This window comes from Amia ocellicauda, chromosome 16 (assembly GCF_036373705.1).
Source record: "Amia ocellicauda isolate fAmiCal2 chromosome 16, fAmiCal2.hap1, whole genome shotgun sequence".
Lineage (NCBI taxonomy): Eukaryota > Metazoa > Chordata > Actinopteri > Amiiformes > Amiidae > Amia > Amia ocellicauda.
In genome coordinates this window covers 22,633,835-22,778,013 of record NC_089865.1, presented here as the reverse complement: position 1 = coordinate 22,778,013, position 144,179 = coordinate 22,633,835, and positions in this window count along the sequence as shown.

Genomic DNA, 144,179 nt, shown 5'->3' with positions numbered 1-144,179 from the left:
TTCATGTTGTTTCAGGTCAGAACTGACTTGGTTTCAAGAGTTTGATGAATTGTAATGTTATCTTGCAAATATACATGTGAACTCTTCACCTATGACAGAGAGTGCTCTAAAGTATAGTGTGGGAGTATATCAGACTGAATGAAGCTTGTTTTGGATGGTTTTGCAATAACTTCATTCTGTAAAGTTTGATGTGCTCACTTGCTATACATATGCTTACAAATGGAATTTTACAACATTTCATGTTGTTTCAGGTCAGAACTGACTTGGTTTCAAGAGTGTGATGAATTGTAATGTTATCTTGCAAATATACATGTAAACTCTTCACCTATGACAGAGAGTACTCTAAAGTATAGTGTGGGAGCATATCAGACTGAAAGAAGCTTGTTTTGGATGGTTTTGCAATAACTTCATTCTGTAAAGTTTGATGTGCTCAATTGCAATACATATGCTTACAAATGGCATTTTACAACATTTCATGTTGTTTCAGGTCAGAACTGACTTGGTTTCAAGAGTTTGATGAATTGTAATGTTATCTTGCAAATATACATGTAAACTCTTCACCTATGACAGAGAGTGCTCTAAAGTATAGTGTGGGAGCATATCAAACTGAAAGAAGCTTGTTTTGGATGGTTTTGCAATAACTTCATTCTGTAAAGTTTGATGTGCTCAATTGCAATTCATATGCTTACAAATGGAATTTTACAACATTTCATGTTGTTTCAGGTCAGAACTGACTTGGTTTCAAGAGTTTGATGAATTGTAATGTTATCTTGCAAATATACATGTAAACTCTTCACCTATGACAGAGAGTGCTCTAAAGTATAGTGTGGGAGCATATCAGACTGAAAGAAGCTTGTTTTGGATGGTTTTGCAATAACTTCATTCTGTAAAGTTTGATGTGCTCAATTGCTATACATATGCTTACAAATGGAATTTTACAACATTTCATGTTGTTTCAGGTCAGAACTGACTTGGTTTCAAGAGTTTGATGAATTGTAATGTTATCTTGCAAATATACATGTGAACTCTTCACCTATGACAGAGAGTGCTCTAAAGTATAGTGTGGGAGTATATCAGACTGAATGAAGCTTGTTTTGGATGGTTTTGCAATAACTTCATTCTGTAAAGTTTGATGTGCTCACTTGCTATACATATGCTTACAAATGGAATTTTACAACATTTCATGTTGTTTCAGGTCAGAACTGACTTGGTTTCAAGAGTGTGATGAATTGTAATGTTATCTTGCAAATATACATGTAAACCTTTCACCTATGACAGAGAGTACTCTAAAGTATAGTGTGGGAGCATATCAGACTGAAAGAAGCTTGTTTTGGATGGTTTTGCAATAACTTCATTCTGTAAAGTTTGATGTGCTCACTTGCTATACATATGCTTACAAATGGAATTTTACAACATTTCATGTTGTTTCAGGTCAGACCTGACTTGGTTTCAAGAGTTTGATGAACAATACATGTAAACTCTTCACCTATGACAGAGAGTGCTCTAAAGTATAGTGTGGGAGCATATCAGACTGAAAGAAGCTTGTTTTGGATGGTTTTGCAATAACTTCATTCTGTAAAGTTTAAGTGCTCAATTGCAATACATATGCTTACAAATGGAATTTTACAACATTTCATGTTGTTTCAGGTCAGAACTGACTTGGTTTCAAGAGTTTGATGAATTGTAATGTTATCTTGCAAATATACATGTAAACTCTTCACCTATGACAGAGAGTGCTCTAAAGTATAGTGTGGGAGCATATCAGACTGAAAGAAGCTTGTTTTGGATGGTTTTGCAATATCTTCATTCTGTAAAGTTTGATGTGCTCAATTGCAATACATATGCTTACAAATGGAATTTTACAACATTTCATGTTGTTTCAGGTCAGAACTGACATGGTTTCAAGAGATTGATGAATTGTAATGTTATCTTGCAAATATACTTGTACACTCTTCACCTATGACAGAGAGTGCTCTAAAGTATAGTGTGGGAGCATATCAGACTGAAAGAAGCTTGTTTTGGATGGTTTTGCAATAACTTCATTCTGTAAAGTTTGATGTGCTCAATTGCAATACATATGCTTACAAATGGAATTTTACAACATTTCATGTTGTTTCAGGTCAGAACTGACTTGGTTTCAAGAGTTTGATGAATTGTAATGTTATCTTGCAAATATACATGTGAACTCTTCACCTATGACAGAGAGTGCTCTAAAGTATAGTGTGGGAGTATATCAGACTGAATGAAGCTTGTTTTGGATGGTTTTGCAATAACTTCATTCTGTAAAGTTTGATGTGCTCACTTGCTATACATATGCTTACAAATGGAATTTTACAACATTTCATGTTGTTTCAGGTCAGAACTGACTTGGTTTCAAGAGTGTGATGAATTGTAATGTTATCTTGCAAATATACATGTAAACTCTTCACCTATGACAGAGAGTACTCTAAAGTATAGTGTGGGAGCATATCAGACTGAAAGAAGCTTGTTTTGGATGGTTTTGCAATAACTTCATTCTGTAAAGTTTGATGTGCTCAATTGCAATACATATGCTTACAAATGGCATTTTACAACATTTCATGTTGTTTCAGGTCAGAACTGACTTGGTTTCAAGAGTTTGATGAATTGTAATGTTATCTTGCAAATATACATGTAAACTCTTCACCTATGACAGAGAGTGCTCTAAAGTATAGTGTGGGAGCATATCAAACTGAAAGAAGCTTGTTTTGGATGGTTTTGCAATAACTTCATTCTGTAAAGTTTGATGTGCTCAATTGCAATTCATATGCTTACAAATGGAATTTTACAACATTTCATGTTGTTTCAGGTCAGAACTGACTTGGTTTCAAGAGTTTGATGAATTGTAATGTTATCTTGCAAATATACATGTAAACTCTTCACCTATGACAGAGAGTGCTCTAAAGTATAGTGTGGGAGCATATCAGACTGAAAGAAGCTTGTTTTGGATGGTTTTGCAATAACTTCATTCTGTAAAGTTTGATGTGCTCAATTGCTATACATATGCTTACAAATGGAATTTTACAACATTTCATGTTGTTTCAGGTCAGAACTGACTTGGTTTCAAGAGTTTGATGAATTGTAATGTTATCTTGCAAATATACATGTGAACTCTTCACCTATGACAGAGAGTGCTCTAAAGTATAGTGTGGGAGTATATCAGACTGAATGAAGCTTGTTTTGGATGGTTTTGCAATAACTTCATTCTGTAAAGTTTGATGTGCTCACTTGCTATACATATGCTTACAAATGGAATTTTACAACATTTCATGTTGTTTCAGGTCAGAACTGACTTGGTTTCAAGAGTGTGATGAATTGTAATGTTATCTTGCAAATATACATGTAAACTCTTCACCTATGACAGAGAGTACTCTAAAGTATAGTATGGGAGCATATCAGACTGAAAGAAGCTTGTTTTGGATGGTTTTGCAATAACTTCATTCTGTAAAGTTTGATGTGCTCAATTGCAATACATATGCTTACAAATGGCAATTTACAACATTTCATGTTGTTTCAGGTCAGAACTGACTTGGTTTCAAGAGTTTGATGAATTGTAATGTTATCTTGCAAATATACATGTAAACTCTTCACCTATGACAGAGAGTGCTCTAAAGTATAGTGTGGGAGCATATCAAACTGAAAGAAGCTTGTTTTGGATGGTTTTGCAATAACTTCATTCTGTAAAGTTTGATGTGCTCAATTGCAATTCATATGCTTACAAATGGAATTTTACAACATTTCATGTTGTTTCAGGTCAGAACTGACTTGGTTTCAAGAGTTTGATGAATTGTAATGTTATCTTGCAAATATACATGTAAACTCTTCACCTATGACAGAGAGTGCTCTAAAGTATAGTGTGGGAGCATATCAGACTGAAAGAAGCTTGTTTTGGATGGTTTTGCAATAACTTCATTCTGTAAAGTTTGATGTGCTCAATTGCTATACATATGCTTACAAATGGAATTTTACAACATTTCATGTTGTTTCAGGTCAGAACTGACTTGGTTTCAAGAGTTTGATGAATTGTAATGTTATCTTGCAAATATACATGTGAACTCTTCACCTATGACAGAGAGTGCTCTAAAGTATAGTGTGGGAGTATATCAGACTGAATGAAGCTTGTTTTGGATGGTTTTGCAATATCTTCATTCTGTAAAGTTTGATGTGCTCAATTGCAATACATATGCTTACATATTGAATTTTACAACATTTCATGTTGTTTCAGGTCAGAACTGACTTGGTTTCAAGAGTTTGATGAATTGTAATGTTATCTTGCAAGTATACATGTGAACTCTTCACCTATGACAGAGAGTGCTCTAAAGTATAGTGTGGGAGTATATCAGACTGAAAGAAGCTTGTTTTGGATGGTTTTGCAATAACTTCATTCTGTAAAGTTTGATGTGCTCAATTGCAATACATATGCTTACAAATGGAATTTTACAACATTTCATGTTGTTTCAGGTCAGAACTGACTTGGTTTCAAGAGTTTGATGAATTGTAATGTTATCTTGCAAATATACATGTAAACTCTTCACCTATGACAGAGAGTGCTCTAAAGTATAGTGTGGGAGCATATCAGACTGAAAGAAGCTTGTTTTGGATGGTTTTGGAATAACTTCATTCTGTAAAGTTTGATGTGCTCAATTGCAATACATATGCTTACAAATGGCATTTTACAACATTTCATGTTGTTTCAGGTCAGAACTGACTTGGTTTCAAGAGTTTGATGAATTGTAATGTTATCTTGCAAATATACATGTAAACTCTTCACCTATGACAGAGAGTGCTCTAAAGTATAGTGTGGGAGCATATCAGACTGAAAGAAGCTTGTTTTGGATGGTTTTGCAATAACTTCATTCTGTAAAGTTTGATGTGCTCAATTGCAATACATATGCTTACATATTGAATTTTACAACATTTCATGTTGTTTCAGGTCAGAACTGACTTGGTTTCAAGAGTTTGATGAATTGTAATGTTATCTTGCAAATATACATGTAAACTCTTCACCTATGACAGAGAGTGCTCTAAAGTATAGTGTGGGAGTATATCAGACTGAATGAAGCTTGTTTTGGATGGTTTTGCAATAACTTCATTCTGTAAAGTTTGATGTGCTCACTTGCTATACATATGCTTACAAATGGAATTTTACAACATTTCATGTTGTTTCAGGTCAGAACTGACTTGGTTTCAAGAGTGTGATGAATTGTAATGTTATCTTGCAAATATACATGTAAACTCTTCACCTATGACAGAGAGTGCTCTAAAGTATAGTGTGGGAGCATATCAGACTGAAAGAAGCTTGTTTTGGATGGTTTTGCAATATCTTCATTCTGTAAAGTTTGATGTGCTCAATTGCAATACATATGCTTACAAATGGAATTTTACAACATTTCATGTTGTTTCAGGTCAGAACTGACATGGTTTCAAGAGATTGATGAATTGTAATGTTATCTTGCAAATATACTTGTACACTCTTCACCTATGACAGAGAGTGCTCTAAAGTATAGTGTGGGAGCATATCAGACTGAAAGAAGCTTGTTTTGGATGGTTTTGCAATAACTTCATTCTGTAAAGTTTGATGTGCTCAATTGCAATACATATGCTTACAAATGGAATTTTACAACATTTCATGTTGTTTCAGGTCAGAACTGACTTGGTTTCAAGAGTTTGATGAATTGTAATGTTATCTTGCAAATATACATGTGAACTCTTCACCTATGACAGAGAGTGCTCTAAAGTATAGTGTGGGAGTATATCAGACTGAATGAAGCTTGTTTTGGATGGTTTTGCAATAACTTCATTCTGTAAAGTTTGATGTGCTCACTTGCTATACATATGCTTACAAATGGAATTTTACAACATTTCATGTTGTTTCAGGTCAGAACTGACTTGGTTTCAAGAGTGTGATGAATTGTAATGTTATCTTGCAAATATACATGTAAACTCTTCACCTATGACAGAGAGTACTCTAAAGTATAGTGTGGGAGCATATCAGACTGAAAGAAGCTTGTTTTGGATGGTTTTGCAATAACTTCATTCTGTAAAGTTTGATGTGCTCAATTGCAATACATATGCTTACAAATGGCATTTTACAACATTTCATGTTGTTTCAGGTCAGAACTGACTTGGTTTCAAGAGTTTGATGAATTGTAATGTTATCTTGCAAATATACATGTAAACTCTTCACCTATGACAGAGAGTGCTCTAAAGTATAGTGTGGGAGCATATCAAACTGAAAGAAGCTTGTTTTGGATGGTTTTGCAATAACTTCATTCTGTAAAGTTTGATGTGCTCAATTGCAATTCATATGCTTACAAATGGAATTTTACAACATTTCATGTTGTTTCAGGTCAGAACTGACTTGGTTTCAAGAGTTTGATGAATTGTAATGTTATCTTGCAAATATACATGTAAACTCTTCACCTATGACAGAGAGTGCTCTAAAGTATAGTGTGGGAGCATATCAGACTGAAAGAAGCTTGTTTTGGATGGTTTTGCAATAACTTCATTCTGTAAAGTTTGATGTGCTCAATTGCTATACATATGCTTACAAATGGAATTTTACAACATTTCATGTTGTTTCAGGTCAGAACTGACTTGGTTTCAAGAGTTTGATGAATTGTAATGTTATCTTGCAAATATACATGTGAACTCTTCACCTATGACAGAGAGTGCTCTAAAGTATAGTGTGGGAGTATATCAGACTGAATGAAGCTTGTTTTGGATGGTTTTGCAATAACTTCATTCTGTAAAGTTTGATGTGCTCACTTGCTATACATATGCTTACAAATGGAATTTTACAACATTTCATGTTGTTTCAGGTCAGAACTGACTTGGTTTCAAGAGTGTGATGAATTGTAATGTTATCTTGCAAATATACATGTAAACTCTTCACCTATGACAGAGAGTACTCTAAAGTATAGTATGGGAGCATATCAGACTGAAAGAAGCTTGTTTTGGATGGTTTTGCAATAACTTCATTCTGTAAAGTTTGATGTGCTCAATTGCAATACATATGCTTACAAATGGCAATTTACAACATTTCATGTTGTTTCAGGTCAGAACTGACTTGGTTTCAAGAGTTTGATGAATTGTAATGTTATCTTGCAAATATACATGTAAACTCTTCACCTATGACAGAGAGTGCTCTAAAGTATAGTGTGGGAGTATATCAGACTGAAAGAAGCTTGTTTTGGATGGTTTTGCAATAACTTCATTCTGTAAAGTTTGATGTGCTCAATTGCAATACATATGCTTACAAATGGAATTTTACAACATTTCATGTTGTTTCAGGTCAGAACTGACTTGGTTTCAAGAGTTTGATGAATTGTAATGTTATCTTGCAAATATACATGTAAACTCTTCACCTATGACAGAGAGTGCTCTAAAGTATAGTGTGGGAGCATATCAGACTGAAAGAAGCTTGTTTTGGATGGTTTTGGAATAACTTCATTCTGTAAAGTTTGATGTGCTCAATTGCAATACATATGCTTACAAATGGCATTTTACAACATTTCATGTTGTTTCAGGTCAGAACTGACTTGGTTTCAAGAGTTTGATGAATTGTAATGTTATCTTGCAAATATACATGTAAACTCTTCACCTATGACAGAGAGTGCTCTAAAGTATAGTGTGGGAGCATATCAGACTGAAAGAAGCTTGTTTTGGATGGTTTTGCAATAACTTCATTCTGTAAAGTTTGATGTGCTCAATTGCAATTCATATGCTTACAAATGGCATTTTACAACATTTCATGTTGTTTCAGGTCAGAACTGACTTGGTTTCAAGAGTTTGATGAATTGTAATGTTATCTTGCAAATATACATGTAAACTCTTCACCTATGACAGAGAGTGCTCTAAAGTATAGTATGGGAGTATATCAGACTGAATGAAGCTTGTTTTGGATGGTTTTGCAATATCTTCATTCTGTAAAGTTTGATGTGCTCAATTGCAATACATATGCTTACATATTGAATTTTACAACATTTCATGTTGTTTCAGGTCAGAACTGACTTGGTTTCAAGAGTTTGATGAATTGTAATGTTATCTTGCAAATATACATGTAAACTCTTCACCTATGACAGAGAGTGCTCTAAAGTATAGTGTGGGAGCATATCAGACTTAAAGAAGCTTGTTTTGGATGGTTTTGCAATATCTTCATTCTGTAAAGTTTGATGTGCTCAATTGCAATACATATGCTTACATATTGAATTTTACAACATTTCATGTTGTTTCAGGTCAGAACTGACTTGGTTTCAAGAGTTTGATGAATTGTAATGTTATCTTGCAAGTATACATGTGAACTCTTCACCTATGACAGAGAGTGCTCTAAAGTATAGTGTGGGAGTATATCAGACTGAAAGAAGCTTGTTTTGGATGGTTTTGCAATAACTTCATTCTGTAAAGTTTGATGTGCTCAATTGCAATACATATGCTTACAAATGGAATTTTACACCATTCATGTTGTTTCAGGTCAGAACTGACTTGGTTTCAAGAGTTTGATGAATTGTAATGTTATCTTGCAAATATACATGTAAACCTTTCACCTATGACAGAGAGTACTCTAAAGTATAGTGTGGGAGCATATCAGACTGAAAGAAGCTTGTTTTGGATGGTTTTGCAATAACTTCATTCTGTAAAGTTTGATGTGCTCACTTGCTATACATATGCTTACAAATGGAATTTTACAACATTTCATGTTGTTTCAGGTCAGACCTGACTTGGTTTCAAGAGTTTGATGAACAATACATGTAAACTCTTCACCTATGACAGAGAGTGCTCTAAAGTATAGTGTGGGAGCATATCAGACTGAAAGAAGCTTGTTTTGGATGGTTTTGCAATAACTTAATTCTGTAAAGTTTAAGTGCTCAATTGCAATACATATGCTTACAAATGGAATTTTACAACATTTCATGTTGTTTCAGGTCAGAACTGACTTGGTTTCAAGAGTTTGATGAATTGTAATGTTATCTTGCAAATATACATGTAAACTCTTCACCTATGACAGAGAGTGCTATAAAGTATAGTGTGGGAGCATATCAGACTGAAAGAAGCTTGTTTTGGATGGTTTTGCAATATCTTCATTCTGTAAAGTTTGATGTGCTCAATTGCAATACATATGCTTACAAATGGAATTTTACAACATTTCATGTTGTTTCAGGTCAGAACTGACATGGTTTCAAGAGATTGATGAATTGTAATGTTATCTTGCAAATATACTTGTACACTCTTCACCTATTACAGAGAGTGCTCTAAAGTATAGTGTGGGAGCATATCAGACTGAAAGAAGCTTGTTTTGGATGGTTTTGCAATAACTTCATTCTGTAAAGTTTGATGTGCTCAATTGCAATACATATGCTTACAAATGGAATTTTACAACATTTCATGTTGTTTTAGGTCAGAACTGACTTGGTTTCAAGAGTTTGATGAATTGTAATGTTATCTTGCAAATACACATTAAACTCTTCACCTATGACAGAGAGTGCTCTAAAGTATAGTGTGAGAGCATATCAGACTGAAAGAGGCTTGTTTTGGATGGTTTTGCAATAACTTCATTCTGTAAAGTTTAAGTGCTCAATTGCAATACATATGCTTACAAATGGAATTTTACAACATTTCATGTTGTTTCAGGTCAGAACTGACTTGGTTTCAAGAGTTTGATGAATTGTAATGTTATCTTGCAAATATACATGTAAACTCTTCAACTATGACAGAGAGTGCTCTAAAGTATAGTGTGGGAGCATATCAGACTGAAAGAAGCTTGTTTTGGATGGTTTTGCAATATCTTCATTCTGTAAAGTTTGATGTGCTCAATTGCAATACATATGCTTACAAATGGAATTTTACAACATTTCATGTTGTTTCAGGTCAGAACTGACATGGTTTCAAGAGATTGATGAATTGTAATGTTATCTTGCAAATATACTTGTACACTCTTCACCTATGACAGAGAGTGCTCTAAAGTATAGTGTGGGAGCATATCAGACTGAAAGAAGCTTGTTTTGGATGGTTTTGCAATAACTTCATTCTGTAAAGTTTGATGTGCTCAATTGCAATACATATGCTTACAAATGGAATTTTACAACATTTCATGTTGTTTCAGGTCAGAACTGACTTGGTTTCAAGAGTTTGATGAATTGTAATGTTATCTTGCAAATATACATGTGAACTCTTCACCTATGACAGAGAGTGCTCTAAAGTATAGTGTGGGAGTATATCAGACTGAATGAAGCTTGTTTTGGATGGTTTTGCAATAACTTCATTCTGTAAAGTTTGATGTGCTCACTTGCTATACATATGCTTACAAATGGAATTTTACAACATTTCATGTTGTTTCAGGTCAGAACTGACTTGGTTTCAAGAGTGTGATGAATTGTAATGTTATCTTGCAAATATACATGTAAACTCTTCACCTATGACAGAGAGTACTCTAAAGTATAGTGTGGGAGCATATCAGACTGAAAGAAGCTTGTTTTGGATGGTTTTGCAATAACTTCATTCTGTAAAGTTTGATGTGCTCAATTGCAATACATATGCTTACAAATGGCATTTTACAACATTTCATGTTGTTTCAGGTCAGAACTGACTTGGTTTCAAGAGTTTGATGAATTGTAATGTTATCTTGCAAATATACATGTAAACTCTTCACCTATGACAGAGAGTGCTCTAAAGTATAGTGTGGGAGCATATCAAACTGAAAGAAGCTTGTTTTGGATGGTTTTGCAATAACTTCATTCTGTAAAGTTTGATGTGCTCAATTGCAATTCATATGCTTACAAATGGAATTTTACAACATTTCATGTTGTTTCAGGTCAGAACTGACTTGGTTTCAAGAGTTTGATGAATTGTAATGTTATCTTGCAAATATACATGTAAACTCTTCACCTATGACAGAGAGTGCTCTAAAGTATAGTGTGGGAGCATATCAGACTGAAAGAAGCTTGTTTTGGATGGTTTTGCAATAACTTCATTCTGTAAAGTTTGATGTGCTCAATTGCTATACATATGCTTACAAATGGAATTTTACAACATTTCATGTTGTTTCAGGTCAGAACTGACTTGGTTTCAAGAGTTTGATGAATTGTAATGTTATCTTGCAAATATACATGTGAACTCTTCACCTATGACAGAGAGTGCTCTAAAGTATAGTGTGGGAGTATATCAGACTGAATGAAGCTTGTTTTGGATGGTTTTGCAATATCTTCATTCTGTAAAGTTTGATGTGCTCAATTGCAATACATATGCTTACATATTGAATTTTACAACATTTCATTTGTTTCAGGTCAGAACTGACTTGGTTTCAAGAGTTTGATGAATTGTAATGTTATCTTGCAAGTATACATGTGAACTCTTCACCTATGACAGAGAGTGCTCTAAAGTATAGTGTGGGAGTATATCAGACTGAAAGAAGCTTGTTTTGGATGGTTTTGCAATAACTTCATTCTGTAAAGTTTGATGTGCTCAATTGCAATACATATGCTTACAAATGGAATTTTACAACATTTCATGTTGTTTCAGGTCAGAACTGACTTGGTTTCAAGAGTTTGATGAATTGTAATGTTATCTTGCAAATATACATGTTAACTCTTCACCTATGACAGAGAGTGCTCTAAAGTATAGTGTGGGAGCATATCAGACTGAAAGAAGCTTGTTTTGGATGGTTTTGCAATAACTTAATTCTGTAAAGTTTGATGTGCTCAATTGCAATACATATGCTTACAAATGGCATTTTACAACATTTCATGTTGTTTCAGGTCAGAACTGACTTGGTTTCAAGAGTTTGATGAATTGTAATGTTATCTTGCAAATATACATGTAAACTCTTCACCTATGACAGAGAGTGCTCTAAAGTATAGTGTGGGAGCATATCAGACTGAAAGAAGCTTGTTTTGGATGGTTTTGCAATAACTTCATTCTGTAAAGTTTGATGTGCTCAATTGCAATTCATATGCTTACAAATGGCATTTTACAACATTTCATGTTGTTTCAGGTCAGAACTGACTTGGTTTCAAGAGTTTGATGAATTGTAATGTTATCTTGCAAATATACATGTAAACTCTTCACCTATGACAGAGAGTGCTCTAAAGTATAGTGTGGGAGTATATCAGACTGAATGAAGCTTGTTTTGGATGGTTTTGCAATATCTTCATTCTGTAAAGTTTGATGTGCTCAATTGCAATACATATGCTTACATATTGAATTTTACAACATTTCATGTTGTTTCAGGTCAGAACTGACTTGGTTTCAAGAGTTTGATGAATTGTAATGTTATCTTGCAAATATACATGTAAACTCTTCACCTATGACAGAGAGTGCTCTAAAGTATAGTGTGGGAGCATATCAGACTTAAAGAAGCTTGTTTTGGATGGTTTTGCAATATCTTCATTCTGTAAAGTTTGATGTGCTCAATTGCAATACATATGCTTACATATTGAATTTTACAACATTTCATGTTGTTTCAGGTCAGAACTGACTTGGTTTCAAGAGTTTGATGAATTGTAATGTTATCTTGCAAGTATACATGTGAACTCTTCACCTATGACAGAGAGTGCTCTAAAGTATAGTGTGGGAGTATATCAGACTGAAAGAAGCTTGTTTTGGATGGTTTTGCAATAACTTCATTCTGTAAAGTTTGATGTGCTCAATTGCAATACATATGCTTACAAATGGAATTTTACACCATTCATGTTGTTTCAAGTCAGAACTGACTTGGTTTCAAGAGTTTGATTAATTGTAATGTTATCTTGCAAATATACATGTAAACTCTTCACCTATGACAGAGTGCTCTAAGGTATAGTGTGGGAGCATATCAGACTGAAAGAAGCTTGTTTTGGATGGTTTTGCAATATCTTCATTCTGTGAAGTTTGATGTGCTCAATTGCAATACATATGCTTACAAATGGAATTTTTCAACATTTCATGTTGTTTCAGGTCAGAACTGACTTGGTTTCAAGAGTTTGATGAATTCTAATGTTTTCTTTCAATTATAAATGTAAACTCTTCACCTATGACAGAGAGTGCTCTAAAGTATAGTGTGGGAGCATATCAGACTGAAAGAAGCTTGTTTTGGATGGTTTTGCAATAACTTCATTCTGTAAAGTTTGATGTGCTCAATTGCAATACATATGCTTACAAATGGAATTTTACAACATTTCATGTTGTTTCAGGTCAGAACTGACTTGGTTTCAAGAGTTTGATGAATTGTAATGTTATCTTGCAAATATACATGTAAACTCTTCACCTATGACAGAGAGTGCTCTAAAGTATAGTGTGGGAGCATATCAGACTGAAAGAAGCTTGTTTTGGATGGTTTGGCAATAACTTCATTCTGTAAAGTTTGATGTGCTCAATTGCAATACATATGCTTACAAATAAAATTTTACAACTTTTCATGTTGTTTCAGGTCAGAACTGACTTGGTTTCAAGAGTTTGATGAATTGTAATATCTTGCAAATATACATGTAAACTCTTCACCTATGACAGAGAGTGCTCTAAAGTATAGTGTGGGAGCATATCAGACTGATAGAAGCTTGTTTTGGATGGTTTTGCAATAACTTCATTCTGTAAAGTTTGATGTGCTCAATTGCAATACATATGCTTACAAATGGAATTATACAACACTTCATGTTGTTTCAGGTCAGAACTGACTTGGTTTCAAGAGTTTGATGAATTGTAATGTTATCTTGCAAATATACATGTAAACTCTTCACCTATGACAGAGAGTGCTCTAAAGTATAGTGTGGGAGCATATCAGACTGATAGAAGCTTGTTTTGGATGGTTTTGCAATAACTTCATTCTGTAAAGTTTGATGTGCTCAATTGCAATACATATGCTTACAAATGGAATTATACAACACTTCATGTTGTTTCAGGTCAGAACTGACTTGGTTTCAAGAGTTTGATGAATTGTAATGTTATCTTGCAAATATACATGTAAACTCTACACCTATGACAGAGAGTGCTCTAAAGTATAGTGTGGGAGCATTTCAGACTGATAGAAGCTTGTTTTGGATGGTTTTGCAATAACTTCATTCTGTAAAGTTTGATGTGCTCAATTGCAAAACATATGGTTACAAATAAAATTTTACAACTTTTCATGTTGTTTCAGGTCAGAACTGACTTGGTTTCAAGAGTTTGATGAACAATACATGTAAACTCTTCACCTATGACAGAGAGTGCTCTAAAGTATAGTGTGGGAGCATATCAGACTGAAAGAAGCTTGTTTTGGATGGTTTTGCAATATCTTCATTCTGTGAAGTTTGATGTGCTCAAATGCAATACATATGCTTACAAATGGAATTTTTCAACATTTCATGTTGTTTCAGGTCAGAACTGACTTGGTTTCAAGAGATTGATGAATTGTAATGTTATCTTGCAAATATACATGTAAACTCTTCACCTATGACAGAGAGTGCTCTAAAGTATAGTGTGGGAGCATATCAGACTGAAAGAAGCTTGTTTTGGATGGTTTTGCAATAACTTCATTCTGTAAAGTTTGATGTGCTCAATTGCAATACATATGCTTACAAATGGAATTTTACAACATTTCATGTTGTTTCAGGTCAGAACTGACTTGGTTTCAAGAGTTTGATGAATTGTAATGTTATCTTGCAAATATACATGTAAACTCTTCACCTATGACAGAGAGTGCTCTAAAGTATAGTGTGGGAGCATATCAGACTGAAAGAAGCTTGTTTTGGATGGTTTTGCAATATCTTCATTCTGTAAAGTTTGATGTGCTCAATTGCAATACATATGCTTACAAATGGAATTTTACAACATTTCATGTTGTTTCAGGTCAGAACTGACTTGGTTTCAAGAGATTGATGAATTGTAATGTTATCTTGCAAATATACTTGTAAACTCTTCACCTATGACAGAGAGTGCTCTAAAGTATAGTGTGGGAGCATATCAGACTGAAAGAAGCTTGTTTTGGATGGTTTTGCAATAACTTCATACTGTAAAGTTTGATGTGCTCAATTGCAATACATATGCTTACAAATGGAATTTTACAACATTTCATGTTGTTTCAGGTCAGAACTGACTTGGTTTCAAGAGTTTGATGAACAATACATGTAAACTCTTCACCTATGACAGAGAGTGCTCCACAGTATAGTGTGGGAGCATATCAGACTGAAAGAAGCTTGTTTTGGATGGTTTTGCAATAACTTCATTCTGTAAAGTTTGATGTGCTCAATTGCAATACATATGCTTTCAAATGGAATTTTACAACATGTCATGTTGTTTCAGGTCAGAACTGACTTGGTTTCAAGAGTTTGATGAATTGTAATGTTATCTTGCAAATATACATGTAAACTCTTCACCTATGACAGAGAGTGCTCTAAAGTATAGTGTGGGAGCATATCAGACTGAAAGAAGCTTGTTTTGGATGGTTTTGCAATAACTTCATTCTGTAAAGTTTGATGTGCTCAATTGCAATACATATGCTTACAAATGGAATTTTACAACATTTCATGTTGTTTCAGGTCAGAACTGACTTGGTTTCAAGAGTTTGATGAATTGTAATGTTATCTTGCAAATATACTTGTAAACTCTTCACCTATGACAGAGAGTGCTCTAAAGTATAGTGTGGGAGCATATCAGACTGAAAGAAGCTTGTTTTGGATGGTTTTGCAATAACTTCATTCTGTAAAGTTCGATGTGCTCAATTGCAATACATATGCTTACAAATGGAATTTTACAACATTTCATGTTGTTTCAGGTCAGACCTGACTTGGTTTCAAGAGTTTGATGAACAATACATGTAAACTCTTCACCTATGACAGAGAGTGCTCTAAAGTTTAGTGTGGGAGCATATCAGACTGAAAGAAGCTTGTTTTGGATGGTTTTGCAATAACTTCATTCTGTAAAGTTTGATGTGCTCAATTGCAATACATATGCTTACAAATGGAATTTTACAACATTTCATGTTGTTTCAGGTCAGAACTGACTTGGTTTCAAGAGTTTGATGAATTGTAATGTTATCTGCAAATATACTTGTACACTCTTCACCTATGACAGAGAGTGCTCTAAAGTATAGTATGGGAGCATATCAGACTGAAAGAAGCTTGTTTTGGATGGTTTTGCAATAACTTCATTCTGTAAAGTTTGATGTGCTCAATTGCAATACATATGCTTACAAATGGCAATTTACAACATTTCATGTTGTTTCAGGTCAGAACTGACTTGGTTTCAAGAGTTTGATGAATTGTAATGTTATCTTGCAAATATACATGTAAACTCTTCACCTATGACAGAGAGTGCTCTAAAGTATAGTGTGGGAGCATATCAGACTGAAAGAAGCTTGTTTTGGATGGTTTTGCAATAACTTCATTCTGTAAAGTTTGATGTGCTCAATTGCTATACATATGCTTACAAATGGAATTTTACAACATTTCATGTTGTTTCAGGTCAGAACTGACTTGGTTTCAAGAGTTTGATGAATTGTAATGTTATCTTGCAAATATACATGTGAACTCTTCACCTATGACAGAGAGTGCTCTAAAGTATAGTGTGGGAGTATATCAGACTGAATGAAGCTTGTTTTGGATGGTTTTGCAATATCTTCATTCTGTAAAGTTTGATGTGCTCAATTGCAATACATATGCTTACATATTGAATTTTACAACATTTCATGTTGTTTCAGGTCAGAACTGACTTGGTTTCAAGAGTTTGATGAATTGTAATGTTATCTTGCAAGTATACATGTGAACTCTTCACCTATGACAGAGAGTGCTCTAAAGTATAGTGTGGGAGTATATCAGACTGAAAGAAGCTTGTTTTGGATGGTTTTGCAATAACTTCATTCTGTAAAGTTTGATGTGCTCAATTGCAATACATATGCTTACAAATGGAATTTTACAACATTTCATGTTGTTTCAGGTCAGAACTGACTTGGTTTCAAGAGTTTGATGAATTGTAATGTTATCTTGCAAATATACATGTAAACTCTTCACCTATGACAGAGAGTGCTCTAAAGTATAGTGTGGGAGCATATCAGACTGAAAGAAGCTTGTTTTGGATGGTTTTGCAATAACTTCATTCTGTAAAGTTTGATGTGCTCAATTGCAATACATATGCTTACAAATGGCATTTTACAACATTTCATGTTGTTTCAGGTCAGAACTGACTTGGTTTCAAGAGTTTGATGAATTGTAATGTTATCTTGCAAATATACATGTAAACTCTTCACCTATGACAGAGAGTGCTCTAAAGTATAGTGTGGGAGCATATCAGACTGAAAGAAGCTTGTTTTGGATGGTTTTGCAATAACTTCATTCTGTAAAGTTTGATGTGCTCAATTGCAATTCATATGCTTACAAATGGCATTTTACAACATTTCATGTTGTTTCAGGTCAGAACTGACTTGGTTTCAAGAGTTTGATGAATTGTAATGTTATCTTGCAAATATACATGTAAACTCTTCACCTATGACAGAGAGTGCTCTAAAGTATAGTGTGGGAGTATATCAGACTGAATGAAGCTTGTTTTGGATGGTTTTGCAATATCTTCATTCTGTAAAGTTTGATGTGCTCAATTGCAATACATATGCTTACATATTGAATTTTACAACATTTCATGTTGTTTCAGGTCAGAACTGACTTGGTTTCAAGAGTTTGATGAATTGTAATGTTATCTTGCAAATATACATGTAAACTCTTCACCTATGACAGAGAGTGCTCTAAAGTATAGTGTGGGAGCATATCAGACTTAAAGAAGCTTGTTTTGGATGGTTTTGCAATATCTTCATTCTGTAAAGTTTGATGTGCTCAATTGCAATACATATGCTTACATATTGAATTTTACAACATTTCATGTTGTTTCAGGTCAGAACTGACTTGGTTTCAAGAGTTTGATGAATTGTAATGTTATCTTGCAAGTATACATGTGAACTCTTCACCTATGACAGAGAGTGCTCTAAAGTATAGTGTGGGAGTATATCAGACTGAAAGAAGCTTGTTTTGGATGGTTTTGCAATAACTTCATTCTGTAAAGTTTGATGTGCTCAATTGCAATACATATGCTTACAAATGGAATTTTACACCATTCATGTTGTTTCAGGTCAGAACTGACTTGGTTTCAAGAGTTTGATGAATTGTAATGTTATCTTGCAAATATACATGTAAACCTTTCACCTATGACAGAGAGTACTCTAAAGTATAGTGTGGGAGCATATCAGACTGAAAGAAGCTTGTTTTGGATGGTTTTGCAATAACTTCATTCTGTAAAGTTTGATGTGCTCACTTGCTATACATATGCTTACAAATGGAATTTTACAACATTTCATGTTGTTTCAGGTCAGACCTGACTTGGTTTCAAGAGTTTGATGAACAATACATGTAAACTCTTCACCTATGACAGAGAGTGCTGTAAAGTATAGTGTGGGAGCATATCAGACTGAAAGAAGCTTGTTTTGGATGGTTTTGCAATAACTTCATTCTGTAAAGTTTAAGTGCTCAATTGCAATACATATGCTTACAAATGGAATTTTACAACATTTCATGTTGTTTCAGGTCAGAACTGACTTGGTTTCAAGAGTTTGATGAATTGTAATGTTATCTTGCAAATATACATGTAAACTCTTCACCTATGACAGAGAGTGCTATAAAGTATAGTGTGGGAGCATATCAGACTGAAAGAAGCTTGTTTTGGATGGTTTTGCAATATCTTCATTCTGTAAAGTTTGATGTGCTCAATTGCAATACATATGCTTACAAATGGAATTTTACAACATTTCATGTTGTTTCAGGTCAGAACTGACATGGTTTCAAGAGATTGATGAATTGTAATGTTATCTTGCAAATATACTTGTACACTCTTCACCTATTACAGAGAGTGCTCTAAAGTATAGTGTGGGAGCATATCAGACTGAAAGAAGCTTGTTTTGGATGGTTTTGCAATAACTTCATTCTGTAAAGTTTGATGTGCTCAATTGCAATACATATGCTTACAAATGGAATTTTACAACATTTCATGTTGTTTCAGGTCAGAACTGACTTGGTTTCAAGAGTTTGATGAATTGTAATGTTATCTTGCAAATACACATGTAAACTCTTCACCTATGACAGAGAGTGCTCTAAAGTATAGTGTGGGAGCATATCAGACTGAAAGAGGCTTGTTTTGGATGGTTTTGCAATAACTTCATTCTGTAAAGTTTATGTGCTCAATTGCAATACATATGCTTACAAATGGAATTTTACAACATTTCATGTTGTTTCAGGTCAGAACTGACTTGGTTTCAAGAGTTTGATGAATTGTAATGTTATCTTGCAAATATACATGTAAACTCTTCACCTATGACAGAGAGTGCTCTAAAGTATAGTGTGTGAGCATATCAGACTGAAAGAAGCTTGTTTTGGATGGTTTTGCAATAACTTCATTCTGTAAAGTTTGATGTGCTCAATTGCAATACATATGCTTACAAATGGAATTTTACAACATTTCATGTTGTTTCAGGTCAGAACTGACTTGGTTTCAAGAGTTTGATGAATTGTAATGTTATCTTGCAAATATACATGTGAACTCTTCACCTATGACAGAGAGTGCTCTAAAGTATAGTGTGGGAGTATATCAGACTGAATGAAGCTTGTTTTGGATGGTTTTGCAATAACTTCATTCTGTAAAGTTTGATGTGCTCACTTGCTATACATATGCTTACAAATGGAATTTTACAACATTTCATGTTGTTTCAGGTCAGAACTGACTTGGTTTCAAGAGTGTGATGAATTGTAATGTTATCTTGCAAATATACATGTAAACTCTTCACCTATGACAGAGAGTACTCTAAAGTATAGTGTGGGAGCATATCAGACTGAAAGAAGCTTGTTTTGGATGGTTTTGCAATAACTTCATTCTGTAAAGTTTGATGTGCTCAATTGCAATACATATGCTTACAAATGGCATTTTACAACATTTCATGTTGTTTCAGGTCAGAACTGACTTGGTTTCAAGAGTTTGATGAATTGTAATGTTATCTTGCAAATATACATGTAAACTCTTCACCTATGACAGAGAGTGCTCTAAAGTATAGTGTGGGAGCATATCAAACTGAAAGAAGCTTGTTTTGGATGGTTTTGCAATAACTTCATTCTGTAAAGTTTGATGTGCTCAATTGCAATTCATATGCTTACAAATGGAATTTTACAACATTTCATGTTGTTTCAGGTCAGAACTGACTTGGTTTCAAGAGTTTGATGAATTGTAATGTTATCTTGCAATAACTTCATTCTGTAAAGTTTGATGTGCTCAATTGCAATACATATGCTTACAAATGGCATTTTACAACATTTCATGTTGTTTCAGGTCAGAACTGACTTGGTTTCAAGAGTTTGATGAATTGTAATGTTACCTTGCAAATATACATGTAAACTCTTCACCTATGACAGAGAGTGCTCTAAAGTATAGTGTGGGAGCATATCAAACTGAAAGAAGCTTGTTTTGGATGGTTTTGCAATAACTTCATTCTGTAAAGTTTGATGTGCTCAATTGCAATTCATATGCTTACAAATGGAATTTTACAACATTTCATGTTGTTTCAGGTCAGAACTGACTTGGTTTCAAGAGTTTGATGAATTGTAATGTTATCTTGCAAATATACATGTAAACTCTTCACCTATGACAGAGAGTGCTCTAAAGTATAGTGTGGGAGCATATCAGACTGAAAGAAGCTTGTTTTGGATGGTTTTGCAATAACTTCATTCTGTAAAGTTTGATGTGCTCAATTGCAATACATATGCTTACAAATGGCATTTTACAACATTTCATGTTGTTTCAGGTCAGAACTGACTTGGTTTCAAGAGTTTGATGAATTGTAATGTTATCTTGCAAATATACATGTAAACTCTTCACCTATGACAGAGAGTGCTCTAAAGTATAGTGTGGGAGCATATCAGACTGAAAGAAGCTTGTTTTGGATGGTTTTGCAATAACTTCATTCTGTAAAGTTTGATGTGCTCAATTGCAATTCATATGCTTACAAATGGCATTTTACAACATTTCATGTTGTTTCAGGTCAGAACTGACTTGGTTTCAAGAGTTTGATGAATTGTAATGTTATCTTGCAAATATACATGTAAACTCTTCACCTATGACAGAGAGTGCTCTAAAGTATAGTGTGGGAGTATATCAGACTGAATGAAGCTTGTTTTGGATGGTTTTGCAATATCTTCATTCTGTAAAGTTTGATGTGCTCAATTGCAATACATATGCTTACATATTGAATTTTACAACATTTCATGTTGTTTCAGGTCAGAACTGACTTGGTTTCAAGAGTTTGATGAATTGTAATGTTATCTTGCAAATATACATGTAAACTCTTCACCTATGACAGAGAGTGCTCTAAAGTATAGTGTGGGAGCATATCAGACTTAAAGAAGCTTGTTTTGGATGGTTTTGCAATATCTTCATTCTGTAAAGTTTGATGTGCTCAATTGCAATACATATGCTTACAAATGGAATTTTACACCATTCATGTTGTTTCAGGTCAGAACTGACTTGGTTTCAAGAGTTTGATGAATTGTAATGTTATCTTGCAAATATACATGTAAACCTTTCACCTATGACAGAGAGTACTCTAAAGTATAGTGTGGGAGCATATCAGACTGAAAGAAGCTTGTTTTGGATGGTTTTGCAATAACTTCATTCTGTAAAGTTTGATGTGCTCACTTGCTATACATATGCTTACAAATGGAATTTTACACCATTCATGTTGTTTCAGGTCAGAACTGACTTGGTTTCAAGAGTTTGATGAATTGTAATGTTATCTTGCAAATATACATGTAAACCTTTCACCTATGACAGAGAGTACTCTAAAGTATAGTGTGGGAGCATATCAGACTGAAAGAAGCTTGTTTTGGATGGTTTTGCAATAACTTCATTCTGTAAAGTTTGATGTGCTCACTTGCTATACATATGCTTACAAATGGAATTTTACAACATTTCATGTTGTTTCAGGTCAGACCTGACTTGGTTTCAAGAGTTTGATGAACAATACATGTAAACTCTTCACCTATGACAGAGAGTGCTCTAAAGTATAGTGTGGGAGCATATCAGACTGAAAGAAGCTTGTTTTGGATGGTTTTGCAATAACTTCATTCTGTAAAGTTTAAGTGCTCAATTGCAATACATATGCTTACAAATGGAATTTTACAACATTTCATGTTGTTTCAGGTCAGAACTGACTTGGTTTCAAGAGTTTGATGAATTGTAATGTTATCTTGCAAATATACATGTAAACTCTTCACCTATGACAGAGAGTGCTATAAAGTATAGTGTGGGAGCATATCAGACTGAAAGAAGCTTGTTTTGGATGGTTTTGCAATATCTTCATTCTGTAAAGTTTGATGTGCTCAATTGCAATACATATGCTTACAAATGGAATTTTACAACATTTCATGTTGTTTCAGGTCAGAACTGACATGGTTTCAAGAGATTGATGAATTGTAATGTTATCTTGCAAATATACTTGTACACTCTTCACCTATTACAGAGAGTGCTCTAAAGTATAGTGTGGGAGCATATCAGACTGAAAGAAGCTTGTTTTGGATGGTTTTGCAATAACTTCATTCTGTAAAGTTTGATGTGCTCAATTGCAATACATATGCTTACAAATGGAATTTTACAACATTTCATGTTGTTTCAGGTCAGAACTGACTTGGTTTCAAGAGTTTGATGAATTGTAATGTTATCTTGCAAATACACATGTAAACTCTTCACCTATGACAGAGAGTGCTCTAAAGTATAGTGTGGGAGCATATCAGACTGAAAGAGGCTTGTTTTGGATGGTTTTGCAATAACTTCATTCTGTAAAGTTTAAGTGCTCAATTGCAATACATATGCTTACAAATGGAATTTTACAACATTTCATGTTGTTTCAGGTCAGAACTGACTTGGTTTCAAGAGTTTGATGAATTGTAATGTTATCTTGCAAATATACATGTAAACTCTTCACCTATGACAGAGAGTGCTCTAAAGTATAGTGTGTGAGCATATCAGACTGAAAGAAGCTTGTTTTGGATGGTTTTGCAATAACTTCATTCTGTAAAGTTTGATGTGCTCAATTGCAATACATATGCTTACAAATGGAATTTTACAACATTTCATGTTGTTTCAGGTCAGAACTGACTTGGTTTCAAGAGTTTGATGAATTGTAATGTTATCTTGCAAATATACATGTGAACTCTTCACCTATGACAGAGAGTGCTCTAAAGTATAGTGTGGGAGTATATCAGACTGAATGAAGCTTGTTTTGGATGGTTTTGCAATAACTTCATTCTGTAAAGTTTGATGTGCTCACTTGCTATACATATGCTTACAAATGGAATTTTACAACATTTCATGTTGTTTCAGGTCAGAACTGACTTGGTTTCAAGAGTGTGATGAATTGTAATGTTATCTTGCAAATATACATGTAAACTCTTCACCTATGACAGAGAGTACTCTAAAGTATAGTGTGGGAGCATATCAGACTGAAAGAAGCTTGTTTTGGATGGTTTTGCAATAACTTCATTCTGTAAAGTTTGATGTGCTCAATTGCAATACATATGCTTACAAATGGCATTTTACAACATTTCATGTTGTTTCAGGTCAGAACTGACTTGGTTTCAAGAGTTTGATGAATTGTAATGTTATCTTGCAAATATACATGTAAACTCTTCACCTATGACAGAGAGTGCTCTAAAGTATAGTGTGGGAGCATATCAAACTGAAAGAAGCTTGTTTTGGATGGTTTTGCAATAACTTCATTCTGTAAAGTTTGATGTGCTCAATTGCAATTCATATGCTTACAAATGGAATTTTACAACATTTCATGTTGTTTCAGGTCAGAACTGACTTGGTTTCAAGAGTTTGATGAATTGTAATGTTATCTTGCAATAACTTCATTCTGTAAAGTTTGATGTGCTCAATTGCAATACATATGCTTACAAATGGCATTTTACAACATTTCATGTTGTTTCAGGTCAGAACTGACTTGGTTTCAAGAGTTTGATGAATTGTAATGTTACCTTGCAAATATACATGTAAACTCTTCACCTATGACAGAGAGTGCTCTAAAGTATAGTGTGGGAGCATATCAAACTGAAAGAAGCTTGTTTTGGATGGTTTTGCAATAACTTCATTCTGTAAAGTTTGATGTGCTCAATTGCAATTCATATGCTTACAAATGGAATTTTACAACATTTCATGTTGTTTCAGGTCAGAACTGACTTGGTTTCAAGAGTTTGATGAATTGTAATGTTATCTTGCAAATATACATGTAAACTCTTCACCTATGACAGAGAGTGCTCTAAAGTATAGTGTGGGAGCATATCAGACTGAAAGAAGCTTGTTTTGGATGGTTTTGCAATAACTTCATTCTGTAAAGTTTGATGTGCTCAATTGCAATACATATGCTTACAAATGGCATTTTACAACATTTCATGTTGTTTCAGGTCAGAACTGACTTGGTTTCAAGAGTTTGATGAATTGTAATGTTATCTTGCAAATATACATGTAAACTCTTCACCTATGACAGAGAGTGCTCTAAAGTATAGTGTGGGAGCATATCAGACTGAAAGAAGCTTGTTTTGGATGGTTTTGCAATAACTTCATTCTGTAAAGTTTGATGTGCTCAATTGCAATTCATATGCTTACAAATGGCATTTTACAACATTTCATGTTGTTTCAGGTCAGAACTGACTTGGTTTCAAGAGTTTGATGAATTGTAATGTTATCTTGCAAATATACATGTAAACTCTTCACCTATGACAGAGAGTGCTCTAAAGTATAGTGTGGGAGTATATCAGACTGAATGAAGCTTGTTTTGGATGGTTTTGCAATATCTTCATTCTGTAAAGTTTGATGTGCTCAATTGCAATACATATGCTTACATATTGAATTTTACAACATTTCATGTTGTTTCAGGTCAGAACTGACTTGGTTTCAAGAGTTTGATGAATTGTAATGTTATCTTGCAAATATACATGTAAACTCTTCACCTATGACAGAGAGTGCTCTAAAGTATAGTGTGGGAGCATATCAGACTTAAAGAAGCTTGTTTTGGATGGTTTTGCAATATCTTCATTCTGTAAAGTTTGATGTGCTCAATTGCAATACATATGCTTACAAATGGAATTTTACACCATTCATGTTGTTTCAGGTCAGAACTGACTTGGTTTCAAGAGTTTGATGAATTGTAATGTTATCTTGCAAATATACATGTAAACCTTTCACCTATGACAGAGAGTACTCTAAAGTATAGTGTGGGAGCATATCAGACTGAAAGAAGCTTGTTTTGGATGGTTTTGCAATAACTTCATTCTGTAAAGTTTGATGTGCTCACTTGCTATACATATGCTTACAAATGGAATTTTACAACATTTCATGTTGTTTCAGGTCAGACCTGACTTGGTTTCAAGAGTTTGATGAACAATACATGTAAACTCTTCACCTATGACAGAGAGTGCTCTAAAGTATATGGTGGGAGCATATCAGACTGAAAGAAGCTTGTTTTGGATGGTTTTGCAATAACTTCATTCTGTAAAGTTTAAGTGCTCAATTGCAATACATATGCTTACAAATGGAATTTTACAACATTTCATGTTGTTTCAGGTCAGAACTGACTTGGTTTCAAGAGTTTGATGAATTGTAATGTTATCTTGCAAATATACATGTAAACTCTTCACCTATGACAGAGAGTGCTATAAAGTATAGTGTGGGAGCATATCAGACTGAAAGAAGCTTGTTTTGGATGGTTTTGCAATATCTTCATTCTGTAAAGTTTGATGTGCTCAATTGCAATACATATGCTTACAAATGGAATTTTACAACATTTCATGTTGTTTCAGGTCAGAACTGACATGGTTTCAAGAGATTGATGAATTGTAATGTTATCTTGCAAATATACTTGTACACTCTTCACCTATTACAGAGAGTGCTCTAAAGTATAGTGTGGGAGCATATCAGACTGAAAGAAGCTTGTTTTGGATGGTTTTGCAATAACTTCATTCTGTAAAGTTTGATGTGCTCAATTGCAATACATATGCTTACAAATGGAATTTTACAACATTTCATGTTGTTTCAGGTCAGAACTGACTTGGTTTCAAGAGTTTGATGAATTGTAATGTTATCTTGCAAATACACATGTAAACTCTTCACCTATGACAGAGAGTGCTCTAAAGTATAGTGTGGGAGCATATCAGACTGAAAGAGGCTTGTTTTGGATGGTTTTGCAATAACTTCATTCTGTAAAGTTTAAGTGCTCAATTGCAATACATATGCTTACAAATGGAATTTTACAACATTTCATGTTGTTTCAGGTCAGAACTGACTTGGTTTCAAGAGTTTGATGAATTGTAATGTTATCTTGCAAATATACATGTAAACTCTTCACCTATGACAGAGAGTGCTCTAAAGTATAGTGTGTGAGCATATCAGACTGAAAGAAGCTTGTTTTGGATGGTTTTGCAATAACTTCATTCTGTAAAGTTTGATGTGCTCAATTGCAATACATATGCTTACAAATGGAATTTTACAACATTTCATGTTGTTTCAGGTCAGAACTGACTTGGTTTCAAGAGTTTGATGAATTGTAATGTTATCTTGCAAATATACATGTGAACTCTTCACCTATGACAGAGAGTGCTCTAAAGTATAGTGTGGGAGTATATCAGACTGAATGAAGCTTGTTTTGGATGGTTTTGCAATAACTTCATTCTGTAAAGTTTGATGTGCTCACTTGCTATACATATGCTTACAAATGGAATTTTACAACATTTCATGTTGTTTCAGGTCAGAACTGACTTGGTTTCAAGAGTGTGATGAATTGTAATGTTATCTTGCAAATATACATGTAAACTCTTCACCTATGACAGAGAGTACTCTAAAGTATAGTGTGGGAGCATATCAGACTGAAAGAAGCTTGTTTTGGATGGTTTTGCAATAACTTCATTCTGTAAAGTTTGATGTGCTCAATTGCAATACATATGCTTACAAATGGCATTTTACAACATTTCATGTTGTTTCAGGTCAGAACTGACTTGGTTTCAAGAGTTTGATGAATTGTAATGTTATCTTGCAAATATACATGTAAACTCTTCACCTATGACAGAGAGTGCTCTAAAGTATAGTGTGGGAGCATATCAAACTGAAAGAAGCTTGTTTTGGATGGTTTTGCAATAACTTCATTCTGTAAAGTTTGATGTGCTCAATTGCAATTCATATGCTTACAAATGGAATTTTACAACATTTCATGTTGTTTCAGGTCAGAACTGACTTGGTTTCAAGAGTTTGATGAATTGTAATGTTATCTTGCAATAACTTCATTCTGTAAAGTTTGATGTGCTCAATTGCAATACATATGCTTACAAATGGCATTTTACAACATTTCATGTTGTTTCAGGTCAGAACTGACTTGGTTTCAAGAGTTTGATGAATTGTAATGTTATCTTGCAAATATACATGTAAACTCTTCACCTATGACAGAGAGTGCTCTAAAGTATAGTGTGGGAGCATATCAAACTGAAAGAAGCTTGTTTTGGATGGTTTTGCAATAACTTCATTCTGTAAAGTTTGATGTGCTCAATTGCAATTCATATGCTTACAAATGGAATTTTACAACATTTCATGTTGTTTCAGGTCAGAACTGACTTGGTTTCAAGAGTTTGATGAATTGTAATGTTATCTTGCAAATATACATGTGAACTCTTCACCTATGACAGAGAGTGCTCTAAAGTATAGTGTGGGAGCATATCAGACTGAAAGAAGCTTGTTTTGGATGGTTTTGCAATATCTTCATTCTGTAAAGTTTGATGTGCTCAATTGCAATACATATGCTTACAAATGGAATTTTACAACATTTCATGTTGTTTCAGGTCAGAACTGACTTGGTTTCAAGAGTTTGATGAATTGTAATGTTATCTTGCAAATACACATGTAAACTCTTCACCTATGACAGAGAGTGCTCTAAGGTATAGTGTGGGAGCATATCAGACTGAAAGAGGCTTGTTTTGGATGGTTTTGCAATAACTTCATTCTGTAAAGTTTAAGTGCTCAATTGCAATACATATGCTTACAAATGGAATTTTACAACATTTCATGTTGTTTCAGGTCAGAACTGACTTGGTTTCAAGAGTTTGATGAATTGTAATGTTATCTTGCAAATATACATGTAAACTCTTCACCTATGACAGAGAGTGCTCTAAAGTATAGTGTGGGAGCATATCAGACTGAAAGAAGCTTGTTTTGGATGGTTTTGCAATATCTTCATTCTGTAAAGTTTGATGTGCTCAATTGCAATACATATGCTTACAAATGGAATTTTACAACATTTCATGTTGTTTCAGGTCAGAACTGACATGGTTTCAAGAGATTGATGAATTGTAATGTTATCTTGCAAATATACTTGTACAATCTTCACCTATGACAGAGAGTGCTCTAAAGTATAGTGTGGGAGCATATCAGACTGAAAGAAGCTTGTTTTGGATGGTTTTGCAATAACTTCATTCTGTAAAGTTTGATGTGCTCAATTGCAATACATATGCTTACAAATGGAATTTTACAACATTTCATGTTGTTTCAGGTCAGAACTGACTTGGTTTCAAGAGTTTGATGAATTGTAATGTTATCTTGCAAATATACATGTGAACTCTTCACCTATGACAGAGAGTGCTCTAAAGTATAGTGTGGGAGTATATCAGACTGAATGAAGCTTGTTTTGGATGGTTTTGCAATAACTTCATTCTGTAAAGTTTGATGTGCTCACTTGCTATACATATGCTTACAAATGGAATTTTACAACATTTCATGTTGTTTCAGGTCAGAACTGACTTGGTTTCAAGAGTGTGATGAATTGTAATGTTATCTTGCAAATATACATGTAAACTCTTCACCTATGACAGAGAGTACTCTAAAGTATAGTGTGGGAGCATATCAGACTGAAAGAAGCTTGTTTTGGATGGTTTTGCAATAACTTCATTCTGTAAAGTTTGATGTGCTCAATTGCAATACATATGCTTACAAATGGCATTTTACAACATTTCATGTTGTTTCAGGTCAGAACTGACTTGGTTTCAAGAGTTTGATGAATTGTAATGTTATCTTGCAAATATACATGTAAACTCTTCACCTATGACAGAGAGTGCTCTAAAGTATAGTGTGGGAGCATATCAAACTGAAAGAAGCTTGTTTTGGATGGTTTTGCAATAACTTCATTCTGTAAAGTTTGATGTGCTCAATTGCAATTCATATGCTTACAAATGGAATTTTACAACATTTCATGTTGTTTCAGGTCAGAACTGACTTGGTTTCAAGAGTTTGATGAATTGTAATGTTATCTTGCAAATATACATGTAAACTCTTCACCTATGACAGAGAGTGCTCTAAAGTATAGTGTGGGAGCATATCAGACTGAAAGAAGCTTGTTTTGGATGGTTTTGCAATAACTTCATTCTGTAAAGTTTGATGTGCTCAATTGCTATACATATGCTTACAAATGGAATTTTACAACATTTCATGTTGTTTCAGGTCAGAACTGACTTGGTTTCAAGAGTTTGATGAATTGTAATGTTATCTTGCAAATATACATGTGAACTCTTCACCTATGACAGAGAGTGCTCTAAAGTATAGTGTGGGAGCATATCAGACTGAAAGAAGCTTGTTTTGGATGGTTTTGCAATATCTTCATTCTGTAAAGTTTGATGTGCTCAATTGCAATACATATGCTTACAAATGGAATTTTACAACATTTCATGTTGTTTCAGGTCAGAACTGACTTGGTTTCAAGAGTTTGATGAATTGTAATGTTATCTTGCAAATACACATGTAAACTCTTCACCTATGACAGAGAGTGCTCTAAGGTATAGTGTGGGAGCATATCAGACTGAAAGAGGCTTGTTTTGGATGGTTTTGCAATAACTTCATTCTGTAAAGTTTAAGTGCTCAATTGCAATACATATGCTTACAAATGGAATTTTACAACATTTCATGTTGTTTCAGGTCAGAACTGACTTGGTTTCAAGAGTTTGATGAATTGTAATGTTATCTTGCAAATATACATGTAAACTCTTCACCTATGACAGAGAGTGCTCTAAAGTATAGTGTGGGAGCATATCAGACTGAAAGAAGCTTGTTTTGGATGGTTTTGCAATATCTTCATTCTGTAAAGTTTGATGTGCTCAATTGCAATACATATGCTTACAAATGGAATTTTACAACATTTCATGTTGTTTCAGGTCAGAACTGACATGGTTTCAAGAGATTGATGAATTGTAATGTTATCTTGCAAATATACTTGTACAATCTTCACCTATGACAGAGAGTGCTCTAAAGTATAGTGTGGGAGCATATCAGACTGAAAGAAGCTTGTTTTGGATGGTTTTGCAATAACTTCATTCTGTAAAGTTTGATGTGCTCAATTGCAATACATATGCTTACAAATGGAATTTTACAACATTTCATGTTGTTTCAGGTCAGAACTGACTTGGTTTCAAGAGTTTGATGAATTGTAATGTTATCTTGCAAATATACATGTGAACTCTTCACCTATGACAGAGAGTGCTCTAAAGTATAGTGTGGGAGTATATCAGACTGAATGAAGCTTGTTTTGGATGGTTTTGCAATAACTTCATTCTGTAAAGTTTGATGTGCTCACTTGCTATACATATGCTTACAAATGGAATTTTACAACATTTCATGTTGTTTCAGGTCAGAACTGACTTGGTTTCAAGAGTGTGATGAATTGTAATGTTATCTTGCAAATATACATGTAAACTCTTCACCTATGACAGAGAGTACTCTAAAGTATAGTGTGGGAGCATATCAGACTGAAAGAAGCTTGTTTTGGATGGTTTTGCAATAACTTCATTCTGTAAAGTTTGATGTGCTCAATTGCAATACATATGCTTACAAATGGCATTTTACAACATTTCATGTTGTTTCAGGTCAGAACTGACTTGGTTTCAAGAGTTTGATGAATTGTAATGTTATCTTGCAAATATACATGTAAACTCTTCACCTATGACAGAGAGTGCTCTAAAGTATAGTGTGGGAGCATATCAAACTGAAAGAAGCTTGTTTTGGATGGTTTTGCAATAACTTCATTCTGTAAAGTTTGATGTGCTCAATTGCAATTCATATGCTTACAAATGGAATTTTACAACATTTCATGTTGTTTCAGGTCAGAACTGACTTGGTTTCAAGAGTTTGATGAATTGTAATGTTATCTTGCAATAACTTCATTCTGTAAAGTTTGATGTGCTCAATTGCAATACATATGCTTACAAATGGCATTTTACAACATTTCATGTTGTTTCAGGTCAGAACTGACTTGGTTTCAAGAGTTTGATGAATTGTAATGTTATCTTGCAAATATACATGTAAACTCTTCACCTATGACAGAGAGTGCTCTAAAGTATAGTGTGGGAGCATATCAAACTGAAAGAAGCTTGTTTTGGATGGTTTTGCAATAACTTCATTCTGTAAAGTTTGATGTGCTCAATTGCAATTCATATGCTTACAAATGGAATTTTACAACATTTCATGTTGTTTCAGGTCAGAACTGACTTGGTTTCAAGAGTTTGATGAATTGTAATGTTATCTTGCAAATATACATGTAAACTCTTCACCTATGACAGAGAGTGCTCTAAAGTATAGTGTGGGAGCATATCAGACTGAAAGAAGCTTGTTTTGGATGGTTTTGCAATAACTTCATTCTGTAAAGTTTGATGTGCTCAATTGCTATACATATGCTTACAAATGGAATTTTACAACATTTCATGTTGTTTCAGGTCAGAACTGACTTGGTTTCAAGAGTTTGATGAATTGTAATGTTATCTTGCAAATATACATGTGAACTCTTCACCTATGACAGAGAGTGCTCTAAAGTATAGTGTGGGAGCATATCAGACTGAAAGAAGCTTGTTTTGGATGGTTTTGCAATATCTTCATTCTGTAAAGTTTGATGTGCTCAATTGCAATACATATGCTTACAAATGGAATTTTACAACATTTCATGTTGTTTCAGGTCAGAACTGACTTGGTTTCAAGAGTTTGATGAATTGTAATGTTATCTTGCAAATACACATGTAAACTCTTCACCTATGACAGAGAGTGCTCTAAGGTATAGTGTGGGAGCATATCAGACTGAAAGAGGCTTGTTTTGGATGGTTTTGCAATAACTTCATTCTGTAAAGTTTAAGTGCTCAATTGCAATACATATGCTTACAAATGGAATTTTACAACATTTCATGTTGTTTCAGGTCAGAACTGACTTGGTTTCAAGAGTTTGATGAATTGTAATGTTATCTTGCAAATATACATGTAAACTCTTCACCTATGACAGAGAGTGCTCTAAAGTATAGTGTGGGAGCATATCAGACTGAAAGAAGCTTGTTTTGGATGGTTTTGCAATATCTTCATTCTGTAAAGTTTGATGTGCTCAATTGCAATACATATGCTTTGCAAATGGAATTTTACAACATTTCATGTTGTTTCAGGTCAGAACTGACATGGTTTCAAGAGATTGATGAATTGTAATGTTATCTTGCAAATATACTTGTACAATCTTCACCTATGACAGAGAGTGCTCTAAAGTATAGTGTGGGAGCATATCAGACTGAAAGAAGCTTGTTTTGGATGGTTTTGCAATAACTTCATTCTGTAAAGTTTGATGTGCTCAATTGCAATACATATGCTTACAAATGGAATTTTACAACATTTCATGTTGTTTCAGGTCAGAACTGACTTGGTTTCAAGAGTTTGATGAATTGTAATGTTATCTTGCAAATATACATGTGAACTCTTCACCTATGACAGAGAGTGCTCTAAAGTATAGTGTGGGAGTATATCAGACTGAATGAAGCTTGTTTTGGATGGTTTTGCAATAACTTCATTCTGTAAAGTTTGATGTGCTCACTTGCTATACATATGCTTACAAATGGAATTTTACAACATTTCATGTTGTTTCAGGTCAGAACTGACTTGGTTTCAAGAGTGTGATGAATTGTAATGTTATCTTGCAAATATACATGTAAACTCTTCACCTATGACAGAGAGTACTCTAAAGTATAGTATGGGAGCATATCAGACTGAAAGAAGCTTGTTTTGGATGGTTTTGCAATAACTTCATTCTGTAAAGTTTGATGTGCTCAATTGCAATACATATGCTTACAAATGGCAATTTACAACATTTCATGTTGTTTCAGGTCAGAACTGACTTGGTTTCAAGAGTTTGATGAATTGTAATGTTATCTTGCAAATATACATGTAAACTCTTCACCTATGACAGAGAGTGCTCTAAAGTATAGTGTGGGAGCATATCAAACTGAAAGAAGCTTGTTTTGGATGGTTTTGCAATAACTTCATTCTGTAAAGTTTGATGTGCTCAATTGCAATTCATATGCTTACAAATGGAATTTTACAACATTTCATGTTGTTTCAGGTCAGAACTGACTTGGTTTCAAGAGTTTGATGAATTGTAATGTTATCTTGCAAATATACATGTAAACTCTTCACCTATGACAGAGAGTGCTCTAAAGTATAGTGTGGGAGCATATCAGACTGAAAGAAGCTTGTTTTGGATGGTTTTGCAATAACTTCATTCTGTAAAGTTTGATGTGCTCAATTGCTATACATATGCTTACAAATGGAATTTTACAACATTTCATGTTGTTTCAGGTCAGAACTGACTTGGTTTCAAGAGTTTGATGAATTGTAATGTTATCTTGCAAATATACATGTGAACTCTTCACCTATGACAGAGAGTGCTCTAAAGTATAGTGTGGGAGTATATCAGACTGAATGAAGCTTGTTTTGGATGGTTTTGCAATATCTTCATTCTGTAAAGTTTGATGTGCTCAATTGCAATACATATGCTTACATATTGAATTTTACAACATTTCATGTTGTTTCAGGTCAGAACTGACTTGGTTTCAAGAGTTTGATGAATTGTAATGTTATCTTGCAAGTATACATGTGAACTCTTCACCTATGACAGAGAGTGCTCTAAAGTATAGTGTGGGAGCATATCAGACTGAAAGAAGCTTGTTTTGGATGGTTTTGCAATAACTTCATTCTGTAAAGTTTGATGTGCTCAATTGCAATACATATGCTTACAAATGGCATTTTACAACATTTCATGTTGTTTCAGGTCAGAACTGACTTGGTTTCAAGAGTTTGATGAATTGTAATGTTATCTTGCAAATATACATGTAAACTCTTCACCTATGACAGAGAGTGCTCTAAAGTATAGTGTGGGAGCATATCAGACTGAAAGAAGCTTGTTTTGGATGGTTTTGCAATAACTTCATTCTGTAAAGTTTGATGTGCTCAATTGCATTTCATATGCTTACAAATGGCAATTTACAACATTTCATGTTGTTTCAGGTCAGAACTGACTTGGTTTCAAGAGTTTGATGAATTGTAATGTTATCTTGCAAATATACATGTAAACTCTTCACCTATGACAGAGAGTGCTCTAAAGTATAGTGTGGGAGTATATCAGACTGAATGAAGCTTGTTTTGGATGGTTTTGCAATAACTTCATTCTGTAAAGTTTGATGTGCTCAATTGCAATACATATGCTTACAAATGGAATTTTACAACATTTCATGTTGTTTCAGGTCAGAACTGACTTGGTTTCAAGAGTTTGATGAATTGTAATGTTATCTTGCAAATATACATGTAAACTCTTCACCTATGACAGAGAGTGCTCTAAAGTATAGTGTGGGAGCATATCAGACTTAAAGAAGCTTGTTTTGGATGGTTTTGCAATATCTTCATTCTGTAAAGTTTGATGTGCTCAATTGCAATACATATGCTTACATATTGAATTTTACAACATTTCATGTTGTTTCAGGTCAGAACTGACTTGGTTTCAAGAGTTTGATGAATTGTAATGTTATCTTGCAAGTATACATGTGAACTCTTCACCTATGACAGAGAGTGCTCTAAAGTATAGTGTGGGAGTATATCAGACTGAAAGAAGCTTGTTTTGGATGGTTTTGCAATAACTTCATTCTGTAAAGTTTGATGTGCTCAATTGCAATACATATGCTTACAAATGGAATTTTACACCATTCATGTTGTTTCAGGTCAGAACTGACTTGGTTTCAAGAGTTTGATGAATTGTAATGTTATCTTGCAAATATACATGTAAACCTTTCACCTATGACAGAGAGTACTCTAAAGTATAGTGTGGGAGCATATCAGACTGAAAGAAGCTTGTTTTGGATGGTTTTGCAATAACTTCATTCTGTAAAGTTTGATGTGCTCACTTGCTATACATATGCTTACAAATGGAATTTTACAACATTTCATGTTGTTTCAGGTCAGACCTGACTTGGTTTCAAGAGTTTGATGAACAATACATGTAAACTCTTCACCTATGACAGAGAGTGCTCTAAAGTATAGTGTGGGAGCATATCAGACTGAAAGAAGCTTGTTTAGAATGGTTTTGCAATAACTTCATTCTGTAAAGTTTAAGTGCTCAATTGCAATACATATGCTTACAAATGGAATTTTACAACATTTCATGTTGTTTCAGGTCAGAACTGACTTGGTTTCAAGAGTTTGATGAATTGTAATGTTATCTTGCAAATATACATGTAAACTCTTCACCTATGACAGAGAGTGCTATAAAGTATAGTGTGGGAGCATATCAGACTGAAAGAAGCTTGTTTTGGATGGTTTTGCAATATCTTCATTCTGTAAAGTTTGATGTGCTCAATTGCAATACATATGCTTACAAATGGAATTTTACAACATTTCATGTTGTTTCAGGTCAGAACTGACTTGGTTTCAAGAGATTGATGAATTGTAATGTTATCTTGCAAATATACTTGTACACTCTTCACCTATTACAGAGAGTGCTCTAAAGTATAGTGTGGGAGCATATCAGACTGAAAGAAGCTTGTTTTGGATGGTTTTGCAATAACTTCATTCTGTAAAGTTTGATGTGCTCAATTGCAATACATATGCTTACAAATGGAATTTTACAACATTTCATGTTGTTTCAGGTCAGAACTGACTTGGTTTCAAGAGTTTGATGAATTGTAATGTTATCTTGCAAATACACATGTAAACTCTTCACCTATGACAGAGAGTGCTCTAAAGTATAGTGTGGGAGCATATCAGACTGAAAGAGGCTTGTTTTGGATGGTTTTGCAATAACTTCATTCTGTAAAGTTTAAGTGCTCAATTGCAATACATATGCTTACAAATGGAATTTTACAACATTTCATGTTGTTTCAGGTCAGAACTGACTTGGTTTCAAGAGTTTGATGAATTGTAATGTTATCTTGCAAATATACATGTAAACTCTTCACCTATGACAGAGAGTGCTCTAAAGTATAGTGTGGGAGCATATCAGACTGAAAGAAGCTTGTTTTGGATGGTTTTGCAATATCTTCATTCTGTAAAGTTTGATGTGCTCAATTGCAATACATATGCTTACAAATGGAATTTTACAACATTTCATGTTGTTTCAGGTCAGAACTGACATGGTTTCAAGAGATTGATGAATTGTAATGTTATCTTGCAAATATACTTGTACACTCTTCACCTATGACAGAGAGTGCTCTAAAGTATAGTGTGGGAGCATATCAGACTGAAAGAAGCTTGTTTTGGATGGTTTTGCAATAACTTCATTCTGTAAAGTTTGATGTGCTCAATTGCAATACATATGCTTACAAATGGAATTTTACAACATTTCATGTTGTTTCAGGTCAGAACTGACTTGGTTTCAAGAGTTTGATGAATTGTAATTTTATCTTGCAAATATACATGTGAACTCTTCACCTATGACAGAGAGTGCTCTAAAGTATAGTGTGGGAGTATATCAGACTGAATGAAGCTTGTTTTGGATGGTTTTGCAATAACTTCATTCTGTAAAGTTTGATGTGCTCACTTGCTATACATATGCTTACAAATGGAATTTTACAACATTTCATGTTGTTTCAGGTCAGAACTGACTTGGTTTCAAGAGTGTGATGAATTGTAATGTTATCTTGCAAATATACATGTAAACTCTTCACCTATGACAGAGAGTACTCTAAAGTATAGTGTGGGAGCATATCAGACTGAAAGAAGCTTGTTTTGGATGGTTTTGCAATAACTTCATTCTGTAAAGTTTGATGTGCTCAATTGCAATACATATGCTTACAAATGGCATTTTACAACATTTCATGTTGTTTCAGGTCAGAACTGACTTGGTTTCAAGAGTTTGATGAATTGTAATGTTATCTTGCAAATATACATGTAAACTCTTCACCTATGACAGAGAGTGCTCTAAAGTATAGTGTGGGAGCATATCAAACTGAAAGAAGCTTGTTTTGGATGGTTTTGCAATAACTTCATTCTGTAAAGTTTGATGTGCTCAATTGCAATTCATATGCTTACAAATGGAATTTTACAACATTTCATGTTGTTTCAGGTCAGAACTGACTTGGTTTCAAGAGTTTGATGAATTGTAATGTTATCTTGCAAATATACATGTAAACTCTTCACCTATGACAGAGAGTGCTCTAAAGTATAGTGTGGGAGCATATCAGACTGAAAGAAGCTTGTTTTGGATGGTTTTGCAATAACTTCATTCTGTAAAGTTTGATGTGCTCAATTGCTATACATATGCTTACAAATGGAATTTTACAACATTTCATGTTGTTTCAGGTCAGAACTGACTTGGTTTCAAGAGTTTGATGAATTGTAATGTTATCTTGCAAATATACATGTGAACTCTTCACCTATGACAGAGAGTGCTCTAAAGTATAGTGTGGGAGTATATCAGACTGAATGAAGCTTGTTTTGGATGGTTTTGCAATATCTTCATTCTGTAAAGTTTGATGTGCTCAATTGCAATACATATGCTTACATATTGAATTTTACAACATTTCATGTTGTTTCAGGTCAGAACTGACTTGGTTTCAAGAGTTTGATGAATTGTAATGTTATCTTGCAAGTATACATGTGAACTCTTCACCTATGACAGAGAGTGCTCTAAAGTATAGTGTGGGAGTATATCAGACTGAAAGAAGCTTGTTTTGGATGGTTTTACAATAACTTCATTCTGTAAAGTTTGATGTGCTCAATTGCAATACATATGCTTACAAATGGAATTTTACAACATTTCATGTTGTTTCAGGTCAGAACTGACTTGGTTTCAAGAGTTTGATGAATTGTAATGTTATCTTGCAAATATACATGTAAACTCTTCACCTATGACAGAGAGTGCTCTAAAGTATAGTGTGGGAGCATATCAGACTGAAAGAAGCTTGTTTTGGATGGTTTTGCAATAACTTCATTCTGTAAAGTTTGATGTGCTCAATTGCAATACATATGCTTACAAATGGCATTTTACAACATTTCATGTTGTTTCAGGTCAGAACTGACTTGGTTTCAAGAGTTTGATGAATTGTAATGTTATCTTGCAAATATACATGTAAACTCTTCACCTATGACAGAGAGTGCTCTAAAGTATAGTGTGGGAGCATATCAGACTGAAAGAAGCTTGTTTTGGATGGTTTTGCAATAACTTCATTCTGTAAAGTTTGATGTGCTCAATTGCAATTCATATGCTTACAAATGGCATTTTACAACATTTCATGTTGTTTCAGGTCAGAACTGACTTGGTTTCAAGAGTTTGATGAATTGTAATGTTATCTTGCAAATATACATGTAAACTCTTCACCTATGACAGAGAGTGCTCTAAAGTATAGTGTGGGAGTATATCAGACTGAATGAAGCTTGTTTTGGATGGTTTTGCAATATCTTCATTCTGTAAAGTTTGATGTGCTCAATTGCAATACATATGCTTACATATTGAATTTTACAACATTTCATGTTGTTTCAGGTCAGAACTGACTTGGTTTCAAGAGTTTGATGAATTGTAATGTTATCTTGCAAATATACATGTAAACTCTTCACCTATGACAGAGAGTGCTCTAAAGTATAGTGTGGGAGCATATCAGACTTAAAGAAGCTTGTTTTGGATGGTTTTGCAATATCTTCATTCTGTAAAGTTTGATGTGCTCAATTGCAATACATATGCTTACATATTGAATTTTACAACATTTCATGTTGTTTCAGGTCAGAACTGACTTGGTTTCAAGAGTTTGATGAATTGTAATGTTATCTTGCAAGTATACATGTGAACTCTTCACCTATGACAGAGAGTGCTCTAAAGTATAGTGTGGGAGTATATCAGACTGAAAGAAGCTTGTTTTGGATGGTTTTGCAATAACTTCATTCTGTAAAGTTTGATGTGCTCAATTGCAATACATATGCTTACAAATGGAATTTTACACCATTCATGTTGTTTCAAGTCAGAACTGACTTGGTTTCAAGAGTTTGATTAATTGTAATGTTATCTTGCAAATATACATGTAAACTCTTCACCTATGACAGAGTGCTCTAAGGTATAGTGTGGGAGCATATCAGACTGAAAGAAGCTTGTTTTGGATGGTTTTGCAATATCTTCATTCTGTGAAGTTTGATGTGCTCAATTGCAATACATATGCTTACAAATGGAATTTTTCAACATTTCATGTTGTTTCAGGTCAGAACTGACTTGGTTTCAAGAGTTTGATGAATTCTAATGTTTTCTTTCAATTATAAATGTAAACTCTTCACCTATGACAGAGAGTGCTCTAAAGTATAGTGTGGGAGCATATCAGACTGAAAGAAGCTTGTTTTGGATGGTTTTGCAATAACTTCATTCTGTAAAGTTTGATGTGCTCAATTGCAATACATATGCTTACAAATGGAATTTTACAACATTTCTTGTTGTTTCAGGTCAGAACTGACTTGGTTTCAAGAGTTTGATGAATTGTAATGTTATCTTGCAAATATACATGTAAACTCTTCACCTATGACAGAGAGTGCTCTAAAGTATAGTGTGGGAGCATATCAGACTGAAAGAAGCTTGTTTTGGATGGTTTGGCAATAACTTCATTCTGTAAAGTTTGATGTGCTCAATTGCAATACATATGCTTACAAATAAAATTTTACAACTTTTCATGTTGTTTCAGGTCAGAACTGACTTGGTTTCAAGAGTTTGATGAATTGTAATATCTTGCAAATATACATGTAAACTCTTCACCTATGACAGAGAGTGCTCTAAAGTATAGTGTGGGAGCATATCAGACTGATAGAAGCTTGTTTTGGATGGTTTTGCAATAACTTCATTCTGTAAAGTTTGATGTGCTCAATTGCAATACATATGCTTACAAATGGAATTATACAACACTTCATGTTGTTTCAGGTCAGAACTGACTTGGTTTCAAGAGTTTGATGAATTGTAATGTTATCTTGCAAATATACATGTAAACTCTTCACCTATGACAGAGAGTGCTCTAAAGTATAGTGTGGGAGCATATCAGACTGATAGAAGCTTGTTTTGGATGGTTTTGCAATAACTTCATTCTGTAAAGTTTGATGTGCTCAATTGCAATACATATGCTTACAAATGGAATTATACAACACTTCATGTTGTTTCAGGTCAGAACTGACTTGGTTTCAAGAGTTTGATGAATTGTAATGTTATCTTGCAAATATACATGTAAACTCTACACCTATGACAGAGAGTGCTCTAAAGTATAGTGTGGGAGCATTTCAGACTGATAGAAGCTTGTTTTGGATGGTTTTGCAATAACTTCATTCTGTAAAGTTTGATGTGCTCAATTGCAAAACATATGGTTACAAATAAAATTTTACAACTTTTCATGTTGTTTCAGGTCAGAACTGACTTGGTTTCAAGAGTTTGATGAACAATACATGTAAACTCTTCACCTATGACAGAGAGTGCTCTAAAGTATAGTGTGGGAGCATATCAGACTGAAAGAAGCTTGTTTTGGATGGTTTTGCAATATCTTCATTCTGTGAAGTTTGATGTGCTCAAATGCAATACATATGCTTACAAATGGAATTTTTCAACATTTCATGTTGTTTCAGGTCAGAACTGACTTGGTTTCAAGAGATTGATGAATTGTAATGTTATCTTGCAAATATACATGTAAACTCTTCACCTATGACAGAGAGTGCTCTAAAGTATAGTGTGGGAGCATATCAGACTGAAAGAAGCTTGTTTTGGATGGTTTTGCAATAACTTCATTCTGTAAAGTTTGATGTGCTCAATTGCAATACATATGCTTACAAATGGAATTTTACAACATTTCATGTTGTTTCAGGTCAGAACTGACTTGGTTTCAAGAGATTGATGAATTGTAATGTTATCTTGCAAATATACTTGTAAACTCTTCACCTATGACAGAGAGTGCTCTAAAGTATAGTGTGGGAGCATATCAGACTGAAAGAAGCTTGTTTTGGATGGTTTTGCAATAACTTCATACTGTAAAGTTTGATGTGCTCAATTGCAATACATATGCTTTCAAATGGAATTTTACAACATTTCATGTTGTTTCAGGTCAGAACTGACTTGGTTTCAAGAGTTTGATGAATTGTAATGTTATCTTGCAAATATACATGTAAACTCTTCACCTATGACAGAGAGTGCTCTAAAGTATAGTGTGGGAGCATATCAGACTGAAAGAAGCTTGTTTTGGATGGTTTTGCAATAACTTCATTCTGTAAAGTTTGATGTGCTCAATTGCAATTCATATGCTTACAAATGGCATTTTACAACATTTCATGTTGTTTCAGGTCAGAACTGACTTGGTTTCAAGAGTTTGATGAATTGTAATGTTATCTTGCAAATATACATGTAAACTCTTCACCTATGACAGAGAGTGCTCTAAAGTATAGTGTGGGAGTATATCAGACTGAATGAAGCTTGTTTTGGATGGTTTTGCAATATCTTCATTCTGTAAAGTTTGATGTGCTCAATTGCAATACATATGCTTACATATTGAATTTTACAACATTTCATGTTGTTTCAGGTCAGAACTGACTTGGTTTCAAGAGTTTGATGAATTGTAATGTTATCTTGCAAATATACATGTAAACTCTTCACCTATGACAGAGAGTGCTCTAAAGTATAGTGTGGGAGCATATCAGACTTAAAGAAGCTTGTTTTGGATGGTTTTGCAATATCTTCATTCTGTAAAGTTTGATGTGCTCAATTGCAATACATATGCTTACATATTGAATTTTACAACATTTCATGTTGTTTCAGGTCAGAACTGACTTGGTTTCAAGAGTTTGATGAATTGTAATGTTATCTTGCAAGTATACATGTGAACTCTTCACCTATGACAGAGAGTGCTCTAAAGTATAGTGTGGGAGTATATCAGACTGAAAGAAGCTTGTTTTGGATGGTTTTGCAATAACTTCATTCTGTAAAGTTTGATGTGCTCAATTGCAATACATATGCTTACAAATGGAATTTTACAACATTCATGTTGTTTCAAGTCAGAACTGACTTGGTTTCAAGAGTTTGATTAATTGTAATGTTATCTTGCAAATATACATGTAAACTCTTCACCTATGACAGAGTGCTCTAAGGTATAGTGTGGGAGCATATCAGACTGAAAGAAGCTTGTTTTGGATGGTTTTGCAATATCTTCATTCTGTGAAGTTTGATGTGCTCAATTGCAATACATATGCTTACAAATGGAATTTTTCAACATTTCATGTTGTTTCAGGTCAGAACTGACTTGGTTTCAAGAGTTTGATGAATTCTAATGTTTTCTTTCAATTATAAATGTAAACTCTTCACCTATGACAGAGAGTGCTCTAAAGTATAGTGTGGGAGCATATCAGACTGAAAGAAGCTTGTTTTGGATGGTTTTGCAATAACTTCATTCTGTAAAGTTTGATGTGCTCAATTGCAATACATATGCTTACAAATGGAATTTAACAACATTTCTTGTTGTTTCAGGTCAGAACTGACTTGGTTTCAAGAGTTTGATGAATTGTAATGTTATCTTGCAAATATACATGTAAACTCTTCACCTATGACAGAGAGTGCTCTAAAGTATAGTGTGGGAGCATATCAGACTGAAAGAAGCTTGTTTTGGATGGTTTGGCAATAACTTCATTCTGTAAAGTTTGATGTGCTCAATTGCAATACATATGCTTACAAATAAAATTTTACAACTTTTCATGTTGTTTCAGGTCAGAACTGACTTGGTTTCAAGAGTTTGATGAATTGTAATATCTTGCAAATATACATGTAAACTCTTCACCTATGACAGAGAGTGCTCTAAAGTATAGTGTGGGAGCATATCAGACTGATAGAAGCTTGTTTTGGATGGTTTTGCAATAACTTCATTCTGTAAAGTTTGATGTGCTCAATTGCAATACATATGCTTACAAATGGAATTATACAACACTTCATGTTGTTTCAGGTCAGAACTGACTTGGTTTCAAGAGTTTGATGAATTGTAATGTTATCTTGCAAATATACATGTAAACTCTTCACCTATGACAGAGAGTGCTCTAAAGTATAGTGTGGGAGCATATCAGACTGATAGAAGCTTGTTTTGGATGGTTTTGCAATAACTTCATTCTGTAAAGTTTGATGTGCTCAATTGCAATACATATGCTTACAAATGGAATTATACAACACTTCATGTTGTTTCAGGTCAGAACTGACTTGGTTTCAAGAGTTTGATGAACAATACATGTAAACTCTTCACCTATGACAGAGAGTGCTCTAAAGTATAGTGTGGGAGCATATCAGACTGAAAGAAGCTTGTTTTGGATGGTTTTGCAATATCTTCATTCTGTGAAGTTTGATGTGCTCAAATGCAATACATATGCTTACAAATGGAATTTTTCAACATTTCATGTTGTTTCAGGTCAGAACTGACTTGGTTTCAAGAGATTGATGAATTGTAATGTTATCTTGCAAATATACATGTAAACTCTTCACCTATGACAGAGAGTGCTCTAAAGTATAGTGTGGGAGCATATCAGACTGAAAGAAGCTTGTTTTGGATGGTTTTGCAATAACTTCATTCTGTAAAGTTTGATGTGCTCAATTGCAATACATATGCTTACAAATGGAATTTTACAACATTTCATGTTGTTTCAGGTCAGAACTGACTTGGTTTCAAGAGTTTGATGAATTGTAATGTTATCTTGCAAATATACATGTAAACTCTTCACCTATGACAGAGAGTGCTCTAAAGTATAGTGTGGGAGCATATCAGACTGAAAGAAGCTTGTTTTGGATGGTTTTGCAATATCTTCATTCTGTAAAGTTTGATGTGCTCAATTGCAATACATATGCTTACAAATGGAATTTTACAACATTTCATGTTGTTTCAGGTCAGAACTGACTTGGTTTCAAGAGATTGATGAATTGTAATGTTATCTTGCAAATATACTTGTAAACTCTTCACCTATGACAGAGAGTGCTCTAAAGTATAGTGTGGGAGCATATCAGACTGAAAGAAGCTTGTTTTGGATGGTTTTGCAATAACTTCATACTGTAAAGTTTGATGTGCTCAATTGCAATACATATGCTTACAAATGGAATTTTACAACATTTCATGTTGTTTCAGGTCAGAACTGACTTGGTTTCAAGAGTTTGATGAACAATACATGTAAACTCTTCACCTATGACAGAGAGTGCTCCACAGTATAGTGTGGGAGCATATCAGACTGAAAGAAGCTTGTTTTGGATGGTTTTGCAATAACTTCATTCTGTAAAGTTTGATGTGCTCAATTGCAATACATATGCTTTCAAATGGAATTTTACAACATGTCATGTTGTTTCAGGTCAGAACTGACTTGGTTTCAAGAGTTTGATGAATTGTAATGTTATCTTGCAAATATACATGTAAACTCTTCACCTATGACAGAGAGTGCTCTAAAGTATAGTGTGGGAGCATATCAGACTGAAAGAAGCTTGTTTTGGATGGTTTTGCAATAACTTCATTCTGTAAAGTTTGATGTGCTCAATTGCAATACATATGCTTACAAATGGAATTTTACAACATTTCATGTTGTTTCAGGTCAGAACTGACTTGGTTTCAAGAGTTTGATGAATTGTAATGTTATCTTGCAAATATACTTGTAAACTCTTCACCTATGACAGAGAGTGCTCTAAAGTATAGTGTGGGAGCATATCAGACTGAAAGAAGCTTGTTTTGGATGGTTTTGCAATAACTTCATTCTGTAAAGTTCGATGTGCTCAATTGCAATACATATGCTTACAAATGGAATTTTACAACATTTCATGTTGTTTCAGGTCAGACCTGACTTGGTTTCAAGAGTTTGATGAACAATACATGTAAACTCTTCACCTATGACAGAGAGTGCTCTAAAGTATAGTGTGGGAGCATATCAGACTGAAAGAAGCTTGTTTTGGATGGTTTTGCAATAACTTCATTCTGTAAAGTTTAAGTGCTCAATTGCAATACATATGCTTACAAATGGAATTTTACAACATTTCATGTTGTTTCAGGTCAGAACTGACTTGGTTTCAAGAGTTTGATGAATTGTAATGTTATCTTGCAAATATACATGTAAACTCTTCACCTATGACAGAGAGTGCTATAAAGTATAGTGTGGGAGCATATCAGACTGAAAGAAGCTTGTTTTGGATGGTTTTGCAATATCTTCATTCTGTAAAGTTTGATGTGCTCAATTGCAATACATATGCTTACAAATGGAATTTTACAACATTTCATGTTGTTTCAGGTCAGAACTGACATGGTTTCAAGAGATTGATGAATTGTAATGTTATCTTGCAAATATACTTGTACACTCTTCACCTATTACAGAGAGTGCTCTAAAGTATAGTGTGGGAGCATATCAGACTGAAAGAAGCTTGTTTTGGATGGTTTTGCAATAACTTCATTCTGTAAAGTTTGATGTGCTCAATTGCAATACATATGCTTACAAATGGAATTTTACAACATTTCATGTTGTTTCAGGTCAGAACTGACTTGGTTTCAAGAGTTTGATGAATTGTAATGTTATCTTGCAAATACACATGTAAACTCTTCACCTATGACAGAGAGTGCTCTAAAGTATAGTGTGGGAGCATATCAGACTGAAAGAGGCTTGTTTTGGATGGTTTTGCAATAACTTCATTCTGTAAAGTTTAAGTGCTCAATTGCAATACATATGCTTACAAATGGAATTTTACAACATTTCATGTTGTTTCAGGTCAGAACTGACTTGGTTTCAAGAGTTTGATGAATTGTAATGTTATCTTGCAAATATACATGTAAACTCTTCACCTATGACAGAGAGTGCTCTAAAGTATAGTGTGGGAGCATATCAGACTGAAAGAAGCTTGTTTTGGATGGTTTTGCAATATCTTCATTCTGTAAAGTTTGATGTGCTCAATTGCAATACATATGCTTACAAATGGAATTTTACAACATTTCATGTTGTTTCAGGTCAGAACTGACATGGTTTCAAGAGATTGATGAATTGTAATGTTATCTTGCAAATATACTTGTACACTCTTCACCTATGACAGAGAGTGCTCTAAAGTATAGTGTGGGAGCATATCAGACTGAAAGAAGCTTGTTTTGGATGGTTTTGCAATAACTTCATTCTGTAAAGTTTGATGTGCTCAATTGCAATACATATGCTTACAAATGGAATTTTACAACATTTCATGTTGTTTCAGGTCAGAACTGACTTGGTTTCAAGAGTTTGATGAATTGTAATGTTATCTTGCAAATATACATGTGAACTCTTCACCTATGACAGAGAGTGCTCTAAAGTATAGTGTGGGAGTATATCAGACTGAATGAAGCTTGTTTTGGATGGTTTTGCAATAACTTCATTCTGTAAAGTTTGATGTGCTCACTTGCTATACATATGCTTACAAATGGAATTTTACAACATTTCATGTTGTTTCAGGTCAGAACTGACTTGGTTTCAAGAGTGTGATGAATTGTAATGTTATCTTGCAAATATACATGTAAACTCTTCACCTATGACAGAGAGTACTCTAAAGTATAGTATGGGAGCATATCAGACTGAAAGAAGCTTGTTTTGGATGGTTTTGCAATAACTTCATTCTGTAAAGTTTGATGTGCTCAATTGCAATACATATGCTTACAAATGGCAATTTACAACATTTCATGTTGTTTCAGGTCAGAACTGACTTGGTTTCAAGAGTTTGATGAATTGTAATGTTATCATGCAAATATACATGTAAACTCTTCACCTATGACAGAGAGTGCTCTAAAGTATAGTGTGGGAGCATATCAAACTGAAAGAAACTTGTTTTGGATGGTTTTGCAATAACTTCATTCTGTAAAGTTTGATGTGCTCAATTGCAATACATATGCTTACAAATGGAATTTTACAACATTTCATGTTGTTTCAGGTCAGAACTGACTTGGTTTCAAGAGTTTGATGAATTGTAATGTTATCTTGCAAATATACATGTAAACTCTTCACCTATGACAGAGAGTGCTCTAAAGTATAGTGTGGGAGCATATCAGACTGAAAGAAGCTTGTTTTGGATGGTTTTGCAATAACTTCATTCTGTAAAGTTTGATGTGCTCAATTGCTATACATATGCTTACAAATGGAATTTTACAACATTTCATGTTGTTTCAGGTCAGAACTGACTTGGTTTCAAGAGTTTGATGAATTGTAATGTTATCTTGCAAATATACATGTGAACTCTTCACCTATGACAGAGAGTGCTCTAAAGTATAGTGTGGGAGTATATCAGACTGAATGAAGCTTGTTTTGGATGGTTTTGCAATATCTTCATTCTGTAAAGTTTGATGTGCTCAATTGCAATACATATGCTTACATATTGAATTTTACAACATTTCATGTTGTTTCAGGTCAGAACTGACTTGGTTTCAAGAGTTTGATGAATTGTAATGTTATCTTGCAAGTATACATGTGAACTCTTCACCTATGACAGAGAGTGCTCTAAAGTATAGTGTGGGAGTATATCAGACTGAAAGAAGCTTGTTTTGGATGGTTTTGCAATAACTTCATTCTGTAAAGTTTTATGTGCTCAATTGCAATACATATGCTTACAAATGGAATTTTACAACATTTCATGTTGTTTCAGGTCAGAACTGACTTGGTTTCAAGAGTTTGATGAATTGTAATGTTATCTTGCAAATATACATGTAAACTCTTCACCTATGACAGAGAGTGCTCTAAAGTATAGTGTGGGAGCATATCAGACTGAAAGAAGCTTGTTTTGGATGGTTTTGCAATAACTTCATTCTGTAAAGTTTGATGTGCTCAATTGCAATACATATGCTTACAAATGGCATTTTACAACATTTCATGTTGTTTCAGGTCAGAACTGACTTGGTTTCAAGAGTTTGATGAATTGTAATGTTATCTTGCAAATATACATGTAAACTCTTCACCTATGACAGAGAGTGCTCTAAAGTATAGTGTGGGAGCATATCAGACTGAAAGAAGCTTGTTTTGGATGGTTTTGCAATAACTTCATTCTGTAAAGTTTGATGTGCTCAATTGCAATTCATATGCTTACAAATGGCATTTTACAACATTTCATGTTGTTTCAGGTCAGAACTGACTTGGTTTCAAGAGTTTGATGAATTGTAATGTTATCTTGCAAATATACATGTAAACTCTTCACCTATGACAGAGAGTGCTCTAAAGTATAGTGTGGGAGTATATCAGACTGAATGAAGCTTGTTTTGGATGGTTTTGCAATATCTTCATTCTGTAAAGTTTGATGTGCTCAATTGCAATACATATGCTTACATATTGAATTTTACAACATTTCATGTTGTTTCAGGTCAGAACTGACTTGGTTTCAAGAGTTTGATGAATTGTAATGTTATCTTGCAAATATACATGTAAACTCTTCACCTATGACAGAGAGTGCTCTAAAGTATAGTGTGGGAGCATATCAGACTTAAAGAAGCTTGTTTTGGATGGTTTTGCAATATCTTCATTCTGTAAAGTTTGATGTGCTCAATTGCAATACATATGCTTACATATTGAATTTTACAACATTTCATGTTGTTTCAGGTCAGAACTGACTTGGTTTCAAGAGTTTGATGAATTGTAATGTTATCTTGCAAGTATACATGTGAACTCTTCACCTATGACAGAGAGTGCTCTAAAGTATAGTGTGGGAGTATATCAGACTGAAAGAAGCTTGTTTTGGATGGTTTTGCAATAACTTCATTCTGTAAAGTTTGATGTGCTCAATTGCAATACATATGCTTACAAATGGAATTTTACACCATTCATGTTGTTTCAGGTCAGAACTGACTTGGTTTCAAGAGTTTGATGAATTGTAATGTTATCTTGCAAATATACATGTAAACCTTTCACCTATGACAGAGAGTACTCTAAAGTATAGTGTGGGAGCATATCAGACTGAAAGAAGCTTGTTTTGGATGGTTTTGCAATAACTTCATTCTGTAAAGTTTGATGTGCTCACTTGCTATACATATGCTTACAAATGGAATTTTACAACATTTCATGTTGTTTCAGGTCAGACCTGACTTGGTTTCAAGAGTTTGATGAACAATACATGTAAACTCTTCACCTATGACAGAGAGTGCTCTAAAGTATAGTGTGGGAGCATATCAGACTGAAAGAAGCTTGTTTTGGATGGTTTTGCAATAACTTCATTCTGTAAAGTTTGATGTGCTCAATTGCAATACATATGCTTACAAATGGAATTTTACAACATTTCATGTTGTTTCAGGTCAGAACTGACTTGGTTTCAAGAGTTTGATGAATTGTAATGTTATCTTGCAAATATACATGTAAACTCTTCACCTATGACAGAGAGTGCTCTAAAGTATAGTGTGGGAGCATATCAGACTGAAAGAAGCTTGTTTTGGATGGTTTTGCAATAACTTCATTCTGTAAAGTTTGATGTGCTCAATTGCAATACATATGCTTACAAATGGAATTTTACAACATTTCATGTTGTTTCAGGTCAGAACTGACTTGGTTTCAAGAGTTTGATGAATTGTAATTTATCTTGCAAATATACATGTGAACTCTTCACCTATGACAGAGAGTGCTCTAAAGTATAGTGTGGGAGCATATCAGACTGAATGAAGCTTGTTTTGGATGGTTTTGCAATATCTTCATTCTGTAAAGTTTGATGTGCTCAATTGCAATACATATGCTTACATATTGAATTTTACAACATTTCATGTTGTTTCAGGTCAGAACTGACTTGGTTTCAAGAGTTTGATGAATTGTAATGTTATCTTGCAAATATACATGTGAACTCTTCACCTATGACAGAGAGTGCTCTAAAGTATAGTGTGGGAGTATATCAGACTGAAAGAAGCTTGTTTTGGATGGTTTTGCAATAACTTCATTCTGTAAAGTTTGATGTGCTCAATTGCAATACATATGCTTACAAATGGAATTTTACAACATTTCATGTTGTTTCAGGTCAGAACTGACTTGGTTTCAAGAGTTTGATGAATTGTAATGTTATCTTGCAAATATACATGTAAACTCTTCACCTATGACAGAGAGTGCTCTAAAGTATAGTGTGGGAGCATATCAGACTGAAAGAAGCTTGTTTTGGATGGTTTTGCAATAACTTCATTCTGTAAAGTTTGATGTGCTCAATTGCAATACATATGCTTACAAATGGAATTTTACAACATTTCATGTTGTTTCAGGTCAGAACTGACTTGGTTTCAAGAGTTTGATGAATTGTAATGTTATCTTGCAAATATACATGTAAACTCTTCACCTATGACAGAGAGTACTCTAAAGTATAGTTTGGGAGCATATCAGACTGAAAGAAGCTTGTTTTGGATGGTTTTGCAATAACTTCATTCTGTAAAGTTTGATGTGCTCAATTGCAATACATATGCTTACAAATGGAATTTTACAACATTTCATGTTGTTTCAGGTCAGAACTGACTTGGTTTCAAGAGTTTGATGAATTGTAATGTTATCTTGCAAATATACATGTAAACTCTTCACCTATGACAGAGAGTGCTCTAAAGTATAGTGTGGGAGCATATCAGACTGAAAGAAGCTTGTTTTGGATGGTTTTGCAATAACTTCATTCTGTAAAGTTTGATGTGCTCAATTGCAATACATATGCTTACAAATGGAATTTTACAACAGTTCATGTTGTTTTAGGTCAGAACTGACTTGGTTTCAAGAGTTTGATGAATTGTAATGTTATCTTGCAAATATACATGTAAACTCTTCACCTATGACAGAGAGTGCTCTAAAGTATAGTGTGGGAGCATATCAGACTGAAAGAAGCCTGTTTTGGATGGTTTTGCAATAACTTCATTCTGTAAAGTTTGATGTGCTCAATTGCAATACATATGCTTACAAATGGAATTTTACAACATTTCATGTTGTTTCAGGTCAGAACTGACTTGGTTTCAAGAGTTTGATGAATTGTAATGTTATCTTGCAAATATACATGTAAACTCTTCACCTATGACAGAGAGTACTCTAAAGTATAGTGTGGGAGCATATCAGACTGAAAGAAGCCTGTTTTGGATGGTTTTGCAATAACTTCATTCTGTAAAGTTTGATGTGCTCAATTGCAATACATATGCTTACAAATGGAATTTTACAACATTTCATGTTGTTTCAGGTCAGAACTGACTTGGTTTCAAGAGTTTGATGAATTGTAATGTTATCTTGCAAATATACATGTAAACTCTTCACCTATGACAGAGAGTGCTCTAAAGTATAGTGTGGGAGCATATCAGACTGAAAGAAGCTTGTTTTGGATGGTTTTGCAATAACTTCATTCTGTAAAGTTTGATGTGCTCAATTGCAATACATATGCTTACAAATGGAATTTTACAACATTTCATGTTGTTTCAGGTCAGAACTGACTTGGTTTCAAGAGTTTGATGAATTGTAATTTATCTTGCAAATATACATGTGAACTCTTCACCTATGACAGAGAGTGCTCTAAAGTATAGTGTGGGAGCATATCAGACTGAATGAAGCTTGTTTTGGATGGTTTTGCAATATCTTCATTCTGTAAAGTTTGATGTGCTCAATTGCAATACATATGCTTACATATTGAATTTTACAACATTTCATGTTGTTTCAGGTCAGAACTGACTTGGTTTCAAGAGTTTGATGAATTGTAATGTTATCTTGCAAATATACATGTGAACTCTTCACCTATGACAGAGAGTGCTCTAAAGTATAGTGTGGGAGTATATCAGACTGAATGAAGCTTGTTTTGGATGGTTTTGCAATATCTTCATTCTGTAAAGTTTGATGTGCTCAATTGCAATACATATGCTTACATATTGAATTTTACAACATTTCATGTTGTTTCAGGTCAGAACTGACTTGGTTTCAAGAGTTTGATGAATTGTAATGTTATCTTGCAAATATACATGTAAACTCTTCACCTATGACAGAGAGTGCTCTAAAGTATAGTGTGGGAGCATATCAGACTTAAAGAAGCTTGTTTTGGATGGTTTTGCAATATCTTCATTCTGTAAAGTTTGATGTGCTCAATTGCAATACATATGCTTACATATTGAATTTTACAACATTTCATGTTGTTTCAGGTCAGAACTGACTTGGTTTCAAGAGTTTGATGAATTGTAATATCTTGCAAGTATACATGTGAACTCTTCACCTATGACAGAGAGTGCTCTAAAGTATAGTGTGGGAGTATATCAGACTGAAAGAAGCTTGTTTTGGATGGTTTTGCAATAACTTCATTCTGTAAAGTTTGATGTGCTCAATTGCAATACATATGCTTACATATTGAATTTTACAACATTTCATGTTGTTTCAGGTCAGAACTGACTTGGTTTCAAGAGTTTGATGAATTGTAATGTTATCTTGCAAATATACATGTAAACTCTTCACCTATGACAGAGAGTGCTCTAAAGTATAGTGTGGGAGCATATCAGACTTAAAGAAGCTTGTTTTGGATGGTTTTGCAATATCTTCATTCTGTAAAGTTTGATGTGCTCAATTGCAATACATATGCTTACATATTGAATTTTACAACATTTCATGTTGTTTCAGGTCAGAACTGACTTGGTTTCAAGAGTTTGATGAATTGTAATGTTATCTTGCAAGTATACATGTGAACTCTTCACCTATGACAGAGAGTGCTCTAAAGTATAGTGTGGGAGCATATTAGACTGAAAGAAGCTTGTTTTGGATGGTTTTGCAATAACTTCATTCTGTAAAGTTTGATGTGCTCAATTGCAATACAAATGTATACAAATGGAATTTTACAACATTTCATGTTGTTTCAGGTCAGAACTGACTTGGTTTCAAGAGTTTGATGAATTGTAATGTTATCTTGCAAATATACATGTAAACTCTTCACCTATGACAGAGAGTACTCTAAAGTATAGTGTGGGAGCATATCAGACTGAAAGAAGCTTGTTTTGGATGGTTTTGCAATAACTTCATTCTGTAAAGTTTGATGTGCTCAATTGCAATACATATGCTTACAAATGGAATTTTACAACATTTCATGTTGTTTCAGGTCAGAACTGACTTGGTTTCAAGAGTTTGATGAATTGTAATGTTATCTTGCAAATATACATGTAAACTCTTCACCTATGACAGAGAGTGCTCTAAAGTATAGTGTGGGAGCATATCAGACTGAAAGAAGCTTGTGTTGGATGGTTTTGCAATAACTTCATTCTGTAAAGTTTGATGTGCTCAATTGCAATACATATGCTTTCAAATGGAATTTTACAACATTTCATGTTGTTTCAGGTCAGAACTGACTTGGTTTCAAGAGTTTGATGAATTGTAATGTTATCTTGCAAATATACATGTAAACTCTTCACCTATGACAGAGAGTACTCTAAAGTATAGTTTGGGAGCATATCAGACTGAAAGAAGCTTGTTTTGGATGGTTTTGCAATAACTTCATTCTGTAAAGTTTGATGTGCTCAATTGCAATACATATGCTTACAAATGGAATTTTACAACATTTCATGTTGTTTCAGGTCAGAACTGACTTGGTTTCAAGAGTTTGATGAATTGTAATGTTATCTTGCAAATATACATGTAAACTCTTCACCTATGACAGAGAGTGCTCTAAAGTATAGTGTGGGAGCATATCAGACTGAAAGAAGCTTGTTTTGGATGGTTTTGCAATAACTTCATTCTGTAAAGTTTGATGTGCTCAATTGCAATACATATGCTTACAAATGGAATTTTACAACAGTTCATGTTGTTTTAGGTCAGAACTGACTTGGTTTCAAGAGTTTGATGAATTGTAATGTTATCTTGCAAATATACATGTAAACTCTTCACCTATGACAGAGAGTGCTCTAAAGTATAGTGTGGGAGCATATCAGACTGAAAGAAGCCTGTTTTGGATGGTTTTGCAATAACTTCATTCTGTAAAGTTTGATGTGCTCAATTGCAATACATATGCTTACAAATGGAATTTTACAACATTTCATGTTGTTTCAGGTCAGAACTGACTTGGTTTCAAGAGTTTGATGAATTGTAATGTTATCTTGCAAATATACATGTAAACTCTTCACCTATGACAGAGAGTACTCTAAAGTATAGTGTGGGAGCATATCAGACTGAAAGAAGCCTGTTTTGGATGGTTTTGCAATAACTTCATTCTGTAAAGTTTGATGTGCTCAATTGCAATACATATGCTTACAAATGGAATTTTACAACATTTCATGTTGTTTCAGGTCAGAACTGACTTGGTTTCAAGAGTTTGATGAATTGTAATGTTATCTTGCAAATATACATGTAAACTCTTCACCTATGACAGAGAGTGCTCTAAAGTATAGTGTGGGAGCATATCAGACTGAAAGAAGCTTGTTTTGGATGGTTTTGCAATAACTTCATTCTGTAAAGTTTGATGTGCTCAATTGCAATACATATGCTTACAAATGGAATTTTACAACATTTCATGTTGTTTCAGGTCAGAACTGACTTGGTTTCAAGAGTTTGATGAATTGTAATTTATCTTGCAAATATACATGTGAACTCTTCACCTATGACAGAGAGTGCTCTAAAGTATAGTGTGGGAGCATATCAGACTGAATGAAGCTTGTTTTGGATGGTTTTGCAATATCTTCATTCTGTAAAGTTTGATGTGCTCAATTGCAATACATATGCTTACATATTGAATTTTACAACATTTCATGTTGTTTCAGGTCAGAACTGACTTGGTTTCAAGAGTTTGATGAATTGTAATGTTATCTTGCAAATATACATGTGAACTCTTCACCTATGACAGAGAGTGCTCTAAAGTATAGTGTGGGAGTATATCAGACTGAATGAAGCTTGTTTTGGATGGTTTTGCAATATCTTCATTCTGTAAAGTTTGATGTGCTCAATTGCAATACATATGCTTACATATTGAATTTTACAACATTTCATGTTGTTTCAGGTCAGAACTGACTTGGTTTCAAGAGTTTGATGAATTGTAATGTTATCTTGCAAATATACATGTAAACTCTTCACCTATGACAGAGAGTGCTCTAAAGTATAGTGTGGGAGCATATCAGACTTAAAGAAGCTTGTTTTGGATGGTTTTGCAATATCTTCATTCTGTAAAGTTTGATGTGCTCAATTGCAATACATATGCTTACATATTGAATTTTACAACATTTCATGTTGTTTCAGGTCAGAACTGACTTGGTTTCAAGAGTTTGATGAATTGTAATATCTTGCAAGTATACATGTGAACTCTTCACCTATGACAGAGAGTGCTCTAAAGTATAGTGTGGGAGTATATCAGACTGAAAGAAGCTTGTTTTGGATGGTTTTGCAATAACTTCATTCTGTAAAGTTTGATGTGCTCAATTGCAATACATATGCTTACATATTGAATTTTACAACATTTCATGTTGTTTCAGGTCAGAACTGACTTGGTTTCAAGAGTTTGATGAATTGTAATGTTATCTTGCAAATATACATGTAAACTCTTCACCTATGACAGAGAGTGCTCTAAAGTATAGTGTGGGAGCATATCAGACTTAAAGAAGCTTGTTTTGGATGGTTTTGCAATATCTTCATTCTGTAAAGTTTGATGTGCTCAATTGCAATACATATGCTTACATATTGAATTTTACAACATTTCATGTTGTTTCAGGTCAGAACTGACTTGGTTTCAAGAGTTTGATGAATTGTAATGTTATCTTGCAAGTATACATGTGAACTCTTCACCTATGACAGAGAGTGCTCTAAAGTATAGTGTGGGAGCATATTAGACTGAAAGAAGCTTGTTTTGGATGGTTTTGCAATAACTTCATTCTGTAAAGTTTGATGTGCTCAATTGCAATACAAATGTATACAAATGGAATTTTACAACATTTCATGTTGTTTCAGGTCAGAACTGACTTGGTTTCAAGAGTTTGATGAATTGTAATGTTATCTTGCAAATATACATGTAAACTCTTCACCTATGACAGAGAGTACTCTAAAGTATAGTGTGGGAGCATATCAGACTGAAAGAAGCTTGTTTTGGATGGTTTTGCAATAACTTCATTCTGTAAAGTTTGATGTGCTCAATTGCAATACATATGCTTACAAATGGAATTTTACAACATTTCATGTTGTTTCAGGTCAGAACTGACTTGGTTTCAAGAGTTTGATGAATTGTAATGTTATCTTGCAAATATACATGTAAACTCTTCACCTATGACAGAGAGTGCTCTAAAGTATAGTGTGGGAGCATATCAGACTGAAAGAAGCTTGTGTTGGATGGTTTTGCAATAACTTCATTCTGTAAAGTTTGATGTGCTCAATTGCAATACATATGCTTTCAAATGGAATTTTACAACATTTCATGTTGTTTCAGGTCAGAACTGACTTGGTTTCAAGAGTTTGATGAATTGTAATGTTATCTTGCAAATATACATGTAAACTCTTCACCTATGACAGAGAGTGCTCTAAAGTACAGTGTGGGAGCATATCAGACTGAAAGAAGCTTGTTTTGGATAGTTTTGCAATAAATGAATTCATTCTGTAAAGTTTGATGTGCTCAATTGCAATACATATGCTTACAAATGGAATTTTACAACATTTCATGTTGTTTCAGGTCAGAACTGACTTGGTTTCAAGAGTTTGATGAATTGTAATGTTATCTTGCAAATATACATGTGAACTCTTCTCCTATGACAGAGAGTGCTCTAAAGTATAGTGTGGGAGTATATCAGACTGAATGAAGCTTGTTTTGGATGGTTTTGCAATATCTTCATTATGTAAAGTTTGTGTGCTCAATTGCAATACATATGCTTACAAATGGAATTTTACAACATTTCATGTTGTTTCAGGTCAGAACTGACTTGGTTTCAAGAGTTTGATGAATTGTAATGTTATCTTGCAAATATACATGTAAACTCTTCACCTATGACAGAGAGTGCTCTAAAGTATAGTGTGGGAGCATATCAGACTGAAAGAAGCTTGTTTTGGATGGTTTTGCAATAACTTCATTCTGTAAAGTTTGATGTGCTCAATTGCAATACATATGCTTACAAATGGAATTTTACAACATTTCATGTTGTTTCAGGTCAGAACTGACTTGGTTTCAAGAGTTTGATGAATTGTAATGTTATCTTGCAAATATACATGTAAACTCTTCACCTATGACAGAGAGTGCTCTAAAGTATAGTGTGGGAGCATATCAGACTGAAAGAAGCTTGTTTTGGATGGTTTTGCAATAACTTCATTCTGTAAAGTTTGATGTGCTCAATTGCAATACATATGCTTACAAATGGAATTTTACAACATTTCATGTTGTTTCAGGTCAGAACTGACTTGGTTTCAAGAGTTTGATGAATTGTAATGTTATCTTGCAAATATACATGTAAACTCTTCACCTATGACAGAGAGTGCTCTAAAGTATAGTGTGGGAGCATATCAGACTGAAAGAAGCTTGTTTTGGATGGTTTTGCAATAACTTCATTCTGTAAAGTTTGATGTGCTCAATTGCAATACATATGCTTACAAATGGCATTTTACAACATTTCATGTTGTTTCAGGTCAGAACTGACTTGGTTTCAAGAGTTTGATGAATTGTAATGTTATCTTGCAAATATACATGTAAACTCTTCACCTATGACAAAGAGTGCTCTAAAGTATAGTGTGGGAGCATATCAGACTGAAAGAAGCTTGTTTTGGATGGTTTTGCAATAACTTCATTCTGTAAAGTTTGATGTGCTCAATTGCAATACATATGCTTACAAATAAAATTTTACAACTTTTCATGTTGTTTCAGGTCAGAACTGACTTGGTTTCAAGAGTTTGATGAATTGTAATGTTATCTTGCAAATATACATGTAAACTCTTCACCTATGACAGAGAGTGCTCTAAAGTATAGTGTGGGAGTATATCAGACTGAATGAAGCTTGTTTTGGATGGTTTTGCAATATCTTCATTCTGTAAAGTTTGATGTGCTCAATTGCAATACATATGCTTACATATTGAATTTTACAACATTTCATGTTGTTTCAGGTCAGAACTGACTTGGTTTCAAGAGTTTGATGAATTGTAATGTTATCTTGCAAGTATACATGTGAACTCTTCACCTATGACAGAGAGTGCTCTAAAGTATAGTGTGGGAGTATATCAGACTGAAAGAAGCTTGTTTTGGATGGTTTTGCAATAACTTCATTCTGTAAAGTTTTATGTGCTCAATTGCAATACATATGCTTACAAATGGAATTTTACAACATTTCATGTTGTTTCAGGTCAGAACTGACTTGGTTTCAAGAGTTTGATGAATTGTAATGTTATCTTGCAAATATACATGTAAACTCTTCACCTATGACAGAGAGTGCTCTAAAGTATAGTGTGGGAGCATATCAGACTGAAAGAAGCTTGTTTTGGATGGTTTTGCAATAACTTCATTCTGTAAAGTTTGATGTGCTCAATTGCAATACATATGCTTACAAATGGCATTTTACAACATTTCATGTTGTTTCAGGTCAGAACTGACTTGGTTTCAAGAGTTTGATGAATTGTAATGTTATCTTGCAAATATACATGTAAACTCTTCACCTATGACAGAGAGTGCTCTAAAGTATAGTGTGGGAGCATATCAGACTGAAAGAAGCTTGTTTTGGATGGTTTTGCAATAACTTCATTCTGTAAAGTTTGATGTGCTCAATTGCAATTCATATGCTTACAAATGGCATTTTACAACATTTCATGTTGTTTCAGGTCAGAACTGACTTGGTTTCAAGAGTTTGATGAATTGTAATGTTATCTTGCAAATATACATGTAAACTCTTCACCTATGACAGAGAGTGCTCTAAAGTATAGTGTGGGAGTATATCAGACTGAATGAAGCTTGTTTTGGATGGTTTTGCAATATCTTCATTCTGTAAAGTTTGATGTGCTCAATTGCAATACATATGCTTACATATTGAATTTTACAACATTTCATGTTGTTTCAGGTCAGAACTGACTTGGTTTCAAGAGTTTGATGAATTGTAATGTTATCTTGCAAATATACATGTAAACTCTTCACCTATGACAGAGAGTGCTCTAAAGTATAGTGTGGGAGCATATCAGACTTAAAGAAGCTTGTTTTGGATGGTTTTGCAATATCTTCATTCTGTAAAGTTTGATGTGCTCAATTGCAATACATATGCTTACATATTGAATTTTACAACATTTCATGTTGTTTCAGGTCAGAACTGACTTGGTTTCAAGAGTTTGATGAATTGTAATGTTATCTTGCAAGTATACATGTGAACTCTTCACCTATGACAGAGAGTGCTCTAAAGTATAGTGTGGGAGTATATCAGACTGAAAGAAGCTTGTTTTGGATGGTTTTGCAATAACTTCATTCTGTAAAGTTTGATGTGCTCAATTGCAATACATATGCTTACAAATGGAATTTTACACCATTCATGTTGTTTCAGGTCAGAACTGACTTGGTTTCAAGAGTTTGATGAATTGTAATGTTATCTTGCAAATATACATGTAAACCTTTCACCTATGACAGAGAGTACTCTAAAGTATAGTGTGGGAGCATATCAGACTGAAAGAAGCTTGTTTTGGATGGTTTTGCAATAACTTCATTCTGTAAAGTTTGATGTGTTCACTTGCTATACATATGCTTACAAATGGAATTTTACAACATTTCATGTTGTTTCAGGTCAGACCTGACTTGGTTTCAAGAGTTTGATGAACAATACATGTAAACTCTTCACCTATGACAGAGAGTGCTCTAAAGTATAGTGTGGGAGCATATCAGACTGAAAGAAGCTTGTTTTGGATGGTTTTGCAATAACTTCATTCTGTAAAGTTTGATGTGCTCAATTGCAATACATATGCTTACAAATGGAATTTTACAACATTTCATGTTGTTTCAGGTCAGAACTGACTTGGTTTCAAGAGTTTGATGAATTGTAATGTTATCTTGCAAATATACATGTAAACTCTTCACCTATGACAGAGAGTGCTCTAAAGTATAGTGTGGGAGCATATCAGACTGAAAGAAGCTTGTTTTGGATGGTTTTGCAATAACTTCATTCTGTAAAGTTTGATGTGCTCAATTGCAATACATATGCTTACAAATGGAATTTTACAACATTTCATGTTGTTTCAGGTCAGAACTGACTTGGTTTCAAGAGTTTGATGAATTGTAATGTTATCTTGCAAATATATATGTAAACTCTTCACCTATGACAGAGAGTGCTCTAAAGTATAGTGTGGGAGCATATCAGACTGAAAGAAGCTTGTTTTGGATGGTTTTGCAATAACTTCATTCTGTAAAGTTTAAGTGCTCAATTGCAATACATATGCTTACAAATGGAATTTTACAACATTTCATGTTGTTTCAGGTCAGAACTGACTTGGTTTCAAGAGTTTGATGAATTGTAATGTTATCTTGCAAATATACATGTAAACTCTTCACCTATGACAGAGAGTGCTCTAAAGTATAGTGTGGGAGCATATCAGACTGAAAGAAGCTTGTTTTGGATGGTTTTGCAATATCTTCATTCTGTAAAGTTTGATGTGCTCAATTGCAATACATATGCTTACATATGGAATTTTACAACATTTCATGTTGTTTCAGGTCAGAACTGACTTGGTTTCAAGAGTTTGATGAATTGTAATGTTATCTTGCAAATATACATGTAAACTCTTCACCTATGACAGAGAGTGCTCTAAAGTATAGTGTGGGAGCATATCAGACTGAAAGAAGCTTGTTTTGGATGGTTTTGCAATAAATTCATTCTGTAAAGTTTGATGTGCTCAATTGCAATACAAATGTATACAAATGGAATTTTACAACATTTCATGTTGTTTCAGGTCAGAACTGACTTGGTTTCAAGAGTTTGATGAATTGTAATGTTATCTTGCAAATATACATGTAAACTCTTCACCTATGACAGAGAGTACTCTAAAGTATAGTGTGGGAGCATATCAGACTGAAAGAAGCTTGTTTTGGATGGTTTTGCAATAACTTCATTCTGTAAAGTTTGATGTGCTCAATTGCAATACATATGCTTACAAATGGAATTTTACAACATTTCATGTTGTTTCAGGTCAGAACTGACTTGGTTTCAAGAGTTTGATGAATTGTAATGTTATCTTGCAAATATACATGTAAACTCTTCACCTATGACAGAGAGTGCTCTAAAGTATAGTGTGGGAGCATATCAGACTGAAAGAAGCTTGTGTTGGATGGTTTTGCAATAACTTCATTCTGTAAAGTTTGATGTGCTCAATTGCAATACATATGCTTTCAAATGGAATTTTACAACATTTCATGTTGTTTCAGGTCAGAACTGACTTGGTTTCAAGAGTTTGATGAATTGTAATGTTATCTTGCAAATATACATGTAAACTCTTCACCTATGACAGAGAGTGCTCTAAAGTACAGTGTGGGAGCATATCAGACTGAAAGAAGCTTGTTTTGGATAGTTTTGCAATAAATGAATTCATTCTGTAAAGTTTGATGTGCTCAATTGCAATACATATGCTTACAAATGGAATTTTACAACATTTCATGTTGTTTCAGGTCAGAACTGACTTGGTTTCAAGAGTTTGATGAATTGTAATGTTATCTTGCAAATATACATGTGAACTCTTCTCCTATGACAGAGAGTGCTCTAAAGTATAGTGTGGGAGTATATCAGACTGAATGAAGCTTGTTTTGGATGGTTTTGCAATATCTTCATTATGTAAAGTTTGATGTGCTCAATTGCAATACATATGCTTACAAATGGAATTTTACAACATTTCATGTTGTTTCAGGTCAGAACTGACTTGGTTTCAAGAGTTTGATGAATTGTAATGTTATCTTGCAAATATACATGTAAACTCTTCACCTATGACAGAGAGTGCTCTAAAGTATAGTGTGGGAGCATATCAGACTGAAAGAAGCTTGTTTTGGATGGTTTTGCAATAACTTCATTCTGTAAAGTTTGATGTGCTCAATTGCAATACATATGCTTACAAATGGAATTTTACAACATTTCATGTTGTTTCAGGTCAGAACTGACTTGGTTTCAAGAGTTTGATGAATTGTAATGTTATCTTGCAAATATACATGTAAACTCTTCACCTATGACAGAGAGTGCTCTAAAGTATAGTGTGGGAGCATATCAGACTGAAAGAAGCTTGTTTTGGATGGTTTTGCAATAACTTCATTCTGTAAAGTTTGATGTGCTCAATTGCAATACATATGCTTACAAATGGAATTTTACAACATTTCATGTTGTTTCAGGTCAGAACTGACTTGGTTTCAAGAGTTTGATGAATTGTAATGTTATCTTGCAAATATACATGTAAACTCTTCACCTATGACAGAGAGTGCTCTAAAGTATAGTGTGGGAGCATATCAGACTGAAAGAAGCTTGTTTTGGATGGTTTTGCAATAACTTCATTCTGTAAAGTTTGATGTGCTCAATTGCAATACATATGCTTACAAATGGCATTTTACAACATTTCATGTTGTTTCAGGTCAGAACTGACTTGGTTTCAAGAGTTTGATGAATTGTAATGTTATCTTGCAAATATACATGTAAACTCTTCACCTATGACAAAGAGTGCTCTAAAGTATAGTGTGGGAGCATATCAGACTGAAAGAAGCTTGTTTTGGATGGTTTTGCAATAACTTCATTCTGTAAAGTTTGATGTGCTCAATTGCAATACATATGCTTACAAATAAAATTTTACAACTTTTCATGTTGTTTCAGGTCAGAACTGACTTGGTTTCAAGAGTTTGATGAATTGTAATGTTATCTTGCAAATATACATGTAAACTCTTCACCTATGACAGAGAGTGCTCTAAAGTATAGTGTGGGAGTATATCAGACTGAATGAAGCTTGTTTTGGATGGTTTTGCAATATCTTCATTCTGTAAAGTTTGATGTGCTCAATTGCAATACATATGCTTACATATTGAATTTTACAACATTTCATGTTGTTTCAGGTCAGAACTGACTTGGTTTCAAGAGTTTGATGAATTGTAATGTTATCTTGCAAATATACATGTAAACTCTTCACCTATGACAGAGAGTGCTCTAAAGTATAGTGTGGGAGCATATCAGACTGAAAGAAGCTTGTTTTGGATGGTTTTGCAATAACTTCATTCTGTAAAGTTTGATGTGCTCAATTGCAATTCATATGCTTACAAATGGCATTTTACAACATTTCATGTTGTTTCAGGTCAGAACTGACTTGGTTTCAAGAGTTTGATGAATTGTAATGTTATCTTGCAAATATACATGTAAACTCTTCACCTATGACAGAGAGTGCTCTAAAGTATAGTGTGGGAGTATATCAGACTGAATGAAGCTTGTTTTGGATGGTTTTGCAATATCTTCATTCTGTAAAGTTTGATGTGCTCAATTGCAATACATATGCTTACATATTGAATTTTACAACATTTCATGTTGTTTCAGGTCAGAACTGACTTGGTTTCAAGAGTTTGATGAATTGTAATGTTATCTTGCAAATATACATGTAAACTCTTCACCTATGACAGAGAGTGCTCTAAAGTATAGTGTGGGAGCATATCAGACTTAAAGAAGCTTGTTTTGGATGGTTTTGCAATATCTTCATTCTGTAAAGTTTGATGTGCTCAATTGCAATACATATGCTTACATATTGAATTTTACAACATTTCATGTTGTTTCAGGTCAGAACTGACTTGGTTTCAAGAGTTTGATGAATTGTAATGTTATCTTGCAAGTATACATGTGAACTCTTCACCTATGACAGAGAGTGCTCTAAAGTATAGTGTGGGAGTATATCAGACTGAAAGAAGCTTGTTTTGGATGGTTTTGCAATAACTTCATTCTGTAAAGTTTGATGTGCTCAATTGCAATACATATGCTTACAAATGGAATTTTACACCATTCATGTTGTTTCAGGTCAGAACTGACTTGGTTTCAAGAGTTTGATGAATTGTAATGTTATCTTGCAAATATACATGTAAACCTTTCACCTATGACAGAGAGTACTCTAAAGTATAGTGTGGGAGCATATCAGACTGAAAGAAGCTTGTTTTGGATGGTTTTGCAATAACTTCATTCTGTAAAGTTTGATGTGCTCACTTGCTATACATATGCTTACAAATGGAATTTTACAACATTTCATGTTGTTTCAGGTCAGACCTGACTTGGTTTCAAGAGTTTGATGAACAATACATGTAAACTCTTCACCTATGACAGAGAGTGCTCTAAAGTATAGTGTGGGAGCATATCAGACTGAAAGAAGCTTGTTTTGGATGGTTTTGCAATAACTTCATTCTGTAAAGTTTGATGTGCTCAATTGCAATACATATGCTTACAAATGGAATTTTACAACATTTCATGTTGTTTCAGGTCAGAACTGACTTGGTTTCAAGAGTTTGATGAATTGTAATGTTATCTTGCAAATATACATGTGAACTCTTCACCTATGACAGAGAGTGCTCTACAGTATAGTGTGGGAGTATATCAGACTGAAAGAAGCTTGTTTTGGATGGTTTTGCAATAACTTCATTCTGTAAAGTTTGATGTGCTCAATTGCAATACATATGCTTACAAATGGAATTTTACAACATTTCATGTTGTTTCAGGTCAGAACTGACTTGGTTTCAAGAGTTTGATGAATTGTAATGTTATCTTGCAAATATACATGTAAACTCTTCACCTATGACAGAGAGTGCTCTAAAGTATAGTGTGGGAGCATATCAGACTGAAAGAAGCTTGTTTTGGATGGTTTTGCAATAACTTCATTCTGTAAAGTTTGATGTGCTCAATTGCAATACATATGCTTACAAATGGAATTTTACAACATTTCATGTTGTTTCAGGTCAGAACTGACTTGGTTTCAAGAGTTTGATGAATTGTAATGTTATCTTGCAAATATATATGTAAACTCTTCACCTATGACAGAGAGTGCTCTAAAGTATAGTGTGGGAGCATATCAGACTGAAAGAAGCTTGTTTTGGATGGTTTTGCAATAACTTCATTCTGTAAAGTTTAAGTGCTCAATTGCAATACATATGCTTACAAATGGAATTTTACAACATTTCATGTTGTTTCAGGTCAGAACTGACTTGGTTTCAAGAGTTTGATGAATTGTAATGTTATCTTGCAAATATACATGTAAACTCTTCACCTATGACAGAGAGTGCTCTAAAGTATAGTGTGGGAGCATATCAGACTGAAAGAAGCTTGTTTTGGATGGTTTTGCAATATCTTCATTCTGTAAAGTTTGATGTGCTCAATTGCAATACATATGCTTACATATGGAATTTTACAACATTTCATGTTGTTTCAGGTCAGAACTGACTTGGTTTCAAGAGTTTGATGAATTGTAATGTTATCTTGCAAATATACATGTAAACTCTTCACCTATGACAGAGAGTGCTCTAAAGTATAGTGTGGGAGCATATCAGACTGAAAGAAGCTTGTTTTGGATGGTTTTGCAATAAATTCATTCTGTAAAGTTTGATGTGCTCAATTGCAATACATATGCTTACAAATGGAATTATACAACATTTCATGTTGTTTCAGGACAGAACTGACTTGGTTTCAAGAGTTTGATGAATTGTAATGTTATCTTGCAAATACACATGTAAACTCTTCACCTATGACAGAGAGTGCTCTAAAGTATAGTGTGGGAGCATATCAGACTGAAAGAAGCTTGTTTTGGATGGTTTTGCAATAACTTCATTCTGTAAAGTTTGATGTGCTCAATTGCTATACATATGCTTACAAATGGAATTTTACAACATTTCATGTTGTTTCAGGTCAGAACTGACTTGGTTTCAAGAGTTTGATGAATTGTAATGTTATCTTGCAAATATACATGTGAACTCTTCACCTATGACAGAGAGTGCTCTAAAGTATAGTGTGGGAGTATATCAGACTGAATGAAGCTTGTTTTGGATGGTTTTGCAATATCTTCATTCTGTAAAGTTTGATGTGCTCAATTGCAATACATATGCTTACATATTGAATTTTACAACATTTCATGTTGTTTCAGGTCAGAACTGACTTGGTTTCAAGAGTTTGATGAATTGTAATGTTATCTTGCAAATATACATGTAAACTCTTCACCTATGACAGAGAGTGCTCTAAAGTATAGTGTGGGAGCATATCAGACTTAAAGAAGCTTGTTTTGGATGGTTTTGCAATATCTTCATTCTGTAAAGTTTGATGTGCTCAATTGCAATACATATGCTTACATATTGAATTTTACAACATTTCATGTTGTTTCAGGTCAGAACTGACTTGGTTTCAAGAGTTTGATGAATTGTAATATCTTGCAAGTATACATGTGAACTCTTCACCTATGACAGAGAGTGCTCTAAAGTATAGTGTGGGAGTATATCAGACTGAAAGAAGCTTGTTTTGGATGGTTTTGCAATAACTTCATTCTGTAAAGTTTGATGTGCTCAATTGCAATACATATGCTTACATATTGAATTTTACAACATTTCATGTTGTTTCAGGTCAGAACTGACTTGGTTTCAAGAGTTTGATGAATTGTAATGTTATCTTGCAAATATACATGTAAACTCTTCACCTATGACAGAGAGTGCTCTAAAGTATAGTGTGGGAGCATATCAGACTTAAAGAAGCTTGTTTTGGATGGTTTTGCAATATCTTCATTCTGTAAAGTTTGATGTGCTCAATTGCAATACATATGCTTACATATTGAATTTTACAACATTTCATGTTGTTTCAGGTCAGAACTGACTTGGTTTCAAGAGTTTGATGAATTGTAATGTTATCTTGCAAGTATACATGTGAACTCTTCACCTATGACAGAGAGTGCTCTAAAGTATAGTGTGGGAGCATATTAGACTGAAAGAAGCTTGTTTTGGATGGTTTTGCAATAACTTCATTCTGTAAAGTTTGATGTGCTCAATTGCAATACAAATGTATACAAATGGAATTTTACAACATTTCATGTTGTTTCAGGTCAGAACTGACTTGGTTTCAAGAGTTTGATGAATTGTAATGTTATCTTGCAAATATACATGTAAACTATTCACCTATGACAGAGAGTACTCTAAAGTATAGTGTGGGAGCATATCAGACTGAAAGAAGCTTGTGTTGGATGGTTTTGCAATAACTTCATTCTGTAAAGTTTGATGTGCTCAATTGCAATACATATGCTTTCAAATGGAATTTTACAACATTTCATGTTGTTTCAGGTCAGAACTGACTTGGTTTCAAGAGTTTGATGAATTGTAATGTTATCTTGCAAATATACATGTAAACTCTTCACCTATGACAGAGAGTGCTCTAAAGTACAGTGTGGGAGCATATCAGACTGAAAGAAGCTTGTTTTGGATAGTTTTGCAATAAATGAATTCATTCTGTAAAGTTTGATGTGCTCAATTGCAATACATATGCTTACAAATGGAATTTTACAACATTTCATGTTGTTTCAGGTCAGAACTGACTTGGTTTCAAGAGTTTGATGAATTGTAATGTTATCTTGCAAATATACATGTGAACTCTTCTCCTATGACAGAGAGTGCTCTAAAGTATAGTGTGGGAGTATATCAGACTGAATGAAGCTTGTTTTGGATGGTTTTGCAATATCTTCATTATGTAAAGTTTGATGTGCTCAATTGCAATACATATGCTTACAAATGGAATTTTACAACATTTCATGTTGTTTCAGGTCAGAACTGACTTGGTTTCAAGAGTTTGATGAATTGTAATGTTATCTTGCAAATATACATGTAAACTCTTCACCTATGACAGAGAGTGCTCTAAAGTATAGTGTGGGAGCATATCAGACTGAAAGAAGCTTGTTTTGGATGGTTTTGCAATAACTTCATTCTGTAAAGTTTGATGTGCTCAATTGCAATACATATGCTTACAAATGGAATTTTACAACATTTCATGTTGTTTCAGGTCAGAACTGACTTGGTTTCAAGAGTTTGATGAATTGTAATGTTATCTTGCAAATATACATGAAAACTCTTCACCTATGACAGAGAGTGCTCTAAAGTATAGTGTGGGAGCATATCAGACTGAAAGAAGCTTGTTTTGGATGGTTTTGCAATAACTTCATTCTGTAAAGTTTGATGTGCTCAATTGCAATACATATGCTTACAAATGGAATTTTACAACATTTCATGTTGTTTCAGGTCAGAACTGACTTGGTTTCAAGAGTTTGATGAATTGTAATGTTATCTTGCAAATATACATGTAAACTCTTCACCTATGACAGAGAGTGCTCTAAAGTATAGTGTGGGAGCATATCAGACTGAAAGAAGCTTGTTTTGGATGGTTTTGCAATAACTTCATTCTGTAAAGTTTGATGTGCTCAATTGCAATACATATGCTTACAAATGGCATTTTACAACATTTCATGTTGTTTCAGGTCAGAACTGACTTGGTTTCAAGAGTTTGATGAATTGTAATGTTATCTTGCAAATATACATGTAAACTCTTCACCTATGACAAAGAGTGCTCTAAAGTATAGTGTGGGAGCATATCAGACTGAAAGAAGCTTGTTTTGGATGGTTTTGCAATAACTTCATTCTGTAAAGTTTGATGTGCTCAATTGCAATACATATGCTTACAAATAAAATTTTACAACTTTTCATGTTGTTTCAGGTCAGAACTGACTTGGTTTCAAGAGTTTGATGAATTGTAATGTTATCTTGCAAATATACATGTAAACTCTTCACCTATGACAGAGAGTGCTCTAAAGTATAGTGTGGGAGTATATCAGACTGAATGAAGCTTGTTTTGGATGGTTTTGCAATATCTTCATTCTGTAAAGTTTGATGTGCTCAATTGCAATACATATGCTTACATATTGAATTTTACAACATTTCATGTTGTTTCAGGTCAGAACTGACTTGGTTTCAAGAGTTTGATGAATTGTAATGTTATCTTGCAAATATACATGTAAACTCTTCACCTATGACAGAGAGTGCTCTAAAGTATAGTGTGGGAGCATATCAGACTGAAAGAAGCTTGTTTTGGATGGTTTTGCAATAACTTCATTCTGTAAAGTTTGATGTGCTCAATTGCAATTCATATGCTTACAAATGGCATTTTACAACATTTCATGTTGTTTCAGGTCAGAACTGACTTGGTTTCAAGAGTTTGATGAATTGTAATGTTATCTTGCAAATATACATGTAAACTCTTCACCTATGACAGAGAGTGCTCTAAAGTATAGTGTGGGAGTATATCAGACTGAATGAAGCTTGTTTTGGATGGTTTTGCAATATCTTCATTCTGTAAAGTTTGATGTGCTCAATTGCAATACATATGCTTACATATTGAATTTTACAACATTTCATGTTGTTTCAGGTCAGAACTGACTTGGTTTCAAGAGTTTGATGAATTGTAATGTTATCTTGCAAATATACATGTAAACTCTTCACCTATGACAGAGAGTGCTCTAAAGTATAGTGTGGGAGCATATCAGACTTAAAGAAGCTTGTTTTGGATGGTTTTGCAATATCTTCATTCTGTAAAGTTTGATGTGCTCAATTGCAATACATATGCTTACATATTGAATTTTACAACATTTCATGTTGTTTCAGGTCAGAACTGACTTGGTTTCAAGAGTTTGATGAATTGTAATGTTATCTTGCAAGTATACATGTGAACTCTTCACCTATGACAGAGAGTGCTCTAAAGTATAGTGTGGGAGTATATCAGACTGAAAGAAGCTTGTTTTGGATGGTTTTGCAATAACTTCATTCTGTAAAGTTTGATGTGCTCAATTGCAATACATATGCTTACAAATGGAATTTTACACCATTCATGTTGTTTCAGGTCAGAACTGACTTGGTTTCAAGAGTTTGATGAATTGTAATGTTATCTTGCAAATATACATGTAAACCTTTCACCTATGACAGAGAGTACTCTAAAGTATAGTGTGGGAGCATATCAGACTGAAAGAAGCTTGTTTTGGATGGTTTTGCAATAACTTCATTCTGTAAAGTTTGATGTGCTCACTTGCTATACATATGCTTACAAATGGAATTTTACAACATTTCATGTTGTTTCAGGTCAGACCTGACTTGGTTTCAAGAGTTTGATGAACAATACATGTAAACTCTTCACCTATGACAGAGAGTGCTCTAAAGTATAGTGTGGGAGCATATCAGACTGAAAGAAGCTTGTTTTGGATGGTTTTGCAATAACTTCATTCTGTAAAGTTTGATGTGCTCAATTGCAATACATATGCTTACAAATGGAATTTTACAACATTTCATGTTGTTTCAGGTCAGAACTGACTTGGTTTCAAGAGTTTGATGAATTGTAATGTTATCTTGCAAATATACATGTGAACTCTTCACCTATGACAGAGAGTGCTCTACAGTATAGTGTGGGAGTATATCAGACTGAAAGAAGCTTGTTTTGGATGGTTTTGCAATAACTTCATTCTGTAAAGTTTGATGTGCTCAATTGCAATACATATGCTTACAAATGGAATTTTACAACATTTCATGTTGTTTCAGGTCAGAACTGACTTGGTTTCAAGAGTTTGATGAATTGTAATGTTATCTTGCAAATATACATGTAAACTCTTCACCTATGACAGAGAGTGCTCTAAAGTATAGTGTGGGAGCATATCAGACTGAAAGAAGCTTGTTTTGGATGGTTTTGCAATAACTTCATTCTGTAAAGTTTGATGTGCTCAATTGCAATACATATGCTTACAAATGGAATTTTACAACATTTCATGTTGTTTCAGGTCAGAACTGACTTGGTTTCAAGAGTTTGATGAATTGTAATGTTATCTTGCAAATATATATGTAAACTCTTCACCTATGACAGAGAGTGCTCTAAAGTATAGTGTGGGAGCATATCAGACTGAAAGAAGCTTGTTTTGGATGGTTTTGCAATAACTTCATTCTGTAAAGTTTAAGTGCTCAATTGCAATACATATGCTTACAAATGGAATTTTACAACATTTCATGTTGTTTCAGGTCAGAACTGACTTGGTTTCAAGAGTTTGATGAATTGTAATGTTATCTTGCAAATATACATGTAAACTCTTCACCTATGACAGAGAGTGCTCTAAAGTATAGTGTGGGAGCATATCAGACTGAAAGAAGCTTGTTTTGGATGGTTTTGCAATATCTTCATTCTGTAAAGTTTGATGTGCTCAATTGCAATACATATGCTTACATATGGAATTTTACAACATTTCATGTTGTTTCAGGTCAGAACTGACTTGGTTTCAAGAGTTTGATGAATTGTAATGTTATCTTGCAAATATACATGTAAACTCTTCACCTATGACAGAGAGTGCTCTAAAGTATAGTGTGGGAGCATATCAGACTGAAAGAAGCTTGTTTTGGATGGTTTTGCAATAAATTCATTCTGTAAAGTTTGATGTGCTCAATTGCAATACATATGCTTACAAATGGAATTATACAACATTTCATGTTGTTTCAGGACAGAACTGACTTGGTTTCAAGAGTTTGATGAATTGTAATGTTATCTTGCAAATACACATGTAAACTCTTCACCTATGACAGAGAGTGCTCTAAAGTATAGTGTGGGAGCATATCAGACTGAAAGAAGCTTGTTTTGGATGGTTTTGCAATAACTTCATTCTGTAAAGTTTGATGTGCTCAATTGCTATACATATGCTTACAAATGGAATTTTACAACATTTCATGTTGTTTCAGGTCAGAACTGACTTGGTTTCAAGAGTTTGATGAATTGTAATGTTATCTTGCAAATATACATGTGAACTCTTCACCTATGACAGAGAGTGCTCTAAAGTATAGTGTGGGAGTATATCAGACTGAATGAAGCTTGTTTTGGATGGTTTTGCAATATCTTCATTCTGTAAAGTTTGATGTGCTCAATTGCAATACATATGCTTACATATTGAATTTTACAACATTTCATGTTGTTTCAGGTCAGAACTGACTTGGTTTCAAGAGTTTGATGAATTGTAATGTTATCTTGCAAATATACATGTAAACTCTTCACCTATGACAGAGAGTGCTCTAAAGTATAGTGTGGGAGCATATCAGACTTAAAGAAGCTTGTTTTGGATGGTTTTGCAATATCTTCATTCTGTAAAGTTTGATGTGCTCAATTGCAATACATATGCTTACATATTGAATTTTACAACATTTCATGTTGTTTCAGGTCAGAACTGACTTGGTTTCAAGAGTTTGATGAATTGTAATATCTTGCAAGTATACATGTGAACTCTTCACCTATGACAGAGAGTGCTCTAAAGTATAGTGTGGGAGTATATCAGACTGAAAGAAGCTTGTTTTGGATGGTTTTGCAATAACTTCATTCTGTAAAGTTTGATGTGCTCAATTGCAATACATATGCTTACATATTGAATTTTACAACATTTCATGTTGTTTCAGGTCAGAACTGACTTGGTTTCAAGAGTTTGATGAATTGTAATGTTATCTTGCAAATATACATGTAAACTCTTCACCTATGACAGAGAGTGCTCTAAAGTATAGTGTGGGAGCATATCAGACTTAAAGAAGCTTGTTTTGGATGGTTTTGCAATATCTTCATTCTGTAAAGTTTGATGTGCTCAATTGCAATACATATGCTTACATATTGAATTTTACAACATTTCATGTTGTTTCAGGTCAGAACTGACTTGGTTTCAAGAGTTTGATGAATTGTAATGTTATCTTGCAAGTATACATGTGAACTCTTCACCTATGACAGAGAGTGCTCTAAAGTATAGTGTGGGAGCATATTAGACTGAAAGAAGCTTGTTTTGGATGGTTTTGCAATAACTTCATTCTGTAAAGTTTGATGTGCTCAATTGCAATACAAATGTATACAAATGGAATTTTACAACATTTCATGTTGTTTCAGGTCAGAACTGACTTGGTTTCAAGAGTTTGATGAATTGTAATGTTATCTTGCAAATATACATGTAAACTATTCACCTATGACAGAGAGTACTCTAAAGTATAGTGTGGGAGCATATCAGACTGAAAGAAGCTTGTTTTGGATGGTTTTGCAATAACTTCATTCTGTAAAGTTTGATGTGCTCAATTGCAATACATATGCTTACAAATGGCATTTTACAACATTTCATGTTGTTTCAGGTCAGAACTGACTTGGTTTCAAGAGTTTGATGAATTGTAATGTTATCTTGCAAATATACATGTAAACTCTTCACCTATGACAGAGAGTGCTCTAAAGTATAGTGTGGGAGTATATCAGACTGAATGAAGCTTGTTTTGGATGGTTTTGCAATATCTTCATTCTGTAAAGTTTGATGTGCTCAATTGCAATACATATGCTTACATATTGAATTTTACAACATTTCATGTTGTTTCAGGTCAGAACTGACTTGGTTTCAAGAGTTTGATGAATTGTAATGTTATCTTGCAAATATACATGTAAACTCTTCACCTATGACAGAGAGTGCTCTAAAGTATAGTGTGGGAGCATATCAGACTTAAAGAAGCTTGTTTTGGATGGTTTTGCAATATCTTCATTCTGTAAAGTTTGATGTGCTCAATTGCAATACATATGCTTACATATTGAATTTTACAACATTTCATGTTGTTTCAGGTCAGAACTGACTTGGTTTCAAGAGTTTGATGAATTGTAATGTTATCTTGCAAGTATACATGTGAACTCTTCACCTATGACAGAGAGTGCTCTAAAGTATAGTGTGGGAGTATATCAGACTGAAAGAAGCTTGTTTTGGATGGTTTTGCAATAACTTCATTCTGTAAAGTTTGATGTGCTCAATTGCAATACATATGCATACAAATGGAATTTTACACCATTCATGTTGTTTCAGGTCAGAACTGACTTGGTTTCAAGAGTTTGATGAATTGTAATGTTATCTTGCAAATATACATGTAAACCTTTCACCTATGACAGAGAGTACTCTAAAGTATAGTGTGGGAGCATATCAGACTGAAAGAAGCTTGTTTTGGATGGTTTTGCAATAACTTCATTCTGTAAAGTTTGATGTGCTCACTTGCTATACATATGCTTACAAATGGAATTTTACAACATTTCATGTTGTTTCAGGTCAGACCTGACTTGGTTTCAAGAGTTTGATGAACAATACATGTAAACTCTTCACCTATGACAGAGAGTGCTCTAAAGTATAGCGTGGGAGCATATCAGACTGAAAGAAGCTTGTTTTGGATGGTTTTGCAATAACTTCATTCTGTAAAGTTTGATGTGCTCAATTGCAATACATATGCTTACAAATGGAATTTTACAACATTTCATGTTGTTTCAGGTCAGAACTGACTTGGTTTCAAGAGTTTGATGAATTGTAATGTTATCTTGCAAATATACATGTGAACTCTTCACCTATGACAGAGAGTGCTCTACAGTATAGTGTGGGAGTATATCAGACTGAAAGAAGCTTGTTTTGGATGGTTTTGCAATAACTTCATTCTGTAAAGTTTGATGTGCTCAATTGCAATACATATGCTTACAAATGGAATTTTACAACATTTCATGTTGTTTCAGGTCAGAACTGACTTGGTTTCAAGAGTTTGATGAATTGTAATGTTATCTTGCAAATATACATGTAAACTCTTCACCTATGACAGAGAGTGCTCTAAAGTATAGTGTGGGAGCATATCAGACTGAAAGAAGCTTGTTTTGGATGGTTTTGCAATAACTTCATTCTGTAAAGTTTGATGTGCTCAATTGCAATACATATGCTTACATATTGAATTTTACAACATTTCATGTTGTTTCAGGTCAGAACTGACTTGGTTTCAAGAGTTTGATGAATTGTAATGTTATCTTGCAAGTATACATGTGAACTCTTCACCTATGACAGAGAGTGCTCTAAAGTATAGTGTGGGAGCATATCAGACTGAAAGAAGCTTGTTTTGGATGGTTTTGCAATAACTTCATTCTGTAAAGTTTGATGTGCTCAATTGCAATTCATATGCTTACAAATGGCATTTTACAACATTTCATGTTGTTTCAGGTCAGAACTGACTTGGTTTCAAGAGTTTGATGAATTGTAATGTTATCTTGCAAATATACATGTAAACTCTTCACCTATGACAGAGAGTGCTCTAAAGTATAGTGTGGGAGTATATCAGACTGAATGAAGCTTGTTTTGGATGGTTTTGCAATATCTTCATTCTGTAAAGTTTGATGTGCTCAATTGCAATACATATGCTTACATATTGAATTTTACAACATTTCATGTTGTTTCAGGTCAGAACTGACTTGGTTTCAAGAGTTTGATGAATTGTAATGTTATCTTGCAAATATACATGTAAACTCTTCACCTATGACAGAGAGTGCTCTAAAGTATAGTGTGGGAGCATATCAGACTTAAAGAAGCTTGTTTTGGATGGTTTTGCAATATCTTCATTCTGTAAAGTTTGATGTGCTCAATTGCAATACATATGCTTACATATTGAATTTTACAACATTTCATGTTGTTTCAGGTCAGAACTGACTTGGTTTCAAGAGTTTGATGAATTGTAATGTTATCTTGCAAGTATACATGTGAACTCTTCACCTATGACAGAGAGTGCTCTAAAGTATAGTGTGGGAGTATATCAGACTGAAAGAAGCTTGTTTTGGATGGTTTTGCAATAACTTCATTCTGTAAAGTTTGATGTGCTCAATTGCAATACATATGCTTACAAATGGAATTTTACACCATTCATGTTGTTTCAGGTCAGAACTGACTTGGTTTCAAGAGTTTGATGAATTGTAATGTTATCTTGCAAATATACATGTAAACCTTTCACCTATGACAGAGAGTACTCTAAAGTATAGTGTGGGAGCATATCAGACTGAAAGAAGCTTGTTTTGGATGGTTTTGCAATAACTTCATTCTGTAAAGTTTGATGTGCTCACTTGCTATACATATGCTTACAAATGGAATTTTACAACATTTCATGTTGTTTCAGGTCAGACCTGACTTGGTTTCAAGAGTTTGATGAACAATACATGTAAACTCTTCACCTATGACAGAGAGTGCTCTAAAGTATAGTGTGGGAGCATATCAGACTGAAAGAAGCTTGTTTTGGATGGTTTTGCAATAACTTCATTCTGTAAAGTTTGATGTGCTCAATTGCAATACATATGCTTACAAATGGAATTTTACAACATTTCATGTTGTTTCAGGTCAGAACTGACTTGGTTTCAAGAGTTTGATGAATTGTAATGTTATCTTGCAAATATACATGTGAACTCTTCACCTATGACAGAGAGTGCTCTACAGTATAGTGTGGGAGTATATCAGACTGAAAGAAGCTTGTTTTGGATGGTTTTGCAATAACTTCATTCTGTAAAGTTTGATGTGCTCAATTGCAATACATATGCTTACAAATGGAATTTTACAACATTTCATGTTGTTTCAGGTCAGAACTGACTTGGTTTCAAGAGTTTGATGAATTGTAATGTTATCTTGCAAATATACATGTAAACTCTTCACCTATGACAGAGAGTGCTCTAAAGTATAGTGTGGGAGCATATCAGACTGAAAGAAGCTTGTTTTGGATGGTTTTGCAATAACTTCATTCTGTAAAGTTTGATGTGCTCAATTGCAATACATATGCTTACAAATGGAATTTTACAACATTTCATGTTGTTTCAGGTCAGAACTGACTTGGTTTCAAGAGTTTGATGAATTGTAATTTATCTTGCAAATATACATGTGAACTCTTCACCTATGACAGAGAGTGCTCTAAAGTATAGTGTGGGAGCATATCAGACTGAAAGAAGCTTGTTTTGGATGGTTTTGCAATAACTTCATTCTGTAAAGTTTGATGTGCTCAATTGCAATACATATGCTTACATATTGAATTTTACAACATTTCATGTTGTTTCAGGTCAGAACTGACTTGGTTTCAAGAGTTTGATGAATTGTAATGTTATCTTGCAAGTATACATGTGAACTCTTCACCTATGACAGAGAGTGCTCTAAAGTATAGTGTGGGAGCATATCAGACTGAAAGAAGCTTGTTTTGGATGGTTTTGCAATAACTTCATTCTGTAAAGTTTGATGTGCTCAATTGCAATTCATATGCTTACAAATGGCATTTTACAACATTTCATGTTGTTTCAGGTCAGAACTGACTTGGTTTCAAGAGTTTGATGAATTGTAATGTTATCTTGCAAATATACATGTAAACTCTTCACCTATGACAGAGAGTGCTCTAAAGTATAGTGTGGGAGTATATCAGACTGAATGAAGCTTGTTTTGGATGGTTTTGCAATATCTTCATTCTGTAAAGTTTGATGTGCTCAATTGCAATACATATGCTTACATATTGAATTTTACAACATTTCATGTTGTTTCAGGTCAGAACTGACTTGGTTTCAAGAGTTTGATGAATTGTAATGTTATCTTGCAAATATACATGTAAACTCTTCACCTATGACAGAGAGTGCTCTAAAGTATAGTGTGGGAGCATATCAGACTTAAAGAAGCTTGTTTTGGATGGTTTTGCAATATCTTCATTCTGTAAAGTTTGATGTGCTCAATTGCAATACATATGCTTACATATTGAATTTTACAACATTTCATGTTGTTTCAGGTCAGAACTGACTTGGTTTCAAGAGTTTGATGAATTGTAATGTTATCTTGCAAGTATACATGTGAACTCTTCACCTATGACAGAGAGTGCTCTAAAGTATAGTGTGGGAGTATATCAGACTGAAAGAAGCTTGTTTTGGATGGTTTTGCAATAACTTCATTCTGTAAAGTTTGATGTGCTCAATTGCAATACATATGCTTACAAATGGAATTTTACACCATTCATGTTGTTTCAGGTCAGAACTGACTTGGTTTCAAGAGTTTGATGAATTGTAATGTTATCTTGCAAATATACATGTAAACCTTTCACCTATGACAGAGAGTACTCTAAAGTATAGTGTGGGAGCATATCAGACTGAAAGAAGCTTGTTTTGGATGGTTTTGCAATAACTTCATTCTGTAAAGTTTGATGTGCTCACTTGCTATACATATGCTTACAAATGGAATTTTACAACATTTCATGTTGTTTCAGGTCAGACCTGACTTGGTTTCAAGAGTTTGATGAACAATACATGTAAACTCTTCACCTATGACAGAGAGTGCTCTAAAGTATAGTGTGGGAGCATATCAGACTGAAAGAAGCTTGTTTTGGATGGTTTTGCAATAACTTCATTCTGTAAAGTTTGATGTGCTCAATTGCAATACATATGCTTACAAATGGAATTTTACAACATTTCATGTTGTTTCAGGTCAGAACTGACTTGGTTTCAAGAGTTTGATGAATTGTAATGTTATCTTGCAAATATACATGTGAACTCTTCACCTATGACAGAGAGTGCTCTACAGTATAGTGTGGGAGTATATCAGACTGAAAGAAGCTTGTTTTGGATGGTTTTGCAATAACTTCATTCTGTAAAGTTTGATGTGCTCAATTGCAATACATATGCTTACAAATGGAATTTTACAACATTTCATGTTGTTTCAGGTCAGAACTGACTTGGTTTCAAGAGTTTGATGAATTGTAATGTTATCTTGCAAATATACATGTAAACTCTTCACCTATGACAGAGAGTGCTCTAAAGTATAGTGTGGGAGCATATCAGACTGAAAGAAGCTTGTTTTGGATGGTTTTGCAATAACTTCATTCTGTAAAGTTTGATGTGCTCAATTGCAATACATATGCTTACAAATGGAATTTTACAACATTTCATGTTGTTTCAGGTCAGAACTGACTTGGTTTCAAGAGTTTGATGAATTGTAATTTATCTTGCAAATATACATGTGAACTCTTCACCTATGACAGAGAGTGCTCTAAAGTATAGTGTGGGAGCATATCAGACTGAATGAAGCTTGTTTTGGATGGTTTTGCAATATCTTCATTCTGTAAAGTTTGATGTGCTCAATTGCAATACATGTGCTTACATATTGAATTTTACAACATTTCATGTTGTTTCAGGTCAGAACTGACTTGGTTTCAAGAGTTTGATGAATTGTAATGTTATCTTGCAAATATACATGTGAACTCTTCACCTATGACAGAGAGTGCTCTAAAGTATAGTGTGGGAGTATATCAGACTGAAAGAAGCTTGTTTTGGATGGTTTTGCAATAACTTCATTCTGTAAAGTTTGATGTGCTCAATTGCAATACATATGCTTACAAATGGAATTTTACAACATTTCATGTTGTTTCAGGTCAGAACTGACTTGGTTTCAAGAGTTTGATGAATTGTAATGTTATCTTGCAAATATACATGTAAACTCTTCACCTATGACAGAGAGTGCTCTAAAGTATAGTGTGGGAGCATATCAGACTGAAAGAAGCTTGTTTTGGATGGTTTTGCAATAACTTCATTCTGTAAAGTTTGATGTGCTCAATTGCAATACATATGCTTACAAATGGAATTTTACAACATTTCATGTTGTTTCAGGTCAGAACTGACTTGGTTTCAAGAGTTTGATGAATTGTAATGTTATCTTGCAAATATACATGTAAACTCTTCACCTATGACAGAGAGTACTCTAAAGTATAGTTTGGGAGCATATCAGACTGAAAGAAGCTTGTTTTGGATGGTTTTGCAATAACTTCATTCTGTAAAGTTTGATGTGCTCAATTGCAATACATATGCTTACAAATGGAATTTTACAACATTTCATGTTGTTTCAGGTCAGAACTGACTTGGTTTCAAGAGTTTGATGAATTGTAATGTTATCTTGCAAATATACATGTAAACTCTTCACCTATGACAGAGAGTGCTCTAAAGTATAGTGTGGGAGCATATCAGACTGAAAGAAGCTTGTTTTGGATGGTTTTGCAATAACTTCATTCTGTAAAGTTTGATGTGCTCAATTGCAATACATATGCTTACAAATGGAATTTTACAACATTTCATGTTGTTTCAGGTCAGAACTGACTTGGTTTCAAGAGTTTGATGAATTGTAATGTTATCTTGCAAATATACATGTAAACTCTTCACCTATGACAGAGAGTACTCTAAAGTATAGTGTGGGAGCATATCAGACTGAAAGAAGCTTGTTTTGGATGGTTTTGCAATAACTTCATTCTGTAAAGTTTGATGTGCTCAATTGCAATACATATGCTTACAAATGGAATTTTACAACATTTCATGTTGTTTCAGGTCAGAACTGACTTGGTTTCAAGAGTTTGATGAATTGTAATGTTATCTTGCAAATATACATGTAAACTCTTCACCTATGACAGAGAGTGCTCTAAAGTATAGTGTGGGAGCATATCAGACTGAAAGAAGCTTGTTTTGGATGGTTTTGCAATAACTTCATTCTGTAAAGTTTGATGTGCTCAATTGCAATACATATGCTTACAAATGGAATTTTACAACAGTTCATGTTGTTTCAGGTCAGAACTGACTTGGTTTCAAGAGTTTGATGAATTGTAATGTTATCTTGCAAATATACATGTAAACTCTTCACCTATGACAGAGAGTGCTCTAAAGTATAGTGTGGGAGCATATCAGACTGAAAGAAGCTTGTTTTGGATGGTTTTGCAATAACTTCATTCTGTAAAGTTTGATGTGCTCAATTGCAATACATATGCTTACAAATGGAATTTTACAACATTTCATGTTGTTTCAGGTCAGAACTGACTTGGTTTCAAGAGTTTGATGAATTGTAATGTTATCTTGCAAATATACATGTAAACTCTTCACCTATGACAGAGAGTACTCTAAAGTATAGTGTGGGAGCATATCAGACTGAAAGAAGCTTGTTTTGGATGGTTTTGCAATAACTTCATTCTGTAAAGTTTGATGTGCTCAATTGCAATACATATGCTTACAAATGGAATTTTACAACATTTCATGTTGTTTCAGGTCAGAACTGACTTGGTTTCAAGAGTTTGATGAATTGTAATGTTATCTTGCAAATATACATGTAAACTCTTCACCTATGACAGAGAGTACTCTAAAGTATAGTGTGGGAGCATATCAGACTGAAAGAAGCCTGTTTTGGATGGTTTTGCAATAACTTCATTCTGTAAAGTTTGATGTGCTCAATTGCAATACATATGCTTACAAATGGAATTTTACAACATTTCATGTTGTTTCAGGTCAGAACTGACTTGGTTTCAAGAGTTTGATGAATTGTAATGTTATCTTGCAAATATACATGTAAACTCTTCACCTATGACAGAGAGTACTCTAAAGTATAGTGTGGGAGCATATCAGACTGAAAGAAGCCTGTTTTGGATGGTTTTGCAATAACTTCATTCTGTAAAGTTTGATGTGCTCAATTGCAATACATATGCTTACAAATGGAATTTTACAACATTTCATGTTGTTTCAGGTCAGAACTGACTTGGTTTCAAGAGTTTGATGAATTGTAATGTTATCTTGCAAATATACATGTAAACTCTTCACCTATGACAGAGAGTGCTCTAAAGTATAGTGTGGGAGCATATCAGACTGAAAGAAGCTTGTTTTGGATGGTTTTGCAATAACTTCATTCTGTAAAGTTTGATGTGCTCAATTGCAATACATATGCTTACAAATGGAATTTTACAACAGTTCATGTTGTTTCAGGTCAGAACTGACTTGGTTTCAAGAGTTTGATGAATTGTAATGTTATCTTGCAAATATACATGTAAACTCTTCACCTATGACAGAGAGTGCTCTAAAGTATAGTGTGGGAGCATATCAGACTGAAAGAAGCTTGTTTTGGATGGTTTTGCAATAACTTCATTCTGTAAAGTTTGATGTGCTCAATTGCAATACATATGCTTACAAATGGAATTTTACAACATTTCATGTTGTTTCAGGTCAGAACTGACTTGGTTTCAAGAGTTTGATGAATTGTAATGTTATCTTGCAAATATACATGTAAACTCTTCACCTATGACAGAGAGTGCTCTAAAGTATAGTGTGGGAGTATATCAGACTGATAGAAGCTTGTTTTGGATGGTTTTGCAATAACTTCATTCTGTAAAGTTTGATGTGCTCAATTGCAATACATATGCTTACAAATGGAATTTTACAACATTTCATGTTGTTTCAGGTCAGAACTGACTTGGTTTCAAGAATTTGATGAATTGTAATGTTATCTTGCAAATATACATGTAAACTCTTCACCTATGACAGAGAGTGCTCTAAAGTATAGTGTGGGAGCATATCAGACTGAAAGAAGCTTGTTTTGGATGGTTTGGCAATAACTTCATTCTGTAAAGTTTGATGTGCTCAATTGCAATACATATGCTTACAATTAAAATTTTACAACTTTTCATGTTGTTTCAGGTCAGAACTGACTTGGTTTCAAGAGTTTGATGAATTGTAATGTTATCTTGCAAATATACATGTAAACTCTTCACCTATGACAGAGAGTGCTCTAAAGTATAGTGTGGGAGCATATCAGACTGAAAGAAGCCTGTTTTGGATGGTTTTGCAATAACTTCATTCTGTAAAGTTTGATGTGCTCAATTGCAATACATATGCTTACAAATGGAATTTTACAACATTTCATGTTGTTTCAGGTCAGAACTGACTTGGTTTCAAGAGTTTGATGAATTGTAATGTTATCTTGCAAATATACATGTAAACTCTTCACCTATGACAGAGAGTACTCTAAAGTATAGTGTGGGAGCATATCAGACTGAAAGAAGCCTGTTTTGGATGGTTTTGCAATAACTTCATTCTGTAAAGTTTGATGTGCTCAATTGCAATACATATGCTTACAAATGGAATTTTACAACATTTCATGTTGTTTCAGGTCAGAACTGACTTGGTTTCAAGAGTTTGATGAATTGTAATGTTATCTTGCAAATATACATGTAAACTCTTCACCTATGACAGAGAGTGCTCTAAAGTATAGTGTGGGAGCATATCAGACTGAAAGAAGCTTGTTTTGGATGGTTTTGCAATAACTTCATTCTGTAAAGTTTGATGTGCTCAATTGCAATACATATGCTTACAAATGGAATTTTACAACAGTTCATGTTGTTTCAGGTCAGAACTGACTTGGTTTCAAGAGTTTGATGAATTGTAATGTTATCTTGCAAATATACATGTAAACTCTTCACCTATGACAGAGAGTGCTCTAAAGTATAGTGTGGGAGCATATCAGACTGAAAGAAGCTTGTTTTGGATGGTTTTGCAATAACTTCATTCTGTAAAGTTTGATGTGCTCAATTGCAATACATATGCTTACAAATGGAATTTTACAACATTTCATGTTGTTTCAGGTCAGAACTGACTTGGTTTCAAGAGTTTGATGAATTGTAATGTTATCTTGCAAATATACATGTAAACTCTTCACCTATGACAGAGAGTGCTCTAAAGTATAGTGTGGGAGTATATCAGACTGATAGAAGCTTGTTTTGGATGGTTTTGCAATAACTTCATTCTGTAAAGTTTGATGTGCTCAATTGCAATACATATGCTTACAAATGGAATTTTACAACATTTCATGTTGTTTCAGGTCAGAACTGACTTGGTTTCAAGAGTTTGATGAATTGTAATGTTATCTTGCAAATATACATGTAAACTCTTCACCTATGACAGAGAGTGCTCTAAAGTATAGTGTGGGAGCATATCAGACTGAAAGAAGCTTGTTTTGGATGGTTTGGCAATAACTTCATTCTGTAAAGTTTGATGTGCTCAATTGCAATACATATGCTTACAATTAAAATTTTACAACTTTTCATGTTGTTTCAGGTCAGAACTGACTTGGTTTCAAGAGTTTGATGAATTGTAATGTTATCTTGCAAATATACATGTAAACTCTTCACCTATGACAGAGAGTGCTCTAAAGTATAGTGTGGGAGCATATCAGACTGAAAGAAGCTTGTTTTGGATGGTTTTGCAATAACTTCATTCTGTAAAGTTTGATGTGCTCAATTGCAATACATAGGCTTACAAATGGAATTTTACAACATTTCATGTTGTTTCAGGTCAGAACTGACTTGGTTTCAAGAGTTTGATGAATTGTAATGTTATCTTGCAAATATATATGTAAACTCTTCACCTATGACAGAGAGTGCTCTGAAGTATAGTGTGGGAGAATATCAGACTGAAAGAAGCTTGTTTTGGATGGTTTTGCAATATCTTCATTCTGTAAAGTTTGATGTGCTCAATTGCAATACATATGCTTACAAATGGAATTTTACAACATTTCATGTTGTTTCAGGTCAGAACTGACTTGGTTTCAAGAGTTTGATGAATTGTAACGTTATCTTGCAAATATACATGTAAACTCTTCACCTATGACAGAGAGTGCTCTAAAGTATAGTGTGGGAGCATATCAGACTGATAGAAGCTTGTTTTGGATGGTTTTGCAATAACTTCATTCTGTAAAGTTTGATGTGCTCAATTGCAATACATTACAAATGGAATTATACAACACTTCATGTTGTTTCAGGTCAGAACTGACTTGGTTTCAAGAGTTTGATGAATTGTAATGTTATCTTGCAAATATACATGTAAACTCTTCACCTATGACAGAGAGTGCTCTAAAGTATAGTGTGGGAGCATATCAGACTGAAAGAAGCTTGTTTTGGATGGTTTTGCAATAACTTCATTCTGTAAAGTTTGATGTGCTCAATTGCAATACATATGCTTACAAATGGAATTTTACAACATTTCATGTTGTTTCAGGTCAGAACTGACTTGGTTTCAAGAGTTTGATGAATTGTAATGTTATCTTGCAAATATACATGTAAACTCTTCACCTATGACAAAGAGTGCTCTAAAGTATAGTGTGGGAGCATATCAGACTGAAAGAAGCTTGTTTTGGATGGTTTTGCAATAACTTCATTCTGTAAAGTTTGATGTGCTCAATTGCAATACATATGCTTACAAATAAAATTTTACAACTTTTCATGTTGTTTCAGGTCAGAACTGACTTGGTTTCAAGAGTTTGATGAATTGTAATGTTATCTTGCAAATATACATGTAAACTCTTCACCTATGACAGAGAGTGCTCTAAAGTATAGTGTGGGAGCATATCAGACTGAAAGAAGCTTGTTTTGGATGGTTTTGCAATAACTTCATTCTGTAAAGTTTGATGTGCTCAATTGCAATACATATGCTTACAAATGGAATTTTACAACATTTCATGTTGTTTCAGGTCAGAACTGACTTGGTTTCAAGAGTTTGATGAATTGTAATGTTATCTTGCAAATATACATGTAAACTCTTCACCTATGACAGAGAGTGCTCTAAAGTATAGTGTGGGAGCATATCAGACTGAAAGAAGCTTGTTTTGGATGGTTTTGCAATAACTTCATTCTGTAAAGTTTGATGTGCTCAATTGCAATACATATGCTTACAAATGGAATTTTACAACATTTCATGTTGTTTCAGGTCAGAACTGACTTGGTTTCAAGAGTTTGATGAATTGTAATGTTATCTTGCATATATACATGTAAACTCTTCACCTATGACAGAGAGTACTCTAAAGTATAGTGTGGGAGCATATCAGACTGAAAGAAGCTTGTTTTGGATGGTTTTGCAATAACTTCATTCTGTAAAGTTTGATGTGCTCAATTGCAATACATATGCTTACAAATAAAATTTTACAACTTTTCATGTTGTTTCAGGTCAGAACTGACTTGGTTTCAAGAGTTTGATGAATTGTAATGTTATCTTGCAAATATACATGTAAACTCTTCACCTATGACAGAGAGTGCTCTAAAGTATAATGTGGGAGTATATCAGACTGATAGAAGCTTGTTTTGGATGGTTTTGCAATAACTTCATTCTGTAAAGTTTGATGTGCTCAATTGCAATACATATGCTTACAAATGGAATTTTACAACATTTCATGTTGTTTCAGGTCAGAACTGACTTGGTTTCAAGAGTTTGATAAATTGTAATGTTATCTTGCAAATATACATGTAAACTCTTCACCTATGACAGAGAGTGCTCTAAAGTATAGTGTGGGAGCATATCAGACTGAAAGAAGCTTGTTTTGGATGGTTTTGCAATAACTTCATTCTGTAAAGTTTGATGTGCTGAATTGCTATACATATGCTTACAAATGGAATTTTACAACATTTCATGTTGTTTCAGGTCAGAACTGACTTGGTTTCAAGAGTTTGATGAATTGTAATGTTATCTTGCAAATATATATGTAAACTCTTCACCTATGACAGAGAGTGCTCTAAAGTATAGTGTGGGAGAATATCAGACTGAAAGAAGCTTGTTTTGGATGGTTTTGCAATATCTTCATTCTGTAAAGTTTGATGTGCTCAATTGCAATACATATGCTTACAAATGGAATTTTACAACATTTCATGTTGTTTCAGGTCAGAACTGACTTGGTTTCAAGAGTTTGATGAATTGTAATGTTATCTTGCAAATATACATGTAAACTCTTCACCTATGACAGAGAGTGCTCTAAAGTATAGTGTGGGAGCATATCAGACTGAAAGAAGCTTGTTTTGGATGGTTTTGCAATAACTTCATTCTGTAAAGTTTGATGTGCTCAATTGCAATACATATGCTTACAAATGGAATTTTACAACATTTCATGTTGTTTCAGGTCAGAACTGACTTGGTTTCAAGAGTTTGATGAATTGTAATGTTATCTTGCAAATATACATGTAAACTCTTCACCTATGACAAAGAGTGCTCTAAAGTACAGTGTGGGAGCATATCAGACTGAAAGAAGCTTGTTTTGGATGGTTTTGCAATAAATTCATTCTGTAAAGTTTGATGTGCTCAATTGCAATACATATGCTTACAAATAAAATTTTACAACTTTTCATGTTGTTTCAGGTCAGAACTGACTTGGTTTCAAGAGTTTGATGAATTGTAATGTTATCTTGCAAATATACATGTAAACTCTTCACCTATGACAGAGAGTGCTCTAAAGTATAGTGTGGGAGCATATCAGACTTAAAGAAGCTTGTTTTGGATGGTTTTGCAATATCTTCATTCTGTAAAGTTTGATGTGCTCAATTGCAATACATATGCTTACATATTGAATTTTACAACATTTCATGTTGTTTCAGGTCAGAACTGACTTGGTTTCAAGAGTTTGATGAATTGTAATGTTATCTTGCAAGTATACATGTGAACTCTTCACCTATGACAGAGAGTGCTCTAAAGTATAGTGTGGGAGTATATCAGACTGAAAGAAGCTTGTTTTGGATGGTTTTGCAATAACTTCATTCTGTAAAGTTTGATGTGCTCAATTGCAATACATATGCTTACAAATGGAATTTTACACCATTCATGTTGTTTCAGGTCAGAACTGACTTGGTTTCAAGAGTTTGATGAATTGTAATGTTATCTTGCAAATATACATGTAAACTCTTCACCTATGACAGAGAGTGCTCTAAAGTATAGTGTGGGAGCATATCAGACTTAAAGAAGCTTGTTTTGGATGGTTTTGCAATATCTTCATTCTGTAAAGTTTGATGTGCTCAATTGCAATACATATGCTTACATATTGAATTTTACAACATTTCATGTTGTTTCAGGTCAGAACTGACTTGGTTTCAAGAGTTTGATGAATTGTAATGTTATCTTGCAAGTATACATGTGAACTCTTCACCTATGACAGAGAGTGCTCTAAAGTATAGTGTGGGAGTATATCAGACTGAAAGAAGCTTGTTTTGGATGGTTTTGCAATAACTTCATTCTGTAAAGTTTGATGTGCTCAATTGCAATACATATGCTTACAAATGGAATTTTACATTTCATGTTGTTTCAGGTCAGAACTGACTTGGTTTCAAGAGTTTGATGAATTGTAATGTTATCTTGCAAATATACATGTAAACTCTTCACCTATGACAGAGAGTGCTCTAAAGTATAGTGTGGGAGCATATCAGACTGAAAGAAGCTTGTTTTGGGTGGTTTTGCAATAACTTCATTCTGTAAAGTTTGATGTGCTCAATTGCAATACATATGCTTACAAATGGAATTTTACAACATTTCATGTTGTTTCAGGTCAGAACTGACTTGGTTTCAAGAGTTTGATGAATTGTAATGTTATCTTGCAAATATACATGTGAACTCTTCACCTATGACAGAGAGTGCTCTACAGTATAGTGTGGGAGTATATCAGACTGAATGAAGCTTGTTTTGGATGGTTTTGCAATATCTTCATTCTGTTAAGTTTGATGTGCTCAATTGCAATACATATGCTTACATATTGAATTTTACAACATTTCATGTTGTTTCAGGTCAGAACTGACTTGGTTTCAAGAGTTTGATGAATTGTAATGTTATCTTGCAAATATACATGTAAACTCTTCACCTATGACAGAGAGTGCTCTAAAGTATAGTGTGGGAGCATATCAGACTTAAAGAAGCTTGTTTTGGATGGTTTTGCAATATCTTCATTCTGTAAAGTTTGATGTGCTCAATTGCAATACATATGCTTACATATTGAATTTTACAACATTTCATGTTGTTTCAGGTCAGAACTGACTTGGTTTCAAGAGTTTGATGAATTGTAATGTTATCTTGCAAGTATACATGTGAACTCTTCACCTATGACAGAGAGTGCTCTAAAGTATAGTGTGGGAGTATATCAGACTGAAAGAAGCTTGTTTTGGATGGTTTTGCAATAACTTCATTCTGTAAAGTTTGATGTGCTCAATTGCAATACATATGCTTACAAATGGAATTTTACACCATTCATGTTGTTTCAGGTCAGAACTGACTTGGTTTCAAGAGTTTGATGAATTGTAATGTTATCTTGCAAATATACATGTAAACTCTTCACCTATGACAGAGAGTGCTCTAAAGTATAGTGTGGGAGCATATCAGACTTAAAGAAGCTTGTTTTGGATGGTTTTGCAATATCTTCATTCTGTAAAGTTTGATGTGCTCAATTGCAATACATATGCTTACATATTGAATTTTACAACATTTCATGTTGTTTCAGGTCAGAACTGACTTGGTTTCAAGAGTTTGATGAATTGTAATGTTATCTTGCAAATATACATGTGAACTCTTCACCTATGACAGAGAGTGCTCTACAGTATAGTGTGGGAGTATATCAGACTGAATGAAGCTTGTTTTGGATGGTTTTGCAATATCTTCATTCTGTAAAGTTTGATGTGCTCAATTGCAATACATATGCTTACATATTGAATTTTACAACATTTCATGTTGTTTCAGGTCAGAACTGACTTGGTTTCAAGAGTTTGATGAATTGTAATGTTATCTTGCAAATATACATGTAAACTCTTCACCTATGACAGAGAGTGCTCTAAAGTATAGTGTGGGAGCATATCAGACTTAAAGAAGCTTGTTTTGGATGGTTTTGCAATATCTTCATTCTGTAAAGTTTGATGTGCTCAATTGCAATACATATGCTTACATATTGAATTTTACAACATTTCATGTTGTTTCAGGTCAGAACTGACTTGGTTTCAAGAGTTTGATGAATTGTAATGTTATCTTGCAAGTATACATGTGAACTCTTCACCTATGACAGAGAGTGCTCTAAAGTATAGTGTGGGAGCATATCAGACTTAAAGAAGCTTGTTTTGGATGGTTTTGCAATAACTTCATTCTGTAAAGTTTGATGTGCTCAATTGCAATACATATGCTTACAAATGGAATTTTACACCATTCATGTTGTTTCAGGTCAGAACTGACTTGGTTTCAAGAGTTTGATGAATTGTAATGTTATCTTGCAAATATACATGTAAACTCTTCACCTATGACAGAGAGTGCTCTAAAGTATAGTGTGGGAGCATATCAGACTTAAAGAAGCTTGTTTTGGATGGTTTTGCAATATCTTCTTTCTGTAAAGTTTGATGTGCTCAATTGCAATACATATGCTTACATATTGAATTTTACAACATTTCATGTTGTTTCAGGTCAGAACTGACTTGGTTTCAAGAGTTTGATGAATTGTAATGTTATCTTGCAAGTATACATGTGAACTCTTCACCTATGACAGAGAGTGCTCTAAAGTATAGTGTGGGAGTATATCAGACTGAAAGAAGCTTGTTTTGGATGGTTTTGCAATAACTTCATTCTGTAAAGTTTGATGTGCTCAATTGCAATACATATGCTTACATATTGAATTTTACAACATTTCATGTTGTTTCAGGTCAGAACTGACTTGGTTTCAAGAGTTTGATGAATTGTAATGTTATCTTGCAAGTATACATGTGAACTCTTCACCTATGACAGAGAGTGCTCTAAAGTATAGTGTGGGAGTATATCAGACTGAATGAAGCTTGTTTTGGATGGTTTTGCAATATCTTCATTCTGTAAAGTTTGATGTGCTCAATTGCAATACATATGCTTACAAATGGAATTTTACACCATTCATGTTGTTTCAGGTCAGAACTGACTTGGTTTCAAGAGTTTGATGAATTGTAATGTTATCTTGCAAATATACATGTAAACTCTTCACCTATGACAGAGAGTGCTCTAAAGTATAGTGTGGGAGCATATCAGACTTAAAGAAGCTTGTTTTGGATGGTATTGCAATATCTTCATTCTGTAAAGTTTGATGTGCTCAATTGCAATACATATGCTTACATATTGAATTTTACAACATTTCATGTTGTTTCAGGTCAGAACTGACTTGGTTTCAAGAGTTTGATGAATTGTAATGTTATCTTGCAAGTATACATGTGAACTCTTCACCTATGACAGAGAGTGCTCTAAAGTATAGTGTGGGAGCATATCAGACTTAAAGAAGCTTGTTTTGGATGGTTTTGCAATATCTTCATTCTGTAAAGTTTGATGTGCTCAATTGCAATACATATGCTTACATATTGAATTTTACAACATTTCATGTTGTTTCAGGTCAGAACTGACTTGGTTTCAAGAGTTTGATGAATTGTAATGTTATCTTGCAAGTATACATGTGAACTCTTCACCTATGACAGAGAGTGCTCTAAAGTATAGTGTGGGAGTATATCAGACTGAAAGAAGCTTGTTTTGGATGGTTTTGCAATAACTTCATTCTGTAAAGTTTGATGTGCTCAATTGCAATACATATGCTTACATATTGAATTTTACAACATTTCATGTTGTTTCAGGTCAGAACTGACTTGGTTTCAAGAGTTTGATGAATTGTAATGTTATCTTGCAAGTATACATGTGAACTCTTCACCTATGACAGAGAGTGCTCTAAAGTATAGTGTGGGAGTATATCAGACTGAATGAAGCTTGTTTTGGATGGTTTTGCAATATCTTCATTCTGTAAAGTTTGATGTGCTCAATTGCAATACATATGCTTACAAATGGAATTTTACACCATTCATGTTGTTTCAGGTCAGAACTGACTTGGTTTCAAGAGTTTGATGAATTGTAATGTTATCTTGCAAATATACATGTAAACTCTTCACCTATGACAGAGAGTGCTCTAAAGTATAGTGTGGGAGCATATCAGACTTAAAGAAGCTTGTTTTGGATGGTATTGCAATATCTTCATTCTGTAAAGTTTGATGTGCTCAATTGCAATACATATGCTTACATATTGAATTTTACAACATTTCATGTTGTTTCAGGTCAGAACTGACTTGGTTTCAAGAGTTTGATGAATTGTAATGTTATCTTGCAAGTATACATGTGAACTCTTCACCTATGACAGAGAGTGCTCTAAAGTATAGTGTGGGAGTATATCAGACTGAAAGAAGCTTGTTTTGGATGGTTTTGCAATAACTTCATTCTGTAAAGTTTGATGTGCTCAATTGCAATACATATGCTTACAAATGGAATTTTACACCATTCATGTTGTTTCAGGTCAGAACTGACTTGGTTTCAAGAGTTTGATGAATTGTAATGTTATCTTGCAAATATACATGTAAACTCTTCACCTATGACAGAGAGTGCTCTTAAAGTATAGTGTGGGAGCATATCAGACTTAAAGAAGCTTGTTTTGGATGGTTTTGCAATATCTTCATTCTGTAAAGTTTGATGTGCTCAATTGCAATACATATGCTTACATATTGAATTTTACAACATTTCATGTTGTTTCAGGTCAGAACTGACTTGGTTTCAAGAGTTTGATGAATTGTAATGTTATCTTGCAAGTATACATGTGAACTCTTCACCTATGACAGAGAGTGCTCTAAAGTATAGTGTGGGAGTATATCAGACTGAAAGAAGCTTGTTTTGGATGGTTTTGCAATAACTTCATTCTGTAAAGTTTGATGTGCTCAATTGCAATACATATGCTTACAAATGGAATTTTACATTTCATATTGTTTCAGGTCAGAACTGACTTGGTTTCAAGAGTTTGATGAATTGTAATGTTATCTTGCAAATATACATGTAAACTCTTCACCTATGACAGAGAGTGCTCTAAAGTATAGTGTGGGAGCATATCAGACTGAAAGAAGCTTGTTTTGGATGGTTTTGCAATAACTTCATTCTGTAAAGTTTGATGTGCTCAATTGCAATACATATGCTTACAAATGGAATTTTACAACATTTCATGTTGTTTCAGGTCAGAACTGACTTGGTTTCAAGAGTTTGATGAATTGTAATGTTATCTTGCAAATATACATGTGAACTCTTCACCTATGACAGAGAGTGCTCTACAGTATAGTGTGGGAGTATATCAGACTGAAAGAAGCTTGTTTTGGATGGTTTTGCAATAACTTCATTCTGTAAAGTTTGATGTGCTCAATTGCAATACATATGCTTACAAATGGAATTTTACAACATTTCATGTTGTTTCAGGTCAGAACTGACTTGGTTTCAAGAGTTTGATGAATTGTAATGTTATCTTGCAAATATACATGTAAACTCTTCACCTATGACAGAGAGTGCTCTAAAGTATAGTGTTGGAGCATATCAGACTGAAAGAAGCTTGTTTTGGATGGTTTTGCAATAACTTCATTCTGTAAAGTTTGATGTGCTCAATTGCAATACATATGCTTACAAATGGAATTTTACAACATTTCATGTTGTTTCAGGTCAGAACTGACTTGGTTTCAAGAGTTTGATGAATTGTAATTTATCTTGCAAATATACATGTGAACTCTTCACCTATGACAGAGAGTGCTCTAAAGTATAGTGCGGGAGTATATCAGACTGAATGAAGCTTGTTTTGGATGGTTTTGCAATATCTTCATTCTGTAAAGTTTGATGTGCTCAATTGCAATACATATGCTTACATATTGAATTTTACAACATTTCATGTTGTTTCAGGTCAGAACTGACTTGGTTTCAAGAGTTTGATGAATTGTAATGTTATCTTGCAAATATACATGTGAACTCTTCACCTATGACAGAGAGTGCTCTAAAGTATAGTGTGGGAGTATATCAGACTGAAAGAAGCTTGTTTTGGATGGTTTTGCAATAACTTCATTCTGTAAAGTTTGATGTGCTCAATTGCAATACATATGCTTACAAATGGAATTTTACAACATTTCATGTTGTTTCAGGTCAGAACTGACTTGGTTTCAAGAGTTTGATGAATTGTAATGTTATCTTGCAAATATACATGTAAACTCTTCACCTATGACAGAGAGTGCTCTAAAGTATAGTGTGGGAGCATATCAGACTGAAAGAAGCTTGTTTTGGATGGTTTTGCAATAACTTCATTCTGTAAAGTTTGATGTGCTCAATTGCAATACATATGCTTACAAATGGAATTTTACAACATTTCATGTTGTTTCAGGTCAGAACTGACTTGGTTTCAAGAGTTTGATGAATTGTAATGTTATCTTGCAAATATACATGTAAACTCTTCACCTATGACAGAGAGTGCTCTAAAGTATAGTGTGGGAGCATATCAGACTGAAAGAAGCTTGTTTTGGATGGTTTTGCAATAACTTCATTCTGTAAAGTTTGATGTGCTCAATTGCAATACATATGCTTACAAATGGAATTTTACAACAGTTCATGTTGTTTCAGGTCAGAACTGACTTGGTTTCAAGAGTTTGATGAATTGTAATGTTATCTTGCAAATATACATGTAAACTCTTCACCTATGACAGAGAGTGCTCTAAAGTATAGTGTGGGAGCATATCAGACTGAAAGAAGCTTGTTTTGGATGGTTTTGCAATAACTTCATTCTGTAAAGTTTGATGTGCTCAATTGCAATACATATGCTTACAAATGGAATTTTACAACATTTCATGTTGTTTCAGGTCAGAACTGACTTGGTTTCAAGAGTTTGATGAATTGTAATGTTATCTTGCAAATATACATGTAAACTCTTCACCTATGACAGAGAGTACTCTAAAGTATAGTGTGGGAGCATATCAGACTGAAAGAAGCTTGTTTTGGATGGTTTTGCAATAACTTCATTCTGTAAAGTTTGATGTGCTCAATTGCAATACATATGCTTACAAATGGAATTTTACAACATTTCATGTTGTTTCAGGTCAGAACTGACTTGGTTTCAAGAGTTTGATGAATTGTAATGTTATCTTGCAAATATACATGTGAACTCTTCACCTATGACAGAGAGTGCTCTACAGTATAGTGTGGGAGTATATCAGACTGAAAGAAGCTTGTTTTGGATGGTTTTGCAATAACTTCATTCTGTAAAGTTTGATGTGCTCAATTGCAATACATATGCTTACAAATGGAATTTTACAACATTTCATGTTGTTTCAGGTCAGAACTGACTTGGTTTCAAGAGTTTGATGAATTGTAATGTTATCTTGCAAATATACATGTAAACTCTTCACCTATGACAGAGAGTGCTCTAAAGTATAGTGTTGGAGCATATCAGACTGAAAGAAGCTTGTTTTGGATGGTTTTGCAATAACTTCATTCTGTAAAGTTTGATGTGCTCAATTGCAATACATATGCTTACAAATGGAATTTTACAACATTTCATGTTGTTTCAGGTCAGAACTGACTTGGTTTCAAGAGTTTGATGAATTGTAATTTATCTTGCAAATATACATGTGAACTCTTCACCTATGACAGAGAGTGCTCTAAAGTATAGTGCGGGAGTATATCAGACTGAATGAAGCTTGTTTTGGATGGTTTTGCAATATCTTCATTCTGTAAAGTTTGATGTGCTCAATTGCAATACATATGCTTACATATTGAATTTTACAACATTTCATGTTGTTTCAGGTCAGAACTGACTTGGTTTCAAGAGTTTGATGAATTGTAATGTTATCTTGCAAATATACATGTGAACTCTTCACCTATGACAGAGAGTGCTCTAAAGTATAGTGTGGGAGTATATCAGACTGAAAGAAGCTTGTTTTGGATGGTTTTGCAATAACTTCATTCTGTAAAGTTTGATGTGCTCAATTGCAATACATATGCTTACAAATGGAATTTTACAACATTTCATGTTGTTTCAGGTCAGAACTGACTTGGTTTCAAGAGTTTGATGAATTGTAATGTTATCTTGCAAATATACATGTAAACTCTTCACCTATGACAGAGAGTGCTCTAAAGTATAGTGTGGGAGCATATCAGACTGAAAGAAGCTTGTTTTGGATGGTTTTGCAATAACTTCATTCTGTAAAGTTTGATGTGCTCAATTGCAATACATATGCTTACAAATGGAATTTTACAACATTTCATGTTGTTTCAGGTCAGAACTGACTTGGTTTCAAGAGTTTGATGAATTGTAATGTTATCTTGCAAATATACATGTAAACTCTTCACCTATGACAGAGAGTGCTCTAAAGTATAGTGTGGGAGCATATCAGACTGAAAGAAGCTTGTTTTGGATGGTTTTGCAATAACTTCATTCTGTAAAGTTTGATGTGCTCAATTGCAATACATATGCTTACAAATGGAATTTTACAACAGTTCATGTTGTTTCAGGTCAGAACTGACTTGGTTTCAAGAGTTTGATGAATTGTAATGTTATCTTGCAAATATACATGTAAACTCTTCACCTATGACAGAGAGTGCTCTAAAGTATAGTGTGGGAGCATATCAGACTGAAAGAAGCTTGTTTTGGATGGTTTTGCAATAACTTCATTCTGTAAAGTTTGATGTGCTCAATTGCAATACATATGCTTACAAATGGAATTTTACAACATTTCATGTTGTTTCAGGTCAGAACTGACTTGGTTTCAAGAGTTTGATGAATTGTAATGTTATCTTGCAAATATACATGTAAACTCTTCACCTATGACAGAGAGTACTCTAAAGTATAGTGTGGGAGCATATCAGACTGAAAGAAGCTTGTTTTGGATGGTTTTGCAATAACTTCATTCTGTAAAGTTTGATGTGCTCAATTGCAATACATATGCTTACAAATGGAATTTTACAACATTTCATGTTGTTTCAGGTCAGAACTGACTTGGTTTCAAGAGTTTGATGAATTGTAATGTTATCTTGCAAATATACATGTGAACTCTTCACCTATGACAGAGAGTACTCTAAAGTATAGTGTGGGAGCATATCAGACTGAAAGAAGCCTGTTTTGGATGGTTTTGCAATAACTTCATTCTGTAAAGTTTGATGTGCTCAATTGCAATACATATGCTTACAAATGGAATTTTACAACATTTCATGTTGTTTCAGGTCAGAACTGACTTGGTTTCAAGAGTTTGATGAATTGTAATGTTATCTTGCAAATATACATGTAAACTCTTCACCTATGACAGAGAGTGCTCTAAAGTATAGTGTGGGAGCATATCAGACTGAAAGAAGCTTGTTTTGGATGGTTTTGCAATAACTTCATTCTGTAAAGTTTGATGTGCTCAATTGCAATACATATGCTTACAAATGGAATTTTACAACAGTTCATGTTGTTTCAGGTCAGAACTGACTTGGTTTCAAGAGTTTGATGAATTGTAATGTTATCTTGCAAATATACATGTAAACTCTTCACCTATGACAGAGAGTGCTCTAAAGTATAGTGTGGGAGCATATCAGACTGAAAGAAGCTTGTTTTGGATGGTTTTGCAATAACTTCATTCTGTAAAGTTTGATGTGCTCAATTGCAATACATATGCTTACAAATGGAATTTTACAACATTTCATGTTGTTTCAGGTCAGAACTGACTTGGTTTCAAGAGTTTGATGAATTGTAATGTTATCTTGCAAATATACATGTAAACTCTTCACCTATGACAGAGAGTACTCTAAAGTATAGTGTGGGAGCATATCAGACTGAAAGAAGCTTGTTTTGGATGGTTTTGCAATAACTTCATTCTGTAAAGTTTGATGTGCTCAATTGCAATACATATGCTTACAAATAAAATTTTACAACTTTTCATGTTGTTTCAGGTCAGAACTGACTTGGTTTCAAGAGTTTGATGAATTGTAATGTTATCTTGCAAATATACATGTAAACTCTTCACCTATGACAGAGAGTGCTCTAAAGTATAGTGTGGGAGTATATCAGACTGATAGAAGCTTGTTTTGGATGGTTTTGCAATAACTTCATTCTGTAAAGTTTGATGTGCTCAATTGCAATACATATGCTTACAAATGGAATTTTACAACATTTCATGTTGTTTCAGGTCAGAACTGACTTGGTTTCAAGAGTTTGATGAATTGTAATGTTATCTTGCAAATATACATGTAAACTCTTCACCTATGACAGAGAGTGCTCTAAAGTATAGTGTGGGAGCATATCAGACTGAAAGAAGCTTGTTTTGGATGGTTTGGCAATAACTTCATTCTGTAAAGTTTGATGTGCTCAATTGCAATACATATGCTTACAAATAAAATTTTACAACTTTTCATGTTGTTTCAGGTCAGAACTGACTTGGTTTCAAGAGTTTGATGAATTGTAATGTTATCTTGCAAATATACATGTAAACTCTTCACCTATGACAGAGAGTGCTCTAAAGTATAGTGTGGGAGCATATCAGACTGAAAGAAGCTTGTTTTGGATGGTTTTGCAATAACTTCATTCTGTAAAGTTTGATGTGCTCAATTGCAATACATAGGCTTACAAATGGAATTTTACAACATTTCATGTTGTTTCAGGTCAGAACTGACTTGGTTTCAAGAGTTTGATGAATTGTAATGTTATATCTTGCAAATATATATGTAAACTCTTCACCTATGACAGAGAGTGCTCTAAAGTATAGTGTGGGAGAATATCAGACTGAAAGAAGCTTGTTTTGGATGGTTTTGCAATATCTTCATTCTGTAAAGTTTGATGTGCTCAATTGCAATACATATGCTTACAAATGGAATTTTACAACATTTCATGTTGTTTCAGGTCAGAACTGACTTGGTTTCAAGAGTTTGATGAATTGTAATGTTATCTTGCAAATATACATGTAAACTCTTCACCTATGACAGAGAGTGCTCTAAAGTATAGTGTGGGAGCATATCAGACTGATAGAAGCTTGTTTTGGATGGTTTTGCAATAACTTCATTCTGTAAAGTTTGATGTGCTCAATTGCAATACATATGCTTACAAATGGAATTATACAACACTTCATGTTGTTTCAGGTCAGAACTGACTTGGTTTCAAGAGTTTGATGAATTGTAATGTTATCTTGCAAATATACATGTAAACTCTTCACCTATGACAGAGAGTGCTCTAAAGTATAGTGTGGGAGCATATCAGACTGATAGAAGCTTGTTTTGGATGGTTTTGCAATAACTTCATTCTGTAAAGTTTGATGTGCTCAATTGCAATACATATGCTTACAAATGGAATTATACAACACTTCATGTTGTTTCAGGTCAGAACTGACTTGGTTTCAAGAGTTTGATGAATTGTAATGTTATCTTGCAAATATACATGTAAACTCTTCACCTATGACAGAGAGTGCTCTAAAGTATAGTGTGGGAGCATATCAGACTGAAAGAAGCTTGTTTTGGATGGTTTTGCAATAACTTCATTTTGTAAAGTTTGATGTGCTCAATTGCAATACATATGCTTACAAATGGAATTTTACAACATTTCATGTTGTTTCAGGTCAGAACTGACTTGGTTTCAAGAGTTTGATGAATTGTAATGTTATCTTGCAAATATACATGTAAACTCTTCACCTATGACAAAGAGTGCTCTAAAGTATAGTGTGGGAGCATATCAGACTGAAAGAAGCTTGTTTTGGATGGTTTTGCAATAACTTCATTCTGTAAAGTTTGATGTGCTCAATTGCAATACATATGCTTACAAATGGAATTTTACAACATTTCATGTTGTTTCAGGTCAGAACTGACTTGGTTTCAAGAGTTTGATGAATTGTAATGTTATCTTGCAAATATACATGTAAACTCTTCACCTATGACAGAGAGTGCTCTAAAGTATAGTGTGGGAGTATATCAGACTGATAGAAGCTTGTTTTGGATGGTTTTGCAATAACTTCATTCTGTAAAGTTTGATGTGCTCAATTGCAATACATAGGCTTACAAATGGAATTTTACAACATTTCATGTTGTTTCAGGTCAGAACTGACTTGGTTTCAAGAGTTTGATGAATTGTAATGTTATCTTGCAAATATATATGTAAACTCTTCACCTATGACAGAGAGTGCTCTAAAGTATAGTGTGGGAGAATATCAGACTGAAAGAAGCTTGTTTTGGATGGTTTTGCAATATCTTCATTCTGTAAAGTTTGATGTGCTCAATTGCAATACATATGCTTACAAATGGAATTTTACAACATTTCATGTTGTTTCAGGTCAGAACTGACTTGGTTTCAAGAGTTTGATGAATTGTAATGTTATCTTGCAAATATACATGTAAACTCTTCACCTATGACAGAGAGTGCTCTAAAGTATAGTGTGGGAGCATATCAGACTGAAAGAAGCTTGTTTTGGATGGTTTTGCAATAACTTCATTCTGTAAAGTTTGATGTGCTCAATTGCAATACATATGCTTACAAATGGAATTTTACAACATTTCATGTTGTTTCAGGTCAGAACTGACTTGGTTTCAAGAGTTTGATGAATTGTAATGTTATCTTGCAAATATACATGTAAACTCTTCACCTATGACAAAGAGTGCTCTAAAGTACAGTGTGGGAGCATATCAGACTGAAAGAAGCTTGTTTTGGATGGTTTTGCAATAAATTCATTCTGTAAAGTTTGATGTGCTCAATTGCAATACATATGCTTACAAATAAAATTTTACAACTTTTCATGTTGTTTCAGGTCAGAACTGACTTGGTTTCAAGAGTTTGATGAATTGTAATGTTATCTTGCAAATATACATGTAAACTCTTCACCTATGACAGAGAGTGCTCTAAAGTATAGTGTGGGAGTATATCAGACTGATAGAAGCTTGTTTTGGATGGTTTTGCAATAACTTCATTCTGTAAAGTTTGATGTGCTCAATTGCAATACATATGCTTACAAATGGAATTTTACAACATTTCATGTTGTTTCAGGTCAGAACTGACTTGGTTTCAAGAGTTTGATGAATTGTAATGTTATCTTGCAAATATACATGTAAACTCTTCACCTATGACAGAGAGTGCTCTAAAGTATAGTGTGGGAGCATATCAGACTGAAAGAAGCTTGTTTTGGATGGTTTGGCAATAACTTCATTCTGTAAAGTTTGATGTGCTCAATTGCAATACATATGCTTACAAATAAAATTTTACAACTTTTCATGTTGTTTCAGGTCAGAACTGACTTGGTTTCAAGAGTTTGATGAATTGTAATGTTATCTTGCAAATATACATGTAAACTCTTCACCTATGACAGAGAGTGCTCTAAAGTATAGTGTGGGAGCATATCAGACTGAAAGAAGCTTGTTTTGGATGGTTTTGCAATAAATTCATTCTGTAAAGTTTGATGTGCTCAATTGCAATACATATGCTTACATATTGAATTTTACAACATTTCATGTTGTTTCAGGTCAGAACTGACTTGGTTTCAAGAGTTTGATGAATTGTAATGTTATCTTGCAAATATACATGTAAACTCTTCACCTATGACAGAGAGTGCTCTAAAGTATAGTGTGGGAGCATATCAGACTGAAAGAAGCTTGTTTTGGATGGTTTTGCAATAACTTCATTTTGTAAAGTTTGATGTGCTCAATTGCAATACATATGCTTACAAATGGAATTTTACAACATTTCATGTTGTTTCAGGTCAGAACTGACTTGGTTTCAAGAGTTTGATGAATTGTAATGTTATCTTGCAAATATACATGTAAACTCTTCACCTATGACAAAGAGTGCTCTAAAGTATAGTGTGGGAGCATATCAGACTGAAAGAAGCTTGTTTTGGATGGTTTTGCAATAACTTCATTCTGTAAAGTTTGATGTGCTCAATTGCAATACATATGCTTACAAATGGAATTTTACAACATTTCATGTTGTTTCAGGTCAGAACTGACTTGGTTTCAAGAGTTTGATGAATTGTAATGTTATCTTGCAAATATACATGTAAACTCTTCACCTATGACAGAGAGTGCTCTAAAGTATAGTGTGGGAGCATATCAGACTGAAAGAAGCTTGTTTTGGATGGTTTGGCAATAAATTCATTCTGTAAAGTTTGATGTGCTCAATTGCAATACATATGCTTACATATTGAATTTTACAACATTTCATGTTGTTTCAGGTCAGAACTGACTTGGTTTCAAGAGTTTGATAAATTGTAATGTTATCTTGCAAATATACATGTAAACTCTTCACCTATGACAGAGAGTGCTCTAAAGTATAGTGTGGGAGCATATCAGACTGAAAGAAGCTTGTTTTGGATGGTTTTGCAATAACTTCATTCTGTAAAGTTTGATGTGCTGAATTGCTATACATATGCTTACAAATGGAATTTTACAACATTTCATGTTGTTTCAGGTCAGAACTGACTTGGTTTCAAGAATTTGATGAATTGTAATGTTATCTTGCAAATATACATGTAAACTCTTCACCTATGACAGAGAGTGCTCTAAAGTATAGTGTGGGAGTATATCAGACTGATAGAAGCTTGTTTTGGATGGTTTTGCAATAACTTCATTCTGTAAAGTTTGATGTGCTCAATTGCAATACATAGGCTTACAAATGGAATTTTACAACATTTCATGTTGTTTCAGGTCAGAACTGACTTGGTTTCAAGAGTTTGATGAATTGTAATGTTATCTTGCAAATATATATGTAAACTCTTCACCTATGACAGAGAGTGCTCTAAAGTATAGTGTGGGAGAATATCAGACTGAAAGAAGCTTGTTTTGGATGGTTTTGCAATATCTTCATTCTGTAAAGTTTGATGTGCTCAATTGCAATACATATGCTTACAAATGGAATTTTACAACATTTCATGTTGTTTCAGGTCAGAACTGACTTGGTTTCAAGAGTTTGATGAATTGTAATGTTATCTTGCAAATATACATGTAAACTCTTCACCTATGACAGAGAGTGCTCTAAAGTATAGTGTGGGAGCATATCAGACTGAAAGAAGCTTGTTTTGGATGGTTTTGCAATAACTTCATTCTGTAAAGTTTGATGTGCTCAATTGCAATACATATGCTTACAAATGGAATTTTACAACATTTCATGTTGTTTCAGGTCAGAACTGACTTGGTTTCAAGAGTTTGATGAATTGTAATGTTATCTTGCAAATATACATGTAAACTCTTCACCTATGACAAAGAGTGCTCTAAAGTACAGTGTGGGAGCATATCAGACTGAAAGAAGCTTGTTTTGGATGGTTTTGCAATAAATTCATTCTGTAAAGTTTGATGTGCTCAATTGCAATACATATGCTTACAAATAAAATTTTACAACTTTTCATGTTGTTTCAGGTCAGAACTGACTTGGTTTCAAGAGTTTGATGAATTGTAATGTTATCTTGCAAATATACATGTAAACTCTTCACCTATGACAGAGAGTGCTCTAAAGTATAGTGTGGGAGTATATCAGACTGATAGAAGCTTGTTTTGGATGGTTTTGCAATAACTTCATTCTGTAAAGTTTGATGTGCTCAATTGCAATACATATGCTTACAAATGGAATTTTACAACATTTCATGTTGTTTCAGGTCAGAACTGACTTGGTTTCAAGAGTTTGATGAATTGTAATGTTATCTTGCAAATATACATGTAAACTCTTCACCTATGACAGAGAGTGCTCTAAAGTATAGTGTGGGAGCATATCAGACTGAAAGAAGCTTGTTTTGGATGGTTTGGCAATAACTTCATTCTGTAAAGTTTGATGTGCTCAATTGCAATACATATGCTTACAAATAAAATTTTACAACTTTTCATGTTGTTTCAGGTCAGAACTGACTTGGTTTCAAGAGTTTGATGAATTGTAATGTTATCTTGCAAATATACATGTAAACTCTTCACCTATGACAGAGAGTGCTCTAAAGTATAGTGTGGGAGCATATCAGACTGAAAGAAGCTTGTTTTGGATGGTGTTGCAATAAATTCATTCTGTAAAGTTTGATGTGCTCAATTGCAATACATATGCTTACATATTGAATTTTACAACATTTCATGTTGTTTCAGGTCAGAACTGACTTGGTTTCAAGAGTTTGATAAATTGTAATGTTATCTTGCAAATATACATGTAAACTCTTCACCTATGACAGAGAGTGCTCTTAAAGTATAGTGTGGGAGCATATCAGACTGAAAGAAGCTTGTTTTGGATGGTTTTGCAATAACTTCATTCTGTAAAGTTTGATGTGCTGAATTGCTATACATATGCTTACAAATGGAATTTTACAACATTTCATGTTGTTTCAGGTCAGAACTGACTTGGTTTCAAGAATTTGATGAATTGTAATGTTATCTTGCAAATATACATGTAAACTCTTCACCTATGACAGAGAGTGCTCTAAAGTATAGTGTGGGAGTATATCAGACTGATAGAAGCTTGTTTTGGATGGTTTTGCAATAACTTCATTCTGTAAAGTTTGATGTGCTCAATTGCAATACATAGGCTTACAAATGGAATTTTACAACATTTCATGTTGTTTCAGGTCAGAACTGACTTGGTTTCAAGAGTTTGATGAATTGTAATGTTATCTTGCAAATATATATGTAAACTCTTCACCTATGACAGAGAGTGCTCTAAAGTATAGTGTGGGAGAATATCAGACTGAAAGAAGCTTATTTTGGATGGTTTTGCAATATCTTCATTCTGTAAAGTTTAATGTGCTCAATTGCAATACATATGCTTACAAATGGAATTTTACAACATTTCATGTTGTTTCAGGTCAGAACTGACTTGGTTTCAAGAGTTTGATGAATTGTAATGTTATCTTGCAAATATACATGTAAACTCTTCACCTATGACAGAGAGTGCTCTAAAGTATAGTGTGGGAGCATATCAGACTGATAGAAGCTTGTTTTGGATGGTTTTGCAATAACTTCATTCTGTAAAGTTTGATGTGCTCAATTGCAATACATATGCTACATATTGAATTTTACAACATTTCATGTTGTTTCAGGTCAGAACTGACTTGGTTTCAAGAGTTTGATAAATTGTAATGTTATCTTGCAAATATACATGTAAACTCTTCACCTATGACAGAGAGTGCTCTAAAGTATAGTGTGGGAGCATATCAGACTGAAAGAAGCTTGTTTTGGATGGTTTTGCAATAACTTCATTCTGTAAAGTTTGATGTGCTGAATTGCTATACATATGCTTACAAATGGAATTTTACAACATTTCATGTTGTTTCAGGTCAGAACTGACTTGGTTTCAAGAATTTGATGAATTGTAATGTTATCTTGCAAATATACATGTAAACTCTTCACCTATGACAGAGAGTGCTCTAAAGTATAGTGTGGGAGTATATCAGACTGATAGAAGCTTGTTTTGGATGGTTTTGCAATAACTTCATTCTGTAAAGTTTGATGTGCTCAATTGCAATACATAGGCTTACAAATGGAATTTTACAACATTTCATGTTGTTTCAGGTCAGAACTGACTTGGTTTCAAGAGTTTGATGAATTGTAATGTTATCTTGCAAATATATATGTAAACTCTTCACCTATGACAGAGAGTGCTCTAAAGTATAGTGTGGGAGAATATCAGACTGAAAGAAGCTTGTTTTGGATGGTTTTGCAATATCTTCATTCTGTAAAGTTTGATGTGCTCAATTGCAATACATATGCTTACAAATGGAATTTTACAACATTTCATGTTGTTTCAGGTCAGAACTGACTTGGTTTCAAGAGTTTGATGAATTGTAATGTTATCTTGCAAATATACATGTAAACTCTTCACCTATGACAGAGAGTGCTCTAAAGTATAGTGTGGGAGCATATCAGACTGAAAGAAGCTTGTTTTGGATGGTTTTGCAATAACTTCATTCTGTAAAGTTTGATGTGCTCAATTGCAATACATATGCTTACAAATGGAATTTTACAACATTTCATGTTGTTTCAGGTCAGAACTGACTTGGTTTCAAGAGTTTGATGAATTGTAATGTTATCTTGCAAATATACATGTAAACTCTTCACCTATGACAAAGAGTGCTCTAAAGTACAGTGTGGGAGCATATCAGACTGAAAGAAGCTTGTTTTGGATGGTTTTGCAATAAATTCATTCTGTAAAGTTTGATGTGCTCAATTGCAATACATATGCTTACAAATAAAATTTTACAACTTTTCATGTTGTTTCAGGTCAGAACTGACTTGGTTTCAAGAGTTTGATGAATTGTAATGTTATCTTGCAAATATACATGTAAACTCTTCACCTATGACAGAGAGTGCTCTAAAGTATAGTGTGGGAGTATATCAGACTGATAGAAGCTTGTTTTGGATGGTTTTGCAATAACTTCATTCTGTAAAGTTTGATGTGCTCAATTGCAATACATATGCTTACAAATGGAATTTTACAACATTTCATGTTGTTTCAGGTCAGAACTGACTTGGTTTCAAGAGTTTGATGAATTGTAATGTTATCTTGCAAATATACATGTAAACTCTTCACCTATGACAGAGAGTGCTCTAAAGTATAGTGTGGGAGCATATCAGACTGAAAGAAGCTTGTTTTGGATGGTTTGGCAATAACTTCATTCTGTAAAGTTTGATGTGCTCAATTGCAATACATATGCTTACAAATAAAATTTTACAACTTTTCATGTTGTTTCAGGTCAGAACTGACTTGGTTTCAAGAGTTTGATGAATTGTAATGTTATCTTGCAAATATACATGTAAACTCTTCACCTATGACAGAGAGTGCTCTAAAGTATAGTGTGGGAGCATATCAGACTGAAAGAAGCTTGTGTTGGATGGTTTTGCAATAAATTCATTTTGTAAAGTTTGATGTGCTCAATTGCAATACATATGCTTACATATTGAATTTTACAACATTTCATGTTGTTTCAGGTCAGAACTGACTTGGTTTCAAGAGTTTGATAAATTGTAATGTTATCTTGCAAATATACATGTAAACTCTTCACCTATGACAGAGAGTGCTCTAAAGTATAGTGTGGGAGCATATCAGACTGAAAGAAGCTTGTTTTGGATGGTTTTGCAATAACTTCATTCTGTAAAGTTTGATGTGCTGAATTGCTATACATATGCTTACAAATGGAATTTTACAACATTTCATGTTGTTTCAGGTCAGAACTGACTTGGTTTCAAGAATTTGATGAATTGTAATGTTATCTTGCAAATATACATGTAAACTCTTCACCTATGACAGAGAGTGCTCTAAAGTATAGTGTGGGAGTATATCAGACTGATAGAAGCTTGTTTTGGATGGTTTTGCAATAACTTCATTCTGTAAAGTTTGATGTGCTCAATTGCAATACATAGGCTTACAAATGGAATTTTACAACATTTCATGTTGTTTCAGGTCAGAACTGACTTGGTTTCAAGAGTTTGATGAATTGTAATATCTTGCAAATATATATGTAAACTCTTCACCTATGACAGAGAGTGCTCTAAAGTATAGTGTGGGAGAATATCAGACTGAAAGAAGCTTATTTTGGATGGTTTTGCAATATCTTCATTCTGTAAAGTTTGATGTGCTCAATTGCAATACATATGCTTACAAATGGAATTTTACAACATTTCATGTTGTTTCAGGTCAGAACTGACTTGGTTTCAAGAGTTTGATGAATTGTAATGTTATCTTGCAAATATACATGTAAACTCTTCACCTATGACAGAGAGTGCTCTAAAGTATAGTGTGGGAGCATATCAGACTGATAGAAGCTTGTTTTGGATGGTTTTGCAATAACTTCATTCTGTAAAGTTTGATGTGCTCAATTGCAATACATATGCTTACAAATGGAATTATACAACACTTCATGTTGTTTCAGGTCAGAACTGACTTGGTTTCAAGAGTTTGATAAATTGTAATGTTATCTTGCAAATATACATGTAAACTCTTCACCTATGACAGAGAGTGCTCTAAAGTATAGTGTGGGAGCATATCAGACTGAAAGAAGCTTGTTTTGGATGGTTTTGCAATAACTTCATTCTGTAAAGTTTGATGTGCTGAATTGCTATACATATGCTTACAAATGGAATTTTACAACATTTCATGTTGTTTCAGGTCAGAACTGACTTGGTTTCAAGAGTTTGATGAATTGTAATGTTATCTTGCAAATATACATGTAAACTCTTCACCTATGACAGAGAGTGCTCTAAAGTATAGTGTGGGAGCATATCAGACTGAAAGAAGCTTGTTTTGGATGGTTTTGCAATAACTTCATTCTGTAAAGTTTGATGTGCTGAATTGCTATACATATGCTTACAAATGGAATTTTACAACATTTCATGTTGTTTCAGGTCAGAACTGACTTGGTTTCAAGAATTTGATGAATTGTAATGTTATCTTGCAAATATACATGTAAACTCTTCACCTATGACAGAGAGTGCTCTAAAGTATAGTGTGGGAGTATATCAGACTGATAGAAGCTTGTTTTGGATGGTTTTGCAATAACTTCATTCTGTAAAGTTTGATGTGCTCAATTGCAATACATAGGCTTACAAATGGAATTTTACAACATTTCATGTTGTTTCAGGTCAGAACTGACTTGGTTTCAAGAGTTTGATGAATTGTAATGTTATCTTGCAAATATATATGTAAACTCTTCACCTATGACAGAGAGTGCTCTAAAGTATAATGTGGGAGAATATCAGACTGAAAGAAGCTTGTTTTGGATGGTTTTGCAATATCTTCATTCTGTAAAGTTTGATGTGCTCAATTGCAATACATATGCTTACAAATGGAATTTTACAACATTTCATGTTGTTTCAGGTCAGAACTGACCTGGTTTCAAGAGTTTGATGAATTGTAATGTTATCTTGCAAATATACATGTAAACTCTTCACCTATGACAGAGAGTGCTCTAAAGTATAGTGTGGGAGCATATCAGACTGATAGAAGCTTGTTTTGGATAGTTTTGCAATAACTTCATTCTGTAAAGTTTGATGTGCTCAATTGCAATACATATGCTTACAAATGGAATTATACAACACTTCATGTTGTTTCAGGTCAGAACTGACTTGGTTTCAAGAGTTTGATGAATTGTAATGTTATCTTGCAAATATACATTTAAACTCTTCACCTATGACAGAGAGTGCTCTAAAGTATAGTGTGGGAGCATATCAGACTGAAAGAAGCTTGTTTTGGATGGTTTTGCAATAACTTCATTCTGTAAAGTTTGATGTGCTCAATTGCAATACATATGCTTACAAATGGAATTTTACAAACATTTCATGTTGTTTCAGGTCAGAACTGACTTGGTTTCAAGAGTTTGATGAATTGTAATGTTATCTTGCAAATATATATGTAAACTCTTCACCTATGACAGAGTGCTCTAAAGTATAGTGTGGGAGCATATCAGACTGAAAGAAGCTTGTTTTGGATGGTTTTGCAATAACTTCATTCTGTAAAGTTTGATGTGCTCAATTGCAATACATATGCTTACAAATGGAATTTTACAACATTTCATGTTGTTTCAGGTCAGAACTGACCTGGTTTCAAGAGTTTGATGAATTGTAATGTTATCTTGCAAATATACATGTAAACTCTTCACCTATGACAGAGAGTGCTCTAAAGTATAGTGTGGGAGCATATCAGACTGAAAGAAGCTTGTTTTGGATGGTTTTGCAATAACTTCATTCTGTAAAGTTTGATGTGCTCAAATGCAATACATATGCTTACAAATGGAATTTTACAACATTTCATGTTGTTTCAGGTCAGAACTGACTTGGTTTCAAGAGTTTGATGAATTGTAATGTTATCTTGCAAATATACATGTAAACTCTTCACCTATGACAAAGAGTGCTCTAAAGTATAGTGTGGGAGCATATCAGACTGAAAGAAGCATGTTTTGGATGGTTTTGCAATAACTTCATTCAGTAAAGTTTGATGTGCTCAATTGCAATACATATGCCTACAAATAAAATTTTACAACTTTTCATGTTGTTTCAGGTCAGAACTGACTTGGTTTCAAGAGTTTGATGAATTGTAATGTTATCTTGCAAATATACATGTAAACTCTTCACCTATGACAGAGAGTGCTCTAAAGTATAGTGTGGGAGTATATCAGACTGATAGAAGCTTGTTTTGGATGGTTTTGCAATAACTTCATTCTGTAAAGTTTGATGTGCTCAATTGCAATACATATGCTTACAAATTGAATTTTACAACATTTCATGTTGTTTCAGGTCAGAACTGACTTGGTTTCAAGAGTTTGATGAATTGTAATGTTATCTTGCAAATATACATGTAAACTCTTCACCTATGACAGAGAGTGCTCTAAAGTATAGTGTGGGAGCATATCAGACTGAAAGAAGCTTGTTTTGGATGGTTTGGCAATAACTTCATTCTGTAAAGTTTGATGTGCTCAATTGCAATACATATGCTTACAAATAAAATTTTACAACTTTTCATGTTGTTTCAGGTCAGAACTGACTTGGTTTCAAGAGTTTGATGAATTGTAATGTTATCTTGCAAATATACATGTAAACTCTTCACCTATGACAGAGAGTGCTCTAAAGTATAGTGTGGGAGCATATCAGACTGATAGAAGCTTGTTTTGGATGGTTTTGCAATAACTTCATTCTGTAAAGTTTGATGTGCTCAATTGCAATACATAGGCTTACAAATGGAATTTTACAACATTTCATGTTGTTTCAGGTCAGAACTGACTTGGTTTCAAGAGTTTGATGAATTGTAATGTTATCTTGCAAATATATATGTAAACTCTTCACTTATGACAGAGAGTGCTCTAAAGTATAGTGTGGGAGAATATCAGACTGAAAGAAGCTTGTTTTGGATGGTTTTGCAATATCTTCATTCTGTAAAGTTTGATGTGCTCAATTGCAATACATATGCTTACAAATGGAATTTTACAACATTTCATGTTGTTTCAGGTCAGAACTGACTTGGTTTCAAGAGTTTGATGAATTGTAATGTTATCTTGCAAATATATATGTAAACTCTTCACCTATGACAGAGAGTGCTCTAAAGTATAGTTTGGGAGCATATCAGACTGAAAGAAGCTTGTTTAAGATGGTTTTGCAATATCTTCATTCTGTAAAGTTTGATGTGCTCAATTGCAATACATATGCTTACAAATGGAATTTTACAACATTTCATGTTGTTTCAGGTCAGAACTGACTTGGTTTCAAGAGTTTGATGAATTGTAATGTTATCTTGCAAATATACATGTAAACTCTTCACCTATGACAGAGAGTGCTCTAAAGTATAGTGTGGGAGTATATCAAACTGATAGAAGCTTGTTTGGATGGTTTTGCAATAACTTCATTCTATAAAGTTTGATGTGCTCAATTGCAATACATATGCTTACAAATGGAATTATACAACACTTCATGTTGTTTCAGGTCAGAACTGACTTGGTTTCAAGAGTTTGATGAATTGTAATGTTATCTTGCAAATATACATGTAAACTCTTCACCTATGACAGAGAGTGCTCTAAAGTATAGTGTGGGAGCATATCAGACTGAAAGAAGCTTGTTTTGGATGGTTTTGCAATAACTTCATTCTGTAAAGTTTGATGTGCTCAATTGCAATACATATGCTTACAAATTGAATTTTTCAACATTTCATGTTGTTTCAGGTCAGAACTGACTTGGTTTCAAGAGTTTGATGAATTGTTATGTTATCTTGCAAATATACATGTAAACTCTTCACCTATGACAGAGTGCTCTAAGGTATAGTGTGGGAGCATATCAGACTGAAAGAAGCTTGTTTTGGATGGTTTTGCAATATCTTCATTCTGTGAAGTTTGATGTGCTCAATTGCAATACATATGCTTACAAATGGAATTTTTCAACATTTCATGTTGTTTCAGGTCAGAACTGACTTGGTTTCAAGAGTTTGATGAATTGTAATGTTATCTTGCAAATATACATGTAAACTCTTCACCTATGACAGAGAGTGCTCTAAAGTATAGTGTGGGAGCATTTCAGACTGAAAGAAGCTTGTTTTGGATGGTTTTGCAATAACTTCATACTGTAAAGTTTGATGTGCTCAATTGCAATACATATGCTTACAAATGGAATTTTACAACATTTCATGTTGTTTCAGGTCAGAACTGACTTGGTTTCAAGAGTTTGATGAACAATACATGTGAACTCTTCACCTATGACAGAGAGTGCTCTAAAGTATAGTGTGGGAGCATATCAGACTGAAAGAAGCTTGTTTTGGATGGTTTTGCAATATCTTCATTCTGTAAAGTTTGATGTGCTCAATTGCAATACATATGCTTACAAATGGAATTTTACAACATTTCATGTTGTTTCAGGTCAGAACTGACTTGGTTTCAAGAGTTTGATGAATTGTAATGTTATCTTGCAAATATACATGTAAACTCTTCACCTATGACAGAGAGTGCTCCAAAGTATAGTGTGGGAGCATATCAGACTGAAAGAAGCTTGTTTTGGATGGTTTTGCAATAACTTCATTCTGTAAAGTTTGATGTGCTCAATTGCAATACATATGCTTACAAATGGAATTTTACAACATTTCATGTTGTTTCAGGTCAGAACTGACTTGGTTTCAAGAGTTTGATGAACAATACATGTAAACTCTTCACCTATGACAGAGAGTGCTCTAAAGTATAGTGTGGGAGCATATCAGCCTGAAAGAAGCTTGTTTGGGATGGTCTTGCAATAACTTTATTCTGTAAAGTTTGATGTGCTCAATTGCAATACATATGCTTACAAATGGAATTTTTCAACGTTTCATGTTGTTTCAGGTCAGAACTGACTTGGTTTCAAGAGTTTGATGAATTGTAATGTTATCTTGCAAATATACATGTAAACTCTTCACCTATGACAGAGAGTGCTCTAAAGTATAGTGTGGGAGCATATCAGACTGAAAGAAGCTTGTTTTGGATGGTTTTGCAATAACTTCATTCTGTAAAGTTTGATGTGCTCAATTGCAATACATATGCTTACAAATGGAATATTACAACATTTCATGTTGTTTCAGGTCAGAACTGACTTGGTTTCAAGAGTTTGATGAACAATACATGTAAACTCTTCACCTATGACAGAGAGTGCTCTAAAGTATAGTGTGGGAGCATATCAGACTGAAAGAAGCTTGTTTGGGATGGTTTTGCAATAACTTTATTCTGTAAAGTTTGATGTGCTCAATTGCAATACATATGCTTACAAATGGAATTTTACAACATTTCATGTTGTTTCAGGTCAGAACTGACTTGGTTTCAAGAATTTTATGATGTTATCTTGCAAATATACATGTAAACTCTTCACCTATGACAGAGTGCTCTAAGGTATAGTGTGGGAGCATATCAGACTGAAAGAAGCTTGTTTTGGATGGTTTTGCAATATCTTCATTCTGTGAAGTTTGATGTGCTCAATTGCAATACATATGCTTACAAATGGAATTTTTCAACATTTCATGTTGTTTCAGGTCAGAACTGACTTGGTTTCAAGAGTTTGATGAATTGTAATGTTATCTTGCAAATATACATGTAAACTCTTCACCTATGACAGAGAGTGCTCTAAAGTATAGTGTGGGAGCATTTCAGACTGAAAGAAGCTTGTTTTGGATGGTTTTGCAATAACTTCATACTGTAAAGTTTGATGTGCTCAATTGCAATACATATGCTTACAAATGGAATTTTACAACATTTCATGTTGTTTCAGGTCAGAACTGACTTGGTTTCAAGAGTTTGATGAACAATACATGTGAACTCTTCACCTATGACAGAGAGTGCTCTAAAGTATAGTGTGGGAGCATATCAGACTGAAAGAAGCTTGTTTTGGATGGTTTTGCAATATCTTCATTCTGTAAAGTTTGATGTGCTCAATTGCAATACATATGCTTACAAATGGAATTTTACAACATTTCATGTTGTTTCAGGTCAGAACTGACTTGGTTTCAAGAGTTTGATGAATTGTAATGTTATCTTGCAAATATACATGTAAACTCTTCACCTATGACAGAGAGTGCTCCAAAGTATAGTGTGGGAGCATATCAGACTGAAAGAAGCTTGTTTTGGATGGTTTTGCAATAACTTCATTCTGTAAAGTTTGATGTGCTCAATTGCAATACATATGCTTACAAATGGAATTTTACAACATTTCATGTTGTTTCAGGTCAGAACTGACTTGGTTTCAAGAGTTTGATGAACAATACATGTAAACTCTTCACCTATGACAGAGAGTGCTCTAAAGTATAGTGTGGGAGCATATCAGACTGAAAGAAGCTTGTTTGGGATGGTCTTGCAATAACTTTATTCTGTAAAGTTTGATGTGCTCAATTGCAATACATATGCTTACAAATGGAATTTTTCAACGTTTCATGTTGTTTCAGGTCAGAACTGACTTGGTTTCAAGAGTTTGATGAATTGTAATGTTATCTTGCAAATATACATGTAAACTCTTCACCTATGACAGAGAGTGCTCTAAAGTATAGTGTGGGAGCATATCAGACTGAAAGAAGCTTGTTTTGGATGGTTTTGCAATAACTTCATTCTGTAAAGTTTGATGTGCTCAATTGCAATACATATGCTTACAAATGGAATATTACAACATTTCATGTTGTTTCAGGTCAGAACTGACTTGGTTTCAAGAGTTTGATGAACAATACATGTAAACTCTTCACCTATGACAGAGAGTGCTCTAAAGTATAGTGTGGGAGCATATCAGACTGAAAGAAGCTTGTTTGGGATGGTTTTGCAATAACTTTATTCTGTAAAGTTTGATGTGCTCAATTGCAATACATATGCTTACAAATGGAATTTTACAACATTTCATGTTGTTTCAGGTCAGAACTGACTTGGTTTCAAGAATTTTATGATGTTATCTTGCAAATATACATGTAAACTCTTCACCTATGACAGAGAGTGCTCTAAAGTATAGTGTGGGAGCATATCAGACTGAAAGAAGCTTGTTTTGGATGGTTTTGCAATAACTTCATTCTGTAAAGTTTGATGTGCTCAATTGCAATACATATGCTTACAAATGGAATTTTACAACATTTCATGTTGTTTCAGGTCAGAACTGACTTGGTTTCAAGAGATTGATGAATTGTAATGTTATCTTGCAAATATACTTGTAAACTCTTCACCTATGACAGAGAGTGCTCTAAAGTATAGTGTGGGAGCATATCAGACTGAAAGAAGCTTGTTTTGGATGGTTTTGCAATAACTTCATACTGTAAAGTTTGATGTGCTCAATTGCAATACATATGCTTACAAATGGAATTTTACAACATTTCATGTTGTTTCAGGTCAGAACTGACTTGGTTTCAAGAGTTTGATGAACAATACATGTAAACTCTTCACCTATGACAGAGAGTGCTCCACAGTATAGTGTGGGAGCATATCAGACTGAAAGAAGCTTGTTTTGGATGGTTTTGCAATAACTTCATTCTGTAAAGTTTGATGTGCTCAATTGCAATACATATGCTTTCAAATGGAATTTTACAACATGTCATGTTGTTTCAGGTCAGAACTGACTTGGTTTCAAGAGTTTGATGAATTGTAATGTTATCTTGCAAATATACATGTAAACTCTTCACCTATGACAGAGAGTGCTCTAAAGTATAGTGTGGGAGCATATCAGACTGAAAGAAGCTTGTTTTGGATGGTTTTGCAATAACTTCATTCTGTAAAGTTTGATGTGCTCAATTGCAATACATATGCTTACAAATGGAATTTTACAACATTTCATGTTGTTTCAGGTCAGAACTGACTTGGTTTCAAGAGTTTGATGAATTGTAATGTTATCTTGCAAATATACATGTAAACTCTTCACCTATGACAGAGAGTGCTCTAAAGTATAGTGTGGGAGCATATCAGACTGAAAGAAGCTTGTTTTGGATGGTTTTGCAATAACTTCATTCTGTAAAGTTTGATGTGCTCAATTGCAATACATATGCTTACAAATGGAATTTTACAACATTTCATGTTGTTTCAGGTCAGAACTGACTTGGTTTCAAGAGTTTGATGAACAATACATGTAAACTCTTCACCTATGACAGAGAGTGCTCTAAAGTATAGTGTGGGAGCATATCAGACTGAAAGAAGCTTGTTTGGGATGGTTTTGCAATAACTTTATTCTGTAAAGTTTGATGTGCTCAATTGCAATACATATGCTTACAAATGGAATTTTACAACATTTCATGTTGTTTCAGGTCAGAACTGACTTGGTTTCAAGAATTTTATGATGTTATCTTGCAAATATACATGTAAACTCTTCACCTATGACAGAGAGTGCTCTAAAGTATAGTGTGGGAGCATATCAGACTGAAAGAAGTTTTTTTTGGATGGTTTTGCAATATCTTCATTCTGTGAAGTTTGATGTGCTCAATTGCAATACATATGCTTACAAATGGAATTTTTCAACGTTTCATGTTGTTTCAGGTCAGAACTGACTTGGTTTCAAGAGTTTGATGAATTGTAATGTTATCTTGCAAATATACATGTAAACTCTTCACCTATGACAGAGAGTGCTCTAAAGTATAGTGTGGGAGCATATCAGACTGAAAGAAGCTTGTTTTGGATGGTTTTGCAATAACTTTATTCTGTAAAGTTTGATGTGCTCAATTGCAATACATATGCTTACAAATGGAATTTTACAACATTTCATGTTGTTTCAGGTCAGAACTGACTTGGTTTCAAGAATTTTATGATGTTATCTTGCAAATATACATGTAAACTCTTCACCTATGACAGAGAGTGCTCTAATGTATAGTGTGGGAGCATATCAGACTGAAAGAAGCTTGTTTTGGATCGTTTTGCAATATCTTCATTCTGTAAAGTTTGATGTGCTCAATTGCAATACATATGCTTACAAATGGAATTTTACAACATTTCATCTTGTTTCAGGTCAGAACTGACTTGGTTTCAAGAGATTGATGAATTGTAATGTTATCTTGCAAATATACTTGTAAACTCTTCACCTATGACAGAGAGTGCTCTAAAGTATAGTGTGGGAGCATATCAGACTGAAAGAAGCTTGTTTTGGATGGTTTTGCAATAACTTCATACTGTAAAGTTTGATGTGCTCAATTGCAATACATATGCTTACAAATGGAATTTTACAACATTTCATGTTGTTTCAGGTCAGAACTGACTTGGTTTCAAGAGTTTGATGAACAATACATGTAAACTCTTCACCTATGACAGAGAGTGCTCCACAGTATAGTGTGGGAGCATATCAGACTGAAAGAAGCTTGTTTTGGATGGTTTTGCAATAACATCATTCTGTAAAGTTTGATGTGCTCAATTGCAATACATATGCTTTCAAATGGAATTTTACAACATGTCATGTTGTTTCAGGTTAGAACTGACTTGGTTTCAAGAGTTTGATGAATTGTAATGTTATCTTGCAAATATACATGTAAACTCTTCACCTATGACAGAGAGTGCTCTAAAGTATAGTGTGGGAGCATATCAGACTGAAAGAAGCTTGTTTTGGATGGTTTTGCAATAACTTCATTCTGTAAAGTTTGATGTGCTCAATTGCAATACATATGCTTACAAATGGAATTCTACAACATTTCATGTTGTTTCAGGTCAGAACTGACTTGGTTTCAAGAGTTTGATGAATTGTAATGTTATCTTGCAAATATACATGTAAACTCTTCACCTATGACAGAGAGTGCTCTAAAGTATAGTGTGGGAGCATATCAGACTGAAAGAAGCTTGTTTTGGATGGTTTTGCAATAACTTCATTTTGTAAAGTTTGATGTGCTCAATTGCAATACATATGCTTACAAATGGAATTTTACAACATTTCATGTTGTTTAAGGTCAGAACTGACTTGGTTTCAAGAGTTTGATGAATTGTAATGTTATCTTGCAAATACACATGTAAACTCTTCACCTATGACAGAGAGTGCTCTAAAGTATAGTGTGGGAGCATATCAGACTGAAAGAAGCTTGTTTTGGATGGTTTTGCAATAACTTCATTCTGTAAAGTTTGATGTGCTCAATTGCAATACATATGCTTACAAATGGAATTTTACAACATTTCATGTTGTTTCAGGTCAGAACTGACTTGGTTTCAAGAGTTTGATGAATTGTAATGTTATCTTGCAAATACACATGTAAACTCTTCACCTATGACAGAGAGTGCTCTAAAGTATAGTGTGGGAGCATATCAGACTGAAAGAAGCTTGTTTTGGATGGTTTTGAATAACTTCATTCTGTAAAGTTTGATGTGCTCAATTGCAATACATATGCTTACAAATGGAATTTTACAACATATAATGTTGTTTCAGGTCAGAACTGACTTGGTTTCAAGAGTTTGATGAATTGTAATGTTATCTTGCAAATATACATGTAAACTCTTCACCTATGACAGAGAGTGCTCTAAAGTATAGTGTGGGAGCATATCAGACTGAAAGAAGCTTGTTTTGGATGGTTTTGCAATAACTTCATTCTGTAAAGTTTGATGTGCTCAATTGCAATACATATGCTTACAAATGGAATTTTACAAACATTTCATGTTGTTTCAGGTCAGAACTGACTTGGTTTCAAGAGTTTGATGAATTGTAATGTTATCTTGCAAATATATATGTAAACTCTTCACCTATGACAGAGTGCTCTAAAGTATAGTGTGGGAGCATATCAGACTGAAAGAAGCTTGTTTTGGATGGTTTTGCAATAACTTCATTCTGTAAAGTTTGATGTGCTCAATTGCAATACACATGCTTACAAATGGAATTTTACAACATTTCATGTTGTTTCAGGTCAGACCTGACTTGGTTTCAAGAGTTTGATGAACAATACATGTAAACTCTTCACCTATGACAGAGAGTGCTCTAAAGTATAGTGTGGGAGCATATCAGACTGAAAGAAGCTTGTTTTGGATGGTTTTGCAATATCTTCATTCTGTGAAGTTTGATGTGCTTAATTGCAATACATATGCTTACAAATGGAATTTTTCAACGTTTCATGTTGTTTCAGGTCAGAACTGACTGGTTTCAAGAGTTTGATGAATTGTAATGTTATCTTGCAAATACACATGTAAACTCTTCACCTATGACAGAGAGTGCTCTAAAGTATAGTGTGGGAGCATATCAGACTGAAAGAAGCTTGTTTTGGATGGTTTTGCAATAACTTCATTCTGTAAAGTTTGATGTGCTCAATTGCAATACATATGCTTACAAATGGAATATTACAACATTTCATGTTGTTTCAGGTCAGAACTGACTTGGTTTCAAGAGTTTGATGAACAATACATGTAAACTCTTCACCTATGACAGAGAGTGCTCTAAAGTATAGTGTGGGAGCATATCAGACTGAAAGAAGCTTGTTTGGGATGGTTTTGCAATAACTTTATTCTGTAAAGTTTGATGTGCTCAATTGCAATACATATGCTTACAAATGGAATTTTACAACATTTCATGTTGTTTCAGGTCAGAACTGACTTGGTTTCAAGAATTTTATGATGTTATCTTGCAAATATACATGTAAACTCTTCACCTATGACAGAGAGTGCTCTAAAGTATAGTGTGGGAGCATATCAGACTGAAAGAAGCTTGTTTTGGATGGTTTTGCAATAACTTCATTCTGTAAAGTTTGATGTGCTCAATTGCAATACATATGCTTACAAATGGAATTTTACAACATTTCATGTTGTTTCAGGTCAGAACTGACTTGGTTTCAAGAGATTGATGAATTGTAATGTTATCTTGCAAATATACTTGTAAACTCTTCACCTATGACAGAGAGTGCTCTAAAGTATAGTGTGGGAGCATATCAGACTGAAAGAAGCTTGTTTTGGATGGTTTTGCAATAACTTCATACTGTAAAGTTTGATGTGCTCAATTGCAATACATATGCTTACAAATGGAATTTTACAACATTTCATGTTGTTTCAGGTCAGAACTGACTTGGTTTCAAGAGTTTGATGAACAATACATGTAAACTCTTCACCTATGACAGAGAGTGCTCCACAGTATAGTGTGGGAGCATATCAGACTGAAAGAAGCTTGTTTTGGATGGTTTTGCAATAACTTCATTCTGTAAAGTTTGATGTGCTCAATTGCAATACATATGCTTTCAAATGGAATTTTACAACATGTCATGTTGTTTCAGGTCAGAACTGACTTGGTTTCAAGAGTTTGATGAATTGTAATGTTATCTTGCAAATATACATGTAAACTCTTCACCTATGACAGAGAGTGCTCTAAAGTATAGTGTGGGAGCATATCAGACTGAAAGAAGCTTGTTTTGGATGGTTTTGCAATAACTTCATTCTGTAAAGTTTGATGTGCTCAATTGCAATACATATGCTTACAAATGGAATTTTACAACATTTCATGTTGTTTCAGGTCAGAACTGACTTGGTTTCAAGAGTTTGATGAATTGTAATGTTATCTTGCAAATATACATGTAAACTCTTCACCTATGACAGAGAGTGCTCTAAAGTATAGTGTGGGAGCATATCAGACTGAAAGAAGCTTGTTTTGGATGGTTTTGCAATAACTTCATTCTGTAAAGTTTGATGTGCTCAATTGCAATACATATGCTTACAAATGGAATTTTACAACATTTCATGTTGTTTCAGGTCAGAACTGACTTGGTTTCAAGAGTTTGATGAACAATACATGTAAACTCTTCACCTATGACAGAGAGTGCTCTAAAGTATAGTGTGGGAGCATATCAGACTGAAAGAAGCTTGTTTGGGATGGTTTTGCAATAACTTTATTCTGTAAAGTTTGATGTGCTCAATTGCAATACATATGCTTACAAATGGAATTTTACAACATTTCATGTTGTTTCAGGTCAGAACTGACTTGGTTTCAAGAATTTTATGATGTTATCTTGCAAATATACATGTAAACTCTTCACCTATGACAGAGAGTGCTCTAAAGTATAGTGTGGGAGCATATCAGACTGAAAGAAGTTTTTTTTGGATGGTTTTGCAATATCTTCATTCTGTGAAGTTTGATGTGCTCAATTGCAATACATATGCTTACAAATGGAATTTTTCAACGTTTCATGTTGTTTCAGGTCAGAACTGACTTGGTTTCAAGAGTTTGATGAATTGTAATGTTATCTTGCAAATATACATGTAAACTCTTCACCTATGACAGAGAGTGCTCTAAAGTATAGTGTGTGAGCATATCAGACTGAAAGAAGCTTGTTTTGGATGGTTTTGCAATAACTTTATTCTGTAAAGTTTGATGTGCTCAATTGCAATACATATGCTTACAAATGGAATTTTACAACATTTCATCTTGTTTCAGGTCAGAACTGACTTGGTTTCAAGAATTTTATGATGTTATCTTGCAAATATACATGTAAACTCTTCACCTATGACAGAGAGTGCTCTAATGTATAGTGTGGGAGCATATCAGACTGAAAGAAGCTTGTTTTGGATCGTTTTGCAATATCTTCATTCTGTAAAGTTTGATGTGCTCAATTGCAATACATATGCTTACAAATGGAATTTTACAACATTTCATCTTGTTTCAGGTCAGAACTGACTTGGTTTCAAGAGATTGATGAATTGTAATGTTATCTTGCAAATATACTTGTAAACTCTTCACCTATGACAGAGAGTGCTCTAAAGTATAGTGTGGGAGCATATCAGACTGAAAGAAGCTTGTTTTGGATGGTTTTGCAATAACTTCATACTGTAAAGTTTGATGTGCTCAATTGCAATACATATGCTTACAAATGGAATTTTACAACATTTCATGTTGTTTCAGGTCAGAACTGACTTGGTTTCAAGAGTTTGATGAACAATACATGTAAACTCTTCACCTATGACAGAGAGTGCTCCACAGTATAGTGTGGGAGCATATCAGACTGAAAGAAGCTTGTTTTGGATGGTTTTGCAATAACATCATTCTGTAAAGTTTGATGTGCTCAATTGCAATACATATGCTTTCAAATGGAATTTTACAACATGTCATGTTGTTTCAGGTTAGAACTGACTTGGTTTCAAGAGTTTGATGAATTGTAATGTTATCTTGCAAATATACATGTAAACTCTTCACCTATGACAGAGAGTGCTCTAAAGTATAGTGTGGGAGCATATCAGACTGAAAGAAGCTTGTTTTGGATGGTTTTGCAATAACTTCATTCTGTAAAGTTTGATGTGCTCAATTGCAATACATATGCTTACAAATGGAATTCTACAACATTTCATGTTGTTTCAGGTCAGAACTGACTTGGTTTCAAGAGTTTGATGAATTGTAATGTTATCTTGCAAATATACATGTAAACTCTTCACCTATGACAGAGAGTGCTCTAAAGTATAGTGTGGGAGCATATCAGACTGAAAGAAGCTTGTTTTGGATGGTTTTGCAATAACTTCATTTTGTAAAGTTTGATGTGCTCAATTGCAATACATATGCTTACAAATGGAATTTTACAACATTTCATGTTGTTTAAGGTCAGAACTGACTTGGTTTCAAGAGTTTGATGAATTGTAATGTTATCTTGCAAATACACATGTAAACTCTTCACCTATGACAGAGAGTGCTCTAAAGTATAGTGTGGGAGCATATCAGACTGAAAGAAGCTTGTTTTGGATGGTTTTGCAATAACTTCATTCTGTAAAGTTTGATGTGCTCAATTGCAATACATATGCTTACAAATGGAATTTTACAACATTTCATGTTGTTTCAGGTCAGAACTGACTTGGTTTCAAGAGTTTGATGAATTGTAATGTTATCTTGCAAATACACATGTAAACTCTTCACCTATGACAGAGAGTGCTCTAAAGTATAGTGTGGGAGCATATCAGACTGAAAGAAGCTTGTTTTGGATGGTTTTGCAATAACTTCATTCTGTAAAGTTTGATGTGCTCAATTGCAATACATATGCTTACAAATGGAATTTTACAACATATAATGTTGTTTCAGGTCAGAACTGACTTGGTTTCAAGAGTTTGATGAATTGTAATGTTATCTTGCAAATATACATGTAAACTCTTCACCTATGACAGAGAGTGCTCTAAAGTATAGTGTGGGAGCATATCAGACTGAAAGAAGCTTGTTTTGGATGGTTTTGCAATAACTTCATTCTGTAAAGTTTGATGTGCTCAATTGCAATACATATGCTTACAAATGGAATTTTACAAACATTTCATGTTGTTTCAGGTCAGAACTGACTTGGTTTCAAGAGTTTGATGAATTGTAATGTTATCTTGCAAATATATATGTAAACTCTTCACCTATGACAGAGTGCTCTAAAGTATAGTGTGGGAGCATATCAGACTGAAAGAAGCTTGTTTTGGATGGTTTTGCAATAACTTCATTCTGTAAAGTTTGATGTGCTCAATTGCAATACACATGCTTACAAATGGAATTTTACAACATTTCATGTTGTTTCAGGTCAGACCTGACTTGGTTTCAAGAGTTTGATGAACAATACATGTAAACTCTTCACCTATGACAGAGAGTGCTCTAAAGTATAGTGTGGGAGCATATCAGACTGAAAGAAGCTTGTTTTGGATGGTTTTGCAATATCTTCATTCTGTGAAGTTTGATGTGCTCAATTGCAATACATATGCTTACAAATGGAATTTTTCAACGTTTCATGTTGTTTCAGGTCAGAACTGACTGGTTTCAAGAGTTTGATGAATTGTAATGTTATCTTGCAAATACACATGTAAACTCTTCACCTATGACAGAGAGTGCTCTAAAGTATAGTGTGGGAGCATATCAGACTGAAAGAAGCTTGTTTTGGATGGTTTTGCAATAACTTCATTCTGTAAAGTTTGATGTGCTCAATTGCAATACATATGCTTACAAATGGAATTTTACAACATTTCATGTTGTTTCAGGTCAGAACTGACTTGGTTTCAAGAGTTTGATGAACAATACATGTAAACTCTTCACCTATGACAGAGAGTGCTCTAAAGTATAGTGTGGGAGCATATCAGACTGAAAGAAGCTTGTTTTGGATGGTTTTGCAATAACTTCATTTTGTAAAGTTTGATGTGCTCAATTGCAATACATATGCTTACAAATGGAATTTTACAACATTTCATGTTGTTTAAGGTCAGAACTGACTTGGTTTCAAGAGTTTGATGAATTGTAATGTTATCTTGCAAATACACATGTAAACTCTTCACCTATGACAGAGAGTGCTCTAAAGTATAGTGTGGGAGCATATCAGACTGAAAGAAGCATGTTTTGGATGGTTTTGCAATAACTTCATTCTGTAAAGTTTGATGTGCTCAATTGCAATACATATGCTTACAAATGGAATTTTACAACATATAATGTTGTTTCAGGTCAGAACTGACTTGGTTTCAAGAGTTTGATGAATTGTAATGTTATCTTGCAAATATACATGTAAACTCTTCACCTATGACAGAGAGTGCTCTAAAGTATAGTGTGGGAGCATATCAGACTGAAAGAAGCTTGTTTTGGATGGTTTTGCAATAACTTCATTCTGTAAAGTTTGATGTGCTCAATTGCAATACATATGCTTACAAATGGAATTTTACAACATTTCATGTTGTTTCAGGTCAGAACTGACTTGGTTTCAAGAGTTTGATGAATTGTAATGTTATCTTGCAAATATATATGTAAACTCTTCACCTATGACAGAGAGTGCTCTAAAGTATAGTGTGGGAGCATATCAGACTGAAAGAAGCTTGTTTTGGATGGTTTTGCAATAACTTCATTCTGTAAAGTTTAAGTGCTCAATTGCAATACATATGCTTACAAATGGAATTTTACAACATTTCATGTTGTTTCAGGTCAGAACTGACTTGGTTTCAAGAGTTTGATGAATTGTAATGTTATCTTGCAAATATACATGTAAACTCTTCACCTATGACAGAGAGTGCTCTAAAGTATAGTGTGGGAGCATATCAGACTGAAAGAAGCTTGTTTTGGATGGTTTTGCAATATCTTCATTCTGTAAAGTTTGATGTGCTCAATTGCAATACATATGCTTACAAATGGAATTTTACAACATTTCATGTTGTTTCAGGTCAGAACTGACATGGTTTCAAGAGATTGATGAATTGTAATGTTATCTTGCAAATATACTTGTACACTCTTCACCTATGACAGAGAGTGCTCTAAAGTATAGTGTGGGAGCATATCAGACTGAAAGAAGCTTGTTTTGGATGGTTTTGCAATAACTTCATTCTGTAAAGTTTGATGTGCTCAATTGCAATACATATGCTTACAAATGGAATTTTACAACATTTCATGTTGTTTCAGGTCAGAACTGACTTGGTTTCAAGAGTTTGATGAATTGTAATGTTATCTTGCAAATACACATGTAAACTCTTCACCTATGACAGAGAGTGCTCTAAAGTATAGTGTGGGAGCATATCAGACTGAAAGAAGCTTGTTTTGGATGGTTTTGCAATAACTTCATTCTGTAAAGTTTGATGTGCTCAATTGCAATACATATGCTTACAAATGGAATTTTACAACATATAATGTTGTTTCAGGTCAGAACTGACTTGGTTTCAAGAGTTTGATGAATTGTAATGTTATCTTGCAAATATACATGTAAACTCTTCACCTATGACAGAGAGTGCTCTAAAGTATAGTGTGGGAGCATATCAGACTGAAAGAAGCTTGTTTTGGATGGTTTTGCAATAACTTCATTCTGTAAAGTTTGATGTGCTCAATTGCAATACATATGCTTACAAATGGAATTTTACAAACATTTCATGTTGTTTCAGGTCAGAACTGACTTGGTTTCAAGAGTTTGATGAATTGTAATGTTATCTTGCAAATATATATGTAAACTCTTCACCTATGACAGAGTGCTCTAAAGTATAGTGTGGGAGCATATCAGACTGAAAGAAGCTTGTTTTGGATGGTTTTGCAATAACTTCATTCTGTAAAGTTTGATGTGCTCAATTGCAATACACATGCTTACAAATGGAATTTTACAACATTTCATGTTGTTTCAGGTCAGACCTGACTTGGTTTCAAGAGTTTGATGAACAATACATGTAAACTCTTCACCTATGACAGAGAGTGCTCTAAAGTATAGTGTGGGAGCATATCATACTGAAAGAAGCTTGTTTTGGATGGTTTTGCAATAACTTCATTCTGTAAAGTTTAAGTGCTCAATTGCAATACATATGCTTACAAATGGAATTTTACAACATTTCATGTTGTTTCAGGTCAGAACTGACTTGGTTTCAAGAGTTTGATGAATTGTAATGTTATCTTGCAAATATACATGTAAACTCTTCACCTATGACAGAGAGTGCTCTAAAGTACAGTGTGGGAGCATATCAGACTGAAAGAAGCTTGTTTTGGATGGTTTTGCAATAACTTCATTCTGTAAAGTTTGATGTGCTCAATTGCAATACATTTGCTTACAAATGGAATTTCACAACATTTCATGTTGTTTCAGGTCAGAACTGACTTGTTTTCAAGTGTTTGATGAATTGTAATGTTATCTTGCAAATATACATGTAAACTCTTCACCTATGACAGAGAGTGCTCCAAAGTATAGTGTGGGAGCATATCAGACTGAAAGAAGCTTGTTTTGGATGGTTTTGCAATAACTTCATTCTGTAAAGTTTGATGTGCTCAATTGCAATACATATGCTTACAAATGGAATTTTACAACATTTCATGTTGTTTCAGGTCAGAACTGACTTGGTTTCAAGAGTTTGATGAATTGTAATGTTATCTTCAAATATACATGTAAACTCTTCACCTATGACAGAGAGTGCTCTAAAGTATAGTGTGGGAGCATATCAGACTGAAAGAAGCTTGTTTTGGATGGTTTTGCAATATCTTCATTCTGTGAAGTTTGATGTGCTCAATTGCAATACATATGCTTACAAATGGAATTTTACAACATTTCATGTTGTTTCAGGTCAGAACTGACTTGGTTTCAAGAGTTTGATGAATTGTAATGTTATCTTGCAAATATACATGTAAACTCTTCACCTATGACAGAGAGTGCTCTAAAGTATAGTGTGGGAGCATATCAGACTGAAAGAAGCTTGTTTTGGATGGTTTTGCAATAACTTCATTCTGTAAAGTTTGATGTGCTCAATTGCAATACATATGCTTACAAATGGAATTTTACAAACATTTCATGTTGTTTCAGGTCAGAACTGACTTGGTTTCAAGAGTTTGATGAATTGTAATGTTATCTTGCAAATATATATGTAAACTCTTCACCTATGACAGAGTGCTCTAAAGTATAGTGTGGGAGCATATCAGACTGAAAGAAGCTTGTTTTGGATGGTTTTGCAATAACTTCATTCTGTAAAGTTTGATGTGCTCAATTGCAATACATATGCTTACAAATGGAATTTTACAACATTTCATGTTGTTTCAGGTCAGACCTGACTTGGTTTCAAGAGTTTGATGAACAATACATGTAAACTCTTCACCTATGACAGAGAGTGCTCTAAAGTATAGTGTGGGAGCATATCAGACTGAAAGAAGCTTGTTTTGGATGGTTTTGCAATAACTTCATTCTGTAAAGTTTAAGTGCTCAATTGCAATACATATGCTTACAAATGGAATTTTACAACATTTCATGTTGTTTCAGGTCAGAACTGACTTGGTTTCAAGAGTTTGATGAATTGTAATGTTATCTTGCAAATATACATGTAAACTCTTCACCTATGACAGAGAGTGCTCTAAAGTACAGTGTGGGAGCATATCAGACTGAAAGAAGCTTGTTTTGGATGGTTTTGCAATAACTTCATTCTGTAAAGTTTGATGTGCTCAATTGCAATACATATGCTTACAAATGGAATTTTACAACATTTCATGTTGTTTAAGGTCAGAACTGACTTGGTTTCAAGAGTTTGATGAATTGTAATGTTATCTTGCAAATACACATGTAAACTCTTCACCTATGACAGAGAGTGCTCTAAAGTATAGTGTGGGAGCATATCAGACTGAAAGAAGCATGTTTTGGATGGTTTTGCAATAACTTCATTCTGTAAAGTTTGATGTGCTCAATTGCAATACATATGCTTACAAATGGAATTTTACAACATATAATGTTGTTTCAGGTCAGAACTGACTTGGTTTCAAGAGTTTGATGAATTGTAATGTTATCTTGCAAATATACATGTAAACTCTTCACCTATGACAGAGAGTGCTCTAAAGTATAGTGTGGGAGCATATCAGACTGAAAGAAGCTTGTTTTGGATGGTTTTGCAATAACTTCATTCTGTAAAGTTTGATGTGCTCAATTGCAATACATATGCTTACAAATGGAATTTTACAACATTTCATGTTGTTTCAGGTCAGAACTGACTTGGTTTCAAGAGTTTGATGAATTGTAATGTTATCTTGCAAATATATATGTAAACTCTTCACCTATGACAGAGAGTGCTCTAAAGTATAGTGTGGGAGCATATCAGACTGAAAGAAGCTTGTTTTGGATGGTTTTGCAATAACTTCATTCTGTAAAGTTTAAGTGCTCAATTGCAATACATATGCTTACAAATGGAATTTTACAACATTTCATGTTGTTTCAGGTCAGAACTGACTTGGTTTCAAGAGTTTGATGAATTGTAATGTTATCTTGCAAATATACATGTAAACTCTTCACCTATGACAGAGAGTGCTCTAAAGTATAGTGTGGGAGCATATCAGACTGAAAGAAGCTTGTTTTGGATGGTTTTGCAATATCTTCATTCTGTAAAGTTTGATGTGCTCAATTGCAATACATATGCTTACAAATGGAATTTTACAACATTTCATGTTGTTTCAGGTCAGAACTGACATGGTTTCAAGAGATTGATGAATTGTAATGTTATCTTGCAAATATACTTGTACACTCTTCACCTATGACAGAGAGTGCTCTAAAGTATAGTGTGGGAGCATATCAGACTGAAAGAAGCTTGTTTTGGATGGTTTTGCAATAACTTCATTCTGTAAAGTTTGATGTGCTCAATTGCAATACATATGCTTACAAATGGAATTTTACAACATTTCATGTTGTTTCAGGTCAGAACTGACTTGGTTTCAAGAGTTTGATGAATTGTAATGTTATCTTGCAAATACACATGTAAACTCTTCACCTATGACAGAGAGTGCTCTAAAGTATAGTGTGGGAGCATATCAGACTGAAAGAAGCTTGTTTTGGATGGTTTTGCAATAACTTCATTCTGTAAAGTTTGATGTGCTCAATTGCAATACATATGCTTACTAATGGAATTTTACAACATATAATGTTGTTTCAGGTCAGAACTGACTTGGTTTCAAGAGTTTGATGAATTGTAATGTTATCTTGCAAATATACATGTAAACTCTTCACCTATGACAGAGAGTGCTCTAAAGTATAGTGTGGGAGCATATCAGACTGAAAGAAGCTTGTTTTGGATGGTTTTGCAATAACTTCATTCTGTAAAGTTTGATGTGCTCAATTGCAATACATATGCTTACAAATGGAATTTTACAAACATTTCATGTTGTTTCAGGTCAGAACTGACTTGGTTTCAAGAGTTTGATGAATTGTAATGTTATCTTGCAAATATATATGTAAACTCTTCACCTATGACAGAGTGCTCTAAAGTATAGTGTGGGAGCATATCAGACTGAAAGAAGCTTGTTTTGGATGGTTTTGCAATAACTTCATTCTGTAAAGTTTGATGTGCTCAATTGCAATACATATGCTTACAAATGGAATTTTACAACATTTCATGTTGTTTCAGGTCAGACCTGACTTGGTTTCAAGAGTTTGATGAACAATACATGTAAACTCTTCACCTATGACAGAGAGTGCTCTAAAGTATAGTGTGGGAGCATATCATACTGAAAGAAGCTTGTTTTGGATGGTTTTGCAATAACTTCATTCTGTAAAGTTTAAGTGCTCAATTGCAATACATATGCTTACAAATGGAATTTTACAACATTTCATGTTGTTTCAGGTCAGAACTGACTTGGTTTCAAGAGTTTGATGAATTGTAATGTTATCTTGCAAATATACATGTAAACTCTTCACCTATGACAGAGAGTGCTCTAAAGTACAGTGTGGGAGCATATCAGACTGAAAGAAGCTTGTTTTGGATGGTTTTGCAATAACTTCATTCTGTAAAGTTTGATGTGCTCAATTGCAATACATTTGCTTACAAATGGAATTTCACAACATTTCATGTTGTTTCAGGTCAGAACTGACTTGGTTTCAAGTGTTTGATGAATTGTAATGTTATCTTGCAAATATACATGTAAACTCTTCACCTATGACAGAGAGTGCTCCAAAGTATAGTGTGGGAGCATATCAGACTGAAAGAAGCTTGTTTTGGATGGTTTTGCAATAACTTCATTCTGTAAAGTTTGATGTGCTCAATTGAAATACATATGCTTACAAATGGAATTTTACAACATTTCATGTTGTTTCAGGTCAGAACTGACTTGGTTTCAAGAGTTTGATGAATTGTAATGTTATCTTGCAAATATACATGTAAACTCTTCACCTATGACAGAGAGTGCTCTAAAGTATAGTGTGGGAGCATATCAGACTGAAAGAAGCTTGTTTTGGATGGTTTTGCAATAACTTCATTCTGTAAAGTTTGATGTGCTCAATTGCAATACATATGCTTACAAATGGAATTTTACAAACATTTCATGTTGTTTCAGGTCAGAACTGACTTGGTTTCAAGAGTTTGATGAATTGTAATGTTATCTTGCAAATATATATGTAAACTCTTCACCTATGACAGAGTGCTCTAAAGTATAGTGTGGGAGCATATCAGACTGAAAGAAGCTTGTTTTGGATGGTTTTGCAATAACTTCATTCTGTAAAGTTTGATGTGCTCAATTGCAATACATATGCTTACAAATGGAATTTTACAACATTTCATGTTGTTTCAGGTCAGACCTGACTTGGTTTCAAGAGTTTGATGAACAATACATGTAAACTCTTCACCTATGACAGAGAGTGCTCTAAAGTATAGTGTGGGAGCATATCAGACTGAAAGAAGCTTGTTTTGGATGGTTTTGCAATAACTTCATTCTGTAAAGTTTAAGTGCTCAATTGCAATACATATGCTTACAAATGGAATTTTACAACATTTCATGTTGTTTCAGGTCAGAACTGACTTGGTTTCAAGAGTTTGATGAATTGTAATGTTATCTTGCAAATATACATGTAAACTCTTCACCTATGACAGAGAGTGCTCTAAAGTACAGTGTGGGAGCATATCAGACTGAAAGAAGCTTGTTTTGGATGGTTTTGCAATAACTTCATTCTGTAAAGTTTGATGTGCTCAATTGCAATACATTTGCTTACAAATGGAATTTCACAACATTTCATGTTGTTTCAGGTCAGAACTGACTTGGTTTCAAGTGTTTGATGAATTGTAATGTTATCTTGCAAATATACATGTAAACTCTTCACCTATGACAGAGAGTGCTCCAAAGTATAGTGTGGGAGCATATCAGACTGAAAGAAGCTTGTTTTGGATGGTTTTGCAATAACTTTATTCTGTAAAGTTTGATGTGCTCAATTGCAATACATATGCTTACAAATGGAATTTTACAACATTTCATGTTGTTTCAGGTCAGAACTGACTTGGTTTCAAGAGTTTGATGAATTGTAATGTTATCTTGCAAATATACATGTAAACTCTTCACCTATGACAGAGAGTGCTCTAAAGTATAGTGTGGGAGCATATCAGACTGAAAGAAGCTTGTTTTGGATGGTTTTGCAATATCTTCATTCTGTGAAGTTTGATGTGCTCAATTGCAATACATATGCTTACAAATGGAATTTTACAACATTTCATGTTGTTTCAGGTCAGAACTGACTTGGTTTCAAGAGTTTGATGAATTGTAATGTTATCTTGCAAATATACATGTAAACTCTTCACCTATGACAGAGAGTGCTCTAAAGTATAGTGTGGGAGCATATCAGACTGAAAGAAGCTTGTTTTGGATGGTTTTGCAATAACTTCATTCTGTAAAGTTTGATGTGCTCAATTGCAATACATATGCTTACAAATGGAATTTTACAACATTTCATGTTGTTTCAGGTCAGAACTGACTTGGTTTTAAGAGTTTGATGAATTGTAATGTTATCTTGCAAATATACATGTAAACTCTTCACCTATGACAGAGAGTGCTCCAAAGTATAGTGTGGGAGCATATCAGACTGAAAGAAGCTTGTTTTGGATGGTTTTGCAACAACTTCATTCTGTAAAGTTTGATGTGCTCAATTGCAATACATATGCTTACAAATGGAATTTTACAACATTTCATGTTGTTTCAGGTCAGAACTGACTTGGTTTCAAGAGTTTGATGAATTGTAATGTTATCTTGCAAATATACATGTAAACTCTTCACCTATGACAGAGAGTGCTCTAAAGTATAGTGTGGGAGCAAATCAGACTGAAAGAAGCTTGTTTTGGATGGTTTGCAATATCTTCATTCTGTGAAGTTTGATGTGCTCAATTGCAATACATATGCTTACAAATGGAATTTTTCAACATTTCATGTTGTTTCAGGTCAGAACTGACTTGGTTTCAAGAGTTTGATGAATTGTAATGTTATCTTGCAAATATACATGTAAACTCTTCACCTATGACAGAGAGTGCTCTAAAGTATAGTGTGGGAACATATCAGACTGAAAGAAGCTTGTTTTGGATGGTTTTGCAATATCTTCATTCTGTGAAGTTTGATGTGCTCAATTGCAATACATATGCTTACAAATGGAATTTTTCAACATTTCATGTTGTTTCAGGTCAGAACTGACTTGGTTTCAAGCGATTGATGAATTGTAATGTTATCTTGCAAATATACTTGTAAACTCTTCACCTATGACAGAGAGTGCTCTAAAGTATAGTGTGGGAGCATATCAGACTGAAAGAAGCTTGTTTTGGATGGTTTTGCAATAACTTCATTCTGTAAAGTTTGATATGCTCAATTGCAATATGTATGCTTACAAATGGAATTTTACAACATTTCATGTTGTTTCAGGTCAGAACTGACTTGGTTTCAAGAGTTTGATGGACAATACAAGTAAACTCTTCACCTATGACAGAGAGTGCTCTAAAGTATTTTGTGGGAGCATATCAGACTGAAAGAAGCTTGTTTTGGATGGTTTTGCAATAACTTCATTCTGTAAAGTTTGATGTGCTCAATTGCAATACATATGCTTACAAATGGAATTTTACAACATTTCTTGTTGTTTCAGGTCAGAACTGACTTGGTTTATAGAGTTTGATGAATTGTAATGTTATCTTGCAAATATACATGTAAACTCTTCACCTATGACAGAGAGTGCTCTAAAGTATAGCGTGGGAGCATATCAGACTGAAAGAAGCTTGTTTTGGATGGTTTTGTAATATCTTCATTCTGTGAAGTTTGATGTGCTCAATTGCAATACATATGCTTACAAATGGAATTTTTCAACATTTCATGTTGTTTCAGGTCAGAACTGACTTGGTTTCAAGAGTTTGATGAATTGTAATGTTATCTTGCAAATATACATGTAAACTCTTCACCTAGTCAGTTCTGACCTGAAACAACAAGAAATGTTGTAAAATTGCATTTCTAAGCATATGTAATGCAGCTGAATGAATCAATCTTTACAGAATTTAGAAATTGCAAAACCATCCAAAACATGATTCTCTCAGTTTGAAAAGCTCCCACATTATACTTTAGGGCATTCTCTGTCATCCGTCAAGAGTTTACATGAATATTTGCAAGAAAACATTACAATTCTTCAAAGTCTTGAAACCAAGTCAGTTCTGACCTGAAACAACAAGAAATGATGAAAAATTGCATTTGTAAGCATATGTAATGCAATTGAGCACATCAAACTTTACAGAATCAATGAATTGCAATATCAACCAAAATAAGTTTCTTTCAGTCTGATATGCTCCCACACTATACTTTAGGGCACTCTCTGTCATAGGTGAAGAGCATACATTAATTTTTGCAAGAAAACATTACATTTCATCAAAGTCTTGAAACCAAGTCAGTTCTGACCTGAATCAACAAGAAATTATGTAAAATTGCATTTCAAAGCACATATAATGCAGCTGAACACATCAAACTTTACAGTATGAAGATAATGCAAAACCATCCATAACATGATTCTCTCAGTTTGAAAAGCTCCCACATTATACTTTAGGGCATTCTCTGTCATCCGTCAAGAGTTTACATGAATATTTGCAAGAAAACATTACAATTCTTCAAAGTCTTGAAATCAAGTCAGTTCTGACCTGAAACAACAAGAAATGATTAAAAATTGCATTTGTAAGCATATGTAATGCAATTGAGCACATCAAACTTTACAGAATCAATGAATTGCAATATCAACCAAAATAAGTTTTTTTCAGTCTGATATGCTCCCACACTATACTTTAGGGCACTCTCTGTCATGGGTGAAGAGTATACATGAATATTTGCTAAAAAACATTACAATTAATCAAACTCATGAAATCATGTCAGTTCTGACCTGAAACAACAAGAAATGTTGTAAAATGGCATTTGTAAGCATATGTAATGCAGTTGAACACATCAAACTTTACAGAATGAAGATAATGCAAAACCATCCAAAACATGATTCTCTCAGTCTGATATGCTCCCACACTATACTTTAGGGCATACTCTGTCATAGGTGAAGAGTTTACATGAATATTTGCAAGAAAACATTACAATTCATCAAAGTCTTGAAGCCATGTCAGTTCTGACCTGAAACAACAAGAAATGATTAAAAATTGCATTTGTAAGCATATGTAATGCAATTGAGCACATCAAACTTTACAGAATCAATGAATTGCAATATCAACCAAAATAAGTTTCTTTCAGTCTGATATGCTCCCACACTATACTTTTGGGCACTCTCTGTCATGGGTGAAGAGTATACATTAATATTTGCTAAAAAACATTACAATTAATCAAACTCTTGAAATCATGTCAGTTCTGACCTGAAACAACAAGAAATGTTGTAAAATTGCATTTCTAAGCATATGTGATGCAGCTGAACGAATCAATCTTTACAGAATTTAGAAATTGCAAAACCATCCAAAATAAGTTTCTTTCAGTCTGATATGCTCCCACACTATACTTTAGGGCACTCTCTGTCATAGGTGAAGAGTATTCATGAATATTTGCTAAAAAACATTACAATTAATCAAACTCTTGACATCATGTCAGTTCTGACCTGAAACAACAAGAAATGTTGTAAAATTGCATTTGTAAGCATATGTAATGCAGTTGAACACATCAAACTTTACAGAATGAAGATAATGCAAAACCATCCAAAACATGATTCTCTCAGTCTGATATGCTCCCACACTATACTTTAGGGCATACTCTGTCATAGGTGAAGAGTTTACATGAATATTTGCAAGAAAACATTACAATTAATCAAAGTCTTGAAGCCATGTCAGTTCTGACCTGAAACAACAAGAAATGATTAAAAATTGCATTTGTAAGCATATGTTATGCAATTGAGCACATCAAACTTTACAGAATCAATGAATTGCAATATCAACCAAAATAAGTTTCTTTCAGTCTGATATGCTCCCACACTATACTTTTGGGCACTCTCTGTCATGGGTGAAGAGTATACATGAATATTTGCTAAAAAACATTACAATTAATCAAACTCTTGAAATCATGTCAGTTCTGACCTGAAACAACAAGAAATGTTGTAAAATGGCATTTGTAAGCATATGTAATGCAGTTGAACACATCAAACTTTACAGAATGAAGATAATGCAAAACCATCCAAAACATGATTCTCTCAGTCTGATATTCTCCCACACTATACTTTAGGGAATTCTCTGTCATAAGTGAAGAGTTTACATTAATTTTTGCAAGAAAACATTACATTTCATCAAAGTCTTGAAACCAAGTCAGTTCTGACCTGAATCAACAAGAAATTATGTAAAATTGCATTTGTAAGCATATCTAATGCAGCTGAACACATCAAACTTTACAGAATCAATGAATTGCAATATCAACCAAAATAAGTTTCTTTCAGTCTGATATGCTCCCACACTATACTTTAGGGCATTCTCTGTCAAAGGTGAGGAGTTTACAGGAATATATGCAAGAAAACTTTAAAATTCATCAAAGTCTTGTAACCAAGTCAGTTTCTGACCTGAAACAACAAGAAATGATGTAAAATTGCATTTCAAAGCACATCTAATGCAGCTGAACAAATCAAACTTTACAGAATGAAGAAATTGCAATACCATCCAAAATAAGTTTCTTTCAGTCTGATATGCTCCCACACTATACTTTAGGGCATTCTCTGTCAAAGGTGAGGAGTTTACATGAATATTTGAAGGAATACATTACAATTAATCAAAGTCTTGAAACCATGTCAGTTCTGACCTGAAACATCAAGAAATGTTGTAAAATTGCATTTCTAAGCATATGTAATGCAGCTGAACGAATCAATCTTTACAGCATTTAGAAATTGCAAAACCATCCAAAATAAGTTTCTTTCAGTCTGATATGCTCCCACACTATACTTTAGGGCACTCTCTGTCATAGGTGAAGAGTATACATGAATATTTGCTAAAAAACATTACAATTAATCAAACTCTTGAAATCACGTCAGTTCTGACCTGAAACAACAAGAAATGTTGTAAAATTGCATTTGTAAGCATATGTAATGCAGTTGAACACATCAAACTTTACAGAATGAAGATAATGCAAGACCATCCAAAACATGATTCTCTCAGTCTGATATTCTCCCACACTATACTTTAGGGCATTCTCTGTCATAGGTGAAGAGTTTACATGAATATTTGAAGGAATACATTACAATTCATCAAAGTCTTGAAACCATGTCAGTTCTGACCTGAAACATCAAGAAATGTTGTAAAATTGCATTTCTAAGCATATGTAATGCAGCTGAACGAATCAATCTTTACAGAATTTAGAAATTGCAAAACCATCCAAAATAAGTTTCTTTCAGTCTGATATGCTCCCAAACTATACTTTAGGGCACTCTCTGTCATAGGTGAAGAGTATACATGAATATTTGCTAAAAAAACATTACAATTAATCAAACTCTTGACATCATGTCAGTTCTGACCTGAAACAACAAGAAATGATGTAAAATTGCATTTGTAAGCATATGTTATGCAGTTGAACACATCAAACTTTACAGAATGAAGATAATGCAAGACCATCCAAAACATGATTCTCTCAGTCTGATATTCTCCCACACTATACTTTAGGGCATACTCTGTCATAGGTGAAGAGTTTACATGAATATTTGCAAGAAAACATTACAATTTATCAAAGTCTTGAAACCATGTCAGTTCTAACCTGAAACAACAAGAAATGTTAAAAAGTGCATTTGTAAGCATATGTAATGCAGTTGAACACATCAAACTTTACAGAATGAAGATAATGTAAAACCATCCAAAACATGATTCTCTCAGTCTGATATTCTCCCACACTATACTTTAGGGAATTCTCTGTCATAAGTGAAGAGTTTACATTAATTTTTACAAGAAAACATTACATTTCATCAAAGTCTTGAAACTAAGTCAGTTCTGACCTGAATCAACAAGAAATGATGTAAAATTGCATTTGTAAGCATATCTAATGCAGCTGAACACAACAAACTTTACAGAATGAAGATAATGCAAAACCATCCAAATCAAGATTCTCTCAGTTTGAAAAGCTCCCACATTATACTTTAGGGCATTCTCTGTCATACGTCAAGAGTTTACATGAATATTTGCAAGAAAACATTACAATTCATCAAAATCTTGAAACCAAGTCAGTTCTGACCTGAAACAACAAGAAATGATGAAAAATTGCATTTGTAAGCATATGTAATGGAATTGAGCACATCAAACTTTACAGATTCAATGAATTGCAATATCAACCAAAATAAGTTTCATTCAGTCTGATATGCTCCCACACTATACTCTAGGGCATTCTCTGTCAAAGGTGAGGAGTTTACATGAATATATGCAAGAAAACATTAAAATTCATCAAAGTCTTGAAACCAAGTCAGTTTCTGACCTGAAACATCAAGAAATGATTTAAAATTGCATTTCAAAGCATATGTAATGCAGCTGAACGAATCAATCTTTACAGAATTTAGAAATTGCAAAACCATCCAAAATACGTTTCTTTCAGTCTGATATTCTCCCACACTATACTTTAGGGCATTCTCTATCAAAGGTGAGGAGTTTACATGAATATTTGATAGAAAACATTACAATTCATCAAAGTCTTGAAACCATGTCAGTTCTGACCTGAAACAACAAGAAATGATGTTAATTTGCATTTCTAAGCATATGTAATGCAGCTGAACGAATCAATCTTTACAGAATTTATAAATTGCAAAACCATCCAAAATAAGTTTCTTTCAGTCTGATATGCTCCCACACTATACTTTAGGGCATTCTCTGTCATAGGTGAAGAGTATACATTAATTCTTGCTATAAAACATTACATTTAATCAAACTCTTGAATCCATGTCAGTTCTGACCTGAAACATCAAGAAATGTTGTAAAATTGCATTTCAAAGCATATGTAATGCAGCTGAACACATCATATTTTACAGAATGAAGATAAAGCAAAACCATCTAAATCATGATTCTCTCAGTTTGATAAGCACCCACACTATACTTTAGGGCATTCTCTGTCATAGGTGAAGAGTTTACATTAATTTTTGCAATAAAACATTGCAATTCATCAAAGTCTTGAAACCAAGTCAGTTCTGACCTGAAACAACAAGAAATGATGTAAAATTGCATTTCAAAGCACATCTAATGCAGCTGAACAAATCAAACTTTACAGAATGAAGAGATTGCAATACCATCCAAAATAAGTTTCTTTCAGTCTGATATGCTCCCACACTATACTTTAGGGCATTCTCTGTCATAGGTGAAGAGTATTCATGAATATTTGCTAGAAAACATTACAATTAATCAAACTCTTGAAATCATGTCTGCTCTGACCTGAAACAACAAGAAATGTAGAAAAATTGCATTTGTAAGCATATGTAATGCAGTTGAACACATCAAACTTTACAGAACGAAGATATTGCAAATCCATCCAAATCAAGATTCTCTCAGTTTGAAAAGCTCCCACATTATACTTTAGGGCATTCTCTGTCATACGTCAAGAGTTTACATGAATATTTGCAAGAAAACATTACAATTCATCAAAGTCTTGAAACCAAGTCAGTTCGGACCTGAAACAACAAGAAATGATGAAAAATTGCATTTGTAAACATATGTAATGCAATTGAGCACATCAAACTTTACAGAATCAATGAATTGCAAAACCATCCAAAATAAGTTTCTTTCAGTCTGATATGCTCCCACACTATACTTTAGGGCATTCTCTGTCAAAGGTGAGGAGTTTACATGAATATATGCAAGAAAACATTAAAATTCATCAAAGTCTTGAAACCAAGTCAGTTTCTGACCTGAAACAACAAGAAATGATATAAAATTGCATTTCAAAGCACATCTAATGCAGCTGAACAAATCAAACTTCACAGAATTAAGAAATTGCAATACCATCCAAAATAAGTTTCTTTCAGTCTGATATGCTCCCACACTATACTTTAGGGCATTCTCTGTCATAGGTGAAGAGTATACACGAATTTTTGCTAGAAAACATTACAATTATTCAAACTCTTGATATCATGTCTGTTCTGACTTGAAACAACAAGAAATGTTGAAAAATTGCATATCTAAGCATATGTAATGCAGCTGAACGAATCAATCTTTACAGAATTTAGAAATTGCAAAACCATCCAAAATAAGTTTATTTCAGTCTGATATGCTCCCACACTATACTTTAGGGCTCTGTCATAGGTGAAGAGTATACATGAATATTTGCTAAAAAACATTACAATTAATCAAACTCTTGAAACCATGTCAGTTCTGACCTGAAACATCAAAAAATGTTGTAAAATTGCATTCCAAAGCATATGTAATGCAGTTGAACACATCAAATTTTACAGAATAAATTAATTGCAATATCAACCAAAATAAGTTTCTTTCACTCTGATATGCTCCCACACTATACTTTAGGGCATTCTCTGTCAAAGGTGAGGAGTTTACATGGATATTTGAAAGAAAACATTACAATTCATCAAAGTCTTGAAACCATGTCAGTTCTGACCTGAAAGATCAAGAAATGTTGTAAAATTGCATTACTAACCATATGTAATGCAGCTGAACGAATCAATCTTTACAGAATTTAGAAATTGCAAAACCATCCAAAATAAGTTTCTTTCAGTCTGATATGCTCCCACACTATACTTTAGGGCACTCTCTGTCATAGGTGAAGAGTATACATGAAAATTTGCTAAAAAACATTACAATTAATCAAACTCTTGAAATAAAGTCAGTTCTGACCTGAAACAACAAGAAATGTTATAAAATTGCATTTCAAAGCACATATAATGCAGCTGAACACATCAAACTTTACAGAATGAAGATAATGCAAAACCATCCAAAACATGATTCTGTCAGTTTGAAAAGCTCCCACATTATACTTTAGGGCATTCTCTGTCATACGTCAAGAGTTTACATGAATATTTTCAAGAAAACTTTACAATTCATCAAAGACTTTAAACCAAGTCAGTTCTGACCTGAAACAACAAGAAATGATTAAAAATTGCATTTGTAAGCATATGTAATGCAATTGAGCACATCAATCTTTACAGAATCAATTAATTGCAATATCAACCAAAATAAGTTTCTTTCAGTCTGATATGCTCCCACACTATACTTTAGGGCATTCTCTGTCAAAGGTGAGGAGTTTACATGAATATTTGAAAGAAAACATTACAATTCATCAAAGTCTTGAAACCATGTCAGTTCTGACCTGAAACATCAAGAAATGTTGTAAAATTGCATTTCTAAGCATATGTAATGCAGCTGAACGAATCAATCTTTACAGAATTTAGAAATTGCAAAACCATCCAAAATAAGTCTCTTTCAGTCTGATATGCTCCCACACTATACTTTAGGGCACTCTCTGTCATAGGTGAAGAGTATACATGAATATTTGCTAAAGAACATTACAATTAATCAAACTCTTGAAGTAATGTCAGTTCTGACCTAAAACAACAAGAAATGTTGTAAAATTGCATTTGTAAGCATATGTAATGCAGTTGAACACATCAAACTTTACAGAATAAAGATAATGCAAAACCATCCAAAACATGATTCTCTCAGTCTGATATTCTCCCACATTATACTTTAGGGCATTCTCTGTCATACGTCAAGAGTTTACATGAATATTTGCAAGAAAACATTACAATTCATCAAAGTCTTGAAACCATGTCAGTTCTGACCTGAAACAACAAGAAATGATGAAAAATTGCATTTGTAAGCATATGTAATGCAATGGAGCACATCAATCTTTACAGAATCAATGAATTGCAATATCAACCAAAATAAGTTTCTTTCAGTCTGATATGCTCCCACACTATACTTTAGGGCATTCTCTGTCAAAGGTGAGGAGTTTACATGAATATATGCAAGAAAACATTAAAATTCATCAAAGTCTTGAAACCAAGTCAGTTTCTGACCTGAAACAACAAGAAATGATGTAAAATTGCATTTCAAAGCACATCTAATGCAGCTGAACAAATCAAACTTTACAGAATGAAGAAATTGCAATACCATCCAAAATAAGTTTCTTTCAGTCTGATATGCTCCCACACTATACTTTAGGGCATTCTCTGTCAAAGGTGAGAAGTTTACATGAATATTTGAAAGAATACATTACAATTCATCAAAGTCCTGAAACCATGTCAGTTCTGACCTGAAACATCAAGAAATGTTGTAAAATTGCATTTCTAAGCATATGTAATGCAGCTGAACGAATCAATCTTTACAGAATTTAGAAATTGCAAAACCATCCAAAATAAGTTTCTTTCAGTCTGATATGCTCCCACACTATACTTTAGGCCACTCTCTGTCATAGGTGAAGAGTATACATGAATATTTGCTAAAAAACATTACAATTAATCAAACTCTTGAAATCATGTCAGTTCTGACCTGAAACAACAAGAAATGATGTAAAATTGCATTTGTAAGCATATCTCATGCAGCTGAACACAACAAACTTTACAGAATGAAGATAATGCAAAACCATCCAAATCAAGATTCTCTCAGTTTGAAAAGCTCCCACATTATACTTTAGGGCATTCTCTGTCATACGTCAAGAGTTTACATGAATTTTAGCTAGAAAACATTACAATTATTCAAACTCTTGAAATCATGTCAGTTATGACCTGAAACAACAAGAAATGTTGTAAAATTGCATTTGTAAGCATATGTAATGCAGTTGAACACATCAAACTTTACAGAATGAAGATAATGCAAAACAATCCAAAACATGATTCTCTCTATCTGATATTCTCCCACACTATACTTTAGGGCATTCTCTGTCATACGTCAAGAGTTTACATGAATATTTGCAAGAAAACATTACAATTCATCAAAGTCTTGAAACCAAGTCAGTTCTGACCTGAAACAACAAGAAATTATTAAAAATTGCATTTGTAAGCATATGTAATGCAATTGAGCACATCAATCTTTACAGAATCAATGAATTGCAATATCAACCAAAATGAGTTTCTTTCAGTCTGATATGCTCCCACACTATACTTTAGGGCATTCTCTGTCAAAGGTGAGGAGTTTACATGAATATATGCAAGAAAACATTAAAATTCATCAAAGTCTTGAAACCAAGTCAGTTTCTGACCTGAAACAACAAGAAATGATGTAAAATTGCATTTCAAAGCACATCTAATGCAGCTGAACAAATCAAACTTTACAGAATGAAGAAATTGCAATACCATCCAAAATAAGTTTCTTTCAGTCTGATATGCTCCCACACTATACTTTAGGGCATTCTCTGTCAAAGGTGAGGAGTTTACATGAATATTTGAAAGAATACATTACAATTCATCAAAGTCTTGAAACCATGTCAGTTCTGACCTGAAACATCAAGAAATGTTGTAAAATTGCATATCTAAGCATATGTAATGCAGGTGAACGAATCAATCTTTACAGAATTTAGAAATTGCAAAACCATCCAAAATAAGTTTCTTTCAGTCTGATATGCTCCCACACTATACTTTAGGGCATTCTCTGTCATAGGTGAAGAGTATACATGAATATTTGCTAGAAAACATTACAATTAATCAAACTCTTGAAATCATGTCTGTTCTGACCTGAAACAACAAGAAATGTTGTAAAATTGCATTTGTAAGCATATGTAATGCAGTTGAACACATCAAACTTTACAGAATGAAGATAATGCAAAACCATCCAAAACATGATTCTCTCAGTCTGATATTCTCCCACACTATACTTTAGGGCATTCTCTGTCATAGGTGAAGAGTATACATGAATATTTGCTAGAAAACATTACAATTAATCAAACTCTTGAAATCATGTCTGTTCTGACCTGAAACAACAAGAAATTTTGTAAAATTGCATTTGTAAGCATATGTAATGCAGTTGAACACATCAAACTTTATAGAATGAAGATATTGCAAAACCATCCAAAATAAGATTCTTTCAGTCTAATATGTTCCCACACTATACTTTAGGGCATTCTCTGTCATAGGTGAAGAGTATACATGAATATATGCAAGAAAACATTACAATTAATCAAACTCTTGAAATCAAGTCTGTTCTGACCTGAAACAACAAGAAATGTTGAAAAATTGCATTTGTAAGCATATCTAATGCAGCTGAACACAACAAACTTTACAGAATGAAGATAATGCAAAACCATCCAAATCAAGATTCTCTCAGTTTGAAAAGCTCCCACATTATACTTTAGGGCATTCTCTGTCATACGTCAAGAGTTTACATGAATATTTGCAAGAAAACATTACAATTCATCAAAGTCTTGAAACCAAGTCAGTTCTGACCTGAAACAACAAGAAATGATGAAAAATTGCATTTGTAAGCATATGAAATGCAATTGAGCACATCAATCTTTACAGAATCAATGAATTGCAATATCAACCAAAATGAGTTTCTTTCAGTCTGATATGCTCCCACACTATACTTTAGGGCATTCTCTGTCAAAGGTGAGGAGTTTACATGAATATATGCAAGAAAACATTAAAATTCATCAAAGTCTTGAAACCAAGTCAGTTTCTGACCTGAAACAACAAGAAATGATGTAAAATTGCATTTCAAAGCACATCTAATGCAGCTGAACAAATCAAACTTTACAGAATGAAGAAATTGCAATACCATCCAAAATAAGTTTCTTTCAGTCTGATATGCTCCCACACTATACTTTAGGGCATTCTCTGTCAAAGGTGAGGAGTTTACATGAATATTTGAAAGAATACATTACAATTCATCAAAGTCTTGAAACCATGTCAGTTCTGACCTGAAACATCAAGAAATGTTGTAAAATTGCATATCTAAGCATATGTAATGCAGGTGAACGAATCAATCTTTACAGAATTTAGAAATTGCAAAACCATCCAAAATAAGTTTCTTTCAGTCTGATATGCTCCCACACTATACTTTAGGGCATTCTCTGTCATAGGTGAAGAGTATACATGAATATTTGCTAGAAAACATTACAATTAATCAAACTCTTGAAATCATGTCTGTTCTGACCTGAAACAACAAGAAATGTTGTAAAATTGCATTTGTAAGCATATGTAATGCAGTTGAACACATCAAACTTTACAGAATGAAGATAATGCAAAACCATCCAAAACATGATTCTCTCAGTCTGATATTCTCCCACACTATACTTTAGGGCATTCTCTGTCATAGGTGAAGAGTATACATGAATATTTGCTAGAAAACATTACAATTAATCAAACTCTTGAAATCATGTCTGTTCTGACCTGAAACAACAAGAAAT